Source organism: Rhodamnia argentea, chromosome 2 (assembly GCF_020921035.1).
Source record: "Rhodamnia argentea isolate NSW1041297 chromosome 2, ASM2092103v1, whole genome shotgun sequence".
NCBI classification, from domain to species: domain Eukaryota; kingdom Viridiplantae; phylum Streptophyta; class Magnoliopsida; order Myrtales; family Myrtaceae; genus Rhodamnia; species Rhodamnia argentea.
The window spans coordinates 30,767,514-30,903,725 of NC_063151.1; the positions used below are offsets into that span (position 1 = coordinate 30,767,514).

Below are 136,212 nucleotides of genomic sequence, written 5' to 3' on the forward strand. Positions count from 1 at the left end.
ATGTAAAAGCCTAATGAGACAATATAGGCCAAAGGAGGCATTTCCTACCTATTTCCTATTTTTTGATATTTTCTGAAATTTTCTAATTTTTAATCAATTGATTTTTGTTATCTATTACAAGGTGCACTAGGTCGGGTCCTTGGACCCGACCTGCACAGGTCCGAACCCCGGCCTCTTGGTGTCAATGTGCCGGGTCAGGCCGGGTCTCATGTAGGCCTGACTCGGCGCGAAATTGTATAGAGCCAACCTCGGGCCAACTCGATGCCCGAATGATATACGTCTTGGTCTGGTCAGGTTGAGTCCTTTTTTTTTTTTTAATCAAGCTCCAATATCCCATAGATTTTAGGAAATGGACTCTTTAACTGAGTTATTGAGAAACATAAAAAAAAAATGAGTTATTGAGAGAGTTTCTTTTTAAGTTTACTATTATATTGAAAAGTGAAGAGACATAGTCTGAAGTCTATTTAGATTTGTTTAAAGTAATTTTCACTTTTAATTGTCACCATCACACACATAGTCGATCAAATCAAATTCAATAAACCATGGAACAAACAAACAAAATTTAATCTAGATGGCGTGGCTCTATGCACAATGATTTGCTAATGTCCCTTTCAATATCTACTAGTTTCTAACCTGACTATCAATCGTGCCCCTTCTTTTTTTATTTAGTAGATTTAACATTGATTATGACATTTCAAATGTTGTTTTTTTGTCGCCAAGGGAAGTCCTATGGCGCTTAGAGAGTGGTGTTAAGAGGGCTTGTCCAATATACCACAAAAGAGAGTCGTAGACGAGCGATGTAGGATGCTTCAACACCCCTTGTCATGTGCGATTAAGAAGAACCGTGTGAAATTTGATGAACCGAGAGTCACGCACATGAGACAAATTGAGCATTATCTTACCAGATACTTGCATTGCTTCGAATTAGAAGCTTAAATTATTAAATACAGGGCGACCCCGAAAAAATAACAAATTCGTGATACTTCAACAAGTGCATGTATCGCTTTTGAATCTTGTGAACTGTGAGCCATGATCTTAACGTGTTCCTTGTGTTTTTCCTAGTCCAGTTTCTTACGGCTCTAGCCTCTTGAATTTGTACACGACTTGCCCAACCCTTTTTGGAATTTTCTTTCCTTCTTCCCAATAAGCACCCTCGGTGGAAAACAAATTGTACGTAAGAAAGAACATATTTTGATCTGTGACTGTAGGACCACCTTCAATCAAGAGTTCCAGAAGAAATGTCATAGTGATGATCGATTGACTTTATATTGGTGAATGTCTACTGTAGTTACTTCACAGGCCCCCCTCTCAAGTGGCAAATTCCGCAATTTAAAGCATCGACCACATGAGCTTCGACCCGTAGAGTCTAGCAATATGTTCCCTCGATCTGATTTTATGGTTTGGTGTTGCTTATCGATCCGATTTTATGGTTCGGTTTTGCTGATCCCTTTTTCGCTATCTTAAAAACCTCACCCCATCAATCTGATTTTAAAGTCTCGAAGATTGCTCTTTGCACTCATCTGATCGATTTGCTAAAGGCAAGCCTGGCTTCTATTCGGTCCAACGGAAAGGTCTAAAAAGTACATTTGTTACAATCGAGCCAACATAAACAAGTTTCGACGAAGTTTGACTTAATGTAGGAGCATGAAGATGCTACGACACTCTACCGGAGTTTAATTTGACGGCAAAATGCCAAGGATAAAGATACACGTCGGAGTTTGACCCGACAACGAGAATCTGAAAGCTACAATTAAGGAAATTATATAGAAGTACATTAAGTAGAAATAAAAGATAAATTTTTTTGATTTGTCGGGGGTTCTTCTGGTGGGCATTTTGTGGTATATATAATGTTTGAATGGTAACTGCTTCTTGATGGTTGCGATGCTCAAATAAGCTCCATCAACTATATCTATGTCCCCTATTCTTCATGAACCACTTGAACACGTTCTTCGGTAGTTACCATCACTATGTGTGTAGACGATTATGTAACCGTCGATAATCCTCTAACAACAGTTTAAATCCTTCTGGTTACCTTCATCGATCATGTCCACGTTCTCCATTTCATTGTAAATTCCACAATCGTGCTTTCGGGCAATTATCTTTCACAATGCAAGTATTTATGCAACCGTCCATGATCGTTCCATTACTGAGTGTTTAAACAACAGCCGTTCTTCACTCTGAGCGCGTATTTGTTTCTAATTACTTCAAATTTCTAGCAGCACAACACGTATTGTTGGCTCCAAAATCGACGACTATGTTAACCGATTAGTGCATGAACTCCCCTTCGATAAATTAGTGTATGATGACATTCATATCCTAATACTTGTATTAACTCCTCTTCACGCATTAAACACCTTATGTTTTGATGAGTAAATTTTGGTGTTAATAATTTTTCAAATCATTTATTTATTTTGCGGGAAATAAATAGTCTTAAAAAAAAAAATCGGACGAATGCACGTAACCGCGTGCCTGAAAATGGAAGCGAGTTCGGCAGGCATGAAGTCAACCGCTCAGATTCCTTCGTAACTTCACCAATTGGACAAAGGGGCCACCTGGAAGTCGAGATTAGCCTGCTTTTATTTTAACTCAGTACAATATGACTTGATCGACGACTTCTCCGAACTCGTTCTTCTCGCGTTTTTCACGTCTGGGCCGATGACGGCTTCTTTAAAGTGTCATTTGCTTGCGGTATTTCCGTGCAAATTCTACACGGTCACTGACCACCTCGCGTTAAAAGCTCTTCCGCGCTTCCCCGTCTCTGTGGATTCAACTTCGAACGGAAAGGCTTGATGACTCTAAGCTTCGTTTCGGGGTTTTGGGTTTTGCAATGGGGAAGGTGTGGGCTTGGTGCTGCGATGGAGTCTCTGCAATCGTCTTCGCTGTTTCTTATGCAGTCTCCGTCTTGTTCTTAGCTATCGGTACGTCTGGATTCTTTGCCCTTCGATGTTTCCTTAGTCTCGTCGAAAGAAGTTGTGTGTCAAACATGGAATATCGCATGAAAATCGCAACTCGGGTAAGAGGAAAAAGGAAAGAGCATTGAGCTCGAGAATTTTTCAGTTGGAAATATTACCTCGGTGTTGCTTTCGTAGTTTATCTTCTACAGTTCTTGGGAATGAATGAAGTTGAGTTCAGTATAGTAGGACGTTGATTTTGATTCCATGTTAAATTTCCATTTGACCATGGGACATCACTCTTTTGCAGTCGAAAGTACATCCGGAGCTTTAGTAGGAGTTCTGATCGGCGTGAAAAGCAAGAACAACCTCTTCTACAGCATGGCGATAGGAGCAGTTACCGGCGGCAGGTTCTTGACTAAAGCCTTCAGGATGTCCGTTTCTTTCTGGCTGTCTGATGACTGTTTGTTCAGCAACATTCTTCGATCGGTAAGTTCTCGGCCTCTCGGGGCTCGAGCTTGAGTCAGTCGTAACTTCTTAGCTATTCACTTCCTAATCCCACATCTGCTCTCAGCAGACTAACTCGACTACGGAACTTGATGCCGGGAAATTAGTTCAACAATTGTTGGATAGTCTCACCCTGTCAAGATTAGAGCAGACTCCGGCACATGCATACAACATGGTCAGCGAAATCGCAATGGATGGGGACAGCGTATCGAGGAATTCATCTTATAGGATTCACAAAATCATAATAACGGAGGACCACTTAATGGATTCTTTAGGAAAAAGAAACTCTTGCTCAATATGCCTTCAGGTATAAATTCCTAGACCAGACCGAGAAAATTCGACCCATAACTCGTTTTACCAGGTATTAGAACTCCATTCCATCGATTAATCTTGCTTCGTGTTTACCGATCCAGGACTTCGAATGTCGAGATGCGGCGAGGAGACTGCCTGACTGTCGCCACTTGTTTCATCTGCGTTGCATCGATAAGTGGATTTCCAGGCAAAGATCTTGCCCTTTATGCAGAAGTCCCGTAGTTCAAGTGAATTAATTAGGTTATGCATTTTTTTTTCCACCCAAGTAGTTTAAAGATCACACATTTTTTATTTCCATTTCTTGGTCTACTGTTACATTGGAAAACTCTGGTGAGTTGTGCTATGAGGGAGCTTTTGCATTCAAATTGCTCATCACCTGTAAATATATCCAAACGGAAGGGTAGAAAATGCTAAGTGTCGTATCAATCAAAGACTTAACAACCCTGACTTTGTAAGTATGTACTATAAAATTCGTCTTGGAAAAAGACTTTCTGCTTAACGACGAGCTGGTATATGTCACCATCAGTGACCTTTAATGATAATTGCGAGACTACTAAAGAAAAGAAAGTTGATTATATAACAGTTTTTGGATGACCGTAGATAATAATTAATCAAAAATTATTGTGAGGTCCATTCTCTTAAGAATTTATGTCTCACAAGACACTGTTATTCTCATAGTCATCAAAAACTATTATGCTAATAAAGTCCGAAAAGAAAAAAAAAAATAGGTGAATGCGTGGCATCTTTTCGAGGACAACACCTGTGATAACATCGTTTCCAATTTTCCCTTTATTTAAGCTATAAATTAGACGTTATACTTGATTTTTATATAGTCGACTACTTGTAACATGTCCTAATCCCCATGGTGAGAACAAATTGACAACTGGCACGTCCCTCCCATGAGTGATGTTATAATGGTAACGTGGCAAGTGTCAATATCTGGTTTTATTGTGTTTGGGTGCGAACGTCCTATTGGTGTTGAATTCTGACAGATCTTATTGTATTGCTACTACCAAAGATAATATTCTTAGAAGTGTTACATTTATACGCAAATCGAAAGGGCATCTGCCATATCATAGACAACCAGTTTGTAATTTTTGAAATTATCATCAATATTATTGAGAAGGTATAAAAAGAATATACTGACACAATATGAAATAGGATAAAACCTACTCCATTTTTTTTTTGATCGAAAAAACGTACTCCATTTGATGGGTAAAATATAACAACTTATAAATAGATCTTGCCAACATCGAAACGGTAGATTCAATGGGGAACCGATAGACTCACTTATAAGTAATTTGTAAATTTGCACTACAAAAAAATAAGGATTTAGCCACGGAAAATTAGCGACGAAAAAAAATCGTGGCTAATTTGCGACGAAAATAGCCACGAAAACAAAATTCGTCGCTATTTGCGACGACAATAGTGACTAAAAAATTCGTCTCTGATTAGCGACAAAAATAGCGATGAATAAATTTTTCGTCGCTAATTGGCGACGAAAATAGCGACGAAAAAATATTCGTTGCTAAATTGGAGATGAAACTAGCGACGAAAATAAATTCGTCGCTAATTTGCTACGAAATTAGTGACGAATCACTTTTTCGTCGCTAAATTAGCGACGAAAAAGTGATTCATCGGTAAACGAACTTCTGTAATTTAGTGACCAAAAAATAGTTCATAACTAAATTAGTGACGAAAATCCATTTCGTTGCAAAATGCGTCGCAAAATTTGCGACAAAGGGGATTTTCATTGCTAAATTACAGATTTTTTTTGTTTCTATAGTCCACCAACATCTTTTCTTCGTTAATTTATACAATTAACGATGAAATTTGCAATTCTCATCGGATTAACCACGTTCTACTATAAATAATTCAAACAAATACTTGGGTAAGTGTTTTTGACATGGTTATTTTTTTTCAATTTCAAAGTAATTGTCTTGTCACAAATAGAATTTAATTTTTAAAATTATGGTCTTAATTAAGAGCATTCAACATTAGATATGATATTTTTAATATTTTATAAATCTTTAATTCGTGTTGAGGCACAATGCAAAAAGATAGGTCTTGGATGTATAATAAGAACTTACCCGAACGTCGAGGATTGGCCGATGAGTTTCATCTTGGGTTGAAACAATTTCTGGACTTTGCTCCTAATTACAAATCATTCTCAATTACATTGCTGCTATTGATCCTAATTACAAATCATTTTCTATTTCTAATTATCTTGGTCGATCTCTATGCTGCTGTATAATAAGATAGTACTTATGCTCATTTCTATTTCTATGCCGATGGTTAGTGGTGATACATTTTAAGAAGCTTCAAATTGTGACATCTACTTTTAATGCATACGGGAGGCTGATGCTGTTGTTTTTGTTCTTGGTGAGATGGAGCATAGATAATCTGTTAGCGAATGAGATCTTTTTCCGAGGCAAGGATGAGGCCTTTTTCCGACGAAGATTGTTTCGTCACTAATTTGGCGAATTCTTTTGAATTCTATAGTATAGAATTCGTTGCTAATTTTAAGAAGCTTCATATTGTTTCCATTTTTGTTGCTCATTTAGCAACGAAATTTCCAATATGATCGAATTCCAAACTTGAATTATTTTGAATTCTATTTTTTTCAAAAATAAGAATAGAAAGAAAATATTTAATAATAAATAGAATAAATAAAAATTTAATAAATTAAGAAATTGAAAATATATGAAAATAGAATATGAATAAAAATAAAAAAAATATTCAAATTAGCGATGAATTCATTTTTCCGTCGCTAAATTAGCGATGAAAGAAAAATTTGTAGCTAATAGAATATGAATAAAAATAAAAAAGAATAGGGACAAAAAAACTATTTCGAAACTATTTGGTCGCTCAATTACTGACGAAAAAATGGTTCGCCGCTAAATTAGCGACGAAACAAATCATTCATCGCTAAATTAGCGATGAAAAAACAGGTTTGTCGCTAAATTAGCGACAAAACATATTATTCGTCGCTAAATTAGTGACGAAAGAAATATTCGTCGCTAATTGAACATGAATAAAAAGAAAAAAAAATTCAAATTAGTGACGAATTCGTTGTTTCGTCGCTAATTTAGTGACGAAAAAAAAAATTTCGTCGCTAATATAATATGAAAAAATGAAAAAGAAAATATTTAATTTAGCGACGAAAAAATGGTTCCTCACTAATTTAGTGACGAAAGATTTTTTTGTCGCAAATGGAATATGAATAAAAATAAAAAAAATATTCAAATTAGCGACGAATTCATTTATTTGTCGCTAATTTAGCGACGAAATAAATTGTTCGTCGCTAAATTAGTGACGTATCCTTTTTTTGTCGCTAAATTAGCAATGAATCAGTTATTCGTCGCTAATATAATATGAAAAAATGAAAAATAAAATATTTAATTTAGCGGCGAAAAAATGGTTCGTCGCTAATTTAGTGACGAAAGATTTTTTCGTCGCTAAATGAGCGACGAAAGATATATTCGCCGCTAATGGAATATGAATAAAAATAAAAAAAATATTCAAATTAGCGACGAATTCATTTATTTGTCCCTAATTTAGCGACGAAAGAAATTGTTCGTCGCTAAATTAGTGACGTATCCTTTTTTTGTCGCTAAATTAGCAACGAATCAATTATTCGTCGCTAATATAATATGAAAAAATGAAAAATAAAATATTTAATTTAGCGACGAAAAAATGGTTCGTCGCTAATTTAGTGACGAAAGATTTTTTCGTCGCTAAATGAGCGACGAAAGATATATTCGCCGCTAATGGAATATGAATAAAAATAAAAAAAATATTCAAATTAGCGACGAATTCATTTATTTGTCCCTAATTTAGCGACGAAAGAAATTGTTCGTCGCTAAATTAGTGACGTATCCTTTTTTTGTCGCTAAATTAGCAACGAATCAATTATTCGTCGCTAATATAATATGAAAAAATGAAAAATAAAATATTTAATTTAGCGACGAAAAAATGGTTCGTCGCTAATTTAGTGACGAAAGATTTTTTCGTCGCTAAATGAGCGACGAAAGATTTGTTTCGTTGCTAAATTAGCGACGAAAGAGATATTCGTCGCGAATGAAATATGAATAAAAAGAAAAAAAATATGCAAATTAGCGATGAATTCATTTATTTGTCGCTAATTTAGCGACGAAAGAAATTGTTCGTCGCTAAATTAGTGACGTATCCTTTTTTTGTCGCTAAATTAGCGACGAATCACTGATTCGTTGCTAATATAATATGAAAAAATGAAAAATAAAATATTTAATTTAGCGACGAAAAAATGGTTCGTCGCTAATTTAGTGACGAAATATTTTTTCGTCGCTAAATTAGCCACGAAAGATTTTTTTCGTCGCTAAATTAGCGACGAAAGAGATATTCGTCGCGAATGAAATATGAATAAAAAGAAAAAAAATATACAAATTAGCGACGAATTCATTTATTTGTCGCTAATTTAGCGACGAAATAAATTGTTCGTCGCTAAATTAGCGACGTATCCTTTTTTTGTCGCTAAGTTAGCGACGAAAATACGTTTCCGTCGCTAAAGTCTCCAAACAAAACCCATTTACTGCGATCTTTCTTTCCCTTTTCCCTCTCCATCCCCAACCTTTTGACCCCACGCCTCGACTCCCTCCTCTCGCGGCGCTTCACATCCCTCAAGTCCATCAACCTCAATCCATTTCGCGGCAATCCGTCCTCCGTCCTTCGTCCTCCGCCAGATCGCGCAGTTCCCATTGCCCCTCGAGCGCCTCGACCTCTTGAACTAGGAGTTCCTCCGCTTCGATGGGTTGCGCAAGATGGGGTCCAAGTTCATGGCTTCGAGGCCTTGGTGCTGTCCAAGATTTGGCTTCTAGGAGACGACGATCGCCTGCTGCATTCCTTGACTGCGAGACGCCGATCTGAGCCGCTGGCCTGCACCAAGGCGCCTCCTGCCAGAGAAGCATGGAGTTGGAGAAGGTTGGATTTTGGTTTTCTTGGCATCTTGTTTTTTGTTCAGTGTTTGCAAATTTCGTTTGTTTCACTAGAATTTCTCTTGGGCACGCAGTTTTTGGTCGATGCTGGACTCTGTGAGAGCCAAGAGGAAGCTTTGAAGATAGAAATGATTCTCCGTCGGATTGGGCAGGTAAATTGTGGGTTATACGTGGTTTAGATATTGAGGATGCTATTGCTTGGATTGAGTTTAAATCTGCGTATTGATGTCTTATTGCACAAGAGGTCTATGATTCGTAGTTAAATTAATATTCCATGGGAGGAGCTGTTGTTGGTTAATCTTTTGTATTTTGTTTCTGCCAAGTCTGACGATTTATTGAAAGTAGTGAGGCCATTCTATGTTACTTTTTTGTGCTAATCACAAGTATGAAATTCGATTTGTAAATGCCGTTGGTATCTGAGGTATGGAGTTGTTGGTTCAAGTGTCGTATGCATCCTGTAGAACAATAGAGTCCATTTAGGACCCATCGACAGTTTCTGAGCAGAAGCTTGATCATGTGGTAGAAGAACTTGAGGGCACGCCAGATCAACGCACAACAAATAAACAAGATAGAAGAACTGTGGAAGACGAATCCTGATGCTTCCCTTGAGGATCTTGAGAAGCCTGGTGTGGATGATGAGCCTCAACCTGTAGCACTGAAGTATGAAGATGCATATCAGGTTCCTACATTGACTGTGGTTCAGAGAGTGTTCTTGATTACTAATTGTGTCTAACTTATGGATGTTGCTGTTCGCTGCAGTATCAAAATGTATTTGCTCCGCTCATCAAGCTTGAAGCTGATTATGACAAAGTATGTGGCCATAATCTTTCTTGTGCTCTCAGTTCTTGTGTTACAAACTTTAACAGTTATTGGTGATGCCTTTATCTTGCAAACAATTACTCGTTTCTACTATGTATGCTCTGTTGAGAAGACACTTCTACTTACCTGTTCGGTGAAGCTTAATATCCCATTTGTATTACTGAATTTGTTGTAGATGATGAAAGAATCCCAGAGCAAGGACAATGTCACTATCTGATGGGATATTGGTCTGAACAAGAAGCGCATTTCATATTTTATTTTCCCAAAGGTGACTCAAGATGTGTTTATTCTTGCAAAATACATTGTTTTTTTTTTCTTTGCTTTGCTGCTAAGTTAAGATGCATCTGTTGTTAATTTAGGAAGACAATGAGTTGAGACTAATGCCTGATGATGAGTTGAGGCTCCGTTATTCAGGAGATGCTGCTCATCCAGCATGGCAATCTGTGGGGCATGTGGTATGTCTTTTAAATTTCTTATGTGCCCAAAAGATATATTAACTCTTCTTTCTTGTGTTCTAGGGGCTCACCTAATACTTTTTCATTTCAGATTAAGCTAACCGCACAAGAAGAGGTTGCTTCCCTTCCTGATGCAACCTTAATAATCTGGTGTTTTTTTTTTTCCTTTTGTCCATAAATCCTACTATTAGACCCTCATGTTAGTCCCATTGTCCATTGATATGTCAAACTTCAATTTTTAAGGGTGATTTGGCTTAAAGATATCTCGTTTTTCTATTTTGTGTTATTTGTGTCTGTCAGTTTATATGCCCCTGCTTATTTTCTTTCCATGTTCACCTTCAGATTGATTGACTGGGCACATGAAGTTCTCTCTTCCAATGAAGATGATGTCATGGCCCCGAAGTTGTTTCTTCAGAAGATCTGGTGTTGCTTGCTAGAGATAGCATTGTTGCAGTACTTAAGAATCTATGTTAAGTGAATGGTAGATGAATGGTTTTTTGTTTCTTTAGAAAACTCTCTCTTCCAATGAATGGTAGATGAATGTATTTTGTTTGTATATTATTATAATATTTAAATCTTGCTTTATCAATGTGAAATACAAATTCTAGAAATTAATTTTATTTTTAAGTGTATATAAAATTGAAAATTAAAAAAAATTATTTTATTATACGATTACAAATTATAAAAGTTCATTGCAAAATTCGTCCCATGCTTGGCCGTCGCAAAATGCATGGCTGAACAAATTTCATCGCAAAGTTCGTCGCCAAATTTATCCTCGAACAACGTTTGTAGCAACAAAAATTTTCGTCGCAAATCGTCGAAATTCGTTCGTCGCAAATTAGAGACGAAAGTATTCGTCGCAAAGTAGCGACGAAACGTGTTTATCGCTAATTTGCGACGGAAAAAATTCGTCACAAAGTTCGTCGCAAATTAGTGACGAACTTTAATTTTTCGTCGCTAAATTTTGCGATGAAGAATTGGCGACGAACTTTTTTTTGTCGCTAATTTTCATCGCTAATTTGCTACATAATATATTTCGTCGCAAAATTCGTCGCTAAATTAGCGACGACAAAAGTCTTTCGTCGCTAATTTGCCACGCACGTATTCCGTCGCAAAATGCGTCGCTAATTTGCGATGAACAATTTTGTCGCTAATTTGCGACGGATATTTTTTCGTCGCTAATTTCGTCGCAAATTAGCGACGAATTGTAAACTTTTCGTCACTAAATTTTGCGACGCCGTATTAGCCACGAATTTTTTTTCGTCGCAATTTTCGTCGCAAAATCAATTAGCGGCGAATTTTGCCAAAATTTTCGTCGCAAATTTCGTGACTAAAACCTTGTTTTTTTGTAGTGTTGCCTAATACAATGGCTGTCATTCAAAGGGATGCATCTCTTGATAGGTAGTTGATTGACTAGTCTACAACCAAAATTAATTATTGTCTTGTATACATGATTCTATCTAGCTAGTGACTAAGATGATACATTTAAACATTGAAGAGAGTTGATTACCCTCTAAGGAAAGTGAAAAAAAAAAGTAACAGATAAAGATTCGAATAATCAATTTTGGAATTTGGATCCAACCAGATCTGATTCGAGACCGTAATGATATGTATCTATTATCTAATGATACAAAATTTGTTGTGGGACGTTAATAGAAATCCTTCATTTAGTGAACAGGTTCTGTCCATGAAAGGCAACATTTAAAGAACGTAAAACTAGTGGATTTAAACCTTATGTGGCTATTTTAGAGCTTCAATAGAGAATGTGGTGCTTGAACTTCTGTAGGGAAAATTGTTCAAAAGTCCTAAACCTATTATAATGGTAATTCGGTCCTAAACTTTTCAATTTGACCAAATTAGTTCTAAAAATTTGATAATCTTTCAATATAGTCATTTTGGCCAATTTTAACCGAAAATCCCTGACATTGACGATTGTAAAAATTCCAAAAATTCAGAAATTGTTTAAAAAAAAATTCAAAAAGTTAAAAAAAAAAAGATTGAGAAAAATGCAAAAAATTGGAAAAATATTCCAACTCAAAGTCGACCGTGCCACGTAGAATGTCAACGCTGATTGGGCTGCCAAGTTAGTTATTTCCAACCAGTTTTGGCTACAATGGAAGATCGTCAAATAGTTTAGAATTAAATTGGTCAAATTGAAAAGTTTGAGATTAAATTAACCCCTGCACAATAGATTTAAGACTTTCTAGAAAATTGTCTCAACTTCTATAGGCATCCATCCAAGCTTTACTCTTCTTCACTCAGTTGTTTATGCGTTTCATAAAGACTACTTTCATACTTATCAAAATTGTACGACTCGATCCAATTCGAGACCCTAACAACACACATCTATTTAGTCCTTTACTTTTTAATTTTATCAATTTAGTCATAAACGTTTTAGTGAAATTCCAGTGAAGCCCTTTAGGTCAAATTTGACCAGAAATCTCTTACAAGACGATCCAATCATCGTTGGCCGTCGCATATGGCACGTTACCGCGTTAGCGATTTTCGGCAAAAAAGTAAAGGATTATATTGTACTTAGACAAGACTCCTTATATGTACGAACTTGTTATCAGAAATAGACTAAGGTTTCTAGATTTGTCCAGGAAATTCATGGACTTTGCTCTAGCAACTGATGACATGTCACATATGCATTCCCTCTTATCCTTTCTGAACATACCAGAAGATTACAACATATATCGGAGGATATAGAACCACGACAGCAATGTGTTGCTTATCACGCCGCGACAAGCCACCGTCTCGCACTTATCAGCTGGTGAATGCACCTTCTGTACTTCCTTACCTACTTTCGCGGCGAACGTTTATTTGGAAACAAGTATACTATAAGTATCAATAGTTATGTATGATGCTCATTTTAGTATCAAAAATTTCAAAAGAATCGCTTAAGTGCCAACTCCAATCTAGTTGACCGGAAATCCTACGTGGATTTTTTATTAATATCTGAGCTGACATGATTCGCCGAAAAGTCTATTTGGACTTCCACGTGGACTTCTAACCTTGTAAGTAAACTAAAAAATTTTAAAAAATTAAAATAAAAAATAATTTAAAAAAGGGGGCCTCGTTTTGGTGGTGAGGGCTGTGTAAGCCCTCGCCGCTGCCGCCCTACCATCGCTTGCTATGGTCAACAAGGGTGGGGACGGTTGGCGAGCCCACGTTCGGCAAATCTACTCTATACCAGATGAGCAAAGCGTTTGAAGAGAAGATATTCCTATGGGAAATTCCATATGAACACCATGCGGGCTTCGCAAAGGTGGTTCGATCACGCGTAGAAGGTGACGAGCTTCGAAGCGAGGAAGCTGTCGGGGACGACGGAAGATGAGGCAATGCTTGCATGGAGCTGCTTGGCTTGGCAAGTGAGCCTTGTGCTAGGTCAAGCCTCGCTCGATAACCACCGCGGGCCATCCCTCACCCTCGTCACCTAAACAAGGCCCCATTTTCTTTTTAATTTTTATCTTATTTTTAATTATTTTTAAAAAAATTTAGTTTATTTTTAAGGTTAGAAGTCCACGTAGACTTTCCGGCAAGTCGCCTCAGCTCATATATATATAAGCCACGTACGATTTCCAGCCAAGCAGATTGGAGCTGACATTTAAGTGATTGTTTTGAAAAAGTGAGGGCCTAATACCTAAAAATATCCCAACTTTAGCATTTATCTCAATTATATCCAAAACTTTTTTTGCCTCATAAAAAACCCTGAACTTTTAATTTTGTCCCAATTCTACCCCATAATACCAAAAAACCCCCTACTTTAATATTTGTCCCAATCATATCCAAAATTATTTTTTTGTTTCATAAAAAATCTCCAACTTTTACTTTTGTTCCAATTATACCATGGTTAGCCTTTCGTCCGGAATCACTATTAATTAATCCTAAGTGGCTTGAATTTCCTCGTCGAACTTACCAATGAATTCTTGAAATTCAAAAATAGCAGATTTTATGGACGATGAGATTTGAGATCATTCGTCCAAATAATTAGATCTCCACGTCTAACTGTTCTTTAGGCTATTGAGTATTGGGGATAATTTGAAATGCGCCATCTTGAATGGTGTTGTATCTCTCTTCAATTTGTGGGGGAATCAGACGACATAAGAGAAATTAGGATTTTTTTTTCGTATCAGTTTTATTGAGATATAATTCATTAATAACGTGAAAATGCCACGTAAGATTAACTAATGGTGATTATGAACAGAAGACTAATGGTGGTAAAATTGAGATAAAAGGAAAATTTGGGGATTTTTTATGAGATAAATAAATAGATTTGGATATAATTGGGATATATACTAAAGTTGAGGGTTTTTTGGGTATTAGGCCGAAAGAATTGAGACAAAAATAAATGTTGAATTTTTTTTTTTTTTGTATTAGATCGGTAGAATTGAGAGAAAAATAAAAGTTAGAGGTTTTTTATGAGACAAAAAAAAATTCGGATATAATTGAGACAGAGGTTAAAGTTAAGTTTTTTTTTTATAATGTGCCTTAAAGGGAGCGTCGTACGTAGCTTTTGGTATTTTTAGCGTATTTCTCTCTGTTCCATCAATAGGTAAGTTTTTTTTTTTTTTTTCTTTTGATCGGACATTGACAGGTGAGTTTGGGGTTCATAATGTGTCCACTCTAAAAGCTGAGAACTAAGAAATTCTAGGTGCAGTCCACGTTAAACAAACGCAAACATAATTTCTGTCGGCGATTCAAATGAAGAATTCTAGGTATATCTTTCTGCCCACGGAACAGTTCACTCGACAACTACAGCCCTGAAAATTAAAGAAGGGATTTTACTTTATTTTTTTTCATCCGACAATGTATAAGGGACGAGTATACAAGGACGAATGAGAAGTGAGAAGCTAGTGAGCCATCATAGGTTGCTCCTCAGAGCTGGTGTTGCTTCAGGGAAGCCAACAGATGAGACGAGAGAGCACCGTCGAGTGGTGACAGCATCGAGATGAATAGAAATCACGAATCATTACTTGAAAAAGGGAAATGGAGGAGGAAAACCATGCAGGACAATCCAAATGGTTCGCACGAGAAAGAAAGAGAGAGACCGAATCCTCTGGAGATAGAGCTTCTCGTCCAATCACTGCTTTCATAGCTTGGATATCTAGCCCAGGCGCGCAAGACAACACTTCTGACCTAGAATTTTTGCTTTAGAAGTATTTATGGAGCATAAATAACACAACTTCTGAAATAAAAATCTATTTGATTACTTAGACGGTGCATGAAAACGTTTCAAAAATAGAATTTTTGTTCCAAACCTATTTCTGGAACGGAAATTCGTTTGGTAACGTAATTCTATTTTTCTATTTCTGAAACAAAAAGTTGTTTTAGAAATAGATTTGAAGGAGAAATAAGAAACAACAATTTTCTACTTCTCCGAGAAACAAAAATAGAAATCTCATTTTTTCTCAAATGGCCACCGTCACCGACCACCACCCGCCGACCACCGGTCACCGGTCGCCACCGTCTGCCTACCCGCCGCCTGTCTCCGGTCGTCACATTTTCCAGAAGTAAAAATTTTCAACGATTGTCAAATAATTTCAACTCTATGATAAAAATTTTTACGTCGTTATCAAACGCATTTTTTTGGTCAAAAACTCATTCAGAAACAGAAATAGAAAAAACTATTTCTAGCCGTAAATCTATTTCTGAAATAGAATGGTTATCATTTACCCCCTTAATTTCATTTTGTTTTACTTCTGATATATATATTTTTTTACTCCAGAAGTAGTTTTGGAACCACTTGAATAAGTAAAAAAAATTTACTTCTTTCGAGAAGCAGAAAAACCAACTTTTGCTCAAATGCAAAAGTAGAAAAATCAGCTCCTAGCTAGAAGTTAATTTTTATGGCGGAATTGTCTATATGCAAGTCATTTGTAGATAACTACTAAAGATAAAAAAAAACAGCTTTTTCTATAGACTTTATTTGTTTTGAAAAAAAATGATTTAAAATTTAAGCATGATTGCTTGTATCTCTTACAAAATTTAAGAAAGAAAAGTATTTTAATCTGTCATAAAAATGTTTAAAATAAAATATTTTTATTGACTATATATTTTAAGTTTTTAAGAAAATATTTTTAAATATTTCTTTTTTTGCAAAATAAATGGAGCCATAGTTTTGCAACTTAGACTTTGCCATAGGTGACTTCATGATTATCCTCACAATAAGTTTCTAATCAGCAATCGCCTGCATGGCAATACAAAAAATTCGCCTCCTCAGCAAAGTTAGAGAGGAGATAATGCGGAGGAATTTATTGTGACTTCTCACAAAAATTTAAAAGTGAATTTGTTTGGTCAAAATTAATACTTTGCCAAACATTTACTTAAAAATAATTCGTTTGTAGCATTAACGAAGATTATCTAAAGTTACGTAAACTATTATTGTTAAAGAAAATATTTTATATTGACTAATTTTTGTAAATAATTTAACCAATTCTTCCAAAAAAATATTAGACATCTCACAAACCAAAATAATTAGACTTTTCCTTTCCCAGAAAATGAGTAAAACTCAACTACATTTTACATAAAAGAACGATTTAAAACCTTCCATAGAATTATGGTTTGACATCTTTAGAAATAAATTTTAGTAGTACGAGAAACTAAATGTTAGAAATGTAAATGATACCAATATCAACGAATCTTTCTTTATAATAAGACTTGTCACACATATCAAGCACAGGCCTATCGAGTGGGATGGGTCGGATCAAGAATGATCCGATTCACATTGATCCATTTTTATGCAATACTATTCTTGTTAGGAGTGATCGGTTCTAGGGCGGTCGAATGAAACCGGTGGATTATTAGTAGGAGCGAGCAACACGGACTTTATTTTTAATATATTGATTAAAATTATATCTTTTTAAAGAAATAAAAAGATAACAGGTGGATTATAAGGAATATATTTAAGAAATAAAAAAATAATCGATTTGGTTTCCTCTTGAAATCGAAAATCGAGAATCACCAGGTCCAATTTTATAGAATAAGGAACCGGCTGGTTCGATCCGATCCAGGCTATTCTCGGTTCGATTAGTCAATCTTGCTCATCCCTAATTTCTGTGATTTATGCCCGACCGTCCCGGACCCGAGCTTTAATTTTTTTAGTAAATTTTCCCCTTAATTATGAACAATAGCATACTTTAAAATATGAAAAACAAATTAAACATGGAAAAAATTAGCAAACAGGTAATTACAAAAAAAATTGATGGATCAAATTATTAGAACACATCTCATGTTGTTTTTTTCTAGCTAAAATTTTCAGCCAATTTACCAAAAGAGACCATATCTGAGAAGATATACACGAGAGAAACTCTCGAAAACATTAAAAGGCCTGAAAGTACTCAAAGATTTGAAAATACGAGTCTAAATTGCCATGGTATTAATTTCTCAGTCAACAAGAGCTACGATACTCTGATCTGACCCATAATATGATAAGAGTAACATCCCTCGTGATTGAGGAACTAATTATAATACACTTAAAATCGTATGATTTACCAGTATATTTTGAGAAATTACCCAAAAAATTTTCAAATTTATTGTAATTGTGGCAATTCTCAATCCCAAACCTTTTTTTTTTCCAATGCAGTACTAAATATTTTGCATTTGTATTAATTCAGTCCTTCCGGCTAAAGGCATCAAAATGGGTTGAAAATCAATATATTAACCCATATTAAATGAGATGGATCAAATATAGGTTAGTCAAATTTTAATAAATGGGTTGTTAATGAGTTTGAATTGTAAACTTAATTATAAGTGGGTTCTAAATGAGTCTAAAGACAAACCCATCTTTTAATCAATTTACAACCCATTTAATTTATACAGGTTATTAGTTGAGTCATGTGCCTCTTGAACAATTTTTATATTTATATTTTTTAAATTTTGAGTTCTTTTAATTTATATATTTTTTAATTTTCCTTTTTCTCTATTTCTTTCATATAACAAATTAAAAGTCTAGTTGACGTTCACCTGCCAACCGCCACCCTCATGGCCGATCGCCACCGGGCAATTGGGCAAGTGGCCGTGGCGGGTGGGTTGCGGCGGGGCGAGCATGAGACGAAGCAAGTGCTTTTATTTCTTTTCTTTTTTTTCCTCTTCTTCCTCTAGCTCATCTCCCGACCGACCAAAGTTGATTGGAAGGAATGAATCCGTACAAATGATAAATGTTTATGATTGAATTGCAAAAAAAGAAGAAAAAAGATTAACACTTTTTTGGAAAATTTTTACATATATTTTTGTATGCATAAAGAATACACAAAGAGAAGATTTGGGACTAATTACATTCACTATCTCAATTTGAAAAAAATTGGTTTAATCATGAATTTTCTTTTTCTTCGTAATATTGAAAGAAAGGGTTGTGCTCATGCACCCACCCAAACCCAAGATTCAAGCTGCTCAGGGGGCCAAAGGCCCAACGCTTCAATCTACTCTGGGCCTAAGGGAGTGGGCTGGCGGAATGTGACTGGGTTGGGCTAATGATTATTCCCCAATTTGATGAAGCTATCCCAATTATCTCAGTGTGTTTGGTTCATGAAAAATAAAAAAAGAAGTTAAAAATTATTTAAAAAACGCTTATATCTCTTGGAAAAATTAATGAACGGAAAATATTTCATTATCGATAACAATTTATGCCTAACTATTTTCATGGATGATGAAAATATTTTGCATTCATTCATTTTTACAAATGATACAAACGTTTATTTTTTTGAAAAATATTTTTCAAATCTGTAATATTCCGCGAAACAAACACACCATGTGTGTCCGATATTCCATCAATTTTCATCGTGTATGAATCAAAACACGGTTTTGGACCTGTTTTGCCTCCTCTGATTAGTTACAAAATGAAATTCATTTTTGGAATCCAAATCGACCCAATATAGGTTCCTATGAACTAATCGAAATTCGTGAATTTGCTCACTGCATTCTAACCATCTAAAACCTTAAAGTTAACGGATTGAAAAATTGAAGTCAAAAGACTTTGTAAAAATGCTGGTTGAATAAAACGCACGTACCATCCTTGTTCGCTAGTGAGACCGCGTGGCGAAAATGGAAGAGAGTTCGTTCGGTAGACATGAAGTCAACTACTCGGATTCGTAGGTTGACTCGATCCTACGTTCTTCTGCTTCTTCTTTTTTATTTTGGGTTTCTTCTTCTTGAATTTTGGCGATTTTAGATAACAATTTCACTGCACAGGACATAAGGAAAGTCCAACACTCTACCTAAAAAGCCAGAGGAGGACAAAGAAACTGCCACTCCCGTTTCGTCCACGTCTCTTCATGTGGAAAAGTCATCTCAAGAATTAAATGGGATTTTATTTTCCTTCGAGGGAAGAATTTGCATGAACATCACCTGTTTGAAAAAGAACAGAGAGGAGACAATCCCATTCTTGACCACCTGGAACACGACGTTCATCTGCTTCGGCCATTTTCTTCTCGCATGCTTCATGTTTTTGGGCTGACGGACTATTGACCAATTCCGCCCGCGGGAACGTTCGAATGTGGCTGCGCTATTTCCACGATCTTTCGACGACGGCTTCGTATTAAGGGGATCCAACTTTGAACGCCAAGGCTTTAGTGTCAAGCTTCGTTCCGGGGGGGAGGTTCAGTTCAGGCTTCGTCTTATGGAGAAGGTGCGGGTTTGGTGCTGCTGTGGAGTCTCTGCAATCATCTTCAGCGTCTCTTATGCAGTCTCTGTCTTCTTCTTGGCTATTGGTAGGTCCAGTTTTCTCGTTAGTCGCCTTTTTATTTCTCTCTCTCTCCAAGATTATTTGCTTTTGAATGATTCCTCACGAGACGAACATCAGCCAATCACCAAATCAGAAATAGCATTTCCATCGCATGCTTTCCGGTTTCTTTCCTCGGAACAACCTCGTTGTTCCGAGCACGAAAGGAAAATATCTGACTAGCAAATTTTTCTAATCACTAAGTTTTTGATGTTGTAATACCACATCATCTTTCTAACTGCGATGGCGCCGCGGGATATTACTCTTTTTGCAGTAGGAAGTACACTGGGAGCATTCGCCGGAGTTCTGCTCGGCATAAAAAGCCAGAGGGGCCTCTTCTGTAGCATGGCGGTAGGAGCAATTTCAGGCGGCGCGTTCTTGATTAACGCCTTCAAAACATCCGTTTCTTTCTGGTTCTCCGATGATTGTTCACCTGGCGACCTTCTTCGATGGGTAAGTTTTCAGCTTCTCGAGGCTCGAGATGATAACTTATACACTTTCTAATCCCACTTCTTCTCTTAATAGACTGACTGGACGGCAGAACTTGATGCGGGAGAATTAGTGCAACAGTTCTTGTATAGTCTCACCCTGTTGAGATTAGAGCATACTCTGGCATATGCTGACAATATGATTACCGAAATCGTGGTAGACCCGGCCAAAATATCGAAGCGTTCATTTAAAAGGATTCATAGGATCAGGCTAACAGAGGACCACTTGATGGATTCTTCAGGAAATAGAAACTCCTGCTCGATATGCCTTCAGGTTTGTACTTTTAGACTAGACTAAGAGAATTCAACCCATGACTCATTTTTACCTGGTATTAAAACTCCATTCCTTTGCTTAATCCTCATTCTTGTTTATTGATCCAGGACTTCGAATGCAAAGATGTGGCGAGGAGGCTGCCTGCCTGTCGCCACTTGTTTCATCTGTGTTGCATCGACAAGTGGATTTCCAAGCAAAGGTCTTGCCCTTTATGTAGAAGTCCCATAGTTCAGGTGAATTAATCAGGTTATGCATTCTTTCAGTCAGGTAGTTTAAGCAGGTCGCCAATTCTTTCATTTCTTGGTCTTGGTCTTGGTCGATGGTGAACATGCTATAAGACAGCTTCTGTATTGAAAACGCAACACCTGTAAACATATCCAAACAGAAGGGTCACAAATTGTACTTAAACACAACTCCCTTCATATGTACCTTTTGTTAGGACAGGCTAATATGTCGACACTTGTCAAAGACATTCATGGACTTTGCTCAAGCAACTGTTGACATGTCATGTATGCATTTCCGCTTATCCTTTTGGCATCTTTTGGAACATGCCAAAAGATTTTAACATATATCAGAGGATATCGAACGGTGAGAGCCAAGCGTTGCTTATCAAACCGCAAGAAGCCACCATCTCACACTTATCAGCTGGTGAATGCCGCTTCTATGCTTCCTGAATTACTTTCGCGGTGAACATTCCATTAACAGGTGAGTTGAGCGTTCATAATGTGTCCACTCTAAAGGCAAGAACTAAGAAATTCTACGTGCAGTTCACATCGAACAGATGCGTACAAATTTTCTGTATCTACTCTCCGCGATTCAGATTTGAATTATAAGCATATCTCTCTCCCAACATTCTACAAATATCCGAAACAGTTCATTCAATAAATACAGCCCTGAAAATATAGGGGAGGAATTATAGTTCTACGCGACTATGTATAAGGGAGGAGCATATAAGGATGAATTTGGCTGGAGAAGCTAGTGAGCCATCGTAAGTTGCTCCTTAAAACAGGGGTTGGTTCAGGGAAGCCAACAAAAGATGGCACTGCCCTGGTGAGCAGCATCAAGACTAATCATGTGATGAAATGAACTGATTTTGGTGACAAGCTTGCAGCTCCTTCAGATCAGTTTGAGGAGTCACGGTTGTAGTATTGGTCCAGTGTCTTTGCTGGTATACGGTGAAGCAGCTCGCGAGGGAATATGCGAAGCAAAGTCCATGCCAAGTCAAGAGACTGATAAATATTGCGGGTGTCATAGGCCCCCTGCATCACAAATTTCTTCTCGAACTTTTCAAGGAACTCCAGATAAAGCTGAAATATCACGAAAAGAGATCACGTAATATTACTTAAAATATCAAGTGGACAACAAACAATAGGAAGAGGAGGAGAACATCGAAGCAGGAGAATCCAAATAATTTGAACGAGAACGAGAGAGAGAGAGAGAGACCAGATCCTCAGAAGACAGAGCTTCTTCTCCAACCACAGCTTTCATAGCTTGAACATCTTTCCCAATTGCATAATTTGCATATAGCTGCAGAAAAAAAAGTTCAATACCAAGTACCAGCAGTTCCATAAAGATTAAACTATCTAATTCACAAAGAAATACCTGGTTGGAGACATCAGCATGGTCTCTACGAGTCATTCCCTCGCCTATTGCACTCTGCAAGGTAATGGGTACAGATCAAACACCCGAACTTAATCCAAAGGGAACTAGGAATATTAAACGCAGTAATAAATGTCTTACTTTCATCAGTCGAGAAAGTGATGGAAGCACATTGATGGGAGGATATATCTGTTTCAGAAAAGAAATAATGTATAAACAATGATCTTATTAGTAGTCAAGCCTTCAAGATAAAGCTAAGCACCCTTTGGTATAGTCAGAAAGATTACATTTCCAGCCATACAACCAGAGTATTTGGCAAAGTAATAAATTAAGTGATCTATCACATAAGCAGCAAATGTCATGGAACAAACTAAGGTTTAATTATGTTTGCCACTGAACTAGCTCATTAACTTGTCCTATAAAAGAAGCGTATAAACCACCTCATAAAATGAATGCTTCCATGCACCAAAGTACTTGTATCCTTAGGCTTACAAAAGTAGTAGAACAATTATGCCACTCTTTGGGACAATAACGATGCATTGGAGGAACAATTTTATAAGAACAAAATGTGGTACAAGGAGTCGGGGCGAGTTCTCTGCATCCTAACGTTTGATTGAGCCCGACTCACCTGTCGATTGTGAAGTTGTCTGTCAATATATATCTGCCCCTCAGTAATATAACCAGTAAGATCTGGAGTCGGATGCGTAATATCTAATGAATAAACAGTGAATTATAGACATCTCATCAGCATAACAAGAATAACTATATTAGGTGTGGAGAAATGACTTCATTGCAGACCTTGTATAAGCGTTAAACCCACCATCATTAGGCATAGTCAAAATAGGTATTTGAGTGATGGAGCCCTTTCGCCCTTCAATACGCCCAGCACGCTCGTAAATCGTTGCCAGGTCAGTGTACATGTACCCAGGATACCCACGCCTTCCAGGTACTTCCTCTCGTGCAGCTGATACCTACAGGCAGATGACAGCTCAGAATTATCAGTCAGAAATTGTAAAGGGCTAAGAATTTTTTGGCCCCAAACTGATTGCAAGTCCAGCTGCAGTTTTCCAGTGCTTGAGGAGAAACGAATAAGCAAGGGCTTGCCTCATTAATGAACAATTAACAGCAAGACTAACTCTCATTATATGGTCATTATGGCAACTTTTTTTCAGGCTATCCTTACCTCACGAAGGGCATCTGCGTACGAACTCATGTCTGTGAGTATGACTAGGACATGCTTCCCACAATCATAAGCCAGATACTCAGCAGTTGTAAGGGCAATTCGTGGAGTGATGATGCGTTCAATAGTTGGATCATTGGCCTAAACAAAAGAGCAAACTTCGTAAAATTAAATTTAGGCATCCATATATAACCCACACAATCTACAAACTTGTAAAAATTGCCACAAAGCAAAAATCTGCGACACAATCAACTATCAGCTCATTAGAAATTACCAGATTAAGGAAAAGGGTCACTCTCTCCATTGACCCATTTTCCTCAAAGTCGCGTTTGAAAAATTGTGCAGTTTCCATGTTCACTCCCATAGCTGCAAATACTATGGCAAAATTGTCCTCTTCATCATCCTACACAAATTTGTAATCTTCAGAAATAACAATGAAAGAGAGTGTTTGTACTATTAGAGGAACAGGAAGACTTAGAGCATCGAATCTCAAAGAAAGTAACAACTAAAATAAGATCAGAAATCTCAATAAAAATGCTACATATACCTCGGTAATACCATCAGCCTTCTCCAATCGCTTCACAAGACCAGCCTGGCGGCAAATTTGAGCAGCTATTTCGTTATGAGGAAGACCAGCAGCAGAGAAAAGTGGGATCTTCTGTCCACGAGCTATGGAATTCATTACATCAATGGTGGAAATTCCTGTTTGTATCATCTCTTCTGGGTAGGTTCTTTCACTGGGATTTATAGAACTTCCTAAGAAAGAGAAAAGTTTATCCATTCCATATGAGACTACAAGAAAGTTCTTGGGATTGCCACAGGTGCCATGGAATAAAAACGGATCCATGGCCAATCAAAAATACTGTCACAATAACATAACTCACCAGAAATATCTAGGTAAGCCTCTGGCAGAATTGGAGGGCCATTATCAATGGGCTTCCCAGAACCATTAAATATGCGCCCAAGCATATCCAGGGACACAGGTGTTTTCAGAACCTGCATTAGAAGGGAAATGTAGGAACTCCGTGAAAATTTTCTAAAGGTACTTTTACTTATCTAAGATTAAAGAGAGTAAATGCTGACATAGCTGTAGAGATTTGTGAAGGCAGAAAAACAATGCACTTTTGACAGATCTTTCATGAGGCCAAGGCCATATCATATCCCAAATTATGTCTCATGCTACAAGTGAAATCTTGTTGCCAACATCACGGAACAAAGAAATCTAACTCTTTATTTCTACAGGAAGCTGAAATATCGTTTTATTAGGAAAACTAAAACAAACAGCATGCATAATTACCTCACCAGTGAATTGCACAGTGGTGTATTTGTTGTCAATCCCAGAAGTCCCTTCAAAAACCTAGCGACAAGAGAGTGAAACATGGAAAAGCTTTACATACTGGAAGTCTAAGATGACCAACCACCGGTCACACAAGCATGAGGAGAAACCCATATCCAAATTTTATTGACAGAGAAACTAGTGAATCACAGAACCTACAAAGGTTTGCCAAAAATTAGAGACACGTAGGAAAGACTATTCGCCTTTTTCAGAGCCAAAATAACCGACACTGTGACTGGACTTCCATCACTCAAGAGCCGAGAGGATCTATAATTGCCAGCATGGAATGCTAATTAGACTACTATCATCGTTCTCCTCAAGAAACTCGATCACAATTTTTTGAGTTATTATCCCATATGATGTCCTCACATTTCATCACATGTACCCAAGAAAATATTCTTCATGTCTGCTTTTTCTGATGCTTGCAATCCACGACAGAGATTTCACTAGGTCATTAGCTGAAAGTATTGACCACAACAGTGACACAAATGATACAATCCAACCGACAAAGTTGCAGTATCAAGAGAGCTAAAGGAAAAAAAGAAGAGGCTGGCAACTTAGACTGAACCTGCACAACAGCTTTCTCTCCATCAACTTCAAGGACTTGCCCACGTCTAGTCGTTCCATCTCCCAAGCGGATATTTACTATCTCTTGATACTTTGGTCCCTGATATAACGTAAAATTCATTGAACATGTCAGTAGAGGAGTTCGCTAAACCTCGTAAAATTATAACCAGTGAAATTTACCTTGACTTTGTCGAGTATAACCAATGGCCCAGCAACACCAGAGACAGTCCTATACTCTGCACGTCGTGAAGCAATTGTCTGAACAACCGATAACTAAGACCCAGCGACTAAGGCATGCTAGAACTTCCTCACCTCTTCACTAATACATGTGAAATGATAGAGATTATATAGATCTAAGTATTAAGTGATTTAACCAATGTCATAACAGGGGCAGAAAAAACTTTACAAAAACAAGAAAGCTACATCAACATGGAAAACCTCCGAAACAATACCCCATGATAAAAGGTATGATTCCAACTCCAAGCACAGTGAAATTTAAATGGCTAAAGACATAAGAAGCCACAAACAAGGAGACAAAGGTACTCCCCACAATACAAACAAAGCTTAATTACCAGAGTAATTAATAGTATATATAACCAGTGGACTTCAGGCATCGCAGCAGATTTCCATTGTCCATATAAAAAAATCAGAAAGCGGAGAGGGCCAAAAGCTTACCCATGCCGATCTCCAGAGTTCCCTCTTCCATGTCGTAACTCTTAGATGCCACTCCCATCTTCAAGTCCCAAGCTGCTCAGAAATCTATACAGAGGAAAAGCGTCAACCGAAGTGACCGATCGGGAATGTCTAGCGAGTCACGCGCGCACCCAAACCGAATCAAGAAGTGACTAGAGGATGCCAAAATACACTAAAATCGAACCACTGCTGGACCGAGCTTGACTTAGCACTACTCGCCCACTGCGAAGGATTTTCACAACGCTTTCAGTTCAATAGTCGCTTGTTTCCAGGCGCCTCGGATTCGTGATTGAAACAAGAAATAATCACGACATAAACTCCATTGATGAGCAAAACGACAAGAGCATTAAAACTCGCTCGAGGCTACCAGATTCAAACCTTAGTCAAACGCGTAAAAATTCACAAAATGAAAACGCGATTCAAACCGGAAGAAGAAGAGGGAGAAGATCACCAAAGTTTTTAAAGATGGCGAGAGACAGAATCGACGACGAGACTTGCGCAGAAAACACGTGAATCCAACTCAGTTCAATGCGGCACGCAACGATGCGATGGAGAGACCCGGAACTCACTGAGTCGGAGTGCCGAGATGGAGGAGAGATGCAATAAGGTACGTGAATGGCGTCGTCAATGGAGGAGATGAGGTAGCTTCCTCCCACGACCAAGCTTTGTTTGATAGTTTGTCGCGGATTGGGAGAGTGTTTGGGGAGTCACGTACTCTCTCGCCTTTTTCTCCGGAGGTCGTGAGCGGTTTCACGGGACTGTAAAGAAAAAACTATTTTCAAATAAAGATCTAGAGTTTATTCATTTCCTTAAATAAGGATTTACAGTAAATTTTATTTTAAATAAGGCTATGAACCTATGAGGTGCCTCTTTGTTCAGAAAAAAAACCCCTAGTCTTTTGCATTTTTTCTTCTTTTTTTTCTTTTCTTCTTTCTTTCTTTTTTCACTTATTTTTTTTTCCACACCTTTTCATCTATGGCGGATCTCAAGCAATGACTGTCCACCGGCGAGAGTTAGATGTGGCCATCGAGGTGAGGGCGGCCTCACCCCGCCCAAGCGAGTCAACGGCTTGTGGCCATCGAGACAAGGCTGCCCTCAACGGCCACAAGGGACGGTCTCACCTTCTTCAAATGACGAAAGAGCAGAGATCGGCAAGCTCCAATAGGCCGATAATGCCATCACTACTCCCTTCTAGCTCCGTTGAAGCTCATCACTAACATCACCATGCAGCACCAGATTAACCTCGACATGCGCTCTTCCTCACTCGACAAAGGACAAACCACCACATTTCTCCTCTCTAGATTTTCTCTTTCGGATGATCTCACCAGTGCCTTCTTCTCCTTAATCACCTTCATCTCAACTTCTTTACATCTTTGGAGCTTGGTCACAACAGAGTCCGGGTGCTTAGTCACACATTGACCATCCTTCATGTCGCCGGCCGCCTAGCCCGTTGTAGTCTGAGGACCTTCAGCCGATACCTTCTCTCATGTGACTCACTCCCGTATCTCGGCATTTCTAGTGGGTTTATCTTTCAGTCTGTCCCTCATGGCCGTCGAGGGCGGCCTTGCCTTGACAGCCACTCCTAATTCTCGCTGGTCGCCAACCACTAGCAAAAAGGTATGGGAAAAAACAAAGGAAAAAAGAAATAAAGAAAAAGGAAAAAATTAAAAAGAAAATGACAAAAATGCATTTGATCATGCCCTTCTTTGAAATAAAGATGGCACTTTAGACCCTTATTTAAAATAAGATTCACTTCGGACCCTTATTTGAAAAAACGAAGGCATTTCGGGCCCTTATTTGAAATTTTTCGAAAAAACTCTTTATTCTTTTGGCAAAAAAGTATTTGAGGCAAAGTTCAAAAAGAAAGTAGAAAAGTAAAATTAAAAAGGCAAAGCGCAAATGATAATCATTTTATTCCCGAGAGCTATTTCTTCTATTCAAGTTTCTAAACAGGAAAACGCGTTTAATAATGATGCAAAACTTCTATGGTTGCCTAGCGGTGGACCGGAGAACTACGACCAGCGATCAACACATGGCGAATTGGCGAGCGGCGATAGGGGGGTGAGAAAGAGGGAGTGAGTGATGAAAAGAATTATTATTTATGTTTATGTATCGGAAAAAGAAAAGTAGGAAATTTCTATTTCTCATTTATGTTCCAAACCTATTTTTGAACTAAGTATTTGCCTTAGAAATTAAAATAAAAAAAAAGTATTGGGTAGCCCCGAGCCTCTCTCACCCCAAAAAATCTAGCTTGAAAAAGGAAAATTCAACAATCAATATGGGATAACTCCAACAATAACAATACATATCTCCCATGTGATTGTTAGATCCAAACTTGTTGATAAGTCGAACTCGATACCAGGTGTTGGGCGGTCTTGGATCTCTCTCGCCCCAAAGTTAACTTAATTGATGAGACTTTTCCTCACACTTATAAATCGACCACTAACCCATTTCACAGCCGATGTATGATAACTTCAACAAAATGTAATTATTTTGCCAAACATATTTCTATTCCAAACCTATCTCAGGGAATAGAAAAATAGAGAAATAGATTGGTCATCATTTACATCCTAAGAGTCCCATTCCACGTACTTCCTACACTTGACAAGAGAAACAATGAGTTAATAAAATCATAATTAAATTTGGACGGTAAATAAGAGATCGTTTGATTGCCTTCGCATAAAATTTTTCATTCATTTTTTGAAAGCAAAAAATAGTTGGTCACATTAAAACACTTACACATAAAATTGAATTTTTTAGAAACAATAATCAACATAATTTATCACAATTTTTTTGTAGTCCTATTCTATTTTATTTTATAAGTTACCGTGTGTGCTATGTGTGTGCGCATGTTGAGAAAACCCTACTTTCCCCTTACGCGTCCCCACCCCAATTCCTCCCGAAGGTGGAGATTCGAACCCCCCATCTCCCCCTAATTTATCGCATGAAAAGCAAGAAAAAGACTCCAAATTTTCTTAATTTTGGAGCTTTCGCAATTTGCTTTTACTCTGTACAAATTATTTGGCAGCTTCTCAAGTACATAAAAATTGACATTAGCATTGCATTTGGACACATAATTTTTCAAACTTCAAATATCGACCTGAAAAAATAATAGATACACTATACTTCTTTCGGAATGGTATTTTTTTTTTTCTTGAAAGTATCTTATTTACAATCTCACTCTTGAACCCCAACATGAATATAACCTATTTTGGTTGATTCTAAAAGGCGCTCTTAATTTTTTTTACTTTTCAAGGGAAATGTCATATTCAATCGCAACTCCGTAATACTAGCTATTTGCATGTTTCATGTGAGACTCCTACAAATCTGAGTTATACGGGCATAATAGCATAAATGATCCATGAACTTTAGTCCGATGTGCAATGTGATTCCTGAATTTTTTATTTATGCATCGAGGTATCGAAGTTTGGCTCGAGTGTTTAATGTCATCCCTAAATTTTAAAATTGTTCAATGTGATCCATAAATTACGGGTAGATGTTCAATGTAGTCCCTAAACTATATAAAACTGTCTACAAAATTAGGGACAACATTGAATATTGGATCAAAATTCAAGAATCATTTTAAACAAATTAAAAATTCAGAGATAACATTATATATCGGACCCAAGTTCAAGAATCATTTTGTCGTTTTCCCATGAGCAAATGGGAATATATACTTAATCAGAGGCAAAAGTACAGCAGGAGTGCTAATATTTGTGTATAGCGCTCACTTTAGTGTCAATATTTTTTTTGGATCACTTCAGTGCCAAATCGGAGAAAAAACGATCACTTAAACGCCAATTTCGGCAAAAAAATGATTATTTAAGTGCTAATTCCGTCCAAACAGTACAAGTGACATTTTTTTTTATTAATTTCTTACTATTTTGTGGAATTCTTTTAAAAAAAGTTTGTCCACATTGCGTCCACGTGGCAATTTTTCTTTTGAAATTCAGTCCACTTAGATGCCACATGGACCTAAAAATTAAGTTAATTTTTTTAAAAAATCAAAAGTAAATAGAAAAATAACTTTAAAAAAATTAAAAAAAAGCTTGCATTTGTAGCGGCAAGGGCTACGAGGCCTTGCCGCCGCCGCCGCTCACCATTGCCGGCAGTGGCCGACCGGCCACGGTCGGGCCTCGCCGACCCCCGGCAAGGCCTCGGCGGGGTCGTCGGGGATCGACGAGGGCCGTAGCCCTCTCCACCGCAACGTTAGATTTTTTTAAAATATTTTGTTTTTTTTATTTTTTTAGCTTATTTTCAGCTTTTTAGTTTATTTTTACTTTTTTTAATATTACATGGATTTTTTTATTGATTTTTATTTATTTTTTGCTGACTAGGATGCTCCGGGGAGCCACGTATACGCCACGTATGCTTTCCGGCGATTCTCATTAGAGTTGACACTGAAATAATTATTTTTCAAAAAAATTGGCACTTAAGTGATAAAAAAAAATATTGACACTAAAATTAGCGTTATACATAAATATTGACATTCTTATTGTACTTTTACCCTTAATTAGATTTAGGACCTCATTCTACCGCTAGGATCAGTCCTGGCTGAGCGAAAATAAAAGGGGAAATTATAAAATACCCCGTTTCCATCACTGTCATGCTTCCACATTCGACAAAGTGTAACTAATTGATTGCCTCAGCAATTATCGTGTCGGATATCAATCGATACGTGAATGCATTGGCAACTTCATTGATGGGTCCACGACAGCGATTCAAGCAGGTCGAACATATGGAACGAGAAAATCGTGAGGCAGAGAAAAGAAAACGACGGAGGATGATGCTTTTTCGGCCGTAGGAATATCCCATTTCCATCGCCCCGGGGGACTTTAAAAACGACAAGACTTTTCATTCGAATGCGGAGCCAACGGGGACGATGCGGGAATGCGCGTGTTAATGTCGAACTTGGACGGCCATCTTACCGAGAGTAACCGGGTCAACGCGTCCGGGTTTCGGGTTCAAATTGGGCCTCCCCGCTAATTTTGGGAGAGAAACCGGATGTGAAGTATTCAAATGAGGATTCTCAATCTCAAGGGTCCGACCCTTTTATCTAAATGAACAACTTTACCTTATAGAGACGTTTTCCCTTGGCTGATAATTGGCAATACTCGGCGACAATTGCCGGGGGAATTAATGCACTCTATTGAGAACGCTCGACGCTTCCACAATGCATAATACATGAATGGCTTTTTTATTAGTAAAGGCACCGCTGTAGTTGCCAATGAGATGGGGTTTAAATGATGTTCTATTCTAGACTAAACAAGTATGTTTGGTTCGTTGACAATCCGTTTTCAATGAGTGGGTTTTGTTTACTCGAAACTGTTATATGATCTTTTGACGGGTCATTTAGAAATTCCTTTATCACTTGCCCTCCACTCTCGAGCGCTCAAGAATTCTCAAGAGTGTTACGTCATGAAAATTTGAGACCGAAACTTATAGGTGAGGTGCTAGCAAATTAAGACGCCATTTCCTTTTGAATGATTGTATCTCCATTGTGTATCGGTACCTGTATTAAGGCTTGTAGGATCTCTTTTTCACATAACACCGTTCACTTCTCCCATCTTCCCAAATTTATCCTTTGTCTCTTTCAATCTTTTGCTTTCATCTCCCTATATTCATTATTCAGGGAGCTCGATTAAACGGCAGCCTCGGATTCACAACCAGACATTGCATTTCCCCAAGTAGAGTCCTCCACGCGCTCCTCTTCTAGATAATATCAAGGTCCTTTGCTCCCTCCACTTCACAAATTCCCCTTAAGCTTCGTTGCGATTGCAGCATGCGGTTCGTCTTTCAGCGATCCTGGAAAGGATTATAGGTTTAGTGCCGGTAGCATCAAGAGTACAATTACGTCCCCGACGGCGTAAGGGCTTTCGTCCTCCGGGAATCGGCTAAATCCGGGTGGTCTATGGCCTTCACCTCGGATCATTTAACCGACGACCTAGGCCTTCCGTCTTAAGTTGGCGTTCCTGACAGCCGAAGGCTTTCATCTTAAGAGAAGTCAAAAGAGATGCGAGTACAATGAAGAATGGACAACGACGAGGGACCATAATTCTGCATAGACACGTCCTTCGTTTCCGCATTTCGATTGTCGAATGGAGCGTACAAGGCGATGGGCACGAGCTTGGAATGGGATTCCATCCGTTGAAATTACGATGACGAACCAAACGATTGCGAAACAATAGTGCGTCTAAATAATACGAATATTAACTGTTGGGGCATAAATGTTGATTGAAACGGAACACTTGCGAACATTGGATTTGCACATAAGCCGATTGGCAAGTCACATGTAGATTGCGAGGATATGGCCCAAAGCTTAGGGTGTGCATGAAAACACTTCTCCATGAAAAATCAATTTCTGATTAGAAGTTGATTTCTCTACTTCTCCTCAAAAGTATAAGTTGATTTTTCTATTAAGGGTGCGCATGGAAACACTTCGGAAATTGCATTTCTCTGCCAGAAGCTCATCCGACGGAGAAATGTGTTTGATAAAAACTTGATCGAAGTAGAAATTCATTTGGTAAAAAAATTGACTTCTGATAGGATTTTTCACTTTTTGTAAGATTTTTCACTTCTGATAGGATTTTTGGCCAATTTTGAGAAGTAAAAAATTTTAACTTCTCGACTCCAGAATAACTTCTTGGACCACACCCGCCTCCGCCGACCACCGTTGTTGTGACCGGCGGCCGCCGACCACAGCAGCCACCGCCCTCGCCAAACGCCGCCCCCGCCGCCGGAGACCGCCACCGACGATCGGCGATGACCGCAGCCGCCACCGCCGCCGCCTCCGCCGACCACCGTTGTTATGATAGCCGGCCGCCGACCCGACCCGCCCTTGCGCCTCGGCCCGCCGTGCCCTCACTGACCACCGCCGCCGAAGATTTTGTTAATAATGTTTCAAAAGAAGAAATTTTCAACCGTTATCAAACGAATTTTTTCGATCAGAAGTCAATCTAGAACATAAGTAGAAAAATCAATTTCTACTTTTGAGAAGAAGTAGAGAAATCAACTTCTGATCAAAAGTTGATTTTTCATGAAGAAGTGTTTTCATGCGCACCACCCTTAGAGATCGCTGATTTGCGTAATCTTTTATCACAAGTTGTTTCATCCTCATTTTCGTGACTAAACAATTATTTCATCGTTCTTGCAACATCGGTGTTAAAGTACAAAAAAAAAGTTTTAAATATATTGCATCGGTATCAATTCAATTCCAAATATTTCAATTTGATTAATTTAGTTCTAAACAAATTGACCACTTAAAAAATCATTGACATGGACGTTGATCATCCTATGTGGCATGGCCAGAGGCGACATGGATAATTTTTTAATTTTAATTTTTTTGATATTCTTTGTTATTTTTTCCTCTTTTTTTTTTTGTGTCCTTCCCTTTTTGCCCAAATGTGGGGCACCCTTACCTAGATCTTGGTGAGGGACCTCATTGCCTGGAGTTGTAAAATTTTTTTATCCATATCGGCATCGGTCGTGCCACGTAGGACAACCGATTTCTATGTTAGCGATTTTCAATCAAAATTGGCTAGATCGACTACATTACGAAATCGCCAAAAGGCTTGACCCTAAATTGATTCAATTGAAAGATTCAAGATTGAATTTGTACAAATGCAATACCTCTAGAATTTTTTTTCCATAGTTTTTTCCCTCGAAGAATTTTCTTCTCATTAACTTTCCCATTTATGATTTTCTCAAACGAGCATTCCGTGGTGGGGAGGAAAAATCAAGACTTTGAATAGTCAAAGTAAACGTGAGGAAGACAAATTATGGACTTCTAGAAGAATCCTCCAAATAAATTACGATAAAGGTCGATACAAGGATCAAATTGGCTTGCTTTATCGAGTTTCATCGAAATGATGATTCGTTTATTTCATAAAAAATAAATAATTTAAAAATATATATTTAAAATAATTATCTATATCGTTTGAAATAATTAATTATATCAATTGAAATAGAGGGATTCTTCAAACAACAAGGAGCTGGGTCAACTATTCGATCAAATGATTTTCGATAAAAATTTTTATTTAAATATTTTGGTGAATGATGAAAATATAATTTATTTAATATATTGATATATAAGTAATATTTTTTAAAGACATATTGTTTAAATTTTTTTTATTTTTGGGGAAATGAATAAATGCGAGCAAGGACTTTTATTTTATCACGGAACAATTATTATATGCTGTGGTAGAGTGCTCGCAATGGCAATGCACATCAACCGTCGTGATTCCTACAATGAAATTAAACCCGTGATCCAATGGCTCTGATTTCCTGAGAGCAAATGCATTTCCATCCTAGCGTATCTAGGTCGGAACCATAGAATCCAATCCGAAGAAGTTGGAAAAAACCATTGAAGACAAAGTTGACGGCAGCGGAATAAAGAGAACATGCGCCTGGTTCCACCTTACTACCAAAGAGAGGCCATCCCACTCACCCTCTCGCCAGAAAACGATACTAAAAGCCATGGCGACACCGAGAACTCTCTCTTTCCTCTTCCTCTTCTTCTTCTTCTTCTTCGTCGTCGTCGTCGTCTTCGCTTCGGGGGCGATCGCGCAGTCCCTGCCGCCGCCGAGGCAAGACGGCTTCGTGTACACCGATCACCGAGTCGACTCGGACACCGTCGTCGTCGAGGCGTTCCTGGACCCGGTCTGCCCGGACAGCAGAGACTCCTGGCCTCCCCTGAAGCAGGCGCTTCAGTACTACGGCCCTCGCGTCTGGCTCGTCGTTCACTTGCTTCCCTTGCCGTGCGTGAGCGTCTCTCCTCTAGCTTTCACTTACGTAGCTCTAGCTCATTCGTCGCGTGTTCTAGTTTCATGCTCGAGAAGGTCGAATGACTCGAATTGAATCCGGCTTCGATGGATTTAGCTTCGACGACTTACTCGGATACACGAAGCTGATTTTGGTTTTCTTTATCTGGATCTTTTTTTATATTTTTGGTCCTGATTGACCGATGACTTCGAATATTGTGCAAGCGCCGAGAATTACTCGGTTTCCACCTGATCGGGTTACAACTTGCATCATCGCTAGAAGGCTGGTCGTTTCGTCGTCCTTGGTTTTTCTGTTTTTTGTTTTTTGGAACTGCTCGGACATTTGGATCTCACTTGTGTCTCGTACTGAAAGCAAATTCATGTCGAGGTTCTTGAATTCTACCCGAGAGGGATTCAATTTGAATTTGTGCTTACATTTTGTATTTGCGTGGCTCAGAATGATGGGAAATTTGCTGACACATTCCTTCATTAACGTCGTTAATTAATTCCCAGTGCACGTATCGTTCCAGTAAACCAACAGAAGCACCAAGATTGGCCAGGCTTTCGAGCCTTCAATCACACTCTTGTAATGGCCACTACCGCCAGTCGTCAGGAAAGCAAAAGTTCTTGAGCAAAATACTTAATAAACAAATAAAAATAAAGAAAGAAAGCGGGAGTTATGGTTTACACCATCCATTCTACGTTCATGAATTCAGGAGCAATTTACCTTGATGATGTCTCACATTCAGGAACACCGACTGGAATCTGTAATGTCTTACTGCTAATCCAAAATAGCGAAATTAGGTGGGAATCTATAAGTTCGCCCTTTTTGCTCCCTGTTAGGCATTTATGGACCAAGTATGATGTACAAAAGTTATTCGATAGTGGTTGAATAATTATATTTTAGAATGCTTGATGACATTTGGTTATATCTTTTGTGCTTGCAGTTACCACGACAATGCATATGTTGCATCCCGTGCTTTGCACATCGTAAACGCGCTGAATACTTCTGCTACATTCCATTTGCTGGAGATGTTTTTTAAGCAGCAGGTTGGTATTACTCACACTATTGCCTTGGCTATCCATTAGGGGAAGCTCTGGCCCTTGCTTTGCTTGCAGGGGTGTAAAACCCCAAAAGCCCATTTTGTAAATATTTAACTGTGCGTCATTGTATACTCATTCCTACTGCACAAATTCCATGATCAATGCATTGAGCTTGATTGATATTATTTGCAACTTAAGGACTTCACTCCTTGAAGTAGCTTTACTAGAACAATCTATTCCTGTTGTATGCATTGGATGTACCGCTGTCAAATCTCTAAAGTCAGGCTTCAAGATCCTTATGGTGCTGTTGGACTCTTGGATTCTGTTGTCCTAAACCTATCTTGCTCCAATTCTGGGTTTCTGCAGAATATTTAGCGAGTTCCTATTATGCTGATCGAATGGTCCCTTTGACTTGAGGTGAGGCTAGAGTAGAAAACGAGGTTTTATGCGGAAGTCTCGTGGTGTATATGTAAGTCAACAAGAACTGAAGAGGAGAAGATCATTAGATGCATGACTATGGCATCTAGCAAGTTCTACCCACCACGTGACTTTTATGATTGATTTCCCAGCACGTGTTCATCCAGTAGATCCAACGCTGCATTATTCCTTCTTCAATTCTGCCTCTTCAAATATACCTGTTTCTGCACTATCTTTGTCATGAGCCTGATTGAATCAAGTACGTGAGAGAAGTCGAAAAGCGGTGGTTGATGATGTTGCTACAAAAAAATACATCATTCTTCACTGTAGTGACTCAAAGAGCTCTTCCCTACATAACATGAGATTGACTAAATTTCATCCATACAATCAAACAGGAAAGATTCTACAATGACCAGACGAAGAACATGTCAAGGGCTGCTGTTGTGAATTCTATTGTGAAATTTGCTGCACAAGTGGTTGGGAACTCCTACTACTCTAGCATTGCATCAGGTTTCAATGACCGGTTAACTGATCTCAAAACAAGGGTATCTTTCAAGGTAAGAACAGATCAACCACCTTTTCTTTTGCTATTAATGATCGAAATCTTAGCCTAACAAGACGACTCGTGTTATTTTTGAAAGATTGATGTTTATTATCTCGGGTTTATCATTTCCTGATACCTTTCCATTTACCCTTTGGCCGTGCAGTATAGTACTTCAAAAGGAGTGTATGCAACTCCGTCATTCTTCTTAAATGGATTCTTATTGCCCGATGCTGGCTCCCCTATAGATTACAATGGATGGAGGAGCTTTATCGATCCACTGATTGCTGCACAGGGACAAAGAAGATAGGAAACCATTCACTTTTCCAAGTGAAAAACCCGGTTCTAAAATAAATCAGACTATGTCTTACTTTGCTCGATGTCATTGAGTTCTATTTCTGCAGAGAAGCAGAGCTTCCGGGATCTCTCTGTTGTATGCAGTCATCTATCTGACTATAAGCGAATAAATCGCCCAGTAAAATTCTGGTTATCACACTCTGGCTTGCAAAATATCTTACTAACATAAACAGGGTCTTAGTAACAAGTGTCGTATTGGTAGATAATAGAAAAGAATGCGTGTTCAACCGCTTTAGACATTGATGAGAAAGCTAGTTCAAATAGTGAACAGGTCACATTTCCAATCACATCTTATGAGGGGACTGTGTTGCACCTTGGAGCTAACGCTAGTCTTGGGTTCTGTCACAACGCGCATGGATGGAAGCACCAATTTGGGAGGCAGAAAAGGTAGAAGGATGCATGAAATTCTGTGGACCGCTTCCTCGGAATCTATATTGGACTTCATTTGCTGATGTGAATTTATGATGGGACTTATCATTTCAATGCCTTACAATTTTCTGCCTACATGTAAAGAAAGGCCCTTGCATGGAAAGGGTGTTGAAATGGCACGCCTTTGCAAACTGTCAATGTGAATTCCACATGGACGATGGAGAAAAAAGCTGGAGTTTGTTTGGGTCCCTCGGAACCCAATTTGAACGGAAGCCTGAGTACTTGTGCTCTCTATATTGGCCCATTATGTTCTCGCCGTAAAGCAAGGTCACTGCTACTCTGTGTTAGGATTGGGTAATAGTAACGCCATGAGCCAGCGTTTGAACGCGTGGCGCTCTTGGGTCCATTTATTTGAAGAAAAACTGTACCGGAAAATTATTTTTTCGATTATTTGGTATTTGCATGACGGCGGAAAACTAATCGATTTATGAAAAACGTTTTCTATGGACCGAAACAATAAGTTTAGATTGGGGGAAAATAATTTTTCCTTCTTATAAGAATGAAATCATTTTTTCTGACTCATCAAACAAACGAGAACTATCCATTTTCTTTGAAAAGTGATTTCCACATAAAACATTTTCCTTTATCGTGAATTTTTCTATGAAACAAGCGACACTCGATTAGCGAGAGCATTTACATTAAGTATCGCAAAAAATTAACCTCCTCCCAATGGATACATTGCACAGAATATCAATTCTGGAAGTTCAGACTATGGTTCCCGTCATTCATGTTACCAAGAGAAATGGAGTTCCAATGAATCAAATTGCTATTTTAAGTGAAACTTATCACAATGTATGTTTAAATTGATTGTTTAATTGAAACTTATCATAGTGTGATTCCACTAAGGTTGGGGTTTTAGAAGCAACTCAATTGATGCGGCGATCTTTAGAGTTCAATCACAACGAAGTTACACAAATCTCGTAATCTGCTACGGTTATTATTTTATAGTTTATTAGCGTTTCTCCCCTAAAAATTATTTCAGAAAAAAAGTTGCCAAAAATCCTAAACTATGCCCACTATAACGCATTTATCCTAATTTTTTTTTAAATGACACCAAAAACTCTAAATTTGGACCGTGTGACATATTTACTCCAAGTTTTTTTTTTTACACCAAAATCTCAAGCTTTTACCGGTGTGAAACATTTATCCCAAATAATTTAATTATGACACCAAAAATCTCAAACTTGTTAACTTTAAACTTGGACCGTGTGACATATTTACTTCAATTTTTTTTTACACCAACAATCTCAAGCTTTTACCCGTGTGAAATATTTATCCTAAATTATTTTATTACGACGCCAAAAATCCCAAACTTGTACAAATTTGGGATTTTTGGTGTCATGATAAAAAGTTTTTGAGTAAATATGTATCACATTGGTACAAGTTTAAGGTAATTATATCATACGGGTATGAGATTTGGATTTTTGGCATCACAAAAAGTTTTGGGGAAATTGTGTCACGGGAAGCGCAGTTTAGGATTTTTTGTGGCTTTCAACCAATTATTTTTAGGGTGAAAACACAAATTAATTAAGTATGACAATTGATTAAAAAAAAGTTAAGTATGACAAAGATACAAGACCTGCAAACTAATACGTAAAACTCACAAATGTATATATACTTACAATCACACACTCATCCACTATTAACGTTCATCATCATTTGATTTTGCACTACTCTGCTTTCCATGTTTTTAAGTTTTACACGAGTTACCATAGTCAGCATTCTCCCGTTAAATCTCCATTTACAAAATTCTCCAATAACTTAATCTAAACACAGTATCCTAATTTACTCACACCAAACACATAAACTCAATTAACTGTTTAACAAATTGACCCGCCAATTGAATTAAATCACGAGATGAAGAATGAACAGGCTAAGCCACGTTTCATTGCAAGAATAACCGGCTAGGAAATTTATCGACGGCCTACTTTCGATTTCCTTTCAAGAAACGGAGCGCTGTTTCGCGGGAATTGTGAAAATATCATAACGTTCGTCTCGCTTGTTTACAAATTACACGAAGGAAACAGAAAGGTCAGAAACCAACGAGAAATTCGTCATGCCGTAACACAATTTGCGTGCAAATTGCCAAATAATGCACATAATAAAGTCCTCCACAAGATCGATGAAATGAAAAGTTAAACTTTTTATTCAGCATCCCCCGAAATTAAAAATTGTTTTTCATTCCCGGAAAATTTTTCTTTTTTTTGGGTCGAAATTGCATTTCCGGATTAAACGAGTAGTTCCGAGGGCAGTTTTTGCCACGAGTCCGCGTGCATACGTGTAGGTAACTTCGTTTAGCTCCCCTCCTCCGGCTCCCCATATAAAAGCTCGGCACTCCCTCCGCGAGCGGTTTAGGGCGTCAAGAGAAGAAACAAGCCGTAGAAGAGGGCTCTCTCTCTCTATCCGTGCACCAGAAAACTCTATCCGTGCGAGAGGTATAGGTTCTTTGCTTCGATCTCTCTTCTCTATCTCCGTCTTCCTCGATTCGCTGCGTCGATCCCTGGCGGCGGCTCCTCCTTCTTCTCCGCCGCTGCGGTGTGCTGGGGCCGTCTCGGCTTTGGAATCGCGGCCGAGTGCTTCTGAGAGGCGCCGGTGCTCCGTCGAGCTCGTTCTCTCTCGCAGATCGAGGTTTCTCGGCTGCAATTTCGGGATTTTAGCTTTTGAGGTTTCATTTTGTTATTTTTTTGTAAGAAAATTTCGGATGGTGACAGAAGAAGATGGATCGTTACCAGAGAGTTGAGAAACCAAAGGCGGACACACCGATTGACGAGAATGAGATTCGTATCACCAGCCAGGGCAGGATGCGGAGCTACATCACCTACGCCATGGGCTTGCTTCAGGTACTTGTGTTTTTCCTGCTCCTTTTTTTTTGTTAGCTTGAAGATGATAGTTTCTCCCTGTTGTGCAACCGTTTCTTGGGGTTCCTGCTTGGAGATTTGCGGTATTAGCTGCATTTGGACTTGTTGGCGCTGGCTCTAATGTTCTTGTGTGAAATTATATTCTGTGTGCGCTGATTAGGTAATGCGCGCGTAGGTTAACATGATGCATGTGGATATTCTGATGATGTTGTTAGGTTGGTTTTTTAAGCTGCACGTGACTTTAACTTTTAGGATGTCCATATATGTTACTATGCACTGTTTATGAAGTACGAGCACAAGGGAGGAAGTAGGGGGAAATATTTTGTTCCGGTTAAAAGCATCAGTACAATAATTATATTTCTTGAACTAGCTGTTAACACGGGGTTTTGTTGTGTTGATGGACGTTTCACGGATTGTTTCACGTTCTTCACTGTCTATGAAGATGCTGAGGAAAGAATCTGTGTTGTTTGTGTTGTCTAGGAGAAAGGTTCAAATGAAATTGTCTTCAAGGCAATGGGAAGAGCTATTAACAAGACTGTTACCATAGTGGAGCTTATCAAGGTATGTGTTAAGCTAGGTGTTCCCTTAAATGTACAACTCTTATTCTATTAGTGAGATAAGTTTGTTCCTTGTGACAATATGTGCAGAGGAGAATTGTGGGTCTTCATCAAATAACAACTATTGGATCTACAGATATAACTGATACCTGGGAACCCCTTGAGGAAGGACTCCTTCCGTAAGAGCATTATCAATTTGAAAATAAGAGAGTTGTATTTTTGAGTTTCTACACCAGTTATGACCTGCATTTTCACGTTTTCCTACGGGTGTTCCTGGATGTTTGTGTAGATTGGAGACTACAAGGCACGTGTCGATGATTACGATAACCCTGTCAAAGGAGGAATTGGATACTTCATCTGTAGGGTGAGTCTGAATACATTATGCTTTGATTGATTTTATTGCATTACTGTCAATAATGAAACTCCATAAGTGTGCATATTGGTTTGTCCCTTCTTGTGAACTTTCTTGTACAAATATTTCACTAGGTCTACTACTCTTGTAAAGTTCATTCTATTAAAGCCTATATGAGCATCTATAATTGCTGAAATGCATGCTCTGGACTGTGATCTGATCGACATCTTTTTCCTTTGTCTCTTGTTCTGTTCTTCCCCCTGATCTTGTTGTATCATGTGAGAGATATCTGAGGTTTAAGGATGCATTAAATAGTTCAAACTCTTTGTGTAGGAATGTTTGAGAATGAATGGTTAAGCTCAGAGCTCTAATAGAACTTATTTGTTTGATCTTGGAGTTTCCATCTTTCAGGATAGTATAATTGAGAGTTAGCTGCAATGCAAAGTTAATTTTCACTCTGACAGTGCGTTCTGCTTCATGAATGTTATTTTCCCTTTTCGTTGACGGATTGAATTGTCATTGTGTCTAAAGAAGTTACTGCAGCATTTTGAATACGATTGATATCTCCTTGAATTACCTCAGCCCATAATTTCTTTATAATGAAGATGCTCTTGTTCTCTTTGGATATAGCTGAAAAGGAGCTTTTCCCCTTCTAGTGTTACACTATATGTCCTGGCTACATATTTCACTAAAAGCATGCTGTTGGCAATTTCTTGAAAGGTTTTTGGTTTGTGAGAGAATTTACTTCTGAAATTGAATTTTCATCTGCTGTATCTGCCATATCTCATTAGCCCCTGGATGCTGTTTAATGCAGGTATCAGCCTCCACTACCTGCAGAACAAGTGAAGGTCTTGGGGGAGTTTGAAAATGAAGGAGGTTATTGATACTTAATGATGTCTATTGTTGACACTTGTTTTCTCATAAGAATCATTTAAAGGTTATTTTTCTCAACTGCAGAGGGCTATCCAAATGGTCGAGAAAGGGTCATCAGTGGTAGAGGAAGACCAAGGGGTAGAGGTACTAATTGTTTTTTCTGTCATCGTGTTCCTCTTACCCGATTTTGACTAGTTTCTGGAGAGTCCAGCATGATTGCATGGGTCAAGTTATGGTCAGCAATAAATTGTGTCTGGCTTTTGAACCAATCTCTTCTCATTATTTACTGAAATCTACCTAAATAGCTGGAATTCTTGAAGGTTTTTTGACTCTATGTTGTTGGAAATCTATGACGTGAATAGTTATGCTGTCATTTTTAGGTAATGGTTACATGAATGCTGATTATGACGATGGGGGTTGGGAGCACAACCGAGGATATGCCAGAGGCAGGGGTCGAGGAAGAGGCCGTGGTTTCCGTGGACGTGGAAGAGGAGGATATAATGGACCACAGGCTGATATGCAGCAAGATGGTGGATATTATCAGGAGCCGCCTGCTCGAGGCCGCGGTATAATTTTAATCTATTTGCTCCCTGAAGTGCTCTTTCATCAGTTGACATTGTGTGTAGACTTCTTTCATTGCACTGTAAATTGTATTTCCTTGGGAACATATGAGTTGTTAGTGACTTGTTTGGTTGCTGTAGTTGGTTGGCATTAGATATGTTGCATAATCTGAATTATAGAAAATTCAAACTTATAACTTTGGAAATATGATATGTCTCATGTAAGTTGTTTCATATCGAGACATATCCTTCCATATTTGCCTTTTTCCTCATCACCGTCCTCGAATTTGGAAAAAATGAAGATTGCAGAAAGATGTGCTGTTACACGGTTCTGTTGGTGTTACTGGTTCCGTTGTGTTGTATTTTTGATTGTTAGCTGTTTCTTTTGCAAGGCCCCCTGTGAAAGTTTGAACATGTGCAATTTAAGTGGGAGATCTATGTTCTGTCTATCATGGGTGTGAGTCTTGACAATCGTGCATTGTGCTTTGTGATAGGTCGTGGGAGGGGAAGGGGAACTCGTGGAAGGGGCCGTGGCTTCAGAACAAACCGACCAATCCAAGCAGCTGCCTAAAGGTGTTCGATGTCTCTCTTGGAAGTTAGGAGCAACGGTGGATGCCTTCTCTATCTCTATGTTTGTCATCTTTTAGGGTTTTTTTTCCCAATCAACAAATGTAGGATGTCGCTGTGTAACTGTTTCGGACACACTAGTAACTTAGAACTCACCCAAGCTTCCTTTGTTTTTACCCCCTTTTTCTCCGCCGAAGTGTTAGGTTATATCGTGAGCATTGTTGTTTTTCCCATCTTTATTTATCAGTGGCACATTCTTTGAATTGTTTCTTGCTTTTTTTTTTTAGAAGAAAATTTGTTACATGGAAGTGTTGGGAGGCATTTTGGAGTTTCCTTCTTCCTTCGTATCTGCATGTTTTGGTGTCTTTAGTTTCCCTATGAAGCACATGAAGCGTGGGCTTGTGCATGATGTGCTTGGACGTCATTATAAGGTTTCGATCCAATGTTTGAAGCTGATAATATTACAGAGCAGTCTGGCCTGGAATTTGTGTCTTGGTAACTTGATGAGAGGGCATTGGGCGAAGTGACCGTGTTCATGAAACTTGATGTTGTGCATGTTTGAAGTGTGTTGAGTGAAGTGAAGAGAATGCGTAGAAAATCACCATGTCCTGCTTTTGCGGTTGAAAGTAAGTGTTATTTCTGTATAGGTAGAAATTCACGTGCAGGATTTTCATCATTTTTATATATAGGGAAATCCATGTGTTCCAATCAACTAAGCTATTGAGTGAAATTGAATGTTTCAATAGCTCCACAACTGAATAAAATCTCGGGGATCCAATCCTACATTGGCAAACGTAACTGAATTAATAGGCACCGGAGGAAAGTGCTTGGGAAATTTGTGGCTTCTTTTGTATATTAGCCCACGTTTCCCCTTGGTTTTGACAGGAAGCTTTTTTTTTTTTTTTTTTGGGCCCTTGCCTGGGCTGGCGAGGTGGTGCGAGGGCGGCTGTCGCTCGACGCTCACCTAGGTGAGGGCAAAAAGGAAAAACTCACATAGCTAATATGATCGAATTAGCAAGAGGTGAAAATGTTTAAAACTGAATAGGAAAAGTGAAAAAAGGATTTAGTACTTTTTTGATAATTTTTCTCTTATAACTATGTTAAGATTTGGATATTTTTTCTTTTATCCTTATCGGTCAGTTTATCATATATTGTCAATTCACTCTGGAGTTTCACTTTTTTTCTTGGGAAAGCTCTTAAATTTTCACTTGAAAAAAAAAGGAAAATAAAAAAGAACTCCCTTCATTAACATTTGATGCATTTAACGTGCAAAGTCGCTTTTAGTATAACGTAGTAGAATACCCATGTGCTAAACCAAATTCAAACCATAACCCTTCCATTCATGTAATTTGCAATACAAAGCCACAAAGGGGTGAGCAACGGGTGAACTGAGATTGCATCGAACCCAAAGATTCAATCTGATTCCTCGCCCCTGCCTGAACTTACTAATTTCCCGAAAAAACACATTGAAATTTTTTCGATTGGCACACACGAACCACGGTCGGTCTCTGTCTTCTGAAGTGCTTGCGAAAGCTAACCGCTTGCCCTTCAAATGTCACGGGCCTGACCGGGCCAATAGAATTGCTCGATCCGTAGTTACCTTTGGCCATAGCTACACAAACCACCCGCCTAAATGCACATACCATAAGAATTCTAAATTTTAACAGAATTAATTTGAGTGTGGAAAGCAGAAGCAGTATTAAAATGCTGCGGATCATGGATTGGAATGGTAATTTAATATTTGTCTAAAATTAAAACACGCATTGTAAGTCATTAAAAATTGTGAAAGGAGTTTTAAATGATTTTATAGCTGATTTGAAAAGCCGTATATATACTTTCAACATTATTAACTATCTAACTTCAATCTGCTCGAGAAACTACGCGCATGGCAGCAATTCTGCTTCGGAGCGGAAGTTAATCGTTCAATTTTTAGAGAGAAGTAGAAAAATGAAATTCGTAACAAGAAACAAAAAATGTTTTTTTTTTTTACTTTGTCAAGTGGCTCCAAAACTACTTTTGGAGCAAAAAAATGCTTTAAAAGTAGAAAAATGAAATTACGTAACCAAACGAATTTTTGCTCCAAATAGGGGTGTGCATGGTCCAGGTCGGTCCGACCTAGTGAGAATGCTAACACCAATTGTTTATAGAAATCTAATTCTTGAATCTAAACGAACAACTTCCAATTTAAATAATCCAACTTAATAAGACATATACATGGCCATCATACAATCATCACATGAGTGTTGATAATCCTAAAATAATGAGAAAATACTAAATTAAGATGGAGACGAGGAGAGGAAGCGGCAAGTTGACGATGCCAATGATCGCGATAGGTCTCGCCAATGGTCGTGAGACGCGAAAAGAGCGACGATCCCGACGAGCGAGAGACGGGATCGTGAGAGGAGCAAGCACCTAGAAAGCTATGTTGAGAAGGCGAGACGTGAGCGTCAAGCAAGAGGAGAAGAGTGAGTGTCAAGCGGAAGATGAGAAAATTAGTTTAATTAGTCTTAAAAAATTTCTATTTTTTTTGTAATTATGTATATATATTTGGGATGGTCTCGTCCGGTCCCATCCACCATGGAACCGGGGATTGGACCGCTCGATCACCGGTCCTATTTGTTAAGATGGGGGACCGGACCACCCCCGCAAGGATCGAACCAATTGGTCCGGTCCAGTTTGCTCACCCTAACTCCAAAAATATTGTCATCCCCACCCTAAAAAGAGCAAAATGTAAACACTAAGCCAAGCATTTTTTTTAAATTATTAAAATAAATAAAAAAAGAGAACCAAAAGCGAGAAAATTAACTTGCGGAGAAAGAAAAGAGTGCGAGCGAGACTGATGCATTGCTGCTCCGATAGCAAAACCAAGCTTCAAACCCTAGATTTCCATTCCTTCGCCCCTCTCCCTCACCAGATTCGTAAGCACGAAGGTCTCTGTCTTTTCCTCGATTCGATCGATTTCAATTGATTTCTCTCTCTTTCCTCTTTCAGAGCAGCAATCGGTACCCGCAGATTGATTTGACTCCGTGCTGTTGCGAGTTTCAACGCAGTTTCTCCGAGATGACTCAGGACGTGGAAATGAAGGATCACCCGACTCCGTCGCACTCCGTCTCTTCAGCTGTTCCCTCGACTCTGCAGCGTAAGTCTTTGGTTTGTCGTTCAGTTGGAGGTTTTCCTTCGTGTTCTTAATGGTGAACTCCCGGGAAATAGATTTGAAGGAGATCGCTACGCTGATTGAGACTGGTTCCTACGCGAAGGAGGTCCGCCGAATCGCTCGCGCTGTGCGCCTCACCATTACTTTGCGCAAGAAGCTGACCGCACCAGTGCTCACTGCGTTTCTTGATTATGCCCTAGGACCGGGTTCTGAAGCTCGTTCTCGGCTGTCTGCTTATCTCCCCAAGGTATGATTTTGGTGAATTCTCAGTTTCACTGAACTTTCCTGAACTCATGTCACTTTAGCTTAAAACTTAGCTTTTCCAGAGTTTTGTTTTGTTTCGAAATTTTTGCTTGGATATCTGTTCCGTGAGGTATGCGGTTTAGGTATGGGAAAGTGTTGTCTTTTAAGTGCCGGAGTTGATGGAATTTAGATGAAGAAGGTGAATGATGTGGCTCATAATCTGAGGTGTTTCTAGATTCTTAATCTACATTTGATTGTCCTACGATGTTCGTTACTTTTGAGTATTGCTGTGTTGCTGAGGTAGTTGGACTAGGTTAATGAGGAATTTAAAACCAAAAGAGAAAGATTAATTAAGAATTGCATTATATGGCGCTTCAATCTATTGTTACTGTGACTCTTAGATCTTATTTTGACCAAAGGCAGAGTATGAAGGTAGTAGTCCCGATGCCAGATGTTACTTATAAGGTCCACTATATGTAGCAGCTGAAGTAGTTGATGTTATTAAAGATACATCTGTGTAGAAGTTGCAGAAATTTGGTTGTCCTTTATCAAGTAGGTCACAAGGGTTAAAAATGGCTAGTCAGTTGTCCAGAGCTTTCAGAAGACTCTGATTATTACATGGTACTCAGATGAAGGTGAATGGTTAAGTTGATCTGTCTCGAGAGAATTATCCTTTTCATTAACAATAAATAGAAGTTTCCAGTAGGCGCTTACGTTGAGTTTCAGGATGATCTTTCTTCCTGATCTGTGCATTTTAAGAGGGAGTGAACGGGTTTTTCCTCCTAAAGCACATCTCACACAACACTTGCACAATAAGCTGTCAAAAGACATAAAGCATAAATTAATTCCATTGGAATGCTAATTTGGATGATTAGAGATTGTTTCAGAAAAATGAAGTATTTGTATTCAGAAAAAGTTGAGGCTCTAGTCCATTTTGATTGAAGAAAAATGTCATAGACAATGAGATAACGTTACCATGGTGGCTTTAAGATAAAGTCTGTCTCTTCGAGGTGCAAACTACTATCCGCTTGTCTTCTCCATTGACAAGCTGGACAAGTTCTAATGTTGATTTCACTTCTGCTGTTATTATTCTGAGTAATGTCTGCACGAACTAAATCTAGTGATTCATTGTGCGTGAGTTGTGAGTGTGATAAACTGAAGTACCTTAGGATTGAATTGGATGTACCATGGGATTGATATGAAAGTTGTCGATATTTTCTTTGTGAGAGCACCTTCGAATGTACTTAAATCAGTTGATATGTTGTTTTTCTTGCGATACCTGCAGCTGCCAACGAAATAATGCATTGAGCTGTGTTTTGAAACCCTTGATTTATTGCTCACTTGATTTTAAAATGAATTACTCGCCAGAATGTGATATCCTGTTTTGAAGGAGCAACATTGTAGTATGTATAGCAGGTCTTGAAAAGGTGACACGGAATAAGTTTCCTCCTGATATTGGTTTTGTAGGAAGATGAGCACGATATGGAAGTCGATACTGCATCATCGGCTAATCAGGCTCCCGCGAAACATGTGTTGCCTGAGCTTGAGATCTACTGCTACTTGCTTGTGCTGCTTTTTCTAATTGATCAGAAACGCTATGATGAGGTAGCAATAGCTTTTTCACTTGCCTCATTTCCTTGTCCCTGTAAAAGTCCCTCACCATTTATACTTTCAGGCTAAAGCTTGTTCCTCTGCTAGCATCATTCGGCTGAAGAATTTAAACAGGAGAACCATTGATGTATTAGCTTCCAGATTGTACTTTTACTACTCGTACTGCTATGAGATTACGGGTGATCTTGCAGAAATTCGGGGGTATGTCAGCTCAATGTTTTTAATCATCTGGAAACTGTTCCTCCTCTCTTAGTGGACTTATGTGCTCACTGCAGTGACCTGTGTGTGCATATTTTATGCATGCGTGTCTGGTCATTCTACTTGGACATAATAATCGGGTATTTCGTTTTTTTGTGTGATATCATTATATTTGGGGCAAGTCCAATTTTCATTAGTTTGCATCAATAGAAGTAGATATCTTATTATACCGAAACTCAGAGTAGACTAATTCTGTTCACATGAAATGCAAGCGGTATCTGCCTTCTGTTATTAGCTATACCACTGTACTTTTTATATGCATGCATTGTTATGGCATCATATTTATATATGCGGACGGGGCATCTCGATCAATAATAGATTCTATTGGACTCCTAGGGGTTGGTCTGACACCGACAGCAGGAAATATCAAGGAGTGGGTTATGTTATTGAGATTTACCCTGTGCATCTTATGTTTTCAGGAACCTTCTTGCTTTGCATCGAATTGCAACATTGCGCCATGATGAGCTGGGGCAGGTTTGTCGCTGACCTTCTAAGTAAGGATGCAATGTTTGGGATGTGGAAACTTACGTATAATTTATGTCATGTTACAGGAAACTCTTCTCAACCTATTACTTCGTAACTATCTCCATTACAATCTTTATGATCAGGCGGAGAAGCTGCGTTCTAAGGCACCAAGGTTTGAAGCGCATTCAAACCAGCAGGTAAAGAGAGATATCCAACCATGATGAGAATTTATTTATCATTCTCTGTCTCTTGCAATTTTTTATGGAGATTTTTCGTGGACTTCTCTTTCCATTCATTTTATTAGAGCATCCTGTTTAGGTGCCTATTTATTAACAAGGGAGTCTTTTTCATTCTGTTTTACCGGCTCATCTTATGTGACCTAGTCATTCTTACTTTTGCATACTTCTATTTACTTTGGTCCTTATTTTAGGTAATGTTGTTGACTAAAAGTGCATGCAGCCAATTTTGTTTATGATGGAATTGTTTCCCTCTGCAGTTTTGTCGCTATCTTTTTTACCTTGGGAAAATACGTACAATTCAGTTGGAGTACACCGATGCAAAAGAGGCTCTCCTACAGGCTGCTCGGAAAGCCCCCATTTCGGCTCGAGGATTTCGAATTCAGTGTAACAAGTGGTCTGTTTTAGTCCGTTTGTTGCTTGGTGAAATACCAGAGAGGACTATCTTTATGCAGAAAGGGATGGAAAAGGCTTTGAGGCCATACTTTGAACTGACCAATGTAAGTATGAGTTTGGCATATCTGGAATTGTGCCCGTGATCACATTCATCTGCTTTCTTTACTGAACTTATGTTGTGATATAGTAGTATGGCATGTTTCCGGTCTTTTTCCTTGGTAGTGAAACACATAAATATTTGAGTGGAGAGCAAAGAGTATGCTAGCTCAGAACCACATGCCGCCTTTGAGCAGTATGGCCTGTTCTCAAGTTGCAATAATGTCACTGTTTCTTGCTCTCCTTGTTTTGTGGATTTGTTCTAGAAAGCATGACAGAAAGAAAATGACGAGGACTGTTTTCAGTTGTTATGACTTATGGAGAGTGCTTGCCATCATTGGACTGAATTTTATCAATTTGTAGTTTGCTATTATAAGCTATTTGTCACTAGACAGAACGAGCGTCTATTATCGTTATATGAAGATGGAAACAATTGAATAGTATCAGTCTCCCAGGTTCCAAATTTTGAATGTAACAAGGTCTGGCTGAAAATGGTCATTTTTGTCTTGTTTACTACTCCCCAAAATGGGCTTCTGTCAAAAACTGTTTGAACCAACTTTTAATACAGTTTGCACGATGAACTTTCGAACTATGTTCTCTTTTACAACCATGACTAAAAGAAGCCTCATTCCTCACTTATTCAGGCTGTTCGGATTGGTGATCTGGAGCTCTTTAGGACTGTTGCAGAGAAGTTTGCTGCAACTTTTAACACAGACAGAACCCACAATCTGATTGTACGACTGAGGCATAATGTCATCAGGACTGGTCTACGCAATATCAGCATCTCTTATTCTCGAATCTCTCTTGAGGATGTAGCCAAAAAGCTGCGTCTGGACTCGGCAAACCCTGTGGCAGATGCAGAGAGCATTGTGGCCAAGGCCATCCGCGATGGAGCAGTTGATGCCACTTTGGACCGTACTAATCGGTGCATGGTATCAAAGGAGACCGGAGACATTTACTCAACAAATGAGCCTCAGATGGCATTTAACTCTCGGATAGCATTTTGTCTCGACATGCACAATGAAGCTGTCAGGGCCCTGCGGTTTCCACCGAACACACACAAGGAGAAGGAGAGTGCAGAGAAAAGGCGTGAGAGGCAGCAGCAGGAGCAGGAGCTTGCCAAGCATATTGCGGAGGAGGAAGATGATGACTTTTGAACGGGATGATGTTTCTTGGTGTTTTCTGTCGGGACGAGCTTCATTTATCTGCTCTTGAAGTCTTTGCTTCATGTGGTGATGTGCTTTTGGGGATACTATCTGTACTCTGCTAGAACATTGTTGGCATTGTGTTCTTCCATTCCTAGCAAGCAGGAGCAAACTATGGTGCGAATACTTGGAGGGAAAGGAGGTAGGACAAACTAGTTAGTATGATGGCGGAGCTAGAATGCTTGAATTTATTGGATTCATCACTCAGCGTTACTTTTGACAACCTTCTGTTCTGTCGTCCTTCGTTTTTATCGGTTCTTTTACTTGACATCTTCCCAAGACGCCTGTGTATTTTTTTTTTCTTGGCATACGTGATTGGAACCTTTTAATATTTCTTTTCTCCAGGATGCTTCGTCTTTTACGTGCAAGCATGTGCAAACATTGGGTGGCTAGATGTCTAAATGTTGAGGAGTGAATCTCTCATTGTGCTTCCAAAGTTTCCTTGACTGTGAAACAGTTAGCATCCGCGAAAAAGCAGGAGTAGCGGAATGAAAAATCCTAAGGCAAACGATGCTTTCTCCAATGAAAGGGCATTTCGGATTGAGAATTGGATTTGTGCATAATAAAATTTCATCTTTTCTTTATTTGGGACCAGAAGTATGAAATCACTCTTTCAACTGCTCAAAGGAATTCCAATTCCTGTCGGTAGATCACGAATGCAATGCCCGTGTCCGGCTGGGTCCTTTTGGCATAATTGTCAAGGATAAGGAAAAGAAGGAAAGAGATTCTCTCAAAGTCTCAAGGTGGAAACAACCAAGAATCCTTTACCAGCCTATCCCTACTGGAGAAATACATAAACAACTCATCCGTCGTCTAAATGCCAAAAATGGGTCATGTGCACTTGACCAGAATAATGGTGTCTGTAATCTGCATCATATGCTTCGCAGAACTACCCATGTGAAGCAGCAATCGGTGATCTAGGCAAATACATTATCCTAATCCCACAAAAACAAAATTGAGTAAGCGATTTTTATCCTTTCACCTAACAATAATGTATTTCGTTGTTTTAGACGACACGGATATTCTGACCTTCAGCTTGACCAATCCCACAAATACACGCAACCGCTCCTGCCCCATCCATAGAGTGACTATTGGCGAACGCGACTTCTGGAGATTAATTTGGGCGAGAGATGTTATGATTTGAATGTAATACTCATCGTAATAGAACCAAACGCTTTACTATCCAGTTTAGACTAAAAAAAAAATTCAATAGCTAAAAGAAACTCAATGTAGTAGCAAGAGGGACTCCGGAAAAAAACAAGAGCAATTGGTCGGAGGCAATTTTGATTTGTTCACGGCTCTTCTTGGGGGAAGATGCATGTGGATTTTGGCGCCGACGGGTAACGAGAACGTGGGAATGATTGAATGAAAATCAGAAAATCATCAGACATTGCAAGGAGAAACAATTCAATTGTTGGTAAGTCTTTATTAATGCGCTCTCTCTTCATGTTGGGATCAAATGTTCGGTTTTTTTTTTTTTTTTTTCCACTGATGTGTTGGAGTTGGACTTTTCCTATTTATAGTTTGCTGCTATCGGGTTCCTAGGAATCCCTCTCATTATCTCCCTCCTCTCTGTTTCTTCCATCTTGGGCAGCTGAGAAATGGCGAAACCCGGTTTTGCAATGGCGACTCTTCTTGCGTGCACTTGCCTTGCTGTGACGACTCTGGATGCCTTCTCTCCCTCAGGGTGGACTCGAGCCCATGCCACCTTCTATGGAGGGAGTGATGCTTCAGGAACCATGGGTAATTCGCCCTTCTTTTGCCTTTCATGCTTCAGGAAAAGGAAAAATTGTAGCTTTCTTGACACCCAGAACTTCCCTTGAACGTCAGATTCGTCTCTGACCTCACGTTGCTTGCTTTTTTGGGCTGTTCCGCTGGTAGATAAGTCTTGCACAACCAGCTTTGAAGCCTTGTGGGCACGGACAATATCGTGTCGGCTTGGCGGCCGGTAGTTTGGGGCTTCTCGGTGTACTAATTGCTCATTCGTCTTTGGTTTGCACTTTGCAGGAGGAGCTTGTGGATACGGGGATTTGTATTCAGCTGGGTATGGGACTAGAACAGCTGCTCTGAGCACTGCACTGTTCAACGAAGGTGTTTCTTGTGGACAGTGCTACAGGATCATATGTGACCACAATGCAGACGCCCAGTGGTGCAAGAAGGGAGCTTCCGTAACCGTCACCGCGACCAACTTTTGCCCTCCCAACTTCGCTCTTCGGAGCAATAACGGCGGTTGGTGCAATCCTCCCCTCCAACACTTTGACATGGCTCAGCCTGCGTGGGAAAAGGTCGGCATCTACAAAGGCGGGATCGTCCCTGTCTTGTTCCAAAGGCATGTCCTTCTTGTTGCTCCCTCGTCTTCCTATCAGAATCTAAGATAAAACTACCATAATCGTGGTCAGGCTTTAAGGAATTACAAGCACTTGTGATGCATATTCAGGAGGAAACACAATTGCTGATGACCGATCACTATGAATCTTGCAGGGTCCCTTGCAAGAAGCACGGCGGGGTGAGATTCGCAGTCAACGGTCGAGACTACTTCGAGCTCGTCCTCGTCACCAACGTTGCGGGAGGCGGATCGATCCAATCTGTTTCGATCAAAGGGTCGAGAACTGGCTGGCTGGCTATGTCAAGGAACTGGGGGGCCAATTGGCAGTCCAACTCCTATCTGAACGGCCAGTCTCTATCTTTCAGGGTCACTACTACCGACGGAGAGACTCGGGTCTTCGAAGACATCGCGCCATCGAACTGGGCTTTCGGCCAAACGTTTTCGAGCTCCATACAGTTTTGATTCAGTGAAGGGTGTGAGGGCATGAGAGTGAAGCCCTGGAAGTTCAGAAAGTTTGGTTCACTTGCTGGCAGAGGCGTGCTTGTTGCTTTCAATGCTTTTGCAGAAGCAGCCCGCCATAGTCTGGAGGAGAATAGTACCAACTTCAAATCTATGCGGAGATGAGACTGAGAGATCAGATGTAGTCATTTTAGCTGTTTCTATTATACTCTGATTCGTTGGATTAATGCGGAAATCAATAAGATGCACAAAGAAATAGCAGCTTGCTCGCTTGGGAATAATGTAAATTCACTTTATATGCTTGTTGCAAGAAAATTATCTAGGACCCTTGCATAAGATTTAACTTGGGAAGATCAGCCAACTTGATTTTCAGGAGATTCCTAAAGGTTTTCCCCCCGTGTCGGCCTTGACAGAAAACCGTTTATGTCATAATCAACTGATCGTTCATGCTGTGTCGAGTTATGTTGGGTCACTTTGATCACACGGAAAAATCTCCAAGCGGGTTTGCGAGGAGGAATTTGGGCCTACCTGGACTCCGTGTTTTCTTCGCTTAAACTTGATAGATGGCCGGCCATCGCCTGACACTGGCTATCGGCAAAAATGAAAGGAAAAAACAGAAAAAGGCAAAAGAAAATTTAAAAATTGTCCATATTAGTGTCGGTATGCCACGTAGAATTTTCGGCGTTGAGTGGACCATCATGTCAGCTTTTTTCAGTTAAAATTGGTTGAAATGCTTATATTGATAAATTGTCAAAATATTTATGATTGAATTAATGCAAGCGAAAAAAAAAATTAATGCCCACCATTCGAACAAAAAAAAAAAAAAACTATGTTACTAAAAGGCTACACTTTTTGGCGGCAATCAGTTGGTTAACTGAGGTTATTGATACGAAACTCTTTATTGGTTGAACTCCAATTCCTGTCCTGTCCGACCAAACATCATTCATCTGAATTTTGTGGGGCCCATTTCTGCTAACGAACCTCCCTTAATCGACGTTATATCACCTAATCTTCCTTTTACTTACTCTATAATCAAAGCCTCAACAAAGAGGAAGAGGAAAAGCAATAGGCTGATGCACTTTGGTGGCTTCCTCGCTGGCTTTGTAATGGCTTCTTGCCCTCGTCGTGTGTCACCTCATGCAAATTCTTCAGCGGTGCTCTCTAATTTTTAACTTATAATCGCTGAGAGATTGGTCGGTTTTCGGTGGACCACAAAACAAAAGAATGGACCGATATTTCGTGAATCATATGCTCGAAGAGTTTTCTAAATCATAGATGACGTATACAATACATTTCATATATCAATCTATCTTTTTAGAGTAATGAGATGCGATATTGCACGTCGCATGATTACTTTTAGGCAATTCGTCTCTCTTAAATCGAGAAAATCTTATCATGTCAAAAACTTTAAGCGATTCAGTGGACATTAGAAATCAGATTTACCTTGCCGGGTAGTTGGCTTATCATCCTACACAGGACAAGAATGTAAGGAAGATAGAATGAATTAGGATTGGAAGGAGGTCAGTTGATGAGAATGTTCTGGTTACCACGGAAAGCAAAGTGAGCAGTTGACGTCCTTGCTCAAAGGAGTTCATACGTCGCACGACACGGTACGACATCACAGGTTGTCGTTTTTGTGAGGTTCGCGTCGAGACAACAACTCCACTCAAAAAGGAGTGAGCCTTCTTGATCACCAAATCCACTGACCCGCCATTACGTCCATCCCTCTTGTTGGTAACAACTCCTGTAGCTCTCTGAGTTCTCGCTCTCTCTCTCTTCACTATAGATAGCCCATCTTCTACTTTGTCTGAGTTTGCACACGAACACTAAGCATTTTGATCGGATCTCTCGCACGAGCTCGCCGCGGCCGAGCAACAGAAAGAACCAAGTTCGAAACACTTGGGCCAATGCAAGCCATTGTTGCTGCACTGGGTTCTGCTGTTTTGCTGCTGTTCGTCGCAGGCGGCGCAAGTGGCCTGAGCTTGGATTACTATGACCGGACATGCCCGAAGCTCGAGCATTCGGTGAGGTGGGCCGTGAAGAAAGCGATGAAGAACGACAACACCGTTCCTGCCGCTTTGCTTCGCATGCACTTCCATGACTGCTTCATCAGAGTAATTACTTGTTGATCCTCCAGTTTTTTCTGTGAAACTTCTTGTGAGGTAGGGCTAGCTTTGTATAGTTTCATCCTTTTGTCAGCAAAAGCGTCGTCCGAAAGCAATAGGTGATTAATGACCTTCTTCTGCAAAATGACTCATCTCGACGGCACACAACAGTTCAAGTTTGTATTTTTAAGGCATTCCTAACATGATGCTAAAACTTGATACTGTTTCCAGGGATGTGATGGTTCCGTGCTCTTGAACTCGACGGCAAAGAACACGGCTGAGAAAGACGGGCCGCCGAACATCTCGTTGCACGCGTTTTACGTGATCGACCATGCAAAGGAAGCAGTGGAAGCTCAGTGTCCTGGGGTGGTCTCTTGCGCAGACATCTTGGCTCTGGCCGCTCGGGATGCCGTGGCTCTGGTGCTCTCTCTTTTAACATATATTTCTCATTCTTTAGAAAGTACACTAGGATTATATACTCGGCCTGTATCTATCGACGTGCTGCGCAACATACGTCGAAAAATTAAGTCGCGCTTGATCTGATTAGTGATACAATCTTGCTGTTATTTCTAATCATTCGGCATGATTTTTCCTTGATCTCTGTAGTCTGGAGGACCATACTGGGATGTGCCAAAAGGAAGAAAAGACGGGAGGATATCGAGAGCAATCGACACAAGGCAATTGCCAGCTCCAACCTTCAACATCTCTCAGCTACAGCAAAGCTTCTCTCAAAGAGGCCTTTCCATGGAGGACTTGGTGGCTCTCTCCGGTACAGTTAGCCCCAAATTCTCGTATGTACGGCGCATGATCGCTCCGTATTGATCACCTTGTGTGCGTCTACGTACAGGTGGCCACACCCTCGGTTTCGCCCATTGCTCCTCGTTCCAGAACCGAATCCACAACTTCGACGCTGCGAGCGACGTCGACCCGTCGATGTACCCGCCCTTTGCAGCGCAGCTGCGGAAGGCTTGCCCAGCACACAACAAGGCGAAGGGCGCGGGGTCCACTCTGGATCCCACGGCGGCGAAGTTCGACAACGCGTACTTCAAGGTGCTCCTCCGTGGGAAGAGCGTCTTCACTTCGGATCAGGCGCTGCTCACCGTTCCGAAGGCCAAGGCATTGGCCTCCAAGTTCGCCGAGGACGGGGAGGAGTTTGAGAAGGCCTTCGTGAAGTCCATGATCAAGATGAGCAGCTTGAGCGGCGGGCAAGAGATTAGGCTCAATTGCAGAGTAGTTCGTTAATTGTATTCTTAGATGGACGGATTAGTTTGTGTGGCAAAATTGTAATTTCATCACGCTCTTTGTTTTTTTGTCCTTTGGCTGTTTTTTTTTTTTTTTAGGAGTGACGAGCGATTTTTAGGAATCTAAATTTAGAATTTTTCATCAGCGATCTTGTCTTGATGATCAAATACAAGAAAATTGTGTATTACATGTTCGAAAATTATAATCCTAAACGCATCCACCTTAAAATCCAGCCACGGTGAAAATTTATATCTCACCTGGTGTCATATTTATCATGAAAAATTGTCCAAAAAATACTAAACGTATTGTGTTTTTGCCAATTCAATATTAAATCTTTTAATTTTATCAATTGAGTCTTAAATCTTTTCACTTTTTATCAATTGAGTTTATCTGGTCAATTTTGGCCGGAAATCACCGACGTTAATGCCGACCGTCCTAAAGAGTTAATACCAAAATACTCAAAACTGGTATACAGGTGACAAATATACATCAAACTAATTTTTTGATCACAAAAAGTCTCAAATTGGTGTATCTGCTATAAATTTATCATTCATTAATTTTCGTGAAATTAAGTTATTATCATGAAAAACTATAAACTAGTACGCTTATAAGAATTAATCAAGTTATTATCATGAAAAACTATAAACTAGTACGCTTATAAGAAACGAAGAGTAAAAACTTCAAACCGATACATCCGTCAACTGTCACGTTTCATCCAATTGAGTAATTTGGATAAAATTTAATAAAAATTAACATATGATAAATTAATCATAAGTGTATCAATTTGAAGTTTTTAGTTGTAAAAAAATTAATTTGAGATTTTTTGGGAACTAACCAGCTCAAATATTTACTATTACGATGCTGCGAGTACGAGGCCACGACCCATGGGCCTCGATTTCGGATCCTAGCGGTCCGGATCCGACCCATTACTCACTCGATTTCTCCTCGTACCATGATATGATGCCCGACACTGCAACTCGCCGTCGAAGAGCCGCCGTCACACGGGCTGCGACCCAGCTCTGGCTCAGCTCGTGCAAGAACCGAACCAAGATCGGAATATTCTCACTCTGATTCTTCTGCGACCGAGTACGAGAAGCGTGTCAATGCTTCAGGTTCCGATGACAGACCAGAGCGCGCAACAATCGTCAATAAGCACGGACTCTGCTGCCGCGCAGAACAACAGCAGCTCAACAGAGCTCAAAGAAGTTCGCAAAGTGGACGGTGACGACGAAGACAAGGAATTGCATGAGCTTCTAATGCCTGACGTACGCAATCTCCCTCTCGCTCCTCCCTCCGCCGTCGAGTCCAATTTCGTCGCATACTTCGCTCCAGGTTCAAATCCCACTTTTAAATTGAGGTTACTTTGAGATTGAAGTATTTTGAATATCGACAACGTTCTGGGTTTTGAATTTGTTGTTTTGTGTCAGATTTTATGAAGCCAGGGCATGATCAGTACGTTTACCGACATCCCAATGGGTAAAATTCTGAAACTTTGTGTCTTTTGAGTATTTGGTTACATGTTGAAAGCTGGAAGGTGAGTTATAGAGAGTGGTTTATTGACTTCCATGTAACTCTTGTTTTGGTGAATGAAAGTCTGTGCGTGGTAGGCTTGGCTCCGACTCATGTGGCGTTTAGAGATGAAGGAGGTGTGATGGGGGTCGACTTCAATGTGGGCAAGTCCGATCGTAGTGCCATTAAGGTCACTGGGAAGCGAAAGAAGGTGCTTTTCTTTAGTTTTTGTGCATTTCACTTGCTTGTGTTGTTGATAGTGTAGTGCGTTATGGTCCAGTCTCTGAACTGCTTGATTGGGGACTATCAGGGGGTTAATTGTTGTTTTATCTTTTGGCGCATAGTTCGGTCTCGTGTAATTCCACGGCACTATTTTGTTGAAGAAGCTGACTGATGTATCTGCAAAAAGGCAAAATCAAATTGGCAATCATTTTGTAAATTGGTGAATTTTGGTACTTTTGTTTCCTCGAGAGAGCATGATGACAGTTTCAATCCTATATCTATTGAGTTGCTCTGCTGAAAAATATTCGAATTTGCAGTTGATACCTATGAGAGACATAGCATCTCTCTCTCTCTCTCTCTCTCTCTCTCTCTCTCTATATATATATATATATATATATATATATATATATATATATAAGGCTTTCATAGTTTTCCTATTTGGCTGCTGGTCCAATTGGAGTTTCTTTGTTTTCACTTTGCAGGCCTACTATGCGTGTTGTGATTTGGATTCCTTCATATTAGATAAAGACAGGGTAAATAAGAAGCATGAAAATTTCTGTGATTATCTATATTTTTCTTGAATAGGCTGATCTTCATTTGGTTCTTCAAAACAACAGCAATGCAGATGATTTTTAACGGTTTGATGCAATTCCACCTATGCACTTCTCTTTCTTGTGGTTCATCGGGTTATATATGAGGTGAATAGATGTCCAGCATAATTTTCTAACTTTGTATTATTTCGGCGGCAATAAAGCTGTACATTTTACAGAATATAATGATACTTTGTGTTGCATGTGACCCTGCTGATTCAGTGTCCTGTTTATTGTGGCATTTAAGCTTTCTCTTTCTCCTTCTTTTCCTCCAGAACGCCCAGCACTTTGAATCCAACACGATGCTGTGTAAGGTTTGCACCAAGAGTGATTCTTATGTAGTAAGGTAACATCTTTTCTTGCATTCTTTTTCAAAAGCTCTCTGTTTTAATTACGCTCGATGCTCAGACTCCCAGTTGACATCCTGGTTTTTGACAGGTGTTGTGTTAAAGGGTCTCTATTGGAGGTGAACGAGAGACTAATCAAGCAGCCTGACTTGCTCAATTCATCGGTGAGGATAAACTTATCTTCCGTTTCTTCTTACCTGAAATGGTGTATAAAGGCTCTCTTTCAGATGAATCTTGTCTTTTGTTTTTTCTCACTGTGTCTCTCGTTTGATCTTCACTTCCATTCACATGATGCTTCTTGACAAAGAACAGGCAGACAGAGAAGGATACATTGCAATCATCATGCCAAAACCAGCAGACTGGCTCAAGGTAAAGGCTACATTGCTGGGGCTTGAAGAATACAAGAGATTAAAAGAACAGTGCTAAGTTGTCAAGAATGGGACAAGATTCATTGACATGTTACTTGGCAAACTGGGCGAACTGAAACTTCGAGGACGGGAATTGGTGATTGGAGATGGAAATGAGTCTCCACCTGCTGAAGCATGTGATTCTTGACAACCGGGGTTCCTCCCAAGTTAGACATTGGATTTGGTGGTGAGATTGACATCTGTTGTTTCTCTTGCCATGTTGAAGTGGAGGGGGACCTTAAGTTTTCTTTGTAAATTTCCTTCAAGGCTGAAGTAGTAAAAGAAACTCATTCTTCATACTGGAAAGTCTGCAGAATAGTTCTGATTTGACTCTTCTATTCCCGCATTCCTAGGGAAGCCTATGTTATTCTTGATTTTAATGAAAATGGGAAACAACCAATTTTGGAACTCTTGGATGGCCAATTGTTTTACTTTTTGTGAAGACATTTGAGTCCTTTATAGTTGTGGTGTCAAAGTCTTTGCCTAAATGGAGATCTTGATGGCCTTATGAGCAACCGTGTCAGGAGAAAGTTAAGCAGAGTAACATGAACTAATGTGTATTTTAGTGAGTTCCATTTTAAGAAGTTGCTTGGCCTAAATTATAATTCTCGAGAACTAGAATGTGATGCATGATGGTTCTATTATATTATATTCCTTGTTGCTGACCATAAATGAACTGACCAGATTAACCAAAGACTAGCCAGGCCAAATGTGGCTCCATAGTTTATGGAAGATGAATTTGCTTGTATTAGTGATCAATCATGTGGGATTTACAACAAACAATGAAAGAATATTGACTAAAACAGCTCTACATTTACAATTGTTGCATGTTTGTGAGACGTCTACTGTACTTCCTGCGATCAAAATATGCACCTTGCCAAAGCCTTAATAGCAGCTATTTTGCCTGATTCAGGGAAGATCCAGTTTGCGCAAAAGATTATTGCGCCGAAAACATCACGGTATGATGTCATTTCTTATGAAATGATTCATCTATCACCCCATTTCCCCGTCATCTAAATTGTTGAGGCACCATTATTTCTTGCATGATGGATCTCCTGGACGCGTTAATGTCGTGTAGGCAAAGGCAGGCATGGTTTTCCAGCTCCTCTAATTGCTCCAGGAAGGAGGTATTATGATGAGCGAATCCCTTTACCACCTCCTTTAAAATCTCGCTCTTCCTGCTCTGCACACACATGTTGGCAAGTCGTTTCATGTGCTCAACCTCGTCATACAAGTTTTCCGCCACTACACTCATGGTACCTATGTTAGCGATTAAAATAAAGAGGCCCTTTGCAGCCTCATCAAGCTGCGCGCCGAGTACTTCTTGCCTGGTCATCTTAGGATTTCCCCGGACCGGCTTGGTCCTCGTCTTATGTAGTCCCACTGTGCAACCCATCAACCCCATTGAAATTGCGATTCGTTTCAGTTTCGCCCTCCTCATCGTCTTCTTGTGCTTGGCTTTCAATTTCTGAAGCAGTGTGGCAAATGCTTGATGAACATCATGGAACTTCTCCTTGCTGACTAGGTAAAATGGATTCCTGCATTGCGAAAATACAGATAGCTCTTCGCATATCATCCCGCATTGATGATCAGTACCGCTCATCGCATCATTTACCTTCTTGGTTAGCTTGATCGCCCTTTTGATCCGTCGGTTATTAGCTCGGGTCTGATGGACACCTAGGATGAGTAGTTCGCACATTCGGCATGCCTCCAGGCTGTATTCGAAGTAGTCGATGATGAGAGGATGCAAGTCTAATGTCTTGATCCACTCTGTCAGGGTCTCTTGCCGAGGCGAGAGTAGGTTCTGGGATAGATGCAAGTAGGAGCTCCTGCTCTTAGATGGGGCAGGGGAAAGCTTTAAGGTACTGGGCTTTCCGAGCTGGTCCTGCACTATGTTGCAGATTTCCACATAAGATTTGGTCCTGAATGCTCTCCTGTATTCCTTATTGATGCTCGAATCGCTGCACAGGCTGTTGGCACGTTCCATGGACCATCTTCCTGAGAAACAGAGAGCTACATCATCTCACTGATCGATTTGGAATAACGTTCGAGATCAATCCGCGCTGAATTTACTCGAAGGAAAGAAGATGTTCGGGGCGGAAAGTTTACATAAGCATAAAGAGAAGCATGAAGCAAGAGTAATGACGAGGAGAAGAAAAGAAACCTCACCTGCATTCGAAAGGGAAGACTTGATCTTCCTGAGAGGAGCCATGTAGAGAGAGAGAGAGAGAGAGGCTAGGAGTTCAATGTATCTGTAAAGGGAATTTTTTTAAAGCAATCTGGCTGTAGCAATTTACAGAGGTCTCTGGTGTATTATGCGTGCGTATATATATATAGATATGTTGTTCTCGAATCATTTTACAGAGAAATGAAGAGGAAGATACATGGAAAAACACAGTCCAGAACGTGGAATTATACACCACTCGCCAATCGCAGAAATGTTTGCCATTTCGTCACGCGACAACCTCAATCCAACACCCCCCCACGTTGAATGGGTCCAGGTCGATTTTACGTGCCCAAAAAGAAAATATTAAAAAAATGTATTATGACGCAATTAATGATAGTACTAATAATAGAAGGGAAAAAAACATACAAAAGTTGTTTTTCTGACCCTGTTTGTAATTTTGACCTTTTGGAGTAGTTAAGAAGGAAAGCTCGGCAGTTTAGTTCTAGAAGTCAGCTCCCTTTTCCGCGTTCTGAGGACGATGGAAGTTTCGGAATGTTGGAGGAGAGGAAGATCGATTGGTCAGTGGACGCGGGGCACTGCGCCGTCGTTCTTTGAATCGCGTGTTTGCAAAGAGAAGAGTCCCAGTCCAGTCCACCCCTTCCCCGATTTAGACCGGTTCAACAGAATGGCCTATGGACCGGTTCTTTAGGTTCATTTTGGGTGTTTTATTTTATTTTTTTATTTTTTTCCATCCACTTTCTCATCAAGTCCTTTAGGTGTCGTCATCACTACTGGAAAACTTACTAAGAAAATATAAGTTTGCTGTATTTGTACCAATCCAGTCCTAAATTTTTTAAAAATTTACTAATTTAATCATAATCCTTTTAGTTATGCTGATTTAGTCCTAATTATTTTCATGATTTGTCAATTCAGTCCTTCCGGCATATTTTCGCAATTTCTTAAATTTTTTTTCGTTTGTCATTTTTTTTTTTTTTTCCAACCTTATGCCAGCAAGGTCGTCGCCATGAGCGAGGGTTTCGCGACCATCGCCGGCCCAAGGTTGGAGAAAAAAAAGTAAAAAAGAAGAAGAAGGAAAATAGTAATAATAGAAGAAAAAATAATAACAAACTAAAAATATATTAAATATGCAAAATTGTCTATATCAGCATAGGCATGCCACGTAGGACAGGTGGCACCGACTAGACCATGATGCTAGCAATTTCTCGCCAAAATTGATCGGAAAGACCGAATTGTCAAATCGTCAAAAGGTTTAGGAATAAATTGGCAAATCATCAAAATGTTTATGATTAAATTAACACAATTAAAAGATCGAGGACTAAATTAAAAAAATCATCAAAAGGTTTGGGGTTAAGTTCTCACAATTAAAAGGTTTAGGGCTAAACTAAATTAGCAAATCGTCAAAAGATGTAGAATTGAATTGATATAAGTACAATATGTTTAAGACTTTTTTGGTAATTTTCTTCGTCGCTACTACTAATTAGTTGCCCCTTGTTCTCTCAATCTGAACATATATTTGTTATATTTCATTTTTCCAGCATGTGAACATTCATCACGGCTCTTTGTTACTATCCATTCTCGAAATCCCAACGTAAAAGTTGCAATTATGGTGATACGAAGTCACACAAATGAAATAGTAGACCTCTATTGCAAGTTTCGATTACCTCAAATTAGGGGTGAGCGGTTCCCGATCCGGTCCGGTCCGGTTCCCATAAAAAATCGGGAACCGGACCGGTGGTCCCGGTTCCCACTTTTCGAAACAGCGGACCGGGCGGTTCTAAGAGTTTCCGGTCCGCAGTTCCGAAAAGTGGATACACACTTTGATAGAAGACGTGATCGAGCTTGAGGTCGAGGAAATAAAGGTCAATGTACCACAAATTCGGCGGAGTCAAGGCCTCTCCAATTGGTAGCTCTAGATCGAACCCTAAATGACCTAAACCTAAACAAAAAGTAAACATTAGGTTTATTTTTTAAAAAAAAAAAAATTTAAAAAGGACTGGTCCGGTTCGGTTTTGGGCCCTAGAATCGGGAACCGGACCGCCCGGTCACCGGTTCCAATTTTAGGAACCGGGAGCCGGACCGGATCCCACTAAAACCGGGAACCGGACCATCGGTCCCGGTCCGGTCCGGGCGGTCTTTTTTGCTCACTCCTACCTCAAATCCCTAGTTCTGAGGTTAGAGAGGCTTGAATTGTAAGGTTAAGGTCTGAAGAAGAGGTTGAATTTGAGAAAATCATGTGTTAAACATAGTCGTTTAGGCTTATTGATGCCGATCGGGCACACCGGCGAGGTATGCCAATCGGAAGAAATGTTTGAATATTGCTATGTTAGACTTCCAACGTTCCGAATCGAAGTTAGTCAATAGTGGCACTTTGGTAACTCGACGAACAATTTTTACACTAAAGGGAGCGTCTTACGAAATTTATGACATTTCTAGTGTCAAATTCTCTACTATGAGTATCTATGGCAGCTGGATAGAAGTTCTGGTTATTGAACCAGTAAATACATCAACCAAACTGAGACCTCTTTTCCATGCCAACATCAACTTGAGAGTCACACACCTAAATTCACTCAATTTAGGAAAAAATACCCAAAAAATTATAAATCTATCGTGTTTGTGTTAATTCAAACATTAACCTTTCAATCATTCAAATTTAGTCATAAACCTTTTCACACTTTGCCAATTGAGTTCATTCGGCCAATTTAGTATTTCTTTTCTAATTTTTAATAATTTATTTGTCCCTTTTCTTTTTCTTTTTTTGCTCTTTTTTTTTTTTTGTTTGAAATGATGGCCAATGGCCACTAGACGAGGGCTCACAAGCCCTCGTTGTGGCCTTTGAGGGCTTGGGTGGAGGCCACGACTAGATGTGTCAAATGAATGGGTCGGGTCGGGTCGGGTCGAATTTAGGTTGAGTTGAATATTGTCCGACACATATTGACTCGTCTAACCAGGTTTGACCCATATTTAATGACTCGTACCTAACCCGACCCACAACCAACCCACAACCGACCCCTTTTGACCCATATTATCAAATCACACTAATATTCTAAGAAAACTTATATAACTTATTTAACCTATTTTAAGCTTTTCACATGTATAAAATAAAAAAATGATATTACTAAAATACTTTCATGCAATAAAAAATATACTGAAATTTTTTCCATTTTTAAATATTTCTAACATTTTCAAATTTTTTATTTTTTTAAAAAATTTATTCAAAAATTTTATTATTAAAAAATATTTTTAAAAAGTATTTTTGAGTTTATTTTTTCTTTCATTTTTCTTCGCCGACAAGCGGAGGGGCAGCGGCGACCGGCGAGCAGCGGTCGACGGTTGCGAATGGCGGAGGGGCGGTGGTCGGTGATCGATGACTACCGACGGCAACCGACGGCGAGCGGCGGCGGCAATCAACTAAGGACGATAGCCGCCGTGGGCGATCGGCCAACGGTTTTAATATTTTTCAATTTTATTTTTCTTTTTAAATTTATTTCATTCACTTATAAAAATAAAAACTTCAAAAAAAAAAAAAAAAAAAAAAAGCAAGTTGAGCCTTTGAGGCCCTGGGCCCATTTGTAACTCGTGGGAGCTGCCCTCATGGATTGAAAATGGGTTTAAGTGCCTAACCCATTTTTGACCCATCTGATTCAGCTTAAATATTTTGGACTCATTTTCATTCAGCCTTTTAAAAATTTAGAACCCATACATAACCCATTTATATAAATATGGGTACAAAATGGGTCACCGATCCATATTGACGGCTCTAGCCACCAACGCCTTGGCCAACCAAAATAAGGGTGTGTGGTCGCTCACCCGGATTTGGCGAGAGCCGTGACGCCTTCGCCGATTTATGCCGAGGCGAGGGTGAGGTGGCAACACCCAGATATTGGCCTTTCGTGCAAAAAAATAGGTAAAGAAAAGAAAAAAGAAAAAGTATTTTTTAACAAAGGCCCACGTTAGTGCAAATTGTGCCATGCAAAACGGCCAGTGTCCACTCAGCAATTTTCTACCTAAATTGACTGGATGGGCTCAACTGAAAAAACGTGAAAAATGTTTAGAACTAAATTGAGATAATCGAAAAGTTTAATACTGAATTGGCACAAACATAACATGGTTATTATGACTTTTTTTGGTACTTCCCTCCTCAATTTAAATACACTTATTTCATGAAAGATATACACACATTTTGTCTCCCCTTCTCACTTTCTCACCGAGAAGAAGGACGTCTGCTCCTTGCAATCTTCATAAGAGGACATATATATATATATATATATATATATATATATATATATATATATATATATATATATATATACGGCATCAAACTGAAACGTCTTCCCAAGCCAAGATTTTTCTGAACCTGATTATGTAGACCAAATGCATGCTTCCCATTCCCTTTAAGGACGAGTTAAAGAAAGGGGGGACGGATCCCGCTACGAACGAAAGAGATGAACTCGGCATGATTTATGCAGCTAGTCGATAAGGAGATGCCGAGCCCAACAACTGGTCTGTTCACGAAAAAACGGATGATCTAAGAGCTGAGCGGCAATGGGACGATCGTCATGGTTAACTTGTATACATTGCAACGATAAAATCCCCCAGCATCTCTAGATAAAGAATCTTGTACACATTGATATGAGGCGATGTGAAAGAATAACTCGACGAGGAATCGCGGAATCCTAATGAATGTTCGAGTCGTGGTTTTGGTGACTGTGTCAATGTCATCCATAGATGAACTATCGATGTACGAAGCGATGTGGAAAAAAAACATTTTCCTTAATTTTTTGGCATTTGAATCGTTTAGGAAAATGAGTCAACGGAATATATTTTTCTATAAAAGCATAAATTCAGGAAAATGATTTCCTCTTTCAAAAATCGGAAATCATTTTTTAAAATCTGACTAGCCATCGGTCCTTGGACGTTAAACTCTGTGCTTGGGCATAGGAATCCCAACGTTCGTTCTCGGGCCATTGGTAGTGAGGCGGGGTCCTCGTGCCCGGGCCCAGGTCCATCAAGGCCAGCCCGGGCGTTGAACCAATCAATTCTGAAGCTTTCCATGGAAAACAAAATGAAGTTGTTTTACGCTCACAAAGATTTGAAGCATGGTCTTCGATTTAAATAAACATTCACATGACCACTGGATCAATCTGGCTTTTTTTTTCATTTAAAAAGTTGCACTATTTATACATTAAAATTGAAATTTATGATTTTACAGAAAAAGAGGAGATGAGAAAATGTAGTCAATTCCATTTCTACCTGGAACGTAAAACAACATATGTAACTTTTATATCATTTGAAGCAAAATTGTTTAGCAACAAGTGAAAATAAAGTGATTTTTTTATTTCAAAATCAACTTAATTTTTGGAATTGAGTTAATTACAAGAAAAAAAAATCAGATAGGAAATATGTTCGCGAGCTCTATGTTTTATTAGCTTGTTATTCGACAATCGGTCAATCACATGAATTAAATCGGCATCCAAGTCAAATTTGAAATGGGAATGGATATTTCTTTAAATACTAAAATTATGGATGAAAATTTTGAATTAGCCAAGGCTCAAGTACAATAGTGAAAGGCTCCTTTCCTCCTCTCTATAAATGGGAGGATACCCACAATTGTTATTTCTTAGAGGCTAAACCCTTTTCAAGGATGCAAAATTTCGCAAGAACCTAGTCGCTAAAAACCTCGTATCGTGATCAAGCCGTCATACGTCCAACTTACATATCGCGTTATCTTTTATTTCCTACGATGAATTGGTTACAATCCCAATAATATATCTAAAAAAGTTATCAACATGCGAAAGTACATTACCAACATATGTTCACATAATAACTTGTAAGGAAAGGTAAGTGTCATCGAAGATCGAAGGCTTTTATTACCAAAGATTATTATTATTATTTTTGTCGAGCACGAATTAAAACGTATTAAGCATAATTTAATTTGCAGTTAATCTCCCCGAAAAATAACGCCGCTGGTCATCATTTAATGAAAACCTAAACATACTCAGACTCTCTCTCTCTCTCGCTCTCGGCGTGTGTTCCTGACTTCAACCCCCCGCAACAAGAAGCCTCCCTCTCCGTCCCCTCTCTCTCTCTCTCTCTCAGCCGCAACGCCAGCTCGCCGAATCGAATATCTCGTGATCAATCCCTTCCATCGAATCCCACTCTTCCATTCTCGAATGCCTACAGCACCCGATTCTCCTTCCAACCACCACTCTCCTCGCGCCGGCGGCGGCGGCGGCGGCGCCGCCAGCAGCCCCCGCTTCCGCCACAACTGCCTCCCTTCCCCGTGGGCGCAGGTCGTCCGCGGCGAGCAGCCGCCGCCGCCGCCCCCTGCCCCCGCCGATCAATCGCCGTCCCCTCCCCCGCCTCCGGCCGCGGCGGAGCAGCCCCAGCGGCGGCAGCAACCGCCTCACTCTCCGCCGAAGCCGGCTCCGGCGGCGGCTCCCGACGATCCCGCGGCCGAAGCGGAGGGTTGCGATGTGAACGGGGGCAATGCAGGTCCGTCGAGGCCGAGCAAGCCGGCTTGGAAGATGCCGGCGCCCAGCGACGTCGTGGAGGCTGGTCCTGTGATGGGAGATTCTGTGGCTTGGCCTGCTTTGTCTGAGTCTGCTAGAGCTCCAGTCAAATCGCTATCCGTCGAATCCACTCCCAAAGCCGTCAATAATGGATCGGCCTCCAGTTCTCAGGTTTGTCTTGGTAGCTTTCGATCATTCTGTGATTATTGCGTTTGAGATTTGCAAAATAAACTTGCACGGTCCTAAGTTTGGCTATCGTCAGTGTTGTGAGCGACGTAATCAACTAAAGCTGTTGGATCCACATTATTTAATACTCTTACCCCCCTTTTCTTTTTCACTAGGCCACTTACCTTATATCATGTTAATGAGTAACGTCGCACTTATTAAGTATTATGTGCCATTAGATTGAATTTGAGTTGTTACTGATGCAAAAGATGAAGGTTTGTCTCCCTTACATGTTATATTGGACGATTTGTGAATGCTGCTTATATGATTCGAATAGGGGCCAATCATTCCCAATTTACCTGAGAGACAAGGTAGCAGCAGCAATGGAAGCCCGAGAACAACACCAAACCGCACCCAGCAGGTTCGTAGAAGGCCGAACAGACGTGGTGATGGCACTGGAGCAAGCAATGGCAGTGGGAGTTGGCGGCCACAAACTGGCTTCGCTCCTCCTCCTCCTTCACAACCTTTACCACGACCAGTCCCTATGTTTCAGATGTCTCCAAATCCTTATGGAAACTTTGTTCGTCCTGCACCGCCAGATTTTTCCAATGGAGAGCCTCCTTATCGGGGGAATAATTGGGACAGCAGACCAACTGGAGGTCTTCCATCTCGGCCACAGCTTATGAATGGTCACCCTGAATCTTCTCAAAGGGTTCATTCTTCTCGTAATAATTATGGGAATAGGCGTGATCATGACCGTGGAAATTACCCCTCTCAGCAACATAGCGGCGCTCCAAGGGGCTTCGGAAGGCTTTCACCGCCACCAGTAAACTCTATGGTATATATGGGGCCGCAGCCTATGAGACCTTTTGGAATGCCTATGGGTTATGCTGGTAAGTTGTGCTTTAGGTATCCTAAGTAAGCCTTTATGGGATTGCTTCTTCTTGACTATGGGGACTTTTATTTTCAGAGATGCCGTCGCAATATTATTCTCCTGCATTGCATGTGGATCCCTACACGGGTTGGCAATATGTGGTTCATACGCCAACCGCACACATGTTTACGCCCATGGCTGTACCAGATAACACTCTGCCTGTGTCTGCCCCTGAGAGCAACGTGCCTGCAGCTGGGCATGAGAACACTTTGCCCGCATCTTTGGTTGATCAAATAGAATACTATTTCAGGTATCGTAGTTGGCTACTGGTTCGGATCATGATTTTTTTTTTTTTTTCCAGTTTGAGGGGAAGTAATACTTGTCATACCTATTTTGAATCTCAGCGATGATAACTTGGTTAAAGACGTTTTTCTGAGAAGTAACATGGACGAGGAAGGCTGGGTTTCTATTGAAATAATAGCAAAGTTCAGACGGGTATGTAATATTCACTGTTCCACAATCGTTGGATTGCCCATATAAAATTCTGCAGTTTGCAATGCTTGACTTACCTGGGGATTGATTTAACCGTTTAGCACAAATAGAAGATTGAGCACGATGTATCAGTTAAATAATTCTCTCACTGCCTCAATTGCATAGTTGGATACGGACAGTTCTTAATAGTAGGGAGGCATACTGGCATTTTTAAACAAACAGATGTATCTGTTCACATATGGGTTCTGGTAATCCACCCTGCATAGTTGATTTCCAGTATCTATCAGTCCAGAAGCTTATTATTTTACTTAGCTTAGAAATCAAAAGGCTAGAAGTCCATGTTAACTGATTGATGTCGCATTCATTTGTATTTCAATTATAATTTGCTCACCATTGATGATGTCAATGCTTTCGTGAATAAGTACATACTTGTCAATTAATTTCTATATCGTTCAAATGAATATATCTTGTAACGACACATCATTAAAGTTGCTTTGAACACTTTTATGGGCTGCCTTATGATAGTTTATGGTTTCTGTGGATCGATATGTTGTGGTGTAGCAGAACTGTAGACTATTCTTCACCTCTATTGCCTCAAGCAGCTAAGGTTACTTGGGGCATTTTGCTATGTACTGTCACAAATAAATCTCCATAAGCAAGTGAGACATTAGGCCCCAGCCTACAGAGTCTATAAAGAAAGCCGTTCGCTTTTAGCCATCAAGTCCTCTGTGTGTGTGCATGTGCATGTGTGTTGGCTTCCAGTGCCAGAAAAGTAATTTTTCTTCACGGAACTTAGTTTGCATGAGCTTGGGCCAGCTATACAGGGCTTTCAAGGCCAACTGGCTCATCAGTCACAACCATCACTCTTTTACTTCAATACTTCAGAAAACAATGTTATGCTTCATGTACAGTACTAATGGTTATCAAGCTGAACCAGCCCGAAGTAATGATAACGAGTAGTTGAAATTGACTTAATTGAGGACTTATATACGCAACTTGAATTGAGTTAAAGTGGACGCAGATTTCGTATGGGGCTGTGCCACTTATATTAAGATATAAATGTATTGGTCATCGACTTTGATGCGGTACTGTGCAAGTTTTTTTTTTTTTTTTTGGTAAGGATACTGTGCAAGCTTTTGTAGCTTGAACTTTTAAAGAGGGCCCTAAGCTGGATGCTGTTATTTGTATATGTGCTTTATCAAGTGCTTTGAAACAATGTCAGAGTTTTGTACTAGTTGGGACTGGTAAGCGGTTGAAGCCTCATATTGAAGTGCTCGTTGATCTAGTATTTAATTCCAAATCACCGGATAGGTAATGCCTTGGTTTGGATAATTCGCTGTACTGATGAGGATGCTTCCTTTGTCCTGATGAAGCAAATTTGTTGATTCTGGATTTTCTGCCACTTGACATCCTCCAGAACATCTTGTCTTCACTATTATTAAAAGGAAATTCAAAAAGTAAAGACATCTGAAAGAGAGAAGACTTCAGATTCTCCTCAATCATCAAAGCTCTTGTCAAGCAACAGGTTTCTAGTGGATGAGATTTTTGTTGCTCTGGAAATGAGAAGAAACTTTAACATTCTTGTTTGCTGCTGTGATTAAGAGATTCTGAAATTTGACAAAATCTGTCACTGCTCCTCAAATCTATGCAAAATTTTCGGCTTTGAATCTGGTGAACTCAGAGAAATTATCCCAACTCTTGATCATAGGTTCCCATGATTCAATTCTATACAGATCTTTCACTTGTTGCGTCATCCAGTACTTCCTCTGCAAAGGCTGCATTCCACATAAGTATATCCTGGAGCCCTTTCCCAATGAGGTTTAGGTTAAATAAGCTGAAATTTCTTAGTCGTCAATGTCTAGATCCGGAAAGGTTGTGAATGTGGCCCCTACTAGCTGATTCCTGAGGTAGGTTTTCTGCCTAAGTGACTCTGGAACTTGTTTGAACTTGTCTGAGTTTTCTGAGAGGTGTAAATTTCCTTTTTGTGAGCCTTCGTGGCTTTTGGAATCTGTTTGTGACATAGAGATGGGTACCTCCTTGTTTCTTTTGTTAGTGGTAATGGTGTTTTTTTTTTTGGGGGGGGGGGAGGAGGAGAGAAGCGGGGAAGGGGGGAAGGGGGGGGGGAGCCGGGTGTGGTGTTTGGTGGTGGGAGCGGGGGTGATTGTTTGGGCAGGGTGTATTTCCACGTTGTCTATGAATTTAGGTGACGAAGTTTGGTACCCAAAGGTGAGCCAATCAAGGAGGTCATTTTGGCTTCTACTTAAGAGCGTGATTTACTTATGTCCTATGGGAGGTCAATGAATTTACGGTGTGCATTGTAGGATCAGAAAAGTTGCCAGCTCCCATTGTGCTATCCAATGGTTGTTGTGATTTCTTGATCTTATTGAGTTGGGCTATATCAGTGCTTTTACTTAGTGTCCTCCAAACATATGGAGGAGACACTTTTATAGCTATGGCAGATAGTCTTGCCATTAGATTTTTCCAGATGTTGGGAACCGAGTTTTTGCCAGGCAGCATGTGAAATTATACATTTTCTTTCATACTCTCCAAATTAAGTATGCTCTCATGATTTTCTTGGCTACTTCATTTTTAGTATACCTTCGGTCTGTATCTGCTTTATCTGCTCAACTACCGCAGGATCTTTCTTGAGCCTGATGACCTTGGGTATGGAAGCTTCTGTTGGTAGGTTATGATATGTTCATGTTCTAGATACTTCTGTGAAATATCATCTTCTGGTACAGATTCAGCTCTTAGGAGTTTGTTTTTTGCCCTTTATCTTTTCTCGGTATGTCATCTTTCAACTATACAGACAATTCTAATGTTGGACACTGTATTTTTGCAGGTTCAGGAAATGACCAGGGACGTAAAGTTGATACTTGATTCATTGAAAGCTTCAAGAATTGTTGAAGTGTGGGTAAGTTTTTCATATGTGAGTTCCATTGTGCATCTACCAACTCGGCACAGTGATGAGCATGATGAGCCGTGGTAAAATTAACGTATCTACTTAGATTCAGCATTACTTTTGCTGTATGTGTTTATGAGTTAGAGATGTTGGTTCTGCTTGGATATTGTAGACAGACAATTTACAACTGAAGGTGTCTCCTGCCATGAAATTTGTGCAGGATCGGAAAGTCAGGAGACGTGGTGATTGGAAGAAATTCTTCCGAATTGACGAGCCAAATAAGCAGGTTGCCATCGAGAATGATTCACCTTCCCCTAGCGGATTTGTTCACAACAAGCTGGCAACTACTTTGGAGAAATTTACGATGGAGGAAGCAGTTGCAGAAACAGACAATAACGTCACTGGTGAGGCAGATCTGCACTCTGAGGACGTGTCTGGAAGAAATTCTTCTGAACGGACAGGCACGTTGAAACTCCCAAATGGGGAGGTTACCGAGCAGTATTCGTCTTCAAGCAAGAATTGATGCTTACAGAACCACAAAAAAGTAGGCACAATGCTATTGGAAAGGTGCCTCATGGAGGGTTCTGGAATGCCAGGTGGAGATCATCCGCCTTTTATTTATATTATTTTTTCCGTCAGAGGCTGAATGACAGTTTAATGAGGTGGATGGAGGAAAAGCATAACAAACATCTGCAGGTTTTTCTCCACTAAGGCTTAAGAAACTTTGAATGAAATGGAAAGAGGAGCTCGAAAGAACTATAGGGGACTAGGTTGTACAGCTTGTTTTGGTATTTAGATTGTTTTGGATGCTTCTTAATATTACTTGTGGTTTTATGGTACGGTGGAAAAACCTGTTTTAAGGTCTTTTCTTGGGGAGCATTTTTACATTTTTTCTTTTGCGATTCTTAAGTTTCGTTGATTCAGATCAAAGTGCATCCTTTTCTGGGTTGCTGTGGGATGAATGTCTTTGAGTTCTGCACTTGAGCGGGAGCGGGTCTTTTTCTGTACTCATCTTTTGGCACACTGTTAACAATACGCGATTCTTTTATTGTAGAGATATCTTCTCGTTTTGATCATCGAATCAGTTCATATGAGTTGTCCAGTTTGATTGTTTTTCTCCTTTCGATTCTCGCCTTGCTTCGAATCGTGTGTTCAACTCTGGACTTGTTATGGCGAAGGTAGTCACTGTTACATTAAACTGGGGAAAGAGAGTGGGTGCACTTAGATGAGCAAACCGTCGCAAATATCATATTGGCTTTCTCTCGCCCTGCTTGGATAGTGATCAAGAGAAGTGACATGAGAGCAAAAGCAGTGGAGACGGTTTACACAGTGACTAGCAGAAGAAATTGAAAACAGCGAATTGCACGCCCCTATTGACGCGGCCTCTGTGTTTACTGGTTCGTTCGGAATCTCAATCTCTTTTAATTTTGCTTGTGGTTAAATTTTGTAATTCAGGAATAGTAGTATCTCCTGACGGTGGGTTTGCTCTGCTTATGTGGAATTACCGAAAGTAGTTAAGTTGGACTAGATAAACAAGCTGATGTTAGCAGTTTTGAGTTTCGAAAACGTGACCTTAATCAAACTGTAAATACGACTAGGATGAGCAAAGGAAAACATCCGGAGGGGTCTAGGGCTCGTCTCATACATGCGATTTAGGCATTCATTTATCTTGAAAACAGGAAGTATGTGACATCCGGATGACAAATTCTCTGGATATTACAGCCAATTTTGTTTTTCTTGTTGGAAAAAATGGGGAAATATATTCTAAAAAATCAGGAGAAATGGTACGGACAGAGAAATGGAAATTGTCTGTCGAGGAATCGCAGAGAGCAAGAAGAATTGGCTTTTGCTTCTTCACCAGAACAATAAGTTTGCAAATTGATCAGACTTAGTCGAGGCACGAACGAAACAAATGGGGCGCAAACGGACCGAGTTTGGTCGGTTTAGTTTACTCCTTGAACTTTAGCCTGATTCGAATATTCATGCGTTGATGCTCGATTCAAACTCGAGCGACGGTCCTGAGTTCAACAAGTTTATTTCGAGTTAGGACTGAAAATTTGACGGAATCACCACCAGCAGGGTACGTCGCAGAAGGTGTTCAGAGTTAAAAGTTCAATTCGCGTCATGAAAGGCTCAATTGAACCGTACGTGAATAGTAATCCGTCGCGATTCTTTTAATCTGTTTATGAGACGAGTAGACACATGTTTTCACAAGTTCATGTTCCTCCAAAAATGTAAGATGTACGTATATCTCAGAAGTCGTTCTTAAATGCACTTAATGCACTTAAATGCACTTAATGTCCATTGCGTTAGATGGGAGACACAAAGCTTCAATGCGACGTGAATATGGCACGGCAAAACGTGAATTACATACCCAGGCGAGCAAAGGATCGAACGCCAAATCTAACGTAGCTCGAGAGATACTGTTTCGCTATTTACATCTCTCAAGAGCAAGCAAAACCCATTTTGCAACTCGTATTTAGTGGGCCCTCGGACAGAAATTGAACTTTAAAGGGAATTATATTTTGTCATATATCTCGAGAAAGAAGAAAATTCGAACGAGTACTCGAAATGTTTTGCTGTTTCTTCTTTCATTTTATTTTCGCTTTAAATGAATGAGATTTAAATTTTGTCTCATACTGAACACCTCAAATCTTTCAAAAAGTAGGCAGCAGAACACAAGTTTAATGCTAACCATATAAAATTATCGTGCAGCTTTCGGATATTTGGATCTTTGTTTTTCGAAGAATGCCGGAAATGAATTTCTGAAATCTAAAAGTGGATGCGAAAAGCAGTCCAATGGAATGAGAAAAATGAAAAATGTCAAAATGCATAGAAAATTAGAAAGAGTAAAGAAAATATATGAAACAAAAAAAAAAGTAGTTGAGAACGTATTCGCATAGCAAATATGAATTTTAATGGGCTTTTAATGAACCGGTATATGTTTTTATAGATTGAGTTAAATATTGATACGTCTTAATGATGTGAGTTGGGTCGGATATGTGTTACCAAATTTGTATTGCTTATAAATGAATCGATTTAAAACGGTGGTCATTTTTTTTATGTGATCCAAATCCGACTCGATCCACTCATTTGACTGCCCTTGTCCATCTAACCAAATTAAATGTTCGGGTGACGCAATAATTTGGGACACGCTGAGGCTTTTAAAAGAAACGCAGCTACAGCAATCTCTCTGTCATTGCCAAAATGGGGTCGACTCCTGGTTTTGTTGACGAGAAACACGGCAACCAGCAATAACAAGAGATCATCTTGCTCATCTACACTAAAATCGAGCTCCTCCTCCACGCGCTCATCTTCTTCTTCACTGATGCTCTCACCATCATCTCCAACTTCCGCCGGTCCTCCATCTTCCTTAAGATCCATGGACGACCTCTGGCAAGACATCAACTTGTCCTCCCTCCACCAGCCGGCTCCCACCGCCTCCTCCGCCGTCCACGGCGACGCAATCCTCCAGGACTTCTTGGGTGGTGTTGGTGGTGCTGGTGGACCCTTCAACGAGGACCCAACACCGGGTTCAGGGAAAAATGAGTATGATCCCGACCCTTTGTCGTCCGGCTTGGGATTGACCTCCAGGTCTGGTCTTCGGAACAGGGAAACGGGGGCTCGGGTCAGGGCGACTTCTCAGTCCCGTAGTCATCATACCCGCGGGGGAGTATCTCCAGCGTGTAATGTCTGTACCATGAAGCCGCCGTCCTTCGTGCATGTCACGCCCTCTGCGGCGGCGGCGGTGGCATCCCCTCCAGCTTTAAAGAGGAAGAGCTCGATGGAGAACAACTGCGAATCGGCCGACCGGCGATACCAGAGGTTGATGAAAAACCGCGAGTCTGCAGAACGTTCCCGAGCCAGAAAACAGGTCCTAGCTCTCTCTGTAATTATGTTGCTTCTCAACATATCAGGTGCTCCAGACACTTTGTCACCCTCAAATCGACAAAGATAGTCTGTGTCCTAATATTATCATAAGCAGACAGTTATCAGTTGTTCGATGCACCCGATCTTATTCTTTTACTATAATTAGTAAATTCTTGTGCTATGAACGGATAAGCACACAAAGAGCACATGTGTTGAGCTACCAAGAATCTAATAACACCTAAAGAGGCTAGAGCAAGGCCTAATTTAAAACGAAGCGAATTATCCATCGTGTCGTGAAGATCTTTTATGTCCACGCATCAATCGCCCCTTCCGCCGCCGGAGTGATGAACAAAATAATCAATTTGGTAAACCTCTACAGATCAGCATTGATGTGAACTTAGTCACACTTTCCAAAGTCCTCCCCATCATGATCAATCACTTCCTTTTTTTTTCTATTGAGCAGCGATGAGTTTTATGTGCAGTGATATGAGGGTAGACAACATACTAGGGTAAAGGCTAGTTTCTTTTTTTCTTTCTTTGGTCACAAGGGTAAAGGCTAGTTGTGATTGTGAAAGAAGTGTTGAACATATTATAATTAGGTTATTTTTTAGTGCTGACTTTGATGTAGGAAATCCTGTCTTTTTAATACGTGGATTTCCAACCCACTGTTATTTTTGTGGTGGGGGAAAACTGTGTAGGCTTATACGTTGGAGTTGGAGATCGAAGTTGAGCGCTTGCATGAAGAGAATGACAGGCTCAAAAGAGAACAACAGCAGGTAACTCCCAGTTCTTCACTCCACGATCAACTTCCGATATTGTTCATCTTTGGGTTGCTTAAAGCACGTTCCTTTTTCCTTCTTTTTGGCCCAAGTGGCCTGAGGGAAAAAAAAAATGCCTCGTTGTTCCAACAAGGCGTTAGTTAAGTTAGTTGATGAGGCGCGAATTGTCATATGATCCTCCGGTTGCTCTGAGACAGGAGGAGATAAGACGAGAGCGCTCTTGACGGTCGGCCGTTCAACATCGTAGAGATAATTAGAAAACGTGTCCCACGAACATTCTCGACTGTATTAGTCTGCTTTACTTTTTCGCAAGCAGTATTGATGAAAGGTTGGGGGGAATGCCCTTTTTTGGTATTATTGCAGTTCTTGGTGGCAGCAGCAGCTGCTCAGCTTCCCAAAAAGCGCTCTCTCCGAAGAACGATCACATCCCCATTTTGACAAAGCGCGAGCAAAGCCTGACCATGCGGTTGGAAAGAGATCAAGAAGAGAAACCCGACACGATTCAGAGTGGCCGTGATAAATCCTGAAGCAGATGAGAGAGAGAGAGAGAGAGAGAGAGAGAGAGAGAGAGAGACCTCGTACGGTGCTTTGCCTTTTCTGAATAAAGAGAGGATATAAGGCGGTGGTGGTGATCGGAGGAAGATAAAAGATGGATGCTTGGAGGGACCATCTTTGCTTGGCTATACATAAACAAGTGCTGTACAGGGATGAGAAATTTATTTTCCTCTATCTTCTTCCTCCTTTGCCTTGCCTTTACAAGAGCACCTAAAGAAAGGACAAAGAAATGAAGGAAAACACTCTTTCATAGGTGTTTAAAACTGACCCTTTTAAAATCACATGATCTTTCGAATGGACTGAGGCTTCGCTTAATATTTTATTAGGCTGGTGTCTTTAATTTATCAGAAGGAAAGTTCAAACGGTTCCACTTGTAAGCGATGCATAAAATACTCCTCTTCACTTCCGAGTCTTGAATGGTCCCCCGCAAGAGCTATTATTGTAAGCCGTGAAAACGGCCCTCCAAAATCTGCATAGCCAAAAGCTAAAACACAATAATAGAGAAAAATGATTTACGCACCTAATTTGGAAATTCATCGTTCTTGATGCGGAACAGGGATGATTCTAAACTCGAGCGCTTCTCCTCTATTGTCCTTTCTATTACTAGCTCACCGAGACTGCCCATCATGAATTGCATTTTGTAACCGCTCCTTATCTGAGGTTATTTGTACATTAGGGTTAGAAGAGATATTTAGACATTATTTATAGAGTTTTTGGTCATAGATCGTCTCATCATAGGCCTAGCTTTACTTGGTCCACACCTGTCGCCTCCATACTAGAATAATTAAGAATCTTTGTATCTTACTTTATTAAACTAACCCCGTAAAACAGTAAATATCAATCTCAATTAATGACGCCCAAGTCAAGAAACATCATGAATCGATCTTGTGTGGACAATAATTTGGATCAATCGAAAGATTAACTATGTTTAGACAAGGGTTAGCACTTTGAAAGAGCTTGATCTCTCATATACTTAGTTTCATTAAATTAAGTTCACTCGATGGTTAATTCAATTTATTAAGTGTGTAAGTCATGAACTTCAGGAAAATTACCAACAAAATCTTAAATCTATTGTACTTTTGTCAATTTAGTCATAAAATACTTAATTTTGTCAATTTAGTCTTAAATATTTTCACTTTTTTTTTTTTAACTTGGTCCATTTGGCAAAATTGGGCCGAAAATCTTTAACATGGACACCGACCGTCCTACGTGGCACGGCCGGCATTGACATGAATAATTTTTTTTTCATTGTTTCTTTTTTAACTCTTTTTTAATGCGGATGGCAAGGATATCGTGGCCGTGAGCGAGGCCAGTGTCGCCGGTTGCGGGTAACGCTAGCCTCACAACTGGTGAGGGCTTTAGTACCCTTATTAGCTACAGTAAAAAAAGGAAAAGAAATATATTAAAAAAAATGAAAAAAATTGAAATAGATATTACAAAAAATATCCACATCAGTTTTGGCCGTTTTATGCGGCATGACTAGCATCCACGTTAGCAATTTCTGGCCGAAATTGGCCAAATGAATCAAATGACAGCCAATAGGCATGTAGGCCTACAGATAAAGGGATTGGGGGATGGGGACGCTAGTATCAAGGTTTGACTCCTGCGCTCCGCAAAGAGACAGACCAAAAAACAAAGAGAAGAGAGCTACAAATAGGATAAACCAAGAAAAATAATTGATAAAAAATGAAAAGATTTATGACTCAATTGGTAAAAGTGCAATAGGTTTACGACTTTTCTAGTAATTTTTCCCATGAGCATCTCGAGCATAATTGGGCCAACTATTAGTACTTTACAGCGTTTTGTGCAACTTAAGATAGGATTTGAAGTTGGAACTACTCGGTGGCGGGAGAGTGATGGAGGAGGGCAAGCTAAGAAGCTAAGCAAATTTGTGACATGAAGGCGAGGGGGATCTCTCTCTAGCGTTCATCAAAAACTTGGTGAGCGCCAAGTTCAAAGTCGACCGAAAGCGAGATCGTGGAACAATGGAGTCCGCGAATGAGTAATTAGAGGTGAAGTAAAGAGAGGAACTGAGAGATAATTCGGTAATGGCGTAAAAGCTGGATAACCGACTGAAAAAGAAAGGGAGCCACAGATAAGGTTGTAAGCCCTAGCCTTCCAAGGGCCTCGGCAAAGATACTCGAGGACGCTGGAATGATGAAAGGGTGTTGTTGCCAGTGACAAACGCCAAGGATGGAGTCTCGCCTAACGTGGGGCTGTCCTGGGACGTGACAAGTATTGAGTCAGTTTTCAAATACTATATCTAATCCAGGTTTATCACACCCTTTTATGCTGGATTTCTTACCCAACATTTTATCCAGACGTATCCGGGTTTATCCTGTCAACGTCACCAAACACCGATTAGGATAGTTTGTTATCCAATCTGGATCATCCAACGCAACCTAAAGAGATTCGTTCTTTAGTCAAAGACTGTTTAATATCCCAGCCTTTTTTGAGACCTACGGAAGAGCCGTCCGAGAAAAAAGAAAATTGAAAAGTTTCGCTATCTAAGATGGCGTGTAAACTGCCCTGTTAGAGAGCGACGTGGGTCACAAAATCAGGATCGAACAAAATCGCGTCGACCGTCATTCTGGAAATGAACCTGGCCCACGAATATCCTCGTCCCCCAACGAGAAATCCTATTCAAGTAACATTGACGTCAAAATGAACTGGATCCTGCTACGGAAAAGCAGGGTTCTCTTTCTCGTTTTGGCCGGGCAATGCAGAATGAAGCCGAACTAACTTTATTGGGAAAATGAGTTAGATTGTGCAAAAAATTTAGCCTAATATGTAATAATTTATGAACTTTTGATTTGTTTAATATGATCCATTAACTTTAACTCGATGTACAATATCGTCCCTAAAATTTTAATTTATTCAATCTCATCCATGAACTTTTGGCAAAATGTTCAAACTAGCCCTTATACTATATGAAAACATCCAATATTATCCTTCAATTAATTTAAGTTCGGAGACAACATTGAATATCTTGATATGATCCAGGTACTAGTCTCAATATGTACCAAAAGTTAAGATATCGCATTGAAAAAATAAAAAATGCAAGGACCACATTGCATATTGGGTCAAAGTTCAATGACCATTTATGTGATTTTTCCAAGGAAAATTATCAAAACAGTCATAAACCTATTGCAATTGTGTCGATTTAGTCCTTAATTTTTTTCTTTGGCCAACTGAGTCTTAAAACTTTTATAATTATGCCAATTCAGTCTACTTTGCTAGCCGGCAATGACGTGGTGTCACATGCACCGACGAGAACATTTTTAATAATATTTTTTATTTATTTGTTTTCTTTCTCTCTTTTTTTTCTCTCCTACTGCTATTATGGCTGGCGAGCTCGTCCGCAAGGGTCATTGGAGCTTGCCAACCACAAACAGAACAAAGAAGGAAGAACAAAAAAATAGGCAATAAAAAATTAATATTTTTTTTAAAAAAAATTTAATAATTAATTTAATAATTTAATATATTATTAAATTAATATTAAAAATTTTCCACCTAAGTGCCGGAAATGCTAGATTAGGGTCGACCAGCCAAATGGACTGAATTGGCACAAATACAAAAGCTTTACGACTGAATTAGCAAAAAAAAATTTAGAATTGAATTGATACAATTGTAATAGATTTATGGCCATTTTGTTAATTATCTCCATTTTCTCAACTTTTTTTGGCCATGTAGTGTTTTGTCTTTTTATTTAATTCTATCTTATCATATTCTATTATACACGTCACACTGTGTGCATCATGTGCTGTGTTCCCTCACTTGCTCATTCCCATCCTTAACCCCCCTTAAGGAGGTGGGGAATCCCCTTCCCAAGTGAGAAGAATGGCCCTAGGGTAGCCCCCAGTGATTAGCCGTGTCAAGTGTCACCCATTGGATTCTCTTACCTTCAAATTGTACAAGGAATTCCAACAAAAAAAAAATTGTACATGGAATCACTTTTGACCAAGTTTCGGTCAATACGACCTGACCCAAATAGGACAAATCGTTCCACATTCATGTTAATTTTTAGAGATGTCAAACGAGTGGGTTCGGCCGGGTTCGGTTGGGTCAAATATTGTCCGACCCATATTAACCCATTTTGATTCATTTTTATGCTATACAAATCTAGTGACACATATCCGACTCAATTCATATTCGACTCAACTCATATCCGACCCGACCTATTTTATTAAAACACTTCAATATTATAATTTAGTTTAAAGAAAATTATTTCTTATACTTTTTTAAATATATATATTGCTAAAAAAATTATACTTTTTTTAGCTAATTCATTTATGACCCATTTAAAATTCATTTAGGACCCATTAAGTTTCTAAGTAACCCATTTATAATCCACTTTTAAAACTTAAGAAATCCTTTTATAACCCACCGCAATAAAAAAAGGGGTCAAATATGGGTTATGGACCCATTTTGCCACCTTTAGTATTCAGTGGGCGAGAAAAGTTACTTTATCTTAAAATGGTGACTCAAAAATCATATTCACATTCGAATAACCGATTTACGGAGCGCAAGTCCAAATCTTTTCGACAGTGAAATATAGACAATAAAAATCAACTTTCGGGGGATAATCGGGTAAGACGCTAGTGACATTTTACTAAATATTTTGAGAATCGAATATAGACGTTCGTCCACAAAATCCCACTTGCCCTGAGAATCAGACATGGGTAGGGTTTTATTCTCACATTTATGCAAAACTTGATAACCTTTGCGGCTTTTCTGGGATTCCCAAAGAAAGTCCTTCTAAATAAAGCCAAAGAAATCCAAATTCAAAGCAATGGACCGATACTCTCTCTGTCCCTCCTCCGCCCCCCCCGGGACACGATGAAAAAAAAGGGAATCCAATTTGTGCAAAAAGAAGACATTCTTGGACGGTAACATGTAAAAGAACAAAAAAGAGATGTAACAGAACTTCACAGTGGATCGATCCACTCGAGGGTTGCTTTGGTTCAATAACGTCATGATAAGGATGCCCAATTGTCCTAATCTCAATATAGTAGGAAATCCGACTGGATTATACAATAGTTATAGCTACCAAATCAATGACTAACTCATTGTATTACTTTCTGTTAGAGGATAATGAATCAACTCCAAAGGTTAACCGGATGAATGAGTGACGTGAACTTTCAAGGAATTATTCTCTTGATCGTCTGAACCACGTTTATTATCGATATTTCTCTTCTGTTGTTTTATCTTTCTTTTACACACGACAGTGATTAAAATAATTTTGAGCTTTGACAATAATGAGAAGCCAAACAGAGAATATGATAATATGGAATTCATTTGAACTATTAGTGAACTGGATGCCTTTTAAAGTTGTGATCCGAGCCCGCAAAGACGGTACATGCTCCTTCAAGTAAGATTCTAAGTTAGGATACGATGTCCAAATAACACGCACTGGCCACCCCATATCCCATGTCATATAGTCGGATAGAATAAGTTAGCCATAGCAACATATCCTATGCACATGTCACGAAGGGTTAAGCGTGCAAAAGAATTCACTATTCTAGTACCAAATAAATTTGTCGAAAAGATCTACTCAAAGTACGAAAATAGTTAAGCGTAACGTGGATGTGTTACGTAAGCCACTAAGCACTTTTTTTTTTTAAGACAAAAGGAAATCTCACCATCAATCACATCCGTTGACTAACTAAATCGATGTTCCCCTGGGGAAGCACATAAAAGGAAAAAACAAGTGATAATGTTGTTTAAGCAGGAAAGGGACGCGCATCGGATTTAAATTAAGCAGCCCACAAATATCTTCTTGACTTTTCCCTTTTCGTCTTGCCCTTGCACGATAATCATAAAATTTATGCGGAAGAAGCCATCCATTACCGCTGTTGCTTCAAGTGACTCTACCTACCCTATTATTCTAATTGTTTAAAAATATTCTCCCTTGCCACCAATTTTTTTTAAGGAAAATTTTTAAATAAAGGCTCGAAATACGCTTATTTTCTCGAATAAATGCTTGAAGTGACATATTTATTTCAAATAATGGTCTGAAATAGTCATATAATCTCGAAAAAAGGGCCCGACCTCAAGGATATTTTCGTCATTTATTTTTTTTCATATTTTAAATATTAAAAAAAATTGTTAAAAAAATTAAAAAAAGTTAAAAACAAATCCATCGTCTTCATTGCCTTCCCATAGCCAACCACCAAGACCACCATGGACAACCACTACCACCACTTGTGTTCGTCGCGCCACCGCTAGCGAAATCCTTTTTTTGAGATTACATGGCCACTTTAGGCTTTTATTTAAAATAAATCTTACTTCATTCCCATATTTGAGAAAATGATAATATTTCGGGTCTTTATTTGAAATAAGATCCACTTTAGGCCCTTATTTGAGAAAGTAAGAGCACTTGAAGCCTTTATTTGAAATTTTTCCTTTTTTCAACCATTCTTACAAAAAAAAAAAATAATGATAAAGATAATTTTCGAACTCTATTTGTTAAAAACACAAAAAGAGACAAAATCATGAGCCGGCGGCCGAGGTTGCCGCATCTCCTCTAAAGGAACAATTCGTGGGGAAAAACGATTGCATGAAGACAAAACTATATATATTTGCAATTGACGCAATCGAACAAGAAATCCATTGTCGTCCAGCGGTTAGGATATCTGGCTTTCACCCAGGAGACCCGGGTTCGATTCCCGGCAATGGAAATCTTTTTGTCATTTTCTACTTTTGTCACCCGTGAGCTTTCCTTTTTAATTTCTTTTATTGGGTGGGCTTTGAATTGGGGACAGACATTCTTCTCGGCCCAATTTAAGGTTGTACGCTCGTGATTTCGTGTCTATGCTGGGCCATCCTCGACATGCCCAATTTTTACACGAACGAACGGCGATCGGTGCTTTCATTGACCATACCACACATCATCTGTGCGATTGAATTTCTATTCATGCTTCTTCATTTACAGTAGTCGACGCGCCTCATGAGTCGTTCATGTTAGATCCGCTCAAACCGTGCTTTGATAGATGAAAAAAAAAGGGGTTGATTTTTTAGCACCCCGGGTTTGGTATATCGGCTGATCGAAAGTTTGGATAATACATGGAATTAAACATGTAATTTCTTTTCTTTTTCTTTTTTTATGGCGGAACGATAATATTCGATAACAATCGTTATAATTTAGATTTTCCATGAATCTTTCTGGATAACTCTCCTGAGAATCTTTACTGTCTGGATGATATCATATCTTGTAGGGAATCTCCACCTTTTTGATGATTTCCTATCAGGGGCCATCTAAAGTTGCTTTGGACACTCTACCCACGAAAGATAGAAACACACAAAGGTATTTGATCACTACTTTTGCTAGAGAAGGCAAAAATCTACATCTCCATTTAGCAGGTATTGCATGTTTATTCTAGGAACTGTTCAACATAAGAGCAAAATGAATTTGGCTCTAATTCCTAGGAGCTTAGACAAAATCTAGGTTGCCCGGCAAGAGGATGACGATGATGATGATGAGAACTTTAAATCTTAAAGCCATTCGAGCTGTCGCATGCTTAACCAGTTTCGCCTCCAAAGCTAATCCAAAATGCGCGCCATAACTGTCCCGAAAGCAAAAAGACCCACCAATTATTCAAAGCACCAAAGTGGCAAGCCACGGTCATTCCTCTCGTTTCTTTCTTTACTTTCTCCTATCCGAGTGCCCTCTTTTACCGATGCAACTTTGCGAAAAGCTTTACCGAGGGAAGAAATCAAAGGGCAAGGTAAAAAAAAAAAAGAGGATAAAATAACTGAAAGAAGTGTATGAAAAGTCCTAAACCTATATTGCATTGGTGCCAATTTCAATCCTAAACCTATTGCCTCGGCGAGGCCGACCGTTGCATGTGGCGGCGAGGGCCATTGTCACTCAGTCGAGGCCATCCCTCGCCGGCCACCAGAGGAAAGAGAAGGAGAAAAAAAAAATAGAGAGAAGAAAAAAGAAAGAAAAATCGAGAATTATTATAATATTAAATGTCCGCATCAGCATCGGCCATGCCATGTAGGTCGGCCAACGACCACGTCCGCAATATCCGGCTAAAATTACCCGGAATGATTGAATTGACACAATTAAAAAGGTTTAAGACTGAATTGGGCACAAATGCAATAAGTTTATGAATTTTTTTTACACTTTTTCCCAAAAAAATGGGGTCGAAAGAAGGTGAGGTTCGTTATGTATCATAACTTTGGGTAAATTAACCCATCTTAATCTAAGACATCAAATGCTTTTCATGAACAATATAGTTAGAGGATTATCGAATCTGACCGACTCGATCTTGTTTTGTTCCGAAGCTTGTTTTCGAGTCACGAAACCAGAATCCTGACTCATGCTGACTGGGGGCCTTTCAGGGTAAAGAACTGGCGTGGCTCGGCTTGCGGGCACCATGGGATTGGTGTTGGGCTTTTGGTAAGGCAGCCAAAAGGAGCTGCTTTTCTTTCCTTGCGATGTGTTTAAAGCGGGGGTTTGATTAGGTTTTCTTTTGTTAAGGCATACTTAACGGGTGCAATTAGCCCACTTGTCAACTTGATCCATTCAGATTACTTTTGGAGACAGCTCTCGGAAAAATTATCAGAAAAGTTGTAAACCTATTACAATTATGACAATTCAATTCTAAATTTTTTGCATTTGTGCCAATTCAGTCCTACATCTTTTGCATTTATATTAATTCAGTCTATCTGTCCAATTTTAGCCGGAAATTGCTAACATGGGGCTATTGACGCTGACATGACAATTTTTAATATTATTTTAATATTTTATTGGAATTTTTATGTTCTATTTTCTATTTTCTTTATCTTTTTTTTTCCTTCACTATCTTTTTCTTCCTCCAGGCGGTCGCCGACATTTGGCAATTGGCTAGAGGCGAGGGTTGGCAACTCGCCGACCTCAGGCAAAGCTCACCCTCGCCGGCCACCGGCAAGGGCAAGGCGCTACGTCACCATCTTTGGGCGAACATTAGTTATCTCGTCTCGCCAATTGAACTATGTACTCAAGATTTTTGTTATCTCATCCCCATGAGCTAGATTTTGATGCCTATGCACCTATTATGACTAACTTTAGCGATCCGTCTTGCGTTTGATCATATGAATTAGTATTGTGTGAGGAATGTTCCGATTAGGGGTGAGCAAAAAAATTGAGATCCGCCCAAACCAGATCGGACCGTACCCAATCACCCGATTTTTTATGGTAATCGGTGGGTACAAGTCTAATTCTTGGTTCTAATTTTCTAGAACCGGCGACATCGGGTTCTGTTCATGGTTTCAAGTGAGAACTATCCAATTGGACCAACCGGACTAGACCAATTTTCAGAGTCGCATTTTCCTGCATGAATGACATACACCACTTCTGATCGATCAATGGATTTTGTTTGCTAGTCTTCACAATGTTAATGGAAGAATAAATCGAATCACTCGCTAAAATGCGCAACCCTATTGCTTTGTTGCTTTTTGGAAGGACAAATGGTACCGCACTTGGTAAGGATTTTTTCAGTGTAGGAGCATATCATGAGGTAAGTGAGCAGAGGAGCTTAACATCCATTATTTAGCCCATGCTTATATCAGGATGTTGAGAGCGATACCATTTCTGGTTTCTAGCCAGGAATTCTTTCGGCTCGGAGAATTTCTTATCCAATTTCAAGAAGTTGTCGACTTTCCAGGTGCCCTTCTGAACGATTGTGTCCTTTACCATCGACAGATTCTCTCCTTTGCCAATGCTCTTTTACTCGTAACCAAAACCTCCGCGACAAATGTACGAGTATTGTCCATGAGATACCCGTGGATTTAGTCCCTCTCCAGACTACGATCTTCGTTGGTGCCTTTTTTAATTGATCTTGGTACTCGGTAAGACCGGTTCCATGGATTCAATCGAGAACCAGATCGGACGGTGGTTCGGTTCTCTAGTGGATCCATAGAATGAGCAGGTGGTTCACAATTCGCATTTTGCGGAACCAATCCTTAGCGGGTGGTTTTCGATTCTAGAGTGGGAACCACCCATTATGAAACCGATCACCCATAGTTCCAATTGAAGCATAATTATCGACCATCATCCAACTCCGTGCAAATGAGGATGTCTAGATCTCCTCACGAAGTTCGTTGAACTTTGGGATTTGAATTCTTTATTCCCAAAGACAGGCAAATGCAAGAGCTACTAAGCTAACTACTCTCGAAGACACAGTGCTAAGCATATAATTTAAGAAAATTTACCAAAAAGTGCTAAACCTATTGCAATTATACCAATTCAATCCTAAACTTATTTTTTTTTCCATTCAGTCCTAAACATTTTGCATTCATGCCAATTCAACCCCAAACCTGTTGCACTTATGCTAATTCAATCTTCCGATCAATTTTGGTCGGAATCGCTAATATGACGCGGCCGGCTTTGATGTAACCAATTTTTAATAATATTTCTTCTTCTTCTTTCTCCAGCCGGCCACCGAGCCCAAGAACTAGCCAAAGGCAAGGGTTAGCGAAGCTCACCCTCACCAGCCACCAAAGAGGGCAAGCCTTGCCCACTCCTAGCGAGACCGGCCTCGCCATTGCTATACGAGCCTCGCCGTCGCGAGGTATAAACGAAACATTATTAAAATTAGCCACATCGGCGTTGGTCGCGTTACCTCAGCAATTTTGGGCAAAAATTGTCTGGGAGGACTGAATTGGCACAAATACAAAAGATTTAGGACTGAATTGATAAAAAAAAATATTTAGGATTGAATTGGAACAATTACAATAGGTTTAGGATTTTTTTGATAATTTTCTCATAAGTGCAATGCATTTTTTTTTCTTTATTTGCTGTAAACTAGCTCCAATCAATAGTAAATGGCTCGATTATTTAGCAACTACACTCCGACTGATATCTTTCGAATTCTTAAGTTATATAATTTCTAGAACTTAATTTTCCAGTATTATCGAACAGATTGTAAAGGCCCGTTCGATAACTTCGCAGCTTCCCCGATCATGAAAGCTCTTTAGATGTCTGAAACTATTTTCAAATTGTGCATTTGATGTTGGACAGAGATGGGGTTACAAGATCCGATGATTTTGTTCTCATTGAGGAGATCTATCAGCAAAGTTAGGCTTCCCAGGAGAGAGCACCCGTTCATAATTTTCGTTTCTCATCGAAAAGGGACAGCACTTTCACAATTTTTCTTATCTAAAATTCCAATTTTATTTGGGGGGGCGAAGAGGAGACACTTTTGCTTTAATGCTTCAAGGTGGGAAATCTGAAATCTCTTATTCTTCTGGCTCCCATCACGAATATCAAATCTGCGTGGATGCTTTTTTAGTTATTATTCATTTCAATTCCTTAATTAAAAAGATCAATGAATGAATCTTGAAGCAACACCCACTTTGGAAAGGCAATTTTCCATATTTTGGACTGACCTTGCATTGTGCACAAGGGACACGCAAAGTGAGACATTGCAAAGGTGGCATTCGATATTTTAATATGATGCTGGTGATTTAGTGGACTTCATGATGCATAAGAAGATCGAGAGATTTCAACTAAAAAGGAAAAAAGTTTAGTGAGAATGGTTCCAAAAGTCCTGGGGGTATTTTACAAGTTGTGCGTGCAATTTGTAGATGATACCTTCGTGACTTTAGCTGAGGACCGAGGACTCTTCTCCTTTTCCAACTCCTGGACTTAAAAATGGCGTGAAGAATCAAAGCATTCATTATTCTTTTGACGGCCGAAAAGCTTTTCGATTAATGAATTTTTACTTTCTTTCGTAACAGGAGATATTCGTACCTTTGATCGATAATCCGTTTTCTTCGGTACAAGAGAGCAAAGATGCTCCTATCTAGTTTGCGACAGACAAAGGCTCCTTTTGACGACAAGTTTGATTATGTATATCGTCTTTTCATTATGTTGGTATTGAAATAAGATTAAGTAAATTTATATCGGTCTCTGTCAACTAAAGTAAGTTCACCCTCATCTACTTAAGAATTTATTTTTAGAATTTATGAAATATAATATTTAGTTCTACAAATGGTCGATTATAAAGAAAGGAAAGTTTAATGATAGGAAATGAAATATGATCTGAGTAAAAAAGAAATCATAAATCCAATGTCCGGTGATGGAATTTAACCAAATTAGTATGTCGTCTTTGCCTAAAGAGCGTGCAAGAGAGGAAAATCATACGTAATTATCCGAGAAACTGAATGGTGATGGTGATGGTGATGGTGATGGTGATGGTGATGGGGATGATACCGGATTCTACCGAAAATAATTCTGTAGTACTGTTTCTTAATAAACTTTATTCATTAAGACTCCGTTTGTTCCATGAAAATCGAATGATTTGAAAAATATTTTCCTAAAAACGATGGATTGTATCGTCTACAAAAATGAATATGCGATAAATATTTTAATTATCCTCGGAAATATTGAAATGCAAATCATTTTTTTATAAATGAAGATATTTCTCATTAACTAAAAATGTAGGCGATCGTTTTTGAAAAAAATATTTTTTTTCATTGAAATTGCAGCATGTTGTTGTTATCCAAAATCAAGTACCGTGGGAGCGCAGGATACAATAAGCAATTTCAGCCCATGATTGATTTAAGAACGGAGAAAACGAGTCAGCATAAGTTATGTGCACGGCACAATCTCGGCACACGTGCAAAACGGAAAAAGGATGATCTAATCCCTTCAAAAAACTTCAATATTAGGTCCAAATCTAATTCCGTTCCGGGACATTTTTTAGATTAAAAAAAATCTCAGTTTTAAGTGCAGTTCAAATCTGATCCGAACTTTTTTTTTAAAAAAAAAAAAACCTTAACTCTAGATCTAGTCCCAAATATAACTCGAACTTTTCTTTTCGTCAAAAAAATATTACAAAGTTTAACTCTTGTCCCAAATCTATCTTGAACTTTCTTTTTGTCTAAAGAGCTTTACCAACTTTCAATCTAATCTCAAATATGTCCATGTTAACCCTTTATTGGAAAAACACAATTAGTTGCTTGACGTGACATTTCCGCATAGGTAACAAATCCACGTCGGCAAGGTGAGGTGGAAAATTCTTTCCAAAACCATTATTTATGTGCAAATTAAGGAAATTAGAGACGGCCAAGGCGATTTTTGGACGGTGGACTAAAGGAGGGAGATTTGAGACTAGAGTTAAAGTTTGTGATTTTTATAGATAAAAATGGTTCGGATAGATTTGGATTTTAACTTAAAATTGGGGTTTTTTTTAGATGGAAAAAATCGGGATAGAATTGAAACTGAACCTAAAGTCGAAGTTTTTTCAAGGAATTAGTCCGAAAACGATTGTATGACTCATTTAAGCAAACATATTTTCACCAAATCTATTTAATTACTAAATGACCCGGTCTTTCTCTTTCGTCTTCTTTCAGAGAGGTAAATTCCCAAGGCAGATGATTTGATTCACTTCGCTTAAATAAATAAAAAAAAAATCCCCATTCCATGCCCCAGATTGTATTAATTTATTCGCTCATTTGTACATTAGAAAATCTTTCATTTCTTTTTTTGTCAGTAACATTTCATTCATTTCCACAAAAATACAATAAAGAAACGACACAGTTCAATTGCAAATCAAGTCAAATCGGAAACAACTTCGAATAATAATAATTATCAAAACAATGTTAGTAATCACACGCTCAATGAGCAGATTTATAATTTCTTCAAATCAAAGTCGGTGGCTTGATCACTAAATCCGTCTTTAGTAATGAGCATGCACCACAAATCTCTAATTGTTGTACGCCTAGGTTAGGCATCCCCAACACCATGGCCGTTCAAAGTTCATATCTAAAACATATAAGAGCGAAACCTCTACGAAACTCCTTCATTCTTCTTCGAAGCTGGACTTGGATACTAATGAAATTCGAGAGAAGTGAAATCCCGGAATCATACATGCAAAAATCTCCAAGTCTAGATTAGATCGGGGTAGAAATCTCCTCAAAACGGGAGAGAGAAGTTTTCAAATTTAAACTAAATCAAAAATGAAAAGCTCCTAAAAAATCATTGCATGTAATAACTCGAGTCAACAAGCAAGAATTTCCGTCAAATCAGGAAAATTTATTCCCCCCCTCCTCTTCTTTTTCATGTGCAGTGAAGTGTTCGTCGTTCAAAGATGCTCCACAGCGTTTGTTGTTGGTGGGCATGTTGAGGGTGTCGTTTTCAGCCTCCCCCTTTTGCTTTTCAAAGACGTGGTGTTGGGGTTTTTGGTTGAGTGTGCTCATCTGTAATTGCTTTGCTCTGCTTTGCTTCCATCCTTAGAAATACTCCCTCCACAGTGGGAAGGAACATCAAAAGACGTCTCCTTTTATCAGCCGATAAGCTAAAGGAAAGACTCTAAGAACAATCTTGCTTTTGATCACCCCTTTTGTTTCCTTCTTGATTATTGTTGTTATAATTGCTGCTGATGCTATTATTATCGTCGGTCTTGCATTTGCTTTATCGTTTTTGTTTGCTTTGGAGGGACCAATAACAGCGACCCTTAGAGGACCTGAGAGAGTGGTACAATATAAGCCCTTCTTTGAGTACTCTCAGCAGTCCACACCAGCACACACCAGCACTTGCACATTCTTAATTTTCTCCCGTTTGTAGCTGCACACGAGGAATCACTGCGTTCTTGTTCGAGTTTAGCAGTTTCTTGTCCTCTGAAGATCAAGTCGAAGTGGGGAGGTAATTTGATTCTCAAGCTCTTAATGCTTATGCGAGGAAGGATCATGCTCTTCTGGGTTGTATTCGAGAATTCGGCCGGAGATATTATGATCATTTGTCGTTCAAGACAGTTCTTTGGAGCATAGCCTAATGTTTTTCAGCAACTTTTCGTTCAACTAGGCTCTTCTCTACAAAGTTCATGTGTCGATAGTACACAAGTTCGCTGTTAATATTCTCTGGTCTTCATTGTTAATGGGTCAAAATTTGTTTGTGTTGCTCCAATTCAGTAAGCAAATTGTTTCGGGGCGCTAGATTCCTGAAGGATGCTGTGAAACAGTGCCAGTGAAGTAAGCCAAACCAGATTCTTATTCGTCCTTCTGTTCTGATGATATAGCTCGTTAACATGCGAGTTGTTTAACATACATGATACTGTTCTATGACAAGTTTAACCTACTAATGAAATCAAATGCATGCGCACTAAATTTAGATTTTTCTTGTGGTGGTACTGGAAGAATTGAAGTTACAACCTTTGGGCAATTATGAGCTATAGGATAATAAAATGGGTCCTTTGATTGGTCATCGAATAAAATCATGAAGTAACGAAGCCAAGTTTCCTCTCTAGATCTCTGGTGCTCTGTTACTAACTGGAATTTGTAATTTGATTCCCTTCCCATATATCCTCGTGATTCGATTCTTTAGTAGGTTGAGAATTTATCTGTCTCTGGAATCTCACAAACTGTTGCTTCACCCTTCCCTTCAACTTGATTTTGCAGAAAATGAGCACAACTGGTTTGCTGAAGTTTGACCCAAGTCTTTAGTGAATAGTAGCTGTCTCCTCATTCTCTCAACAGATATCTGATCAAATAAATTAGATGACCGCCATTTCGTTTTTCTTTTCCTTTTCCTTTTTTTCTGTATGTTTTCAATGATAAGCAGACACATAGCATTAGTCGGTTCTTGCAAACTTGAGTGAAATTTGGAAAGAGAACCGGTAGATCGCAACTAAATGATATAGATCATCTTAGTCTTTTGGCTGAGTTCAGGTTTCCCGTGAGAGCCTTAGAGACTTATCTGCAAGAGACAAAAATTATGACAACATTAGAATCTTTTTCTTTTAAGGATCTGATAACTGATCTTTAGGACTTTGTTTCCAGGAAGTTCAAAAGATTTGACATCGTTGCTTAGTCGTAAATCTAATGATTCAGATAGGCACGGCCTAGGAATCCATTTATAGCATATAGTGAAGACATAAACAAAGATAGATGGACGGCATCTCGTTCATTAGCTTGCGTCTTTGCATGTATGTGCAAAAATATTTTGCCATTTGCACCTAGAAAAGCAAGCAAAAGGAACTCTTACATGAACATGGAACTTAGCAGACAACTTTGGTTTTTGGCAAAACAATGAACTAATGAAGCTGCTGCAGTGCTCAGAAACTCCCTTTAAAAGAGGCAGAAACTGTTTCCATAAATAGTGCTAAGCTGCCGCAATGATCGGTGCCATCAATTTTGCCGTTTGATTCAGCAGAAATAAAACTTTCCAATCAGACAAATAAAATCTGATAACTTAGTATCTAATTTTGCTTGTCCTGTACATTGAAAATTCTGAGTTGACAGCTTAATTGGCAATGTAGTTTGCATATTTGACCGAACTGCCTAAGTCTCATTCATAGTCTTTGCTTTGTGATATTAGCTTCAAAGATGCTTTTCGCTTCTGATTGATCAGACCAGGAACGCATTGTTAGAGTTCTTCCGAAAAATAGTCGTGCATCCCTACTTATCATAAGTCAAGGACATTGTTTATAACTGCCGATACTTTCCTTTTTTGTTCATGACTGCGAATATTTACCTTTCTTTTTTCCCTTCCTTTCTGGTCAGGTATGAACTCTCCTCTAGCCCAGCTTGTTAACCCAAGAAAGATGCTCATTTACGAGCCATTTGAGCAGTTCACCATGTGGGGAGACGCCTTCAAAGGCGACAAGGTCAAAAATCCCGAGGCATCGTCATCTATGATCGTGCATGCAGTAGATGATGGATTAGACAAGAAGGTGAAATGAATCTCATAAAGTCTTGCCATATTTTTTTTCATTCTATGTGCTTGGAGTATTTCCAGGCCATGGCTGATTTCCTCAGCTTTTTAATTTCGCAGTTTGAATATGTGTCTCATGAATCGGCGGAAAATTCCAGTTCCAGAAGCGATCAGGAAGCAAATAGACCTGACAAGGTGAACAGCGTTGCCTACATCTTACAGATATGAACGGTACTTGGTTTCCAGGATGTCGTTTATGATTCATGTTCCATCGAAACCACTGTCCGAGCAAGCTTTCTCTGTATCCAACATGATTTTGCAACAACCGACCTTAGATACTGATTTATCCTTGCCTTGCCGAGAATTAAACTCTCGATGCAGTATCACTTTGTGTCAATCTATTCAAAGATGCACATCAACTGTGCAGGTACAGAGACGTCTAGCACAGAACCGTGAAGCTGCTCGAAAAAGTCGTCTGCGGAAAAAGGTAGAAAAGAAAATGCACTGCTGTTCACTGTCATTTTAGTTTTGTTGGACTTTCGAGTTATGGATTTGGATCTAAGTTTCCTCTTTCAGAAATATGTACAACAACTCGAGTCAAGCCGCTTGAAGCTAGCACAATTGGAGCAGGAACTTGGGAGAGCTAGGCAGCAAGTAGGCCTATATCGACTCTTGCGATAAATTTTTGAAGAATGCAATATCCTTTTAATGGACAGGATAAATTTTCTCTGTTTAGGGGGTCTTCTTGGGAAATGTGCTTGACGCTAATCACTTCGGATTCTCCAGAACAGTCAACTCGGGTTCGTATTCTCCTGAATCTGGCAACTGTTTCAGTGCTTCTTTGTGGCGATCCTCCTTAACACTAAGCAAGTTAAAATTGCCATTTCAATGCCTTTTATGATTCCAAACACAAGTTGTCACCCTCTCAGCTGCCGAATAGATGGATGAACCAGCAAATAAAAGATGTAATTCCCGATACTTATGTTCTTCAAAGAAATTAACTCTTGTGTTTATGTCACAGGAATTGCCACATTCGAGATGGAATATGCGCACTGGGTCAACGAGCAACACAAAAAGAGTTGTGAACTTAGGACTGCACTGCAAGGGCATGTAGGCGACGTCGAGCTTCTATTCCTAGTAGAGAGCGGCTTGAAACACTATTTTGATCTTTTCGGCATGAAAGCAGAAGCTGCCAAGGCGGACGTTTTCTTTTTGATGTCCGGCGCATGGAGGACATCGGCGGAACGGTTTTTCCTCTGGATTGGAGGATTCCGTCCATCAGAGCTGCTAAATGTAAGAATTTCCTCCCCTTTTGCCTTTCTATTCGACGCTTCCTTTACGAGAAAAAAGTGTCCTCCAATCCAAAGAATCTTTTGCTTGTCTGACGAAGAACCGCTATCAGAACCTCAGTGTAGATCCGTTGATTCTCCTACAGGTTCTAGTGCCGCAAATCGATCTCTTAACTGAACAACAGATGCTGCAAGTGTGCAACCTCCGACATTTGTCCCAGCAAGCCGAAGATGCTCTGTCTAAAGGGCTGGAAAAACTTCAGCAGAACTTAGCTCAGGAAGTCGCCGATGATCAACTAGGCGCAGGGAATTACGCCTCCGGGGTGGATGCTGCTATGGAGAAGTTGGAAGCATTGGAGAACTTTGTGAACCAGGTGATCTCCACTTATCAAACTTGTGCCGATCCTGGTGCGACATGATGATCTCATTCAATTCAAACAAAAATCGAAATTGATAATGCTTGTGCCAGAAATCTGAGTAGCAAGGATTTGATTGCCTGATGCCTAGTCTCTATCCCGTTTTCCCTAGATCTTTTCACGTTGCTCATCGACCGCATTTGATCTGCTGACACGCTCGTTTTTTGTGTTTCCACATAAACAGGCAGATCATCTTCGGCAGCAGACCATGCAGCAAATGTCCCGGATTCTAACCACACGCCAAGCAGCCCGAGCGTTGCTTGTCCTCGGAGAATTTTGTCACCGCCTTCGTGCACTGAGCTCCCTTTGGGCCGCCCGTCCTCCCGAGCCTGCCTAAGCCAATCAACACCAGGACAACCCACCAGGAAAAGAACGCCTTCATAGCTGAAAAGAGTCACCGGCAGGGACTAAAAACTTGCCGCCGTTGTTCTGTCAAACTCCATCTGATGTGCCTACCAGTTATCAAGGACTCTCGAGTTCGGATCATTGTGAATACAGCAATAGCCGCGCGTCCGATAAATAACTAGGCACGATAGCTCTTTCGGAGCACGTGATTTTATTTGTAAATATAGTTCGTGTCTTTCCGGCGACACTTGCATTGCAGGCTTCATTTGAATGAAGTTTGCAGTATGGTTCTGCTTGTGTACATTTTTGTTAAGTTGAAAGTAGTTGCCTAGTGGTGTGGTATTTGGAGGAGGGACACTCTAGATCATTATTATATTGAGTACAGCTTTATTTTGGGAAAGTAAATTCAAATTGAGTTTAAATGTCGAGAGGAAATAGGCCAGTGAGAAAGTGGATTTCTTGTTTTTTTGGTCGAAGAGAAAGTGGAGGATATTTCTTCATTTTAGAAATTATAGACTAGGGGTGATCGGTTTCGGGGTAGGTGGATCCCACCCTAGAACCGAGAATCGCCCGCTAGGGACCGGTTTCGTAAAATGTGAACCGTAAACCATCGGTTCGTTCCATGGACCCACTTGAGAATCAAATGTGAACTGTACGTGAGCGAACCGATGAAACCATAAAGAGGTGGCAGGAGTATTGGTGGTGCACTTGCTGAATTGTGTATATATACACACATACACACAAACAAATAGGTCCGATCCGGTTGGTACGGGGTGAGTGGTTCCTACTTGGAACCGAAAATCGAATTGGTACATGCCGGTTCCATTAAATTGAAATCGAGAACCGGACTAGTGCTTGATAGGAACCACCTAAAACGAGTCGGTTGAGTACACTCCAATCTGATCCAGTTCAAGTGGATCTCGATTTGTTTGCTCACCCATATTATAAACATAGAGACCTTTAGAAATTTAAAAAAAAATAATAACAAGTTTAACAGCTTAACAAGGTAATGGATATTAACCCAAAATGGGGTTTTGCTTTTGGCTCTTGCTATTTCGAGCTTAAAATCGACATTAAACCTCTCGAATCGTTCAGATATATAAATAATAAAGTCCAAATCAACACTTAATTTTTATAATTTCTTTCAAAAAAAAAAATCAGATTCTTGATCTTGCGGTCGAGAAGAAACTTTCCGATCGTTTTGTAATGTTGAACTTAAATTGACATCTTTATTTTCTCTATATTAAAGGATGGGGAGAAAATTAAGAGTCCTAATTACTAATTTCCCAACGGTCAATAGATGCCACACATCGGGCGCAAAAAAAAAAAAAAATCGTGAAGCAAACCATCCACAAAATTCCCGGGAAAAATAACGAAGAAATGGAAGGAAAATAAAGAGGAAAAAGAACAGGGAAATCAGATTCAGTTAGATTCCATTGGTTGATTCAGCCACTCCGAAACCCTAATTTGGATTCATCACCGATCGAGAAACTCGATCGTCGTGCGAGATAGAGAGAGGGAGAGTTGGGCGGGCGGGAAGCATGAGCAATCTGAGATCGATTTGTCGTCCCCACGCGGTGTTCGCTTCCATCGTGTGCTGCCGAAGCCAAGCTCGAGCTCGATCGAAGGTGACCAGGGTCCCATTCCAGGGCTCGAGCTGCGAGCCGCCTCGGTTAAATTCTCCGTCGTCCTTCGTGTTCACTTGGAACAATTCGGAGAGAGCAGAGCCGACACGGTTTAGGGTCAACCAGAGGAGGACGATGGTCAAGGCCTCGAGCTGGACCGAGCAGAAATCGCCATACGAGACCTTGGGTAATTTGACTTGGAGTTTTGGTATATTTTGCGAGCCGAAGAAGTGATTTTTCGCAATGCAGGGCTCTTGAGTTTTTAGTTGACGGATTTGGTGGCAAATTACTATTTGTTGATGTCTGCAGAGTTGGAAAGAGATGCCGATGACGAGCAGATAAAGATTGCTTACAGACGGTTGGCAAAATATTATCACCCAGATGGTTTGTTCCTTTATCTTGATTGGGTATCTCATTATGCATTCAGATTAAAAAAAAAAAAACAATTGCTTTATGAACGTCATTATAAAGTTGCAAAATTCATTTTGCTTATGAACTTATATAGGCTAAACAAACTTAGAAGGAATTATCAAGCCGGTAGTTTATATTGTGATGTGACGATTTTGTTCCTTGCTTATGGCCACGCGGGCTTGCTTGGTAGGGTCGAATCATTTGTTATCAGCCATATGTCACAAGAAAGGTCAGTCGTAATGGCAATTCTACAACCGCTATTAGAAATGATAAGATAGTTGGTCACTGAGTAGCTAAAAGTGCGATTTGATTGATTCGTCGATGCTAGGATGCACCATTTCTGCAAGTTAGTGAGTTGCTTGCTTTTTCTCGCAGTGATCAGAAGTCTGAACTGATTCAGTTTTCTTTTCTGGTAAAGTTTATGATGGTAGAGGCACCCTTGAAGAAGGAGAAACTGCAGAAGCTAGATTTATTAAGATCCAAGCTGCTTACGAGTTGCTCATAGATGAGGGGAAGCGCAGGAAGTATGATATGGATAACCGGGTCAACCCTATGAAGGTTAGAGTTCTATGTGCAAGTTACTTGTCTACCGAGACTTTATCTAGGCTTCATATGGTTTAAGATTTTTTCACTCTGTGGTTGTCTGTCATTGTTTTCTAAGCTTATACCAGCAGATGGTGATTAAATTTAAATTGTCTCCTTTTCTTTTTTAACAGATACACATCTGTTTCTCTGTAGCAAAATATCAATGAGGCAGCAGACCCTGAAATTTTACTTCATTTGCACTGTGTATGGCTTCAATGCTAAGCCAAATACGGCATTTTTTTGTTTTTGTTTCGCTTTTAAAAGTAAGCAGAGAAGATAAATGTCTTGCGGATCTTTTTTTTTTTCTGTCAATTTTTATTTTCAGGATGTTAGTCATTGGTAATTTGGTGGATCTTTTTTCCGTTGTTTGTTCATTTAAAGTCTGCCTGATGGAACTTTAGCGATAGGGTACTACATAACAATAGATATTTTGTACTAGCAATTTCAGCTGAATTTTATTTTTCCAGGCATCTCAAGCATGGATGGAGTGGCTTATGAAGAAGCGGAAGGCATTTGATCAGCGTGGTGATATGGCAATTGCAGCTTGGGCTGAGCAGCAGCAACGTGAGATGAATCTCCGAGCACGACGGCTTGCACGTTCCAAGGTAATTGAGTAATTTAACAAACACAAGAGCAGACTGACCTTCGGGTTGAAGGGACAGTTTATTCGAGGAAAAGAAGGGATTCTGCAATGAACGATAACAAGGAGAAAATTTACATGTACAACATCAACAAGACCATGGTTCAACTGATGGAATGATTAAAATAATGGTTAGACCTGGGAATTACGTGGGTAATCGAAACGGTACTTTCTCGATTAAATCCTTCATCCGGCAATTTGAAAGTTGTCTGGCAGTGGGAGGAGTGGCTAAAATAGTTGTCTGTTTCCCATCTTCCTCTTGGAAACTCTTTCTCTTAATCCCAAACTCTCGGGAGATCTGAAACAAAGGATTCGATATTAATCCTGTAAAGTCAAACTTCTTTCTTCAGATCCCCCTACCAGAATTTCTGCGGATGTCTTTTCATCTGGGGTGTCTTCTCTCTTTTCCTTTTCAAGTTTCGGGTCAGAAGTGATTTTGTTCGAGAATATTGCTCTTTTCCCATGATCTTCTTCGGCATTTTTGGTACTGCATGAGCAAGCCAACTGATGATGTGTACATTCCAACGCATGTCTAGATCGACCCCGAAGAGGAGAGAAGAATACTGGCTAAAGAAAAGAAGGCATCCAGGGAATATTTCACCAGCACTCTTAAACGACATACGCTCGTCCTAAAGAAGAGAGATCTGATGAGAAAGAAAGCGGAAGAGGAGCGGAAGAAGGTTATCGGTCAGCTTTTAGCGGCGGAGGGCCTGGAGCTTGACACGGATGATGATGAAACACAGTAAAATTGTTTGTTGGCGGATTCATGTAAATGTCGCTTTGGAACGTATGTAATTGTTCCTCCTACTGAATATCAATGTCTATGTATAGTGATATGAAAGGGTCAAAAAGAAATGAATTGTTGAGATTTTTAATCCAGTCACTTGGATTGAGATTGTCAAAGGGCAAAAGTAGGAAGTACCCATGGAAGTTCTGACAGTCCAAAACAGCAAAAGTTGGGGTGGAGGGTGAAATCTGGAAACACTCTTAAAGCAAACCGGGTGAAAGCTAATCATGGGCAAGGCATGGGAGTATTATATGTGGGGTGATTGTGTCCGATGATTGCCAGTTAAGTTTCATTTTAGGACGCTGATAGCCTATGCGCTCCACAAAGATTCAATCCCAGAAAAATACAGTAAGAACAAAGGATCAACACTAATCCTGTCAAAGAAAAATCCGACCCAAAAAAAAAAAAAAAAAAATCTGTCAAAGAAAATAAAATAAAAAGCAGTGTTGCCACAACATAACGCAAGACGAAAAGAAAAGGTTGGTGAGTGATTGTTAGGAGGAGCCAAAGTACTGAATTTTTTTTTTTTTTTTTGGTCATAACCAAAGTACTGAATTTGAAGAGGAAAAAATCTATGAAAGCAAAAGGAAAAATCCTCAAGAATGGGGTGGTGGACAACAGGGAATTGAACCCGACGTGAATCGAACACGCAACCTTCTGATCTGGAGTCAGACGCGCTACCATTGCGCCACGGATCCACCTTCTGTTTTCCTTGCTCCTCGTATTTTATATATATATACTGACACATGGATCCACCTTTGTCTCACCTGGGCTGGGCTGGTCTGGTAATGGGCCCGCACGCCTTGAATTGCACGTTCTAGTAGCGAGTGACGCACTTCCCTACCCCATCCAAATTCTGTCTCTCGTACAAAATCTTTATCGTTGACTTTTTAGGAGAATTACGACAGGGACTGCATTGATGTTTTCGCTTACTTTCCTTGGCAAAAACAAAAAATCTTAAAAGTTTGATGACTCTGATCATACTTCGAGGATACAATTTTAAGATTTTAGATTTTTTTTTATTATTTTTATGTTATATTCACTAGTTTTTTTTTGTTATAATGACGCGTCATTAGAGACGGTGTATATAAAAATGTAACGCGTCTGATTTCGACACTCATGACCTTATTTTGAAAGTTCTTGAGGTTGATTCTTTCATGTGACGTGCTGCTCTTTGCAAATCTATGATTACATAATCGGATATCTCTTTGAGTGGACTTTTGTCTAATTGTAATTACATACGTTGTAATTCTTTGGTATTGTAAATGTATATATATATATATATATATGCACACGTCAGTGTGTTTACACTGGACAGTGTCGACAAGAAACACAGGTCATTCGTGTTGGCCCAAAGTCAACTCAATTCTTGGTTTTGAGTCTCGTGAGATGAGGGTGTACAAAGGAATCAAGAACCACCCGGATCGCTCGTAAGCTAATCGGATCGGCCTGGAATTAGTAATTCCTAAGGGAATCGGTCCGGTTCCTATTGGAATCGGTAGTTACCCGTCCGGTTGTGAAACTCCTTCTTGCTCATCCGGATCAAACCATGTGTATATAATTTATAAATAAAAATCTTAAATCCCTAATTTTAAACTCGTTTATCTTGTCTCAATCTTTGACCAAAAAAAAAAAAAATTCTTGTCTCAAATTCCCACTCTCATCTCGATCTCTACTCTCTTGTCTTAGACTCCCAATGTTTCACTCTCACATTGGTCTCTCCATCTTTGTCTCCGTCATTGTCTTTTGACTCATGGCCTCGACTCCTATTGACTCACGATCTTGACTCCTATCGCCTTGCGGCCTTAACTCTCGACTTCCATCGACTCACAATCACGTCTCCGACCGTTTATCGCCTCCCTCTCGATCGCCTCCATTTGCTTGGTGGGATCGATTTCATGGACCCACCCGGGAATAAGATCGGATTGGCAGTTAGGTTCCCAAGTAGATTCATGCAACCAACGGATGGTTTTCTGATTTTAAAATTTCAAAACCGATCTTTAGTTGGCTGTTCTAGATTCTAAAGTGAGAACGATTCATCCTGCCCATGCTCACCCCTACTTATGGATTAGGAAAAATTTCAATTAATGGTCCGAAGTGCTCTCATTTTTTTTCAAACAAGGGAATGAAGTGAGCCTATTATTTCAAATAAGGGCATGAAGTGGCCATGACTATCTCAGACAAGAGCCTCAACTTGCTGGCTAGCCGACCGACTAAATATTCTAGCCAATCAAGGGTATTTTCGTCAAAATTCAATTTAAACTTAATTTTCAGTTAAATTAAATTAATAAAACCAAACCCCACCCCCCCAAAAAAAAGAAAAAGAAAAACATTGGCGGAAGAAGAACACAAGAAGAAGCCGACAACCCCACCGACGGTGGGGCAGCCCCTGGGTGTCCTTCTTTTGCTTCCTGTGTTCGTCTTCTTCTTTTTTTCTGTTTACATTTAGTTTTTTTAACATTTAAAAAACATAAAAAGCAAAAAAATGGAGAAAAAAATAAAAGAAATAAGTAAATAATAAAAATGCCCCCAATCAGTTGGTGAGTCGGATCCTTTTTCGAAATCGAAATTGGCACTTCAAGCTCTTATACAAAACAATATCCACTTTAGACCGTTATCCGAGAATATAACGGCACTTCAGACGCTTATTTGAAATTTTACACGTGGATTATGATTATTGGTCAATGGCGACTCCCTATTCCTTTCCTATTTCGATTCTGGGAGAACGAGATGCAGCATCACGTCCTTTTTCTTTTTTTTTTCCCTCCCTTTTGTTTTGACCTTTTTTATATTAAAAGGAAATCATAGATGAAAATGAAAAGGAAGGTCCTTTATTTTATTTTTTTAGTTTTTTTTTTCCCACTTTTGCAGGTGGGGGAGAACACAGAAGCAATGATTACCGGCGCCTACCGGTCACTCACGAGGCACCACCTTCCTAGGGGGGCCTTCAAGCCGCAAACTCTTCGATGTAGCAAAGCTTTTCCTTTCTTTCTGTCTTTTTTTCCCCTATTTTTAGAGGGTAGACTGGATAGGGCAACTAGGGTAGGAAAAGCGAAGAAAATAAAAGAATAAATCCGTTGTATGATTGCAATTAGAATTAATTAACAGATACTTTCTAACAATTCTTTCCTCAAAAAGCCGCCAGCCATTAGAAGTTCTACCAAAGTTTAATGGAAAAAATTCCAAACAAAGACCCGCATCGGATCTTATCTTAAATAACGACCTGAAGTGCTCTTATTGTTTCAAAGAGTGGCTTGACCAAGGGCATTTTCGTTATTTATCTTTTTTTTTCTCTTTTTATTTTCCTAATCTATTTTTTCAATTTTTTTTTGTCCTTCCTTCTTATCGGTGGCTAGTCACGGGCGACGGCCGACCATCGACATGGGTTGGGCGAGGCGAGAGCTATCTTGATAAGCCTTGCTCGGGCCCGGCTTGGGCGAGCCGATGGCATCCCTCGCCGGTGGCCGGCCCAGCTACGGATAGAAGGGGAAAAAAGAATTAGAAAAAAAAAAGGAAAGAAAGAAAGGAAAAAGAATAAAAAAGTAAATGGCAAAAATGTTTCCGGTTAGGCCCTTCTTTGAAATAATCGGGGCACTTCGAGTCCTTATTTGAAATAAACTACACTTCATGCACTTATTTGAGAAAATAAGGACACCTCAGGCTTTTATTAGTGCTCTCATTTGAAACAAACTACACTTCATGCATTTATTTGAGAAAATGAGAGCACTTCGAGCTCTTATTTAAAATTTTTCCAAATTCAATCACATCTAGCTTTCAACTCGATCGAAATTTTACAACTCGGTGCCAATAAAAAATCATAAAACCAATTCGAATCCTACGAAACACGGAGACATACCACATAAGATGAAACGATGACAAAGGGACCAAACAAATAAGAGATTCAAGATAGATTGGGCGGGAGAGGAAGTTTCATCGAATAATTCTGAGCTCAACGGGCATTGTCGAATACTACAAAGGGATGTGCGAATTGGGTAGGAATTTATCTCATTTTAACGGGGAATTAGTTTAGGAAAAGGTCGGCAAGGAAGATTCTGAAATACCGAGAAAAGGAAACACGAAAGCGAGCCTACTGTTCCTCGGCAATAATAGATGTGGGATCACTTTTGAATTTAGGACATGATTCGTTTGGAAGGAGGGGGCTACATTGTGTGTTGCATCAGTCTGCGGTTGCACTTTTTAGCTGTTTCTCTTTTTCGTGATAAAGAGGTAGTTGGCTAGTCTTTCAATTTCATGGCAACTCGAAATTGACCAGGATCAGACAAATCTTCGAGGAGGGAAAGAGAATGCCATTCACCCTTTTTACTTCTCGAGTCCTGAACTGTAACTGTATAGTGAAGTGTCGAAGGTCGTGTGGTGCCCGGTAATGAGCGATTTTAAAGCCGCATTATCTCGAAACCGGGTCGAGTAGCTTCCTAAAAGTTGCCCATAAACTACTGTAGCTTTGAAGGGATGTCGCGGTCGTTGACATGTTTCGAGCACCTTCGGAAGTTACCGCGCTCATTATCACAACTAAAAACTGCTGCGTCAAAACAGTCATTCTCATTGACTTTGTAACTTCACCTTCCAGAGCATTCTAAGCCAAAAATTTATCTCCGTATGGCCTATCTCCTTTTCTTTTTCTTTTTTTATGGTCGAGATAGTATGGACTGTAGTGGGACAATCAATCGTAATAGCCATCTAAGAGTGGTACCATAGAAATATCAATTTTTCGAGTTCTTTGGTTTGTTTTTTTTATAGAACCTTGTGGTGTGCAGAAAAACACATAAAACGAAACGAGAAATTACAATAAGAACATGAAAGCATATTGTAAAAAGGAAGTCATTATTAATGTTGGAAATTTCATATTAATCCTTGGCTACTATGAAATTGTGTCCTCCTGGTCAATATCAACAAGGCAAAGTCACCTGTCAAGACAAGTTGAAGGGAACTCATGGCATCTCCACAACTGTTTAGACATCACAGGAGCTTACATTACATCCACTCTGCTGTAATGTCATAGGGAGGTGAAGGAATGATGCCCCCACTCACACATTCTCCTATTGAAGGTGAAAAAAAGTCTTCAGTACCTTGCCTTATGAAAAGGAAGGGCTCTCTGAATCAAAACCCTAATCATGAAAAGTTACCCTAGAGTCTCTCTCTCTCTCTCTCTCTCTCTCTCTCTAGCTCTAGATGCCCCCTGTAGTTATAAAGCCTATGGAGCACTTTGTCCTGCTTTCATTTACTATAAATGCTACTTTGAGGGATTGAGATTGGTTCCCCAATTTGTAATGAGCTCAGAAATTCCCTCTTTTAGGGGGTGACAAGGGACTCGAAAAGAGGCAAAAAGGGTCACATAGTGGGAAGGAATGGGAATCCTCAAGCGGGTTTTCTCTAGTTGAACCAAAAGGCAAGCCTCAACCCAAAAAAAAAAAAAAGGTTCCATGTATCCCTCTTGCCTGCTCTGCTGGTCAAACGTGGGTTAGAGAGAGAGAGCGATGCCTAAAGAACTAGAATTTGGTCTTTAAGTTGCATTGATTAATTTGGCATCCTTTCTTCTCATGTGATCATTCTCATCATTCGTTGTGCGTTGAAATCCCCTAATCACAGGTTCGGATTCTCAATCATTCCTCGGCATCGAAAAACCTTGATTTGTCTGCAAGATGGATTCAGCCATGTCAGGACATAAAATAACCTCAACTTTACTCCTACAAGCACCGTGGTAGGGCAGCGATGAGATCTTAGCTCACAACGAGCAATAGCTATTGACTTAAACAGAACCACTTGTCGCGGGTGTGGAGCTCCTCCAATAACTAGCAATCAATGATCAATTGCGGTCTTCTTCTTTTTTTTCGGATGGAGAAAAAATCTTTCCTATTACTCTTCAGTCTAAGTAAACAATATCATAAAGTCACTTTCAACTTAAGGTGAAGTTAAGGCACGAGTTGGTATTTCGCAATGATGTATGGGCATGTACAATAGTAAAAATTCTAAAAGCTTTAACAATATTGTCGGGAACCGAGTTGAAGATAGCGCGTGATTTACGGATCATTTTTATTTTTGGAAAGCGATTTCGCATTAACTGTACAATTTATTTGTAGAGCACTGGAAAATGGGTAATAATTCAGAGAGCAGAATTGTAATTATTTGGAGGGTCCCTTCTCATTCTATCAATTACCCAACTATTGCATCGAAGAGCAAAAAGCAAAATTTCATTCACACCCCCAACTCTTTCAGTCATGTCAATGTGAGTCCCTGTGAAGGCTGTGATGGTTTTCTTGTGGGCCAAGATCAGAGGGCCCAGAAGGTTTGTCATGATTGACTCGACTCTCTCTCTCTCTCTCTCTCTCTCTCTCTCTCTCCGCTTAATCATCATTAGACTGATGCTTTCAAATCATGATTCCTGGTGCTGTTCATGCTGCAGATCGTGGATGAGTGAACGAGGCCACTTTCCTTTTCGTCAGAAGAAAACTAGCCACGACTAGCCTCACTCAAGATGCGAATTATCTGGTATTGCTTCCAAACTCCAAATTGTGAGTGATGGGGGTGATGTACAGATGACAGTGACAACCACCCGTATTTGCATTGCTTGAAAATGAATCGGTACAAAGAAATTTGCAAGTAACATACCGTGGTCAATCTCGAGAGAATATATCTAATTGATTTCTTAAGGAGATATTGTTTGAAATATTCAATTTTGATTATCTCGTGATATTCGATTTTTCTAGTATTTTGTTGGCCTATTTTCAAATTTAATTTGTCAAGAGATTACTCAATGTTTCTAAATCGCCTAATTTTTGTTTGATTAGTATGGTTATGAAGGGATACGATAAAGATTAGTCATGCTTCATGGTAATTAATTAACTATCCTAATTGATGCTGATGAGATGTTTTCTATAAAAAGATAAGTACATGATTATGGTACTGTATACAAGTCGATCTACAATCTAGTCATTAAGTGAAATATAGATTTTTACTGTTACTAGGTGCGCGGACATATCGTGGCTTTTGAAAAAAGAACGCGTGTACGGGCATTTTTTTTTTCTTAATGACCTTTGCAATGCTCATTGATGCACGCGTACACGGGCATATACAAGAACAATTTATGATACCCGCGGGAAAAATTATCAAAAAATTCTTATATTTATTGTATTTGTGTCATTTCAATCTTAAACTTTTTATTTGTTCCAATTGGGTCCTAAGCCTTGTCGACGATTTCCCAATACAGTCCATCCGACGAAGTTGGGATAGAAAATCATTGACGTGAATGATAGCCGTCTTACGTGGCACCGCCAGGGCTAACGTAGACATTTTTTGTAATTTTTTCAGCAGTTTTTGAATTTCTTTCTCTTTGTTTTTTTTTCTTTCCATCTTTTTTTTTTTCTCAACTATGGGCTGACAAGGGCCTCGGTGCCCTTGCCAAGATCCAAGTGAGGGGCTCGTGGCCCTCGCCCGAACCAAGTGAGAGTGCCGCAGCCATTGCTAGCCAACACATGAGGGTAGCGGCCCTCTCTTGGATCTGCATGAGGGTGCGGAGGCCCTTGCCCATATCCTTCCACAGTTGAGAAAGAAAAAGAAAGCAAAAAAAAAAAAAAAAAAAAGTCAATAAAAAGTTTAAAATTTAAAATTTTGTCTACATCAGCGCCACCCATACCCTTGTAAGACGGTAGGTGTCTATGTCGGTGATGTCCAACCTAAATTGACCGAATAGATTATATCAACAAATGGTCAAAAAGTTTAGAACTTAATTGACACAATTTAAAAATTAAGGACCCAATTAACACGAGTTTAATAGGTATAAGACCTTTTTGGTAAGCGTCGTAATACCCAAGAGTCGAGGGAAAACGGATTTGGTCGATTCGATATACATGAGATGAAGATCGTGGAAGTCTTAAAACCTGCGTTAATCCATCACTTTAATCTTACATCTTTTTTCAGGAGTTATCTAAGTTTGAAAAAGTTCGTTGCCATAGGCTTAGGCCTGCTCTTAACCCCTTCACGAGACTCGAAGGGTGTTCCGCTAAAATTTTTTTTTTTTTTGGTTAAGCGCGATTCACAGGTTATCCAAAAGTACTTGTTAATAGATCCTTATAAAAAAAGAATTAAATAAAAAATAAGAAGAAGAAGAAGAAGGAACAAAAAAGGACTTTGGAATGGTCCCCGAGACGAGCAATTCAAAAGCATAAATGCTTATAAATATGAAAACGAACCGGCCATGTCGAGAGGGCCAATCCACTCCCCGTGGAGTGACCTACATTGGAATTTAGGAGGTGACCAAGCGTGCAATTCTATCCATTCTTTTCCTTTGCATTCTCCTCGACATTTATTGCCGAGAGAGGCCTGGACCAAACCAGTCGTACCCATCATCTCCCACCTCACCGTCACAGTGCATCCTCATCGATCCCCTCATTAAGAGGAAAACGAAACATTCCTCTCCCCCTCCTCCCATGAACTTCGCCACTTGCTCATAATCCCCATGAGGGGGTGTCGATGCAATCGGAGTCGGGGACCCGATCGAGCCGCCCGTAGTGCTCGCTTAATAATTCGCGGGGGCCTTCAACATCAGAGGGTCCCTAGATCGCTCGCCCGACGCGCGAGCGTTCCGATTGAAATGTCCGGGGTGACCACTCATGTACCGCATCATCAAGCGGAAGGACGGTTGGAAACTAATAACTCCCGCTGATATATGCCATTCGATAGGTACCGCAAAATCTAAACTCGACAATCTTGAATGGTGCGTGGAAAGATGAGAAATCCGTCATTATGTTGTGCTAGCTGGTAAATTGACGTGCTACGGTGCGCAAATATCCTCTCTTGATCGGTTATCGGTGGAAACCAAATCTATCAAATCGGATCAATTATGTTGTAATGAATATCAGATCCTTTCGCAGCACACATGAAAAAGTGAAATTTTTTAATCATCTCACACGCATAGTCGATCGGTACAATCTTTTTGTATATTAAGAGCTATCACATCGTGCGATAACATAATCCGTACCCTTTGTTAGGTAAAAATACTTTGGAGGGATTGAGGCATCAAGAGCAATTTTACCCATGGAACGTTTCGAACGACAAGAAGAAAGGGTAAAAGACGAGATTCGTGCCGCGTTACCGAAACTTCGGGATCTTTGGTTTTGGACACATGCAATCATGGTACTTCGGATCGGTCCAACTCGGTGTTTTTTTCCTCTTTTTTTTTTTTTTAAAAAAAATTTCTTTTCACGGAGAATCCACCACGTACCACGTGGAGATTCATTCTGTCTTCAGGTATCCCAACATGCTGAGCCAATTTTGGATTCTCGAAAAGATCGGAAGATCACCGCATTTTGAGATGCTGCTGAATTCTTCTTCTTCTTCCTCTTCCTCTTCCTCTTTCTTCTTAGGGAAAACGGAATCATAAGGATCCTCCTGCTGAACTTCCGACGTCGTCTTACCTGTCGAATGAATAATCTTAAGGCTTGGGGACAAATCAAGATCAACAGATTCAGCTGCATAATCGTTGATGCGTGATGAAAAATTTTTATTGCCGACGGAGATAGAGGAGTAATTATAGATCGTTGATGCGTGATGAAGATTATTGTCTTTTAAGGAATTATTTGCCTCCCTATTATTGTTGCTGCCAAGTTTAGAACAAATATACGTGTAAGATATACACCAAAGCCGCAAAGGAATTGAGTTCAACAATTACTCGATTTTTCTCTTGGGATTTCGCGGGTGTATGAAAGGAGAAGAAGAGCTAGTTATGAAGAAAAAGGTCGTTATTTGAACAGTTGTTGTTGTTATGAATAGTGTGTGATTTGGTGCTATTTATAGACAACCAATCGACACATCTTTTAGAGATAAGTACCTTATCCCAATCATCACCACTTTTCATGTCAACCATAAATTTTTTTTTTCAATAACCAAGAGTCGCCTCTTTTCACGATAACGAACTATTTACGAAGTTACCAAACTAAGTCAACAACAAAACCATTTCTTAGGACTTCACAATCGAAAACTCGAAGAAATTACCCCGATCGATCTTAAACCTATTGTAAGAACGCCGGTTCAATACCAAATTTTTCAATTTGTCAATTTAGTTCCAAACGTTTACACGATCAAATATCGTTTATCCGACCAGCTCAAGTTTCATTATAACACGATTCTAATCGAGGTGCCATACATACCAAGCTCGAGCGTCTCCTCGACCCGAGTTGAAGCTGGAAATTCAAGACATAAATTAAGCTCGAATCGAGTTTCGAGCAACGGACATCAAGCTGAGCCTCGAGCTCAACATTGTATCGGCCGGATCAAGCATTGTTAGAGACCTCGAACGCCGTTCCTCCCGGAGAACGGAGATGCTCCCCTCGACCCGGAAAAATTCTGGTTTGCCTTCAATTTTAGAGGGAACCACCCTCCCCGGCCAGGGGGGGGGGATCTAGGGAAAATTTGGAAACCAATCCCTCTTTTTTACGAGTAAATTCCGTAGGAACAAACGCCGGATTAGGCAACAATCTTATCCGATAATTAGGAGAGAGCCCCCCTAAATCATAGACAAGGGCGTCCTAATCAATGCCTTTTGAAAAATAAATCAAAAAGAAAGAGGAAATTTGCTCCACCACCTCCTTCTTCATCTTCTTCTTCTTCTTCTTCACTTTCCAAATCCTCAAAAGACCAACATCCTCTCAAACGTCCCATTCTTCAAGAACCCACGAGTGACGCCGCCCCCCCACGACTGAAAAATATAATTGTTTCTTCATTCGTCGAACATTAAATCAAATTAAAATAAGTGGTGAGATCTCCTGGTCCCCCAAACCCCCAGCTAAGATATGAATGGCCGCATCTCTTTCATCATTATATTAAAAATCTTGTTAAAATCTGGAGTTGTCATTAAATTAAGATTAGAGAGCAGGATTTGCTCTTAATCAGCTCCCTACATTCTGTGTGTGTGTGGCCCTCGTTTGATTAATCTTACTAACTTGGATCAATCATTGAAGGCTCCCATTGGGTGCGCGGAAGACTAATCCATTTATGTACATATAGAGTAAAAGCTTTGAGGAGGAGGAAAGAAAAAGGCGGGGGTTTCGTATTTTCATTCGAATCAACGGCCGTTGGGGGTCCTTAGGAATGGACCCCTCCTTTTAAAGAAAGATTAGGAATTCGAGAACTCTAGGTTTGAATAATGATGCTCTCCCCCCGCAAAATCGTTTCTCGTAAGGTAATGAACGGCATCGCCCATTTGCTTTCGTGAAAAGCAAGTTTGAAAAGTATTTGCAATTGATCGTTTGTTATGTACAGAGAGGCCACTTAAGAATATGAAAAATAGAAAGGGTATCGCGAACGAAGAAAATAAGAAACGGGCAGACCAACGAGGATGTCCAGGGGAGGAGGAGGAGGAATGCCACGAATTTCAATGGAGTGGGGGGGGGATTTTGAGGAACAAAAGTCAGTTGCACGAGCTTTGGAGAAATCACAGAATCCGAGTCAAGGCGGTCAAACATTTTCCGTAAAGACCGACGATGAAACTAGGAAGGCTTAGGAATATGTCCAACCATGACCAGCACCAGCTGACTTCCCCCTTCTCTCTCTCTCTCTCTCTCCTCTACATATATAATATAATATAATATAATATAATATATATCAAATCTTTTTATTTAAGCTATTATTTTTTGGGCAGGCACGAATAAAATAGTAGGAGGGTTCTTGTTCCTTTGGAAAAAGGCATGGAAGGAGAAGAGAGGCCAAGGTGAAGGGTTGGAAAAAAGCACAAAATTGGAAGGGAGCTCCTGAAATTCTCTCCTCTCCTCTCCTATTTCTTTCCCCTCCAACCCTGAAATCTAGACTCCTAGCCTTGAACACCTCGACTGCATTAGTCTCTCGCTTTCCTCTCTGCGCGCCTCGTGAAATTCTCGTTACGGCGCGCGCCCCGTTCTTTCCTCGTCCATCGCTGTCGCGAAATTAACATGTTTTGCGACGAGCGCGACGCTTACACTGATTGCTCGTGCAATAATTTTTTTCAAGAATGAAATGTTAGGCATAGGAACGATTCCAAAATTAATTTTCAAGTAGAAATCAATTCTCCAAATTGTTTGTTTGTTTGTTTTTTTTTTTCTCCCCTCTCCTCCTTCTGTTCCATCTTTAGCCCTTTGTTTTTTTTTTTTTTCCTTTTGCTTTCTGCCCAATAAAGAAAGGGAAATGGCAAATTATTACCAGTCATCCTTTCCCCTCCATAGGAAACACCCATCATTGCCCCCAACCATCCTTTTCATCCTTACAAACTCCTCTCTCTCTCTCTCTCTCTCTCTCTGCTGTACTTTCTGTGTGTTGGGTGTGAAAATGGAGATATGGGTGTTTGAGCTTTCTAAAGATATGCACTCCTCCTTCTAAAGTCTCAAGCTTTTTCTCTTCTCCTCCTCTCAAAACCAGGCCCTCTCTTCCTCTTTTCACTCTCTCTCTCTTCACTTCTTCTTCTTCTTCTTCTTCTTCATCATCAATTCATCTTCCCAAGTCACAGTCTCTTTGCTCTTCCCTCTTCCATCTTTGTTTGCATGGATCCTTCGTCCACGAGCTCCGTCAATGGCTTCTACACGTTCCTCACCCGGGGGATCGACGACCTCGAGCGCAGCTACCTCGCCTCCCCCGGCGGGGCCATGTCGATCCAGTTCCTGCAGCGGGCGCTCGCCCTGCTCCGCTCCTTCCACTCCAGCCTCACCCTCCTCGTGCAGAAGCTCCACCTCCCCGCCGGCGACAAGTGGCTCGACGAGTACATGGACGAGAGCTCCAAGCTCTGGGACGCCTGCCACCTCCTCAAGTCCGGCGTCTCCGCCCTGGAGTCCTTCTACTCCTCCGCCATCGACATCGTCTCCTCCCTCGACCTCCACCGCCGCCTGTCCCCCCAGCTCTCTCGCCAGGTAAATCCAACAACAAAAAAATATATATATACATCCCAAATTATATTCTGCAACAGTTCCCTGTTTCGGCCGGTTCGTTGTGGACGCTGATCCTGCAAAATTTCGCACCGGCATCGGAGCACGACGCGACGCTCTGATCACTTTCGGATCGCGCGGGTGGCTCTGATCAATCGATGATCATCATCGCGATCATTGCCGTTTCAATCTGACTAAACATGACTCCGATTGATGGATCGATTGAACAGTTGACGCGGGCGATCGCGGCGTGCGGGAGGGAGGCGGCAGGGCTGGAGGAGGAGAACAGGGCGCTGGTGGAGGCCCGGATGGGGCAGCTGTCGCGGCTGCGGTTCGACGACCGCGCCGCCGGGGAGCCCCGGCTCAACGGATTCAACGGGTTCCGGGGCGTTCTGTACGCGATGCGGAACGTGAGCTCGCTCCTCCTCACGGTCCTCCTCTCGGGGCTGGTATACCACTGCCAGGAGCAGAGCTTCTTCTCCGCCCGGGCTTACGGCGGCGGGTGCGAGTACGAGCGGCCGTGCACGCTGTTCGGGTCGGGGATAATGATATCGGCGGCGCGGCTAGAGCAGACGATAGGGGAGGAGATGAACCGGAGGAGGGGGAACGGGAGGAGGGCGATGATAATGGTGGAGGAGTACAGGAGAGCGAGGGCGGGAATGGAGGAGATGAGGGGGTGTCTGGAAGGCGGGGCGGCGGGGGTGGGGGCGGAGGACGAGGACGGGGGAGGGATGAGGGAGAGGGTGGAGGAGGTGAGGGGGTGTTTGGGGGCGTTGAGGGACGGGGTGGAAGGGGTGGTCGGGCAGCTGGATGATTTCTTTGATGAGATCGCGGAAGGGAGGAAGAAGCTCTTGGATTTCTGCAGCCACAGATGATCAAATTTTTTTCGGTTTTGTTATTAGACATTATTAGATGAGGAGCAGGAGGAGGAACAAAAGGAGTGTGTGGATCGACATTTTTGAATAGGGTGGTGAAATCGGGGCACCAATCAAAAAAAAAAAAAAGAAGAAGAAGAAGAGGAGGTTTTACACAAGTAGAAAAGTTGCTAGGGGTGGTTGTACCTATTCTTTTTCCCTTTTCTAAGTTGCAACACTCTTGCAACTCTTGTTCTCTCTTTCTTTTCTTAAATTTTGTTCTTGTTTTAATCAATTTCCTTTCCTTAATCATTGTTCGCATTTTCCCTCGGATCATCTTCCTTTTTAGCTGGCTACTCAGATTTGAGATTCGCCGGCTTAAATTTTGAATAAAGGGTCCGACTCGAATAGTTTAAGGTGTAGAGAGATAGTATGCTTAAAGAATTTAGTCGGTGAAGAATTAAAATGGGAATGCATGCATGGCACTGGTCAACGTCTGTGTGTGTGTGTGTGTGGGGAGAACAGAACACAAGCAGAGATTTAGGAACACTGCCGCGATCTTGGTAGAAACGCAAATAGGCCACGAAAGAGAAAGAGAAAGATATACAGGAAACACGGGGCAATGATCCGAGGGGTCGGGAGCTTCCTTCTTTTGTCCTTCATGGATGGGAAATACACATGACATTACGGTCAAATTAAATATTTTTAATGGGGTTTGGTTTATTGGGGGAGTGATATCGCCTCGGCCGGTTCAGCTGCCATTTAATCGTGAGAGTGTCGCATCTTTCAGTTGCCAACAGAGAGCAGCTGTTATATAGCTGTGAAAAAGAAGAGGAGGGAGCAGGGGAAGGGACAGGGAGATTCCTGGGTGGGCTATGAGGGGAGTGCAACCTTTAATTATCGTCGGCATCAGACTTGAGCGCAGAAGCAGCAGCAAAAACAGCAGCTTCTTTTTGAGGGCTCTCTCTCTCTCTCTCTGTGGGAAGCTTTTTTGTCTGTTCCGGTTCTCTTCTCTTCCCTTTCCCTTCCCTTCCCTCCCCTTTGAAAACCCATGGAGCTTTGATTACCAAAAGCTCCTCAGCCCCCTCTTATCTCTCTCTCTCAGAACAACATTAGCAGCCAAATTTCTATTGCCCTTCTCATGGAAGGGTACGAGGGGTGGAATTGAAAAGTGAAGGAAAAGAAGAGCGGGTCGCTGTCCCAAAGACCTGGTTGGATCCTTAAGCGGTAACTCATGCATGCTTTTTGTCCTATGCCGGGAATTCATGCCTCCCCTCCCTTCAAGGGTTCCCCCCACTTAAACAGACTTCGCTTACTAAAACAAGCCACCTGAATATAATAATGATGATGATGATAATGTGGGTTGGGAGGTAAGAGAAAGATAAGTAAGAAAGAAACAGAGAGAGAGAGAGAGATAGAGAGAGCATAAAGGACAAACTTAGTGCCCAGAACCATAATTTGGGGTTTTTTGCCAAAATCATGCTTAGGTAAACAGAAACTTGGACAGGAACAATAAAAAGGGCACCGTCACTGTGAGTCTCTGTGACTGTCTCCCTCACCACACCAACCCATCATTCCATTCCCTTCCCCCACATCCTTTCCTGCTTTGCTCTCATATTTCCAAACAAATCAGCAAAAGCCAGAAGAAAAAGGGTAAAGCCAAACCCAAACACCCACCCACCCCAGCTGTCAAGAATCTCGTACAAGCCTTTTCCCCTTTTCTTCTTTCTTTTCTTTCACTCATTTAGCTCATGCAATAATGACTGGGAAGCACAATTAATTTCAGCAATAGAAAACAGAGTGCCTTTATAACAGAGTAAGGCCTCAACGATTTAAGCGAGAAGTTATATCCACACTCTGTATTCTGAGCGTCATTGTCATGGTAGTTATATCTCACCTAATGTGCATTTATTCTCAACCTCATTTAACTCGGAGCAAGCTAAGTCGCAGCTATATAGCTCACGCTGCAAGTCATACAAAATGTTCAGGAATTAGGCCTGATGAGATGACGACCAGAACTTCAACCATTAACCTAGCCCCCCTTCCAGAAATATGTCAGAAACACAGAACGCTGAGAAAAACAAAATGAAGAAAGATGCTTCCTAATGGTAATCATTCTTTGTGAAGAAATGAACAGGTTCAGACAGCGGTGTTCGATATTTCCACATAGTATAGAGATTAATTTTCTGTAAATATACACAGCAGACTAACATAATGCCAAAAATTGGGAAGAGCATTAGAGGGCATACAAGTGGAGGCGAACGGAGAAGTTCCACAACAAATGCCTCCAGCTGCCTTTTCAGAGTCAACTGTCGATTCCTGGCATAGCAAATTGGGAAGCAAATGCCTCAACTCGATTCCGCAGCTCAACAATGTCTTTGTTGTTCTGAAGACCCTTGAGGAAATCCCTCTGCGATTTTCCATGTTCCCTCCGCGCACCAATTGCTATTTGAGCCGCCCTCAGGAGAAAATCAGCTACCGTGTCGAAATCAGACTCTATACACCCTCTCGATGTCATGGCAGGAGTACCTATATAACAATAGATTTAAGTGTTCGCTTTTGATATCACGGCCACTATGAAGCTGAAATAGCAATGAGATCAATTCACAGAGTTAAATCTACTTTCAGTTTTAGTAACATGGACACACTCAGAATTCGGCTTATAAAAGCTCCATCACCATTTACAGTAGGTCGAAACTTACCAATTCTTGCTCCTCCTAGGGAAATTGCACCATTTTCACCAAATATAGCAGCTTTGTTGACACTAATGCGGCACATCTCACAGACCTTCTCATAATTCTTTCCTGAAAGAACAGTTATTTTGGTGAAAAGAAATTTATGGATGCAACTTTTTCCATTCAAAGCAATCTAATTGAAAGAAAAAAGGGGAACGGGGAAGAAAAAGGAACAAAAAAATCAATAACACGGCTTCAGAAGATAGATGCTCAGTTCCTAGGTTTTATATGTTTAAGGAAACAGATAAACAATATGAGCAAAAACGTGCATAAGGAACGGACAAGTGATATGAGCAAAAATATCGCATCCTATTCCACATCATCAGAACAAAGTTGCTTTACAAGAATAACTCATTCAATCAGATCTTTAGTTGCAGATGCCTACAGAAAGAGCTCAATTAGCACTTCTGTAACACAACAGAGACGTCTTAGCAACACGATTCACCCAATCCATATACTGACTACCAAAAACTAAAATTTCTTCAGACTTAAACATGATATGCATGAGCATCCGCCTTTGCATGTACACCACAACCTTAGGATCTGTTTGTTTCGCGAAAAATGAATGATTTGGAAAACATTTTCTTAAAAATGCTCACTTGCATTGTTTGAAAAAATTAATTAATTGAAAATATTTTTATTATTAACAAACAATTTATGTCAAAACATTTTCAAGAATGGTGAAAACATTTTTGTTCATTCATTTTACGTAAGCAATACAAGCAAGCATTTTTAGGAAAATGTTTTCTCAACGGTTCATTTCCTGCGAAACAAAGTATTGAGATTTTCCCTGTTAGACAAGCTCAGACACGTCTCTTAAATCTCACTGAATGCCCAGGTGCTACTCGTGCATCAAGCTAGTTCTTCAAAGGTTAACTCCAAATTAACATAAAAAAGATGCCAAACAAACAAGTGAAATTGGCTCACTGAACAACCACCACTTATCATTAGATTTGCATGAACTTAGTAAGATGAAATTGTTTTCCTTGTCACGACAACTGCATATATCTCTTAAATCTCGCTGAGTGCACAAATGCTATTCGTGAATCACACACTACTTCTTTCATGCAAGGTTACACAATTCAAATGTTACATCAAAAGGATTCCAAAAATCAAGTGAAATCGACTAACTGAAAGCAAGTGTGCTACCGATCAGATTTGCATGGCTAAACTAAGATGCCAAGATAATAACATCCCAAAAGTCACTGTTCATCTCAACAGGCATTTGAACCAGAACTGTTTTGGCTTTATAGAGCGCTCATACAGCTCAACTCAAGTAAGATCTCCAAGACTCCAAGAGATCTTATCTACATCCAGTTCTTACTGATGCCATAAACATATTTCTGAATACCAGTTTCTTCCGGTCTGTAACCAAGAAACTTTCATAAAAGATTTCCTTTCTGCTGTCTTAAATGTTCTTATGATTTTTTGGTCAGCCAAAGCTTCTATTTCAGAAGTATGTCAATAACGTTGCACTAGTCTAGCTTCACATCCCAATAATCATTTCAGACATGGAATAATCTAGCAAGTGCACATAAAATTATTGGCTCCTGATTTTACAGTATTAACCTTCTCTGATTATCCTCAGAGAGCCCCGCTGCTCAATCAGGTAACCACTTGTCCCCAAATAATTAAGAGCCACGAGGAGTTCTATTCAAAGTTTTGTCATGGTAAAATAGCAAAATGCATGGCTAGTAAATCTGTGGTTTATATGAAAAGCAGAGAACTCCAACACTCAAAACAGCATTTATTTGCTTCCATCACAGAAACAAGCCCTTGTTAATCTGCATTACATAAGCATTCAACGCTAGAAGAGTTAGGCTCTGAAAGATTGCTCCACATAGAAATGGCGATGCGAATTCTATGATTAACTATCCGTTAGAGCTATCAAAAAGCTGAAGTAAATTAGATAGAACATTAGCGAGCAGCAATCGCCAACATGAAGACCTTGAAAAAAAAAAAATTCAAAGGGGGTTTCACCATCTCAGAGAATACCTACTTGAGAGCTTCATCCATAGTAAAGCTAGTAATATATCCTAAAAAATGACTTACACATTCAGCAAAGAACTCTTCGGTTTCTCCTACAATGCATCTCATGATAAAAACGGCAGAAAAGCAACTCAATTAAAGAAGCACACGTCACAAGGGAAAAAAAATCAAATTAATAAACATTTCAATGACATTCCAGGATGTTCAGCAAAGTGCTAGCTCAAAAATAAGTATTCCTCCACTGATAGAGTTACTATATATGATGTTGCATGCATTCACACAGAGAGTGACAGCTTGAAATTCATTGCGTGCAAGGGGATGACAGGACAATAAACCTTGTAAAATATGGCAAAATTAACACCTCTACCTGATAGGCCAAGAGGAGTCAGGTCCCAGACCAACAAATGATTGTCCGTGCCTCCAGTCACCAACCGGCATTTTCTTCTCAACAATGCAGATGCTAAAGCTTGAGCATTTTTCTTCACCTGCTGGATATATGCTCTGTACTCGAGGCTAGCCACTTGTTTTAAGGCTATGGCAAGAGCAGCAATGTGATTGTTATGAGGGCCTCCTTGCGTTGTCGGATAAACAGAGAAGTTTATTCTTTCCTCGAAGTCATAATTGGCGGTATCATGACCATGACTAGACGACAAGCCTTGTTTCCTTAACTTTACACCTTTCCTGTAAAAGATTATACCTCCTCTAGGACCTCTGAGACTTTTGTGAGTTGTCGAGGTGACAATATCACAATAATCAAACGGACTTGCACATTCCTGCAAATGACAATGACCATCATGAGGATCAGAAAATGGAGATTTAAAAGTTGGAAAATGTTACATTATTCAAAACATAAGGCGTTGTATGCGGAGGCATATTAAGAATCACGGAAATTTCAGTAACGGTTATAGTATGGACAATAGTGCCATAAAAGAGTCCATCCAACCACTACGAACAGAAGATTCCAAATAAATAAAAAGCAGCACCATCTCCAAGTACCTCCATTAAAAGATAAAGCTTGTCTTATTCAAATTTCGTCGATTATAGAACAATTAAAACAGACCCTGGACTTGAGGGGTTGTGACTTGCAACCACGGATACATGGCAATGGTGCTACACGAATAGTTGTCGAACTTCACGTGCCTGTCCACGCGCATACACGCAAACAAGCGGCTATATGAATGCACTTGAACTCGAATTATGGGCGTATATCATTAGCAAACACCTAAAATTAAGGCATAAGAAAAAAATTACATCATAAAACAAGCATGTAGAGTGATAGTGTTAGTTATGCTCACAATCCAACCAATCCCTCATAAATTACTTCAGACAACACGATAAAACGATGATACCAAAGACAGAAAGAAATCACGGGTTACATCTAGGAGAAGTTACATCCGCTATCTTCGACTCCAAGAAAAAGATCTCATAAAGATGGTTGGGGGGTTTTGGGGTTGGGGGGGTTCTAACCTTTGCTGCCACGAGACCACTGATGTGCGCCATATCACACATGAGAACAGACCCACACTTATCTGCTACTTGCCTAAACCTTGCGTAATCCCACTCTCGAGGGTACGCACTCCCACCACAAATCAGTATCTTTGGTCTGTAATCGAGAGCCTTCTCCTCTAGCTTATCATAATCCACATACCCCGTCTGTGGATTGACCTTGTAAGGAAAAGTCTCAAAGAATATGGAAGCAGCAGAAACCTTTTTCCCGCTCGGCGCATAATAACCGTGGCTCAGGTGACCACCGGAAGGCGAGTCCAAACCCATTATCCGATCCCCCGGAAGCAAAAGACCGGTGTAGACCGCAAAGTTGGCGGAGGTACACGAATAAGGCTGCACATTCACACCCCATTTATCCGAATCTAAATGGAACGCCTCCAATGCACGCTTGTAGCAGAGGAACTCGATTTGATCAATATGCTCATTGCCCGTGTAATTTCTAGATCCGGGCATCCCCTCCGAATACTTGTTCGTCAAATGACTGCCTAGAGCTTCCATTACCGCCTTACACACGAAATTCTCGGAAGCAATCAGTTCGATACCTTTACACTGCCTCTGCTTTTCCTTCTCCATGATGTCGTGAATTTCCGGGTCGGCCACGGACAGAGCCTGGTTCCCCCACGCCTTGACGGCGGCTCGCCGGGCCTCGACCCCCTGTTCGACCGCAATCCGCTTGGCTCCGTTCGAATTCGGCAACAATTGCCCGTCCCTCTGCCGTTTCAAGCACATCGAGTGCCCCAGAATCCTAAACTCCTCCTCCTCGCTCGATTCCTCCTCATCGCTCTCCCTGGACCGGTCATTCTTCGGCTCGAGCAACTGCAGCGGGATCGAGCTCGACGAGCTGCGATGGCTCGCGCCAAGCTGTCCAGAAATAGCATCGCCAGGGTTCAAAGGAGCCGGCGTCGACGAGCGAGAGCGGAACGCCAGGGAGAGACCGGACTGACAATCAGAGAAATCCATGCAAACGAATCCACAAGGAATCGCAAGGGCTTTCGGTCTTCCACGACGACGACGATCAGGGACAGGAAACTGGGGAAGAGTTGGCGAGACGCTTTACGGGTAGGTGTAGCAACAACAGAAACATCGACAACAATTCCTGAAGAAGGCACAGCGGAAAAAGCGAAGCCTTGGCTGGTGATTCGATGAGCTCGCAGCTGATGCTTCCATGTAAAAAATTTGGGATTTTTTCTTCAGAAATCCCCTACCAAAATTGGGAATGAACGATGAGACGGGGTGCTTGCGAGAACGATAGATACGTGTTTTGACGGAGACTGGCTGATGAAGGGAGGGGATGAACGCAGACGCGATTGCGGGCGATGCGGGGGAACGGGGGGAAGCACAGAGCGCGTGAGGGGCGAAGGGGATGACCGGCTATAGGCAGTAGCGTGGGGGGTGGTCCCCAGTGGTAGGACACGTGGCGGGAGCGCGTTGGCGGTCGGACACTTGGGGGAGAAGCTTCGGACAATGTCGACACGAAGAGCGTCTAGGTACACGCGTTTACCTCAAAAAGGACGGCAATCGTTGAACAACGACTTAGGAACGGGCTTTTCCCCCGGAGGGTCATAATTGTCTTTTTAATCCGGGATCACATGTTTAAGACGGATCGTGTAGTTATAGTTTAAACCCCTACATTGTATAACAGAAGCGAGATTTTGATTCTGCCTACAATGTTCTTCAATGAAGTTGTAGGTTTTTTTTTGGTTTTGTGGATCTTGAGATATAGAGTTGGATTGGGCATGGGAAGTTGCAATTTTATGTTGGATTTACTGCTTTTGCTTTTACCCCAATTGCGAGTTTCTATCATTGGTTACTTTTATTGTGGCCGCCGTTTTCATGATCTTTAACATCATTACTATCTCCATCACCATTTTTGCTGTTTCGCCAACGTAACACGGCTATAAACGATAAATCATGTTATTTGTCGCGACTTTAGCAACGATTACGCAATAATCGGGATTGACAAACTGCGCGGTCATGTAATTCGTCGTGATCTCGATTTTTTTGCATGTATGCTTATTTTCACTAAATTTTCTATTGTGATTGCTGGATTGCGATCAACTTTCGTAATGATTATGCAATGATTAGGATCGGCGAATCCGATTATCACGTCATTTGTCGCGACTTTAGTAACGGCTACGCAATAATCGGGATCGACAAATCTGGCAATCATGTAATTCGTCGTGATCCCGATTTTGCTGCATGTATGCTTATTTTCGCTAAATTTTCTGTTGTGATTGCGTGACTACGATCAACTTTCGTAACGGTTATGCAATGATCGGGATCGGCGAATCCGATTATCATGTCATTTGTCGTGGCTTTAGTAATGGCATTGGGGAATTCGGCAATCATGTCATTTTGTCACGATCCCGATTTTGCTGCAAGTCTACTTATTTTCACTAAATTTTCTCTCGTGATTGCGTCAACACAATCACGTCATTTGTCGCGACTTTAGTAACGACTATGCAATAATCGGGATTGGAGAATTCGACAATCATGTCATTTTGTTGCGATCCCGATTTTCTTGCACATCTGCTTATTTTCGCTACATTTTCTACCGTGATTATGTTAATACGATCACGTCATTTGTTGCAACTTCATGAACGCCTATGTATTAATTATGATCGGCGAATCGGGCGATCATGTTATTTGTCATGGTCCTAATTTTGCTGCACATGTGCTTATTTTGGTTAAATATTCCATCTTAATTGTGTCGATACGATTATATCTTTTATCGCGACTTTAATAATAACTATGCAATAATCATGATTGGCGAATCTGGCATTCACGTCTTTTGTCGCGATCCTGATTTTGCTGCACACCTGTGTATTTTCGCTAAATTTCTGTCGTGATTATGTCATTGCAATGATGTCATTTATCGCAACTTTAGTGATGGGCTGTGCAATTTGATGTGAAATACTGAAATGTGGAATCCTCGGCTAGAGATGATCTCGCTAAACAAAACAAACTAGAGATGATCTTGCAAGGTGGAGTACACGTCACGGAAACCTCAAAATTCGAGCCCAAGATGCCGGTTCTTAGTCCGGTCCGGTCCGATTCACAAGCCGAACCGAATGCCCCGGAGAGCCTTCATGTCAGACCCGGTCTGCCACTTCTTCCCGTAAGCAAAGCTGAAAGGCAGAGTCTCAACGTTTCCAAATCTTCCTGCTTGAGATTGCTTCGTTATTGTCCATGGAAGAACCGCCATCTTCTTCTTCGACGACCGCACTGCATCCTCTTTCTTACTGGGATTGCCTCCACCTGTTTATTCTCCGTCCGTTTCTCGCCATCTCCTTCGTCTTCTGCTTCATTCTTCTCGGTATTTCAATTACTCCCCCTTCTGAACTCAATCGTGATTTCTGCGAAGTCCTTCGATTTATTTTTCTTCTTCTGTGTCGTTAACATCGTGTGAGCTTTTGATGTACTTTTTCTATGCATTCGCGATGATTCTTTGAATTGTGTTGTTCTGGTGAGGTGGATTTTTTTTTATGTGGGTCTTCGATTCTGTAGGTTGGGTTTTGGCTTGGAAGCTAGTTCTGGTTCATGTTCCTCTGGTTCAGGAGATCTTCGGCCTCCGGAAGAAGACCGTCAATCCGAAGCCTCCGACTCGCCATCGGTTTTCCAAGTTCTACAGTAGCATGAATCGTGATCCCCAACACTCTTGACTCTAAAGAGCCGATTTGAGATCGTTCATCCAGGTTAGGCATTGCAACCTCTAATGGCGAACCTTAAGATGGTAATTTTGCATCTGTTGGGGCTGTCTGACTCCAAATGGATTGTGATGTGTTTTGGTTTATCTTTTTGGTATACTTGAAGACTTTGGTGCTTCAATTAGCTGATTTACAAGGAAATTTTCAAAGGTTCGACCTTTTGTGAAATAATGTATAGCTTGTCTCTGATGCAAGATATCCATGACAAGTGGATTATCTAGGAAGTATAGACACCGTTGACGCGGATAGTAAGTTTGGATTGGACTTGTGCTAAGGATCCTTGTGAGTATCTTCGAGTCAAAGTCAATCCGTTGATCTTCCAGTGAATTAAGCTAGTATGGTAGTACAGCATTGCATGATGAGAGGCTAGGGACCAGACTCTTCTTCTGTAGTTTGTACGAAGCAAAAGCTTTTGCTAATTCGGAACTTGTGTGAGGGCTGCTTATCTGTCTTGTTTATGCTTTTGTCAAGGACTCTTGAGAGTTTCCTGCCCTAGTCAATCGGTTCAATCAAAGATTTTACATGTATGTGACACGTGCCGAGGTTTTCGAGGCACTTGGCAAACTAGGGTTTCCTAAGGTTGTCTAGGGCTCTCTAGGATATTCTCAAGAGCGGGTGATAGTGTGATTGTCCCTCTCTCTAGAAGCTTCCTATTTATTGTCGGTGGTTAGGTGGATGGGAGATGCGATCTTAGCCATTGGATCGAATATAGATCAACGGTTGTAATCTGAGACCTTCTACTATATAAAGAGTTATTCTCATTTTCATTTGATCATCACGAGAAAGAATACAAAATCATTCTTCCCAGAGTTTCTGTCTAGAACTTCCGATACAAAGGCTAAGAGCTTAGGCACTCCAACGATACAAAGGAAGCCTAAGTCCTCACATCTCCACACGTAACATATGCATACACGTGACATATGCATCGTTTTGGTTGAAGATTATGAAGCTGTTTAATTTGTTTTAAGCAAATGGCTTTTTTAGGGTCGTAATCTTTAATGAGGTTCAGAGGTGACAGTTTCATCGACGGGATTGGGACTGACTGTCTTGTTACTGCAAAGACATGATTTTGTCAAGGGGAAAGATGACAGACTTTATTCGATAATCAGATTATGTTCTGCCCGACTTGATGGTTTACGTAGCCTGCTGCGATACTAGAGGCCTTATAATTAACATTTTGTTGGAACATAATGTGATTTGTGAAGGACATACCATTTCTTCTGCTTGATATATCTTAAAATTACTGAAAGGTTCACAGTTCTTGACATGTCAGAGGACCTGCTCCCTTACTCAGCAAAATTCATTCAATATTCATGGCATCAAAAGCAAAACAGTTTCTACTGAAATATAGTAAGAAAACGAAAGGACAAAAGATCAAGATTTCAAAGTAAGGCAGCAGAAGCCAGCAGCTTTGTACGTAAGGGTTTCTGCTAAAAAAAACTGGAAAACTTTGTTTGCATCACTCTTTCTTCTTCTCCTTCTGGCTTTTTTCCTCCTGGACAACCTAAATTTCTCCTCTACATCCACATTAACCAAACCTGGTTACTGGATCAAGAAAATCGTCTTTCTTGCTCCTCATTAACCATCTGAGATCTTATGTCTTCATTTCTTTTTAATCACCTAGCCAAGAAATGAAAGACTGAAAAGTTGCTTTGCATCACTTTATCTACCTCAAACATGCAAAGTTTGCCCCTTATGAAAACAACTTACAACTCTTATCTGTTACCATATTTCACAAATGAGATGAGTACATGTATAAAGCTGAGATACCAACACGACACTTGACTTGTGTTAAGTCAAGATCACCGCTGCATGGTCTATTTAACTTGCTGAAGAGATGGCTTAAGGTGCATGCCATATATCTAATGCTCAAGTGTGAACACGTCTTACATTTATCAAACAACTTGCCATTGGTGGCAATACAAGATGGTGCTATGCCATAGGAAAGCCTAAATTTTTTTTTCTTCTCTATAAGATGGACATATAGTAATGCTGGCGTCCTCAAGATCTTTTGACAAATTTCCGCGTCATGCTTTCTGTGAGGGCTATTTTCTCCTTCTATCCCTCATTGCAAGTTTTAGCGCATGTAACTATGGACTATTACAGATCTTCTGGTTGTTTATCATGAACTTGAATAGCTTTCGGATAACGTTCAGAGAATGATGTAAGTGTTTTGATGTAAATTGTTCCTTCTCGTTGGCTGTGAGAGCTTCACTTGAAGATATTATTGCCAAACGTCAGAATCAGACTGTTGTTGATAACATTTTAGTTCCTCCATGCCATGTGAATGCTGGATTTTTCCATGATTGGTTGCGTTCGTATAGAAAGTTCCCATCCGCTCTAGCTGCTACGGTATCTGTTAAATTTTTCTGCTCAAGAAGACGCTGAAGACAAAGTGCCTAGTTTTGCATATTCATTCTGCACATACCAACTGTTGGGTATTCTTTGTTACAGATAGATCGAGCAACTCTTGGATGAGGGGGGCAATCGAGCTTGTAAGGTCTCACTATGTTTGACAAGCATGAGGAACCTCAGAAGTGTGTGCTGGAGACATGCTGATATTCCACACCCAATCTTTAATGGTGTCAATATGTCCGGAAGGTCGAAGATCATCCAGTTCGAAGATTAGTAGTCTTGATACATTAGAGGTGTAACCATTCATTCTGTGCGTATTCAGCTCCATCTCGTCAGTGTTTTTACTCATTTAGTGCGTATCCTGTTCCATCTCTTATCCAGTCCAAATTACACGGAGTTTATGTGCGAGCAGTATGGCCAGCGTTTTTAAGCAGTAGGCATGTTGAATGAACAAATTTTTCAGCTTCGACGCCATAGCTAGTACCTGGTGCTTGTCTTGCTACAATTTGATTGGTACCTTCCGAGCCATAAATGCTCAAAATCGCAAAAGGTAAAGGTGCTTAGCTGGAATCTCATTTTAAATGCTATTTTGGTTCAATTGGTCGAGGTCATTACGGTCACACCTAGCGACATCAAAGTCGTGTAGAAGGAAACGTGCCCAGCTCGTTCATTATCTCCTTTTGACTGCATAAACTGTTTCAGAACGAAATTCCACAACCAGCAGAAACCCTTCGAATCCAAAAATGCGACAATTGCCGGAAAAGGAACATATCAAACCTTAGGCTGTACTAAAAGAATCGGGGCTTTGGACACTCGATCGAGAAGGGCAAAAGGGAGTCGAGATTTGAATATCGTAACAAATTCATCTCTGCGACTCATCATCCCAATTTACATCTCACGGCTTCCATAGACCCTCCAAATTCAATACCTTCGTCATTCATAAAGGGCGTTATCTCTCTGCTGGGAGTAGCGTCGTTTTTCAAATGTGCTTCGTCAACAGGCCCGGGCCTTTGACCCCCCACAAAAAAAAGGGGGGGCCCGGTTTATCTGTGGTGTAATGGCATCCCATCCTCTGCTCTTATCATTAAGACTTTGTTCACAAAGCTTTCAATTGGGATTTGCTAACCTCACATCTCTACAGCTACTCAAACTGGAGAGTGATAGCTATGAATCTACTACTCACTCCAGTACGGAAGGTTACTCTTTTCCCAGGCAAGGAGGAGTAACCAAAAAGACATTCACCAGACTCATCAGGTAAGAGGACACACGGAGTCCCAAACAATCGCAGCCACCACAACTTTTAGGTAAGCGATCTCGGAACATCAACTGAAGTCTCAAGCCAATACAATAAGGTTCCAACAGATCAAATGCCACGACAAAAGAGACCTTCAAAGGTACTGGACTCCAACGACCTGAGATAAACGCAAAGCAAACCAAGAGGCTCGCGACAGGGAAGATGAACAAGCCCTCCGTCACTGCCTCTCCCTCTTATTATAAACCAAGAGAGACATGATTACACCACTGCTAAAAAGCCAAACACAGAATATCACAAGCATCAGTCAACACTATCTTTCATGCTACCAGCAGCAGCTGAAGCGTGCGCGCAGGCTTCACCATCACTCTTCTTCGGACTCGGACTCAGCATTCTGAAGCCACTCGATGAAAGGTTTCACATTCTTCCAAATTGAAGAAGCTTTGTTCCCACCAGCCAGACCCTTCTGATACCATTCCATTATGAACTCCTCCTCAAGCACATCACCATCATACAGGAACTTCAGAACCAGCGCTACCTCTTTCGTGACCTCCTGACCTGCCTGTCCACAGAAAGACTCGATAGCCTGCAGCAGAACCATCTGTGATCCATCCTCCTCAGCGGCAGCTGCCAGATAACTCTTCTTTTTGGTCACTTCCTTTGCAAACCCCTTCTCAACACCATTAAAGAGAGCCAGGAATAAAGCATCCATGATCTCTTTCGGGGTCCCGGAGAGGGATTTCAAAAATGATTTCAGCTTGCTAGATGAGGGGCCCTTTCTCAGGAATTCCTTAATCTCATCAACAAGACTATCCTCAGTCTCAGCCATTACAGTGCCATTGCCATGCGCTTTGGTTTCTGATTTTGCAGCTTCTTCGGGCGGCTTCTTTGTCGACTTTGATTTCTCCTCATTGGTGGAGAGCATGACCATGTCCGCAGTAGCAGAACTCAGCTGCTCCTGGATGCGCTGCCGGGCTGCCTCTAATGATGTGTCAGTTTGCCACTGCACGTCGTCGTCGTCGTCGTCGTCAGCAGCAGCATGATGATCATTCTCATCGGCCTGGCTGCCTGGTGGAGAGTGCTCCTCATCAGACAGGTTTTTCTTCTTAGTTGATGCACCTTTTGAAGCATCCTTGGAAGTTGCAGAAGCCTTTTTCTTTGCCACCTCCTTTTTCAATTTCTTCTGCTCCTCATCTGCTGCCTCCCCCTCTTTGAGCCTCTCTTTCTCAGCCCTCCTCATAGCCTTCTTGTCTTTTGATGACTTCTTCTGCTCAGGCGGATTTTTCAGTATAAATGTGGTCAGCTTGTCCCTCATATCAACATCTGACAAAAACCCACATGCAGCACATTTCAGTGTGATCATCTGGGTCTTTGTAATTATAATCTCAGTTTCAGGATTCCCACAACCATAGCACTGAACATACTTCTTAATAAAGTTCTCCAGTAAGCCGGCGAGCTTGGGAGTATCATGGGCTCCATTAACAAGTGAAATTCCAGTCTTCTCATCAAATTTTGATTGAGCACCAAGCTCGCAACCAAAATACTTTGTGGTGTAAGAAGCAGGTCTGCCCAGTGCCTTTGCAATCTCAACCATGTTGACCACATTTGTCTTGATGCCATTGCCTCTACCCTCTATCTTTGTTATCATTTTTGGCATCTTATACCTGTAAAAGGCATCATCACGGTTGGAAGCACCAATATTTTGGAGGGCCATCTTGTCGCAGCAGCGCAAAGTCACGAATCTATATCAGAAGGAACAAAAGGTAACGGCAGCTTTATCTGTAATGGCAAAATTCTCTTCAGATGTAAGAGGTCGCATACACCCACAACCTAGAAAGTCACTCCTGCAGCTCTCAATGGCTCCAAGATGCATGCATCCAACAATTTCAGATCGATGTATGTTCTTTTTTCTAGACGTAGGACAGTACTCCCCAAGTAATCCAAGTGATGACAGAAAAAGTGAGGCCGGTTCAGACATAAAAGAAGCTTCGAACTGAGGACCCTCCACTTTGACAGGCCAAGCGTCGCAGATTGACTGCACCAACTTCATGCAGGTAAACAAGACAAAAATTTAGGAGATCACCAATTTATCAATGACAGAACTCATCAAAAGTAAATAAAGCACAGATATGAACATGCAACAAAGTATCTGAAATTCTTTCGACGAGACTGTAATTGTTGAGTCAAATACAGCAGAAGCAGTTTCAAGACAACAATAAAATACAGCAAAGACAGTTGAAACAACATTAAACATCCTAGATGTTTGATAGACGGTGATTCCACCAGCTCAAACCACCAGCTCAAGCCAAGTCATAAAACCAGCAAGCAGTTTTTTTCTTCTCTTTGGCCGTAAACCAACAAGCAGTTGACATAGGTCCACAACAAGTACTACTTTTCACACACTTCAACACCCCACATCAACCATAGTTCGGGCACAGCATCTCACACCCAGCCAGTAACAACATTCTTCATTAATTTCATATCAAAGAAAAGTGATGGGTCTATATCTATGTAAAATTAATATCACCATTCCACAAATGCATTTCTTCATGCCAGAAGTTTCTCTATCATTCAAATTTCACTTTCCATGATTGCAAACAAACGAAAGGCCTCCGCAAATCAAATATAACATAACGGATGCTCTCGTATATCTTTCAATATTTGCAGAACATGAAGTTCTATTTATCAATGACCGATATTTGTGACTCTTAACTGATTCGGAGTTCCACAAATGGCAAGCTTTTGCAGATAATGCAAACAACTTGGTGTAATGAAAAATACTATGCCCTTAATAACTCGAATCTTTCCTGCAAAAGCCATGTCAGTGTTCTTAAAATGTGGTGAGATGCAAGGTGTCTCTTAAACAATAACATGAGAGTGTTTGCGAGATTAAATCGCATATGTGAATTCACTCATTAAAACAAAAGCTAGACACATTCCTTGGATATCCAAATATCTAAGCAATCACGGAAATCAAAACAAACGTAGATTAAGACAGTGCAGAATATAAGACCTGCAACAGATTCAAATACATATAGACAACAAAATCAACAAGCCATATCAGCCCAAGGCACACACGATCCACCTAATCCCAAACAGCAAGGCTTAGCTCCGTCTAAGAACGAACAAGACCAAAATCAATCAGAAAAGAACCATCTCTCAAATACTAGAAACAAACAAAAATCCACACCATTAGCCGATCATCATACACAACAAATCCGGCTAAAATCAAATCAGTTTCCCGATCGTCAACAATCAATCGAGGTTCGACCAAACCGCAACCGGAAACAGCATCGCACATCCAAAACCGCCAAGAAACCTCTCGATTCCCAAGGATAAATGCCAGATCTAACAAGAAACAGATAAATCGCGCTCCGACGAGCTGAACCAACCATCCCAATCGCGAAAGGGACAATAGCGGCACAATCAAATCCAACGATCGGTCGATCAACGATCGCTACACCAGAATCAGCAATCGTATAAGAGGAGAAACCGAGCACGATACCTTATTTGTCAATGGAGAGAATTCGTCGTCGACCACTTCTTGTTTCTGTGCTTCGCGTCAGGCAGGTGTGGCTGGGTTGTGAATTTCGAGGCTCCGCAGAAAGAGCATGAGGCCGAATTTATATAGGAGGCGCGAGAGTCATTAGGGCAAACTCATCCTCCCCACGAATAAAATAGAAAATAAATAAATAAATATAATCCGACCGACTTCCTAATTCCTAATTCCATTTAGGAAACGAGTATCTGCCATTTAGGATGGATAAATTTACGATTATGCCCCTACTGGATCTATATCCTTCGTTTCTGTTCGGGGGCTTTCTTGGCATTTCGTTCCGTTGTAGATATGGTTCGAGCTGGTCCACGAAAATCATGATGAGTTAGAAAGGTCTAATATTCTCCTGTGAAGGGTTCGTTGCCTAACATTTTTTCGACAAATTAATCAATACATATCGTAATTTCTTTTTTTTATCAGTATTATAATCCATACCCAACTCGGATATTAATCATTCTAATTTCTTTTTTTTTTTTCACTTGACCAACCATTAACGGCGACTTTAATTTCATTATCTAGGCAAAAGAAGTTCTTTTCGATGCAACAAATCCAAAGACGGTACTGGAAAAATAGTTGATAAATTTAATTAGAAGGCGATTCCAATTACTTTTAGTAAATAGTTACGTAGCAAATGATGTTTTAAAAAACAAAAAAAAAGGCTATGGTAGAATCCACAATTACGTTACGTAGAAATCCAACGTCGTCACTGATCATATTTTCATCTTTAATTGCGCCTGTAATCGTTTTGGGTTGGGCTCTCCGGAACCTACCAATCAACAAGGGGGGCATCAAGTTGAAATATCTCGGTGCCATGTAATTTCCTAATTATTACTTGCTGGTATGGCGAAGGGACGGAGATATTCAGAGGAAAGTGGCCAAAAGCATACGCTGAGGAAATGGGATCTAGAAGCCTCCAGCTATCTATCTTTGATTGAACAGGGCAAGGCATTGGCATTATTGGAAGAGAAACAACACCTTGTAAAAAGAAATACCAAACGATTACATCTTTAATTTTCGCCCCTCGACTTTAGTTGGTCCACGCCGCGCTAGCTCGTTTCAGATCAGCAACGCAGATTACACATGCACGTAATTGTCTCATTCTGCATGTATTTTTACATGTATATTAAGGTTTGCATTTGATTTATATTTCTCGAGGGACTTTGGGCCTTGAAAGCCCTTTGAGAAAACCTTGAGATGTTTGGCAAATCTTTTCAATGAGCATTTGACAAATACAAGTCTTGAGAAGGCTGAAAGCTCGGCTGAGCATTGAGCTTTCAGCATTTTCCAGAATATTGAAGGCCCCATTAATGAAAAATAGTGAGCTGCCTATTTTGCTCTCAAAACCTTACTCAAAATTCAAAATTTCCCCCCTTTTAAAAAGTGAAACCCTAGATCTATTGTTCAACTTCCTTCTTGAGCGAGGTCGGCGAGGACAAATTTGGCTAGCGAAAGGCGGCGTCGCACGACCCAAGCAACCGTCACTGGAGGGTGCCTTGATCCCATGTGACCTCGATCAACGGCAGCCAGCTACCCGAGCCCTTCGCCGGTCTACAAAGGCTTTTGATTTTTTGCAATAAAAAAAAAAAGAAATATCCAGCCAAATCCCTTTGTAAATTTTTTTTTTCCAAACAATACTTGATCCAAAAGTTGCATTTTGAAGGAGTTTTTGCCGAAAGTCATTTGCATTTCCCCAAAGCCACTTACTTAGGATAAAGATATTTACATTTGTACATAACTCATTTTCAAAGTAGAACCAAACGCAAATTAACGTTAACGGAATGACGTGAATAGTCTTGAAATACCTTATTATCTCCCGTGTTTTGGCAAAAAATTGGAAGTTTATCATTCACATTAAGTAGATTTAAAAGTGGGGAAGAAAATTACCCTTGAATAATTAACTTTAAAAGTCACGTGGAGAAAAGGAAAAACCGAAAAAGTAGTATGTGGTCTGTTCCATTCTCTCTTTCCTCTCCTTTCTCTACCAGGCGACAGGGGAGTCCGGCCCAGATGGTCCCATGACGCGGCCTTTTTGCAGGTTAGATGACCTCATCTTGCTCTCCTCTAGCGCACAGGGCCGCGATGATTAAGGCCCAATTTCCGATTTTTTTTTATTTTCTTCTTCTTCCATAGAAAAGTTATAAAATTATTTAATGACTAAGTACTTTGGTAATTTCCCCCAAAGTCGAGATGTAAAATCTTCTTTTTAATAGTCTACATACGACCGGCTCTAAACCAGTTCAATTTTGGACCCAAACTGATTGGTCGGTCCCAAAATTGAATCAATGGTTCTAGGATAAGAACCAGGAAACAAACTAGTAAATACAGGTTCCAAGAAGTCAGAACCAAGAGCTAGCTTGGATCTTCTGGGAATCGGCGTGAAATCAGACCAACCCGGCTGGCTCAAGGTGGTTTCCCACTTAAGTAAGACCCGATGCATAGTCATACTAATTGAATTGGAGATCTATTCTCGGATATTAACTCTTGAGCTCTTTCTTAGATTGTTAGGCTCGAACGGAGTCGAACCAAGTTGTTAGGAATTCAAGTTTGGACATTCTATAAACCCAAATCCCCTTTAGTAACATGTGAACAAACCGCAGTCCGAGAAACTCACAAGTCACCAGTAAGAATGCTCACACGTACATTGTGAATGTGGTCGACCCACATATTCACTACCACACCAATCGTTCGATTGGCAGCTCGCTTGCCTTGTGCGTCGAATAAGCCTCGTGCAAAATCACACTCGTGCTCAATGAAACTCATCGCGCAAGAGCAATCCCGTGTTAGCAATCGCCAATGACTATAGTTCATATGTGAGTTAGTCAAGTTTTAATAAACGGGTTGCCAATGGGTTTGAGTTGTAATTATAAACGTGTTTGTAAACCCATTTACAACTCATTTAACTTATAAAGGTTTAGTTAGGTCAACGCATTGACGAGATGTCATCATCTTGAACCGTTTGAATAAATTTTTTAATCTTATGATTTTATAAATTATTTTTTATTTTATTTATTTTCTTATGAAATCTATCGAGGGTTGCCGGGTGACACCAAGCGAGGGCCGCGACCCTCGCCCTACTTAGAAGGGAAAAAAAAAGGAAAAGAAAAAAATAAATACAAAATTCATATTTTTTTGGTAGAATTATAATAATTGTCCATAATGTTTTAGCAATATATATACATAATATTTAAAATTTTATAAGAAGAAAAAATTTCTAGATTTGATTAAACATGAAGTTGTTTTAGCAATATGGAGTATGAATCCATAAATTGGCATTGTAATAAATGGGCCATACCATTTATAATCCGACCCAAACCCGACACAATCCACCGATTCGACAAATCTACCAAGGATGCATCGATGGATTAATCAGCAACATTGCGTCCTGGATCAATGCCTAATAGGGGTGAGTGGTTCCCGGTTCGGTCCGGTTCCCATACAAAATCGGGAATCGGACCGGTCACCTCGAGGCAGGGAACCGGACCGGACCGTAGGTCCGGTCCGGTTCTCGAGCGGTTCTAAGGGTTTCCTGTCCGCGGTTCGAAAAAGTGTATGCACACTTTGATGGAAGACGTGGTCGAGCTCAAGGTCAAGGAAACAACGGTCGGTGTACCATGCGCTCGGCAGAGTCAAAGCGTCTTCAATTGGCGGCTCAGGTTCGACAAATCTACCAAGGACGAGTCGATGGATTAATCAGCAACATTGCGTCTTGGATCAATGCCTAATAGGGGTGAGTGGTTCCCGGACGGTTCTAAGGGTTTTCGATCCGCGGTTCGGAAAAATGTATGCACACTTTGATAGAAGACGTGGTCGAGCTCAAGGTCGAGGAAACAAGGGTCGGTGTACCACAAGCTCGGCGGAGTCAAAGCATCTTCAATTGGCGGCTACGGATCGAACTCTAAATGACCTAAACCTAAACAACAAATACACGTTAGGTTTGTTTTAAAAAAAAAAAAAAAGGACCGGTCCCGTCCGGTCCTGGGTCTGGAAACCGGGAACCGGACCGCCCGATTACCGGTTCCAATTTTAGGAACCGGGAACCGGACCGAATCCCCCTAAAATCGGGAACCGGACCATCGGTCCCGGTCTAGTCCGGGCGGTCCAGGTCCGGGTGATCCTTTTTGCTCACCCCTAATGCCTAAGGCTATTCTAGTTATGCATACTCGTATGCTTAATGCGGCAGAAATCACGACCTCGAGTTCGGATCGGTATCGTTGAGTCAATCACGGAGGGGACCGAAGGAGCGCGAGGTGGACCGCTAAAGTGAATTGATTTCGGAATTCCAATC

General features: G+C 40.3%; 16 protein-coding genes, 2 long non-coding RNA genes, 2 other non-coding genes and 1 pseudogene across 34 annotated transcripts; 16 read left to right on the top strand and 5 right to left on the bottom strand.

Annotated features, from left to right (window-relative positions):
* Positions 1–2,725: 2,725 nt before the first annotated feature.
* On the top strand, positions 2,726–3,992 carry LOC125312553 (NEP1-interacting protein 1-like). The gene is made up of 4 exons (XM_048274751.1): positions 2,726–2,918; positions 3,202–3,380; positions 3,469–3,705; positions 3,812–3,992. Exons 1-4 carry the CDS (start codon positions 2,828–2,830, stop codon positions 3,944–3,946), a joined length of 642 nt encoding a protein of 213 aa, XP_048130708.1. The 5' UTR covers positions 2,726–2,827; the 3' UTR covers positions 3,947–3,992.
* A 5,230-nt stretch (positions 3,993–9,222) lies between these two features.
* On the top strand, positions 9,223–10,077 carry LOC115734724. The gene is made up of 5 exons (XR_004014694.2): positions 9,223–9,362; positions 9,443–9,493; positions 9,678–9,770; positions 9,862–9,957; positions 10,049–10,077. It is a non-coding gene; the product is annotated as an uncharacterized LOC115734724 (long non-coding RNA).
* Positions 10,078–19,336: 9,259 nt separating this feature from the next.
* On the top strand, positions 19,337–20,972 carry LOC115734704 (NEP1-interacting protein 1-like). 2 transcript variants are annotated; one of them, XM_048274750.1, is made up of 4 exons: positions 19,337–19,664; positions 19,953–20,128; positions 20,201–20,437; positions 20,545–20,972. In XM_048274750.1, the coding sequence occupies exons 1-4, from the start codon at positions 19,574–19,576 to the stop codon at positions 20,677–20,679; spliced, it is 639 nt and encodes a 212-aa protein (XP_048130707.1). In that variant the 5' UTR covers positions 19,337–19,573; the 3' UTR covers positions 20,680–20,972. The 2 variants fall into 2 exon arrangements, with proteins under 2 accessions (XP_048130707.1, XP_030521465.1); XM_030665605.2 differs by having other exon boundaries at positions 19,342–19,664; positions 19,950–20,128.
* Positions 20,973–21,185: 213 nt separating this feature from the next.
* Positions 21,186–26,578, bottom strand: LOC115734687 (V-type proton ATPase subunit B 2). 3 transcript variants are annotated; one of them, XM_030665585.2, is made up of 15 exons: positions 26,382–26,578; positions 25,795–25,878; positions 25,300–25,355; positions 25,121–25,219; positions 24,514–24,573; positions 24,101–24,212; positions 23,764–23,972; positions 23,491–23,619; positions 23,220–23,357; positions 22,857–23,007; positions 22,665–22,747; positions 22,178–22,225; positions 22,040–22,093; positions 21,881–21,964; positions 21,186–21,744 (listed from the first exon to the last, which is right to left on the bottom strand). In XM_030665585.2, the coding sequence occupies exons 2-15, from the start codon at positions 25,850–25,852 to the stop codon at positions 21,559–21,561; spliced, it is 1,467 nt and encodes a 488-aa protein (XP_030521445.1). In that variant the 5' UTR covers positions 25,853–25,878; positions 26,382–26,578; the 3' UTR covers positions 21,186–21,558. The 3 variants fall into 3 exon arrangements, with proteins under 3 accessions (XP_030521445.1, XP_048130702.1, XP_048130703.1); XM_048274745.1 differs by having other exon boundaries at positions 26,264–26,578; XM_048274746.1 differs by lacking the exon at positions 26,382–26,578 and adding an exon at positions 25,997–26,253.
* Positions 26,579–34,226: 7,648 nt separating this feature from the next.
* On the top strand, positions 34,227–37,068 carry LOC115734696. Its single transcript, XM_030665598.2, has 4 exons — positions 34,227–34,568; positions 35,519–35,621; positions 36,428–36,589; positions 36,740–37,068. The coding sequence occupies exons 1-4, from the start codon at positions 34,288–34,290 to the stop codon at positions 36,881–36,883; spliced, it is 690 nt and encodes a 229-aa protein (XP_030521458.1). The 5' UTR covers positions 34,227–34,287; the 3' UTR covers positions 36,884–37,068.
* A 2,559-nt stretch (positions 37,069–39,627) lies between these two features.
* Positions 39,628–43,386, top strand: LOC115734944 (ribonuclease P protein subunit p25-like protein). 3 transcript variants are annotated; one of them, XM_030665979.2, is made up of 9 exons: positions 39,628–39,794; positions 40,071–40,199; positions 40,698–40,778; positions 40,865–40,953; positions 41,064–41,138; positions 41,941–42,002; positions 42,084–42,143; positions 42,380–42,565; positions 43,054–43,386. In XM_030665979.2, exons 2-9 carry the CDS (start codon positions 40,077–40,079, stop codon positions 43,128–43,130), a joined length of 753 nt encoding a protein of 250 aa, XP_030521839.1. In that variant the 5' UTR covers positions 39,628–39,794; positions 40,071–40,076; the 3' UTR covers positions 43,131–43,386. The 3 variants fall into 3 exon arrangements, with proteins under 3 accessions (XP_030521839.1, XP_030521845.1, XP_030521854.1); XM_030665985.2 differs by having other exon boundaries at positions 39,631–39,794; positions 40,074–40,199; XM_030665994.2 differs by lacking the exon at positions 39,628–39,794 and adding an exon at positions 39,838–39,987.
* A 2,523-nt stretch (positions 43,387–45,909) lies between these two features.
* On the top strand, positions 45,910–51,128 carry LOC115734875 (probable 26S proteasome non-ATPase regulatory subunit 3). 3 transcript variants are annotated; one of them, XM_030665859.2, is made up of 9 exons: positions 45,910–46,056; positions 46,177–46,265; positions 46,337–46,527; positions 47,991–48,128; positions 48,199–48,335; positions 48,812–48,866; positions 48,944–49,054; positions 49,354–49,593; positions 50,230–51,128. In XM_030665859.2, exons 2-9 carry the CDS (start codon positions 46,187–46,189, stop codon positions 50,740–50,742), a joined length of 1,464 nt encoding a protein of 487 aa, XP_030521719.1. In that variant the 5' UTR covers positions 45,910–46,056; positions 46,177–46,186; the 3' UTR covers positions 50,743–51,128. The 3 variants fall into 3 exon arrangements, with proteins under 3 accessions (XP_030521719.1, XP_030521711.1, XP_048129664.1); XM_030665851.2 differs by having other exon boundaries at positions 45,913–46,044; positions 46,118–46,265; XM_048273707.1 differs by having other exon boundaries at positions 46,026–46,044.
* Positions 51,129–52,323: 1,195 nt separating this feature from the next.
* Positions 52,324–53,871, top strand: LOC115734937 (expansin-A11-like). Its single transcript, XM_030665967.2, has 3 exons — positions 52,324–52,533; positions 52,798–53,119; positions 53,272–53,871. Exons 1-3 carry the CDS (start codon positions 52,392–52,394, stop codon positions 53,576–53,578), a joined length of 771 nt encoding a protein of 256 aa, XP_030521827.1. The 5' UTR covers positions 52,324–52,391; the 3' UTR covers positions 53,579–53,871.
* A 1,354-nt stretch (positions 53,872–55,225) lies between these two features.
* On the top strand, positions 55,226–57,025 carry LOC115734921 (peroxidase 64-like). The gene is made up of 4 exons (XM_030665932.2): positions 55,226–55,689; positions 55,912–56,100; positions 56,287–56,449; positions 56,528–57,025. Exons 1-4 carry the CDS (start codon positions 55,483–55,485, stop codon positions 56,920–56,922), a joined length of 954 nt encoding a protein of 317 aa, XP_030521792.1. The 5' UTR covers positions 55,226–55,482; the 3' UTR covers positions 56,923–57,025.
* Positions 57,026–57,913: 888 nt separating this feature from the next.
* LOC115734986 (protein Abitram) lies at positions 57,914–60,405 on the top strand. Its single transcript, XM_030666032.1, has 6 exons — positions 57,914–58,254; positions 58,350–58,398; positions 58,516–58,642; positions 59,519–59,589; positions 59,682–59,754; positions 59,903–60,405. Exons 1-6 carry the CDS (start codon positions 58,026–58,028, stop codon positions 60,014–60,016), a joined length of 663 nt encoding a protein of 220 aa, XP_030521892.1. The 5' UTR covers positions 57,914–58,025; the 3' UTR covers positions 60,017–60,405.
* Positions 60,406–60,870: 465 nt separating this feature from the next.
* LOC115734915 (UPF0496 protein At1g20180-like) lies at positions 60,871–62,139 on the bottom strand. The gene has a single exon (XM_030665918.2). The coding sequence runs from the start codon at positions 61,982–61,984 to the stop codon at positions 61,007–61,009; it is 978 nt and encodes a 325-aa protein (XP_030521778.1). The 5' UTR covers positions 61,985–62,139; the 3' UTR covers positions 60,871–61,006.
* A 6,034-nt stretch (positions 62,140–68,173) lies between these two features.
* On the top strand, positions 68,174–74,203 carry LOC115736238 (la-related protein 1B-like). Of its 2 annotated transcripts, none has more exons than XM_048274498.1 (6): positions 68,174–68,865; positions 69,197–69,752; positions 69,830–70,043; positions 70,138–70,228; positions 73,068–73,210; positions 73,348–74,203. In XM_048274498.1, the coding sequence occupies exons 1-6, from the start codon at positions 68,356–68,358 to the stop codon at positions 73,595–73,597; spliced, it is 1,764 nt and encodes a 587-aa protein (XP_048130455.1). In that variant the 5' UTR covers positions 68,174–68,355; the 3' UTR covers positions 73,598–74,203. The 2 variants fall into 2 exon arrangements, with proteins under 2 accessions (XP_048130455.1, XP_048130456.1); XM_048274499.1 differs by having other exon boundaries at positions 73,068–73,139.
* A 2,131-nt stretch (positions 74,204–76,334) lies between these two features.
* On the top strand, positions 76,335–78,510 carry LOC115734970 (annotated as a pseudogene).
* A 6,429-nt stretch (positions 78,511–84,939) lies between these two features.
* TRNAE-UUC lies at positions 84,940–85,011 on the top strand. The gene has a single exon. It is a non-coding gene; the product is annotated as a tRNA-Glu (tRNA).
* Positions 85,012–92,538: 7,527 nt separating this feature from the next.
* LOC115734891 (transcription factor TGA1-like) lies at positions 92,539–97,374 on the top strand. Of its 5 annotated transcripts, none has more exons than XM_030665879.2 (10): positions 92,539–92,966; positions 93,233–93,292; positions 94,823–94,992; positions 95,094–95,168; positions 95,401–95,460; positions 95,550–95,627; positions 95,710–95,773; positions 95,995–96,266; positions 96,409–96,636; positions 96,863–97,374. In XM_030665879.2, the coding sequence occupies exons 3-10, from the start codon at positions 94,825–94,827 to the stop codon at positions 97,013–97,015; spliced, it is 1,098 nt and encodes a 365-aa protein (XP_030521739.1). In that variant the 5' UTR covers positions 92,539–92,966; positions 93,233–93,292; positions 94,823–94,824; the 3' UTR covers positions 97,016–97,374. The 5 variants fall into 5 exon arrangements, with proteins under 5 accessions (XP_030521739.1, XP_030521750.1, XP_030521766.1 ...); XM_030665890.2 differs by having other exon boundaries at positions 92,539–92,963; positions 93,231–93,292; XM_030665898.2 differs by lacking the exon at positions 92,539–92,966 and adding an exon at positions 92,975–93,097.
* A 1,028-nt stretch (positions 97,375–98,402) lies between these two features.
* LOC115734925 lies at positions 98,403–101,143 on the top strand. Of its 2 annotated transcripts, XM_048275205.1 has the most exons (6): positions 98,403–98,835; positions 98,958–99,032; positions 99,478–99,617; positions 100,112–100,249; positions 100,635–100,675; positions 100,821–101,143. In XM_048275205.1, the coding sequence occupies exons 1-6, from the start codon at positions 98,565–98,567 to the stop codon at positions 100,915–100,917; spliced, it is 762 nt and encodes a 253-aa protein (XP_048131162.1). In that variant the 5' UTR covers positions 98,403–98,564; the 3' UTR covers positions 100,918–101,143. The 2 variants fall into 2 exon arrangements, with proteins under 2 accessions (XP_048131162.1, XP_030521816.1); XM_030665956.2 differs by lacking the exon at positions 100,635–100,675 and having other exon boundaries at positions 98,405–98,835.
* Positions 101,144–101,697: 554 nt separating this feature from the next.
* TRNAW-CCA lies at positions 101,698–101,769 on the bottom strand. Its single transcript has one exon. It is a non-coding gene; the product is annotated as a tRNA-Trp (tRNA).
* Positions 101,770–113,349: 11,580 nt separating this feature from the next.
* On the top strand, positions 113,350–114,848 carry LOC115751013. The gene is made up of 2 exons (XM_030688716.2): positions 113,350–113,958; positions 114,204–114,848. Exons 1-2 carry the CDS (start codon positions 113,596–113,598, stop codon positions 114,846–114,848), a joined length of 1,008 nt encoding a protein of 335 aa, XP_030544576.1. The 5' UTR covers positions 113,350–113,595.
* A 2,065-nt stretch (positions 114,849–116,913) lies between these two features.
* LOC115750930 (serine hydroxymethyltransferase 7-like) lies at positions 116,914–122,373 on the bottom strand. The gene is made up of 4 exons (XM_030688597.2): positions 121,019–122,373; positions 119,919–120,324; positions 117,530–117,631; positions 116,914–117,356 (listed from the first exon to the last, which is right to left on the bottom strand). Exons 1-4 carry the CDS (start codon positions 122,015–122,017, stop codon positions 117,133–117,135), a joined length of 1,731 nt encoding a protein of 576 aa, XP_030544457.1. The 5' UTR covers positions 122,018–122,373; the 3' UTR covers positions 116,914–117,132.
* A 1,792-nt stretch (positions 122,374–124,165) lies between these two features.
* Positions 124,166–127,717, top strand: LOC115751087. Its single transcript, XR_004016578.2, has 3 exons — positions 124,166–124,373; positions 124,565–124,752; positions 127,219–127,717. It is a non-coding gene; the product is annotated as an uncharacterized LOC115751087 (long non-coding RNA).
* A 677-nt stretch (positions 127,718–128,394) lies between these two features.
* On the bottom strand, positions 128,395–132,041 carry LOC115756511 (probable eukaryotic translation initiation factor 5-1). 2 transcript variants are annotated; one of them, XM_048273912.1, is made up of 3 exons: positions 131,877–132,041; positions 128,706–130,415; positions 128,395–128,674 (listed from the first exon to the last, which is right to left on the bottom strand). In XM_048273912.1, exon 2 carries the CDS (start codon positions 130,083–130,085, stop codon positions 128,736–128,738), a length of 1,350 nt encoding a protein of 449 aa, XP_048129869.1. In that variant the 5' UTR covers positions 130,086–130,415; positions 131,877–132,041; the 3' UTR covers positions 128,395–128,674; positions 128,706–128,735. The 2 variants fall into 2 exon arrangements, with proteins under 2 accessions (XP_048129869.1, XP_048129870.1); XM_048273913.1 differs by having other exon boundaries at positions 128,706–130,406; positions 131,877–132,023.
* Positions 132,042–136,212: the final 4,171 nt, after the last annotated feature.

Coding starts and splice junctions, on each gene's coding strand:
- LOC125312553 (XM_048274751.1), top strand. CDS start 2,828: ATGGGGAAGGTGTGGGCTTGGTGCTGCGATGGAGTCTCTGCAATCGTC. Junction 2,919..3,201: donor CGTCTTGTTCTTAGCTATCG/GTACGTCTGGAT, acceptor ACTCTTTTGCAG/TCGAAAGTACATCCGGAGCT. Junction 3,381..3,468: donor TCAGCAACATTCTTCGATCG/GTAAGTTCTCGG, acceptor TGCTCTCAGCAG/ACTAACTCGACTACGGAACT.
- LOC115734704 (XM_030665605.2), top strand. CDS start 19,574: ATGGAGAAGGTGCGGGTTTGGTGCTGCTGTGGAGTCTCTGCAATCATC. Junction 19,665..19,949: donor TGTCTTCTTCTTGGCTATTG/GTAGGTCCAGTT, acceptor CTCTTTTTGCAG/TAGGAAGTACACTGGGAGCA. Junction 20,129..20,200: donor CTGGCGACCTTCTTCGATGG/GTAAGTTTTCAG, acceptor TTCTCTTAATAG/ACTGACTGGACGGCAGAACT.
- LOC115734687 (XM_030665585.2), bottom strand. CDS start 25,852: ATGGGAGTGGCATCTAAGAGTTACGACATGGAAGAGGGAACTCTGGAG. Junction 24,574..25,120: donor GAGAGAAAGCTGTTGTGCAG/GTTCAGTCTAAG, acceptor TCTTGTCGCTAG/GTTTTTGAAGGGACTTCTGG. Junction 23,973..24,100: donor GGCTTACCTAGATATTTCTG/GTGAGTTATGTT, acceptor TCTCTTTCTTAG/GAAGTTCTATAAATCCCAGT.
- LOC115734696 (XM_030665598.2), top strand. CDS start 34,288: ATGGCGACACCGAGAACTCTCTCTTTCCTCTTCCTCTTCTTCTTCTTC. Junction 34,569..35,518: donor GTTCACTTGCTTCCCTTGCC/GTGCGTGAGCGT, acceptor TTGTGCTTGCAG/TTACCACGACAATGCATATG. Junction 36,590..36,739: donor AAACAAGGGTATCTTTCAAG/GTAAGAACAGAT, acceptor TTGGCCGTGCAG/TATAGTACTTCAAAAGGAGT.
- LOC115734944 (XM_030665979.2), top strand. CDS start 40,077: ATGGATCGTTACCAGAGAGTTGAGAAACCAAAGGCGGACACACCGATT. Junction 40,779..40,864: donor CCATAGTGGAGCTTATCAAG/GTATGTGTTAAG, acceptor CAATATGTGCAG/AGGAGAATTGTGGGTCTTCA. Junction 42,144..42,379: donor AGGAAGACCAAGGGGTAGAG/GTACTAATTGTT, acceptor TGTCATTTTTAG/GTAATGGTTACATGAATGCT.
- LOC115734875 (XM_030665859.2), top strand. CDS start 46,187: ATGACTCAGGACGTGGAAATGAAGGATCACCCGACTCCGTCGCACTCC. Junction 48,867..48,943: donor GCCATGATGAGCTGGGGCAG/GTTTGTCGCTGA, acceptor GTCATGTTACAG/GAAACTCTTCTCAACCTATT. Junction 49,055..49,353: donor AAGCGCATTCAAACCAGCAG/GTAAAGAGAGAT, acceptor TTCCCTCTGCAG/TTTTGTCGCTATCTTTTTTA.
- LOC115734937 (XM_030665967.2), top strand. CDS start 52,392: ATGGCGAAACCCGGTTTTGCAATGGCGACTCTTCTTGCGTGCACTTGC. Junction 52,534..52,797: donor TGATGCTTCAGGAACCATGG/GTAATTCGCCCT, acceptor TGCACTTTGCAG/GAGGAGCTTGTGGATACGGG. Junction 53,120..53,271: donor GTCCCTGTCTTGTTCCAAAG/GCATGTCCTTCT, acceptor TGAATCTTGCAG/GGTCCCTTGCAAGAAGCACG.
- LOC115734921 (XM_030665932.2), top strand. CDS start 55,483: ATGCAAGCCATTGTTGCTGCACTGGGTTCTGCTGTTTTGCTGCTGTTC. Junction 55,690..55,911: donor TCCATGACTGCTTCATCAGA/GTAATTACTTGT, acceptor TACTGTTTCCAG/GGATGTGATGGTTCCGTGCT. Junction 56,101..56,286: donor CTCGGGATGCCGTGGCTCTG/GTGCTCTCTCTT, acceptor TGATCTCTGTAG/TCTGGAGGACCATACTGGGA.
- LOC115734986 (XM_030666032.1), top strand. CDS start 58,026: ATGCTTCAGGTTCCGATGACAGACCAGAGCGCGCAACAATCGTCAATA. Junction 58,643..59,518: donor TCACTGGGAAGCGAAAGAAG/GTGCTTTTCTTT, acceptor CTTTTCCTCCAG/AACGCCCAGCACTTTGAATC. Junction 59,590..59,681: donor AGTGATTCTTATGTAGTAAG/GTAACATCTTTT, acceptor GGTTTTTGACAG/GTGTTGTGTTAAAGGGTCTC.
- LOC115734915 (XM_030665918.2), bottom strand. CDS start 61,984: ATGGAACGTGCCAACAGCCTGTGCAGCGATTCGAGCATCAATAAGGAA.
- LOC115736238 (XM_048274498.1), top strand. CDS start 68,356: ATGCCTACAGCACCCGATTCTCCTTCCAACCACCACTCTCCTCGCGCC. Junction 70,229..73,067: donor TAATAGCAAAGTTCAGACGG/GTATGTAATATT, acceptor GTATTTTTGCAG/GTTCAGGAAATGACCAGGGA. Junction 73,211..73,347: donor GATGAGCATGATGAGCCGTG/GTAAAATTAACG, acceptor AAATTTGTGCAG/GATCGGAAAGTCAGGAGACG.
- LOC115734891 (XM_048275147.1), top strand. Junction 95,774..95,994: donor CTCCAGAACAGTCAACTCGG/GTTCGTATTCTC, acceptor TTTATGTCACAG/GAATTGCCACATTCGAGATG. Junction 96,267..96,408: donor GTCCATCAGAGCTGCTAAAT/GTAAGAATTTCC, acceptor ATTCTCCTACAG/GTTCTAGTGCCGCAAATCGA.
- LOC115734925 (XM_030665956.2), top strand. CDS start 98,565: ATGAGCAATCTGAGATCGATTTGTCGTCCCCACGCGGTGTTCGCTTCC. Junction 98,836..98,957: donor ATCGCCATACGAGACCTTGG/GTAATTTGACTT, acceptor TGATGTCTGCAG/AGTTGGAAAGAGATGCCGAT. Junction 99,033..99,477: donor AAAATATTATCACCCAGATG/GTTTGTTCCTTT, acceptor TTTCTGGTAAAG/TTTATGATGGTAGAGGCACC.
- LOC115751013 (XM_030688716.2), top strand. CDS start 113,596: ATGGATCCTTCGTCCACGAGCTCCGTCAATGGCTTCTACACGTTCCTC. Junction 113,959..114,203: donor CCCCCCAGCTCTCTCGCCAG/GTAAATCCAACA, acceptor TCGATTGAACAG/TTGACGCGGGCGATCGCGGC.
- LOC115750930 (XM_030688597.2), bottom strand. CDS start 122,017: ATGGATTTCTCTGATTGTCAGTCCGGTCTCTCCCTGGCGTTCCGCTCT. Junction 120,325..121,018: donor GTGGTCTCGTGGCAGCAAAG/GTTAGAACCCCC, acceptor TGTCATTTGCAG/GAATGTGCAAGTCCGTTTGA. Junction 117,357..117,529: donor CCTAGGAGGAGCAAGAATTG/GTAAGTTTCGAC, acceptor ATTGTTATATAG/GTACTCCTGCCATGACATCG.
- LOC115756511 (XM_048273912.1), bottom strand. CDS start 130,085: ATGGCCCTCCAAAATATTGGTGCTTCCAACCGTGATGATGCCTTTTAC.